Source organism: Salmo salar, chromosome ssa07, assembly GCF_905237065.1.
Source record: "Salmo salar chromosome ssa07, Ssal_v3.1, whole genome shotgun sequence".
NCBI classification, from domain to species: domain Eukaryota; kingdom Metazoa; phylum Chordata; class Actinopteri; order Salmoniformes; family Salmonidae; genus Salmo; species Salmo salar.
This window is the reverse complement of record NC_059448.1, coordinates 7,389,484-7,532,329: the sequence shown is the minus strand read 5'-3', so window position 1 is coordinate 7,532,329 and position 142,846 is coordinate 7,389,484. Positions and strand designations below refer to the sequence as shown.

The 142,846-nt window shown below is 42.5% G+C and overlaps 10 protein-coding genes across 17 annotated transcripts in view; 6 read left to right on the top strand and 4 right to left on the bottom strand.

Annotated features, from left to right (window-relative positions):
- The window catches only part of adam19a (ADAM metallopeptidase domain 19a), a 246,765-nt gene extending 232,242 nt beyond the window's left edge, over positions 1-14,523 (bottom strand). The window contains exon 1 of one of the 2 annotated variants that reach the window (XM_045721474.1): positions 14,119-14,523. In XM_045721474.1, the coding sequence (XP_045577430.1) occupies positions 14,119-14,344 (226 nt within the window). In that variant the 5' untranslated portion in view covers positions 14,345-14,523. The remainder of the gene's footprint in view (positions 1-14,118) is intronic. The other variant, XM_045721473.1, reaches the window with a different exon arrangement.
- A 15,154-nt stretch (positions 14,524-29,677) lies between these two features.
- rwdd (RWD domain containing 4) lies at positions 29,678-35,113 on the top strand. Of its 5 annotated transcripts, none has more exons than XM_045721343.1 (8): positions 29,678-29,912; positions 31,698-31,778; positions 32,848-32,957; positions 33,315-33,465; positions 33,589-33,688; positions 33,794-33,843; positions 33,931-34,164; positions 34,272-35,113. In XM_045721343.1, the coding sequence occupies exons 1-8, from the start codon at positions 29,889-29,891 to the stop codon at positions 34,302-34,304; spliced, it is 783 nt and encodes a 260-aa protein (XP_045577299.1). In that variant the 5' UTR covers positions 29,678-29,888; the 3' UTR covers positions 34,305-35,113.
- A 1,061-nt stretch (positions 35,114-36,174) lies between these two features.
- LOC123743868 (uncharacterized) lies at positions 36,175-38,334 on the top strand. Its single transcript, XM_045722576.1, has 6 exons — positions 36,175-36,276; positions 36,753-36,824; positions 36,912-37,019; positions 37,138-37,450; positions 37,532-37,731; positions 37,909-38,334. The coding sequence occupies exons 1-6, from the start codon at positions 36,226-36,228 to the stop codon at positions 38,332-38,334; spliced, it is 1,170 nt and encodes a 389-aa protein (XP_045578532.1). The 5' UTR covers positions 36,175-36,225.
- A 3,923-nt stretch (positions 38,335-42,257) lies between these two features.
- On the top strand, positions 42,258-65,318 carry LOC106608527 (uncharacterized). Its single transcript, XM_014206483.2, has 24 exons — positions 42,258-42,583; positions 42,734-42,951; positions 46,750-46,889; positions 47,062-47,172; positions 47,387-47,548; positions 47,774-47,897; positions 48,248-48,451; positions 49,718-50,065; positions 50,704-51,230; positions 51,361-51,500; positions 51,663-51,791; positions 51,893-52,227; positions 52,356-52,489; positions 59,700-59,828; positions 60,352-60,599; positions 60,950-61,115; positions 61,511-61,712; positions 62,365-62,495; positions 62,928-63,061; positions 63,138-63,292; positions 63,361-63,567; positions 63,918-64,012; positions 64,141-64,265; positions 64,755-65,318. Exons 2-24 carry the CDS (start codon positions 42,931-42,933, stop codon positions 65,030-65,032), a joined length of 4,245 nt encoding a protein of 1,414 aa, XP_014061958.2. The 5' UTR covers positions 42,258-42,583; positions 42,734-42,930; the 3' UTR covers positions 65,033-65,318.
- A 191-nt stretch (positions 65,319-65,509) lies between these two features.
- Positions 65,510-68,178, bottom strand: ing2 (inhibitor of growth family member 2). Its single transcript, NM_001140538.1, has 2 exons — positions 67,910-68,178; positions 65,510-66,701 (listed from the first exon to the last, which is right to left on the bottom strand). The coding sequence occupies exons 1-2, from the start codon at positions 68,052-68,054 to the stop codon at positions 65,983-65,985; spliced, it is 864 nt and encodes a 287-aa protein (NP_001134010.1). The 5' UTR covers positions 68,055-68,178; the 3' UTR covers positions 65,510-65,982.
- An 11,924-nt stretch (positions 68,179-80,102) lies between these two features.
- On the top strand, positions 80,103-87,693 carry cd68 (CD68 molecule). Its single transcript, NM_001165385.1, is given in 6 exon segments — positions 80,103-80,276; positions 81,740-82,242; positions 82,620-82,736; positions 83,990-84,059; positions 85,090-85,275; positions 85,647-87,693. Coding segments are annotated over 6 exon segments (1,068 nt in total). The 5' UTR covers positions 80,103-80,227; the 3' UTR covers positions 85,790-87,693.
- Positions 87,694-105,559: 17,866 nt separating this feature from the next.
- On the top strand, positions 105,560-107,126 carry LOC106608529 (bolA-like protein 2). The gene is made up of 3 exons (XM_014206486.2): positions 105,560-105,845; positions 106,464-106,561; positions 106,683-107,126. Exons 1-3 carry the CDS (start codon positions 105,783-105,785, stop codon positions 106,780-106,782), a joined length of 261 nt encoding a protein of 86 aa, XP_014061961.1. The 5' UTR covers positions 105,560-105,782; the 3' UTR covers positions 106,783-107,126.
- A 5,927-nt stretch (positions 107,127-113,053) lies between these two features.
- LOC106608532 (transforming protein p54/c-ets-1) lies at positions 113,054-116,683 on the bottom strand. Its single transcript, XM_014206489.2, has 8 exons — positions 116,466-116,683; positions 116,125-116,244; positions 115,737-115,940; positions 115,548-115,622; positions 115,245-115,445; positions 114,554-114,778; positions 114,179-114,297; positions 113,054-114,035 (listed from the first exon to the last, which is right to left on the bottom strand). The coding sequence occupies exons 1-8, from the start codon at positions 116,482-116,484 to the stop codon at positions 113,817-113,819; spliced, it is 1,182 nt and encodes a 393-aa protein (XP_014061964.1). The 5' UTR covers positions 116,485-116,683; the 3' UTR covers positions 113,054-113,816.
- LOC106608531 (zinc finger protein 37) lies at positions 116,651-120,125 on the bottom strand. Of its 2 annotated transcripts, none has more exons than XM_045721471.1 (3): positions 119,244-120,125; positions 118,752-119,084; positions 116,651-118,509 (listed from the first exon to the last, which is right to left on the bottom strand). In XM_045721471.1, the coding sequence occupies exons 1-3, from the start codon at positions 119,830-119,832 to the stop codon at positions 117,923-117,925; spliced, it is 1,509 nt and encodes a 502-aa protein (XP_045577427.1). In that variant the 5' UTR covers positions 119,833-120,125; the 3' UTR covers positions 116,651-117,922. The 2 variants fall into 2 exon arrangements, with proteins under 2 accessions (XP_045577427.1, XP_014061962.2); XM_014206487.2 differs by having other exon boundaries at positions 118,752-119,087; positions 119,244-120,118.
- Positions 120,126-120,835: 710 nt separating this feature from the next.
- Positions 120,836-129,296, top strand: caap1 (caspase activity and apoptosis inhibitor 1). Of its 2 annotated transcripts, none has more exons than XM_014206490.2 (6): positions 120,836-121,081; positions 122,041-122,232; positions 122,740-122,824; positions 123,073-123,130; positions 123,589-123,653; positions 128,655-129,296. In XM_014206490.2, the coding sequence occupies exons 1-6, from the start codon at positions 120,977-120,979 to the stop codon at positions 129,152-129,154; spliced, it is 1,005 nt and encodes a 334-aa protein (XP_014061965.2). In that variant the 5' UTR covers positions 120,836-120,976; the 3' UTR covers positions 129,155-129,296. The 2 variants fall into 2 exon arrangements, with proteins under 2 accessions (XP_014061965.2, XP_014061966.2); XM_014206491.2 differs by having other exon boundaries at positions 120,857-121,055.
- Positions 129,297-142,846: the final 13,550 nt, after the last annotated feature.

Here is a 142,846-nt window from a genome sequence, read left to right as displayed (position 1 = left end):
TCCTGGGGCTCCGTGGGGTCTGTTTGTGTTTGTGAACAGAGCCGCAGGACCAGCTTGCTTAATAAGGGACTCTTCTCCAGGTTCATCTCTCTGTAGGTGATGGCTTTGTTATGGAAGGTTTGGGAATCGCTACCTTTTAGGTGGTTGTAGAATTGAAAGTATCTTTTCTGGATTTTGATAATTAGCGGGTATCGGCCAAATTCGGCTCTGCATGCATATTTGGTGTTTTACGTTTTACTTTTAAGCTCTCTCTTTCTCTTTCTCTCTGTCTCTCTCTCTCAAATGCCTAAACCCATCTGACTACTTTCTCTCTCTCTTATTACCTTGTCAGTGTTTTATCTCTCCTATCACCCTCTACATCTCTGTGTTTTATCTCTCCTATCACCCTCTACATCTGTGTTTTATCTCTCCTATCACCCTCTACATCTCTGTGTTTTATCCCTCCTATCACCCTCTACATCTCTGTGTTTTATCTCTCCTATCACCCTCTTCATCTCTCAGTGTTTTATCTCTCCTATCACCCTCTACATCTCAGTGTTTTATCTCTCCTATCACCCTCTACATCTCTCAGTGTTTTATCTCTCCTATCACCCTCTACATCTCTCAGTGTTTTATCTCTCCTATCACCCTCTTCATCTCTCAGTGTTTTATCTCTCCTATCACCCTCTTCATCTCTCTGTGTTTTATCTCTCCTATCACCCTCTACATCTCTCTCTGTGTTTTATCTCTCCTATCACCCTCTACATCTCTCTGTGTTTTATCTCTCCTATCACCCTCTACATCTCTCTGTGTTTTATCTCTCCTATCACCCTCTACATCTCTCTCTGTGTTTTATCTCTCCTATCACCCTCTACATCTCTCAGTGTTTTATCTCTCCTATCACCCTCTACATCTCTGTGTTTTATCTCTCCTATCACCCTCTACATCTCTGTGTTTTATCTCTCCTATCACCCTCTTCATCTCTCAGTGTGTTATCTCTCCTATCACCCTCTACATCTCTCAGTGTTTTATCTCTCCTATCACCCTCTACGTCTCTCAGTGTTTTATCTCTCATATCACCCTCTACGTCTCTCCTACTGTTTGATCTCTATCCCACAGGGGACCATGAAGAAGCAGGAAGAGAGAGGAAGCAAGAGGATACTCCAATGAAGCCTCCACTCTGCCTGGGTCTCTCTGTTAACCCAGCAAGCTGTCGCTAAGGGCTTTAGAGGGAAAACAATGAGAGAGGTGACATATATCTGACAGGTCTTCCTGCGGCGTGTGAGATTGAAGAGAGAAAGAGTGAGAGAGAGAGAGAGAGAGAGAGAGAGCAGAGGGGAGAGATGAATATCACAGATATAGAGAGGCTCCATGGTCACTAACTTCTGATGATTGGTATCACTAACTTGTGATAATTGGTATCACTGACTTGTGATAATTGGTATCACTAACTTCTGAGGGGAAAATCAACTTGTTATCTCAGATCTGGATCCTTCACACTAATGTCCATGCCTTTACGCGTTGTTTGACACAACTCTTTTTCCGGCAATATCTGTATGGCACAAAGTGCAGAACAATATCTGTATGGCACAAAGCGCAGAACAATATCTGTATGGCACAAAGCGCAAAACAATATCTGTATGGCACAAAGTGCAGAACAATATCTGTATGGCACAAAGCGCAGAACAATATCTGTATGGCACAAAGCGCAGAACAATATCTGTATGGCACAAAGTGCAGAACAATATCTGTATGGCACAAAGTGCAGAACAATATCTGTATGGCACAAAGCGCAGAACAATATCTGTATGGCACAAAGCGCAGAACAATATCTGTATGGCACAAAGTGCAGAACAATATCTGTATGGCACAAAGCGCAGAACAATATCTGTATGGCACAAAGCGCAGAACAATATCTGTATGGCACAAAGCGCAGAACAATATCTGTATGGCACAAAGCGCAGAACAATATCTGTATGGCACAAAGTGCAGAACAATATCTGTATGGCACAAAGCGCAGAACAATATCTGTATGGCACAAAGTGCAGAACAATATCTGTATGGCACAAAGCGCAGAACAATATCTGTATGGCACAAAGTGCAGAACAATATCTGTATGGCACAAAGTGCAGAACAATATCTGTATGGCACAAAGTGCAGAACAATATCTGTATGGCACAAAGTGCAGAACAATATCTGTATGGCACAAAGTGCAGAACAGGCGATAAGACATAGTGGCAGCTTTCATCCTGTCTTGTTCGTTACACTGCCCTATTCCAATCACATACTGTTCCCAGTGATTTTTCTCCTCTCCCCGTCTCTCCTTTTCTCCTTCTTTCCCTCAGGTGCATAACCAGCGTACGTGGAGAAAGAACTGAGAGCACACAGCACATGTTCGCTGATACGGCGTTACTGGCAAAATGGCATCAGATAATGGTCCACAATTCCCTGCTCTTTCTGCCTGGGTCTCTCTGCCTGGGTCTCTCTGCCTGGGTCTCTCTGTCTGGGTCTCTCTGTGAAACGTTGTGTGTCGGGGGAGTAAGGGGGTGAGGCAGGAGGTGTTGCGGGAGAAGACGGGGTATGGTGGATGAATAGGGGATGGAGGTGGGAGGGGTGTGGAGGCGCTGGTGGTGGGAGGAGAGGAGGATGATCTGCTGCCTGGCGTTCCATTCCCACCACCCCGGGCCATGGATCTTCCAACAGCCCCCGTTTCTCTCTGGCTCTGTGTAGCGGACAAATGAGGCCGTTTGGAACGGAAGCAGGAGGACGGCCCTGCTTCTCTCAGCGAGTCAGGATGTCTACACGCTTAGAGAAATGGTGCTATTTAGAACCTAAAAGGGTTATTTGGCTGTCCCCATAGGAGAACCCTTTGAAGAACCCTTTTTGGTTCCATGTAGAACTATTTTGGTTCAAGGTAGAATCCTTTTGGGTTCAATCTAGGACGACCCTTTCTACATGGAACGCAAAAGAGTTCTACCTGGAACCAAAAAGGGTTCTATCTGGAACCAAAAAGGGTTCTACCTGGAACCAAAAAGGGTTCTACCTGGAACCAAAAAGGGTTCTACCTGGAACCAAAAAGGGTTCTACCTGGAACCAAAAAGAGTTCTACCTGGAACCAAAAAGAGTTCTACCTGGAACCAAAAAGGGTTCTACCTGGAACCAAAAAGGGTTCTACCTGGAACCAAAAAGGGTTCTACCTGGAACCAAAAAGGGTTCTATCTGGAACCAAAAGGGGTTCTCCTATGGGTACTCTGTAGAACCCTTTTTGGTACTCTCCCACTCAGAGTCAATGCAGAGGGCCTGTAAACAAGGTGGTGTTTCTGGCTTCTGGCCTCTTCTCGCCATCCATGATATTCAAGTGCTAAAACTCATCAGCCAAAGTAAAGTGTGCTCCAAAGGGAAAGTGGCTTCTTGTCTACCCTGACATTGCTTAACGAGAGCCCACGGCTCTTTGCTCACCTCCTTTTAGCAATGAAACTTTCCTTAAGAGACAGTAGCAATGGAGCTTCACCACTGGTGTGTGTGTGTGTGTGTGTGTGTGTGTGTGTGTGTGTGTGCACGCCAGGATAATGGCTGGATAGGTTCAACTCTACATGGCAATGTGTAGGTCTCACTGTAATAACAAACTACAAAGCCAATCTGAAAAAGACCTATGAAAGTTTTGCGCTGTAAAGCCGTGTGGCTTTATTCCAAATTTGACAGTGGGAACTGGAAAATAGTATTGATGGGAGAATACAGCCTCCTCTCAAGCACTCAGGTTATATAACTTGGTAATGGTTTAAATAACTACTGGCACATCATCCTCCTCCCATACCGTTATAGTGTGATTATCTGTTGTGTAAGAGAAGAGTTGAAATCCAGTTCATTTCTCAAGTGGTTGGAAACTTTCCTTGAACCGAGAGAACAAATAGGGGGATGGAGGCCATGCATGGGGCATCATAGAGGGCTACATATCCTGATATCAGGCTGTTAGAAAAAGATGTACACTCTAACAAAAAACGGTTTCAAATGGGTTCTGAAGCTGTCCCCATTGGAGAACCCTTTTAAGTTCCAGGTAGAACTCTTTTGGGACCCAAAATGGTTATACCTGGAACCAAAAGGGTCCTCCTATGGGGACAGCAGAAGAACCCTTTTAGGTTATAAATAGAACCTTTTTCGCTAAGCATGTACTCCACCCTACACACTGTTAAACTCCCCCACACAATGTTAAACTCCCCCACACACTGTTCAACTCCCATACACACTATTCAACTCCCCTACACACTGTTCAACTCCCCCACACACTGTTCAACTCCCCCACACACTGTTCAACTCCCCCACACACTGTTAAACTCCCCCACACACTGTTCAACTCCCCCACACACTGTTAAACTCCCCTACACACTGTTCAACTCCCCCCTACACACTGTTCAACTCCCCTACACACTGTTCAACTCCCATACACACTGTTCAACTCCCCCACACACTGTTCAACTCCCCCACACACTGTTCCAACTCCCCCACACTCTGTTCAACTCCCCCACACACTGTTCAACTTCCCTACACACTGTTCAACCCCCAAGCACACTGTTAAACTCCCCTATACACTGTTAACCTCTTGACGGTCGCCTAGGATAGGGGGCGCCACAGCGCATTTTGAAAAAAATTTGTGCCCATTTTAAACGGCCTACTACTCAAACTCAGAAGCTAGGATATGCATATAATTAATCCTTAAGTTTCTAAAACTGTTTGAATGGTGTCTGTGAGTATAACAGAACTCATATGGCAGTCAAAACCCCGAGACAGATCGAAACAGGAAGTGGAATTCTGAATTGCGGACTCAACTTCATCACGTTGCCTATTAATCACACCGTGAGCTATGGTTCATTGAGCACTTCCTATTGCTTCCACTAGATGTCCCCAGTCTTTACAAAGTGATTTGAGTCTCCTACTGTGAAAACTGACAGAATGACACGCTGTGGAACGTGGTCACACGGAGAGGGCCATCACCATTATGACGCCGGCGCCCCTGGCTACCCTCCCCTTTCGAAACGTTTATAAAGACAATGCAATCGTCCCCCTTGAATCTTATTGGAGCTCTGGTTGAAAAAGGCCCTAAAGATTTATGTTATACAACGTTTGAACGAACCTAAATAAGAAAAAAAAGCATTTTGTTGAAAGAGTAGCCCCGCGCACGTCGGAACTTTTGGTGCAGCCTTCAGAACGCGCTAACAACAACAAGCTAATGGAACATAAAGGATGAACTTTTTTCGAACGAAAATACATTTGTTGTGGACCTGGGATTCCTGGAAGTGCCTAAGGATGAAGATAATCAAAGGTAAGGGATTATTGACAATAGTATACAAGACTAGATTTGATATGCGATTGTTCCAAGATGGCGCTGACCTGTATTGCTAGCCTATTGTTCTGAGTATCGCATCCCCTTTTATCGCAAAGTGTGATTACCCAGTAAAGTTATTTTTAAATCTGGCATTACAGGTGCTTTCAAGAGATATTCATCTATAAATCTTAGAATGACAATATTACATTTTAAAAATGTTTTCGAATAGTAATTTAGTAAATTGTAGCGCTGTTTCATCGGATGCATTTGAGGGAAAATAGTTAGTCAACGTTACGCACCGATGTAAATTTTTTAATAATTATTACATTTTGTTATGCTAATGACGATAGGATTTTTCGCTGGATGGAGGCCGCACAGGGGTTAAACTCCCCTATACACTGTTCAACTCCCCTACACACTGTTCAACTCCCCCCTACACACTGTTCAACTCCCCCACACCCTGTTCAACTCCCCCACACACTGTTCAACTCCCCTACACACTGTTCAACTCCCCTACACACTGTTCAACTCCCCTACACACTGTTCAACTCCTCCACACACTGTTCAACTCCCGTACACACTGTTCAACTCCCCTACACACTGTTCAACTCCCCTACACACTGTTCAACTCCCCTACACACTGTTCACCTCCCCTACACTGTTCAACTCCCCCCTACACACTGGTCAACTCCTCTACACACTGTTCAACTCCCCTACACACTGTTCAACTCCCATATACACTGTTCAACTCCCCTACACACTGTTCAACTCCCCTACACACTGTTAAACTCCCATATACACTGTTAAACTCCCCCATACATTGTTAAACTCCCCTACACACTGTTCACCTCCCCTACACACTGTTCAACTCCCCCCTACACAATGGTCAACTCCCCTATACACTATTCAACTCCCCTAAACACACTATTCAACTCCCCTACACTGTTCAACTCCCCTACACACTGTTAAACTACCCTACACACTGTTCAACTCCCCCACACACTGTTCAACTCCCCCACACACTGTTCAACTCCCCTACACACTGTTCAACTCCCCTACACACTGTTCACCTCCCCTACACACTGTTCAACTCCCCCACACACTGTTCAACTCCCCCACACACTGTTCAACTCCCCTACACACTGTTCAACTCCCCTACACACTGTTCAACTCCCCTACACACTGTTCAACTTCCCTACATACAGTGCATTAGGACAGGATTAAGACCCCTTGACTTTTTCCACATTTTGCTACGTTACATCCTTATACTAAAATGGATTACATTTTGAAAAATCCTCATCAATCTACACACAATTGTAGAAATGTTTGCTAATTTATAAAAAATTCTAAACAGAAATAACTTATTTGCATAAGTATTCAGACCCTTTGCTATGAGACTCGAAATTGGGCTCAGGTGCATCCTGTTTCCATTGATCATCCTTGAGATGTTTCTACAACTTGATTGGAGTTCACCTGTGGTAAATTCAATTGATTGGACATGATTTGGAAAGGCACACACCTGTCAATATAAGGTCCCACAGTTGACAGTGCATGTCAGAGCAAAAACCAAGCCATGAGGTCGAAGGAATTGTCCGTAGAGCTCCGAGACAGGATTGTGTCGAGGCATAGATCTGGGGAAGGGTACCAAAACATTTCTGCAGGGTTGAAGGTCCCCAAAAACACAGTGGCCTCCATCATTCTTAAATGGAAGAAGTTTGGAACCCCCAAGACTCTTCCTAGAGCTGGCTGCCCGGCCAAACTGAGCATTCGGGGAGAGGGGTCTTGGTCAGGGAGGTGACCAAGACCCCAATGGTCACTCTGACAGAGCTCCAGAGTTCCTCTTTGGAGATGGGAGACCCTTCCAGACAGACAACCATCTCTGCAGCACTCCACCAATCAGGCCTTTACGGTAGAGTGGCCAGATGGAAGCCACTTATGAGGAAAAGGCACATGACAGCCCGCATGGAGTTTGTCAAAAGTCACCTAAAAGACTGACCATGAGAAACACGATTTTCTGGTCTGATGAAACCAAGATATAACTATTTGGCTTGAATGCCAAGCATCACGTCTGGAGGAAACCTGGCACCATCCCTACGGTGAAGCATGGTGGTGGCAGCATCAGGCTGTGGGGATGTTTTTCAGCGGCAGGTACTGGGAGACTAGTCAGGATTGAGGGAAAGATGAACGGAGAAAAGTACAGAGAGATCCTTGAAGAAACCTGCTCCAGAGAGCTCAGGACCTCAGACTGGGGCGAAGGTTCACCTTCCAACAGGACAACGACCCTTAGCACACAGCCAAGACAACGCAGGAGTGGCTTCGGGGCAAGTCTCTGAATGTCCTCTGAACGTCTCTCCGGAGAGACCTGAAAATAGCTGTGCAGTGACGCTCCCCATCCAACCTGACAGAGCTTGAGAGGATCTGCAGAGAAAAATGTTGTAATCGCTGCTTCAACAAAGTACTGAGTAAAGGGTCTAAATACTTATGTAAATGTGATGTTTCTAAAAACCTGTTTTTGCTTGGTCATTATGGGGTATTGTGATGTCATCATGGGGTATTGTGTATAGATTGACGAGGGGAAAAAACAATGTAATCCATTTAGAATAAGGCTTTAAAGTAACAAAATGTGGGAAAAGTAAAAGGGTCTGAATACTTTCCCGAATGCACTGTACTTTTAAACTATCCCCCACACACTGTTAAACTTCCCCCTACACACTGTTAAACTTCCCCCTACACACTGTTAAAGTACCCTACACACAGTGGCTATGCAATACATAAACATAACAGTTGGGATATGAATACTGACACTAAAAGGATCCCACGCAGAGGACCAAAAAGCCTTCCATCAGTGGGCGGACTAAAAAGGCTTCCATTAGTGGGCGGACTAAAAAGGGGCATGTCGCCTTGTTATAGTCCACATATCAAACCTTTGATGAGAGGGAACGTACGGTCAAACCGACTGCATGTTTTGTAGTTAGCAAAAGGACGGAGTGATAAAAAGAGGTGAAATAGATAGTGTATAGGAGCGGTCGACTAATGGAAGTTGAGCTATTCAGAGGAGGGTGAATAAAATCCTGCCTCCTACTCCTCCGTCCTCCTCCTCCTCCTCTTCCGTGGAAGTTAAACCAACACTCTGTCTGCCCTTTTCGCTCTCTCTCTCTGAGAGCTCTCATCCCATTACATCTTCCTCCAGTTCCGGAGTCGAGGCCCTGAAAGGCGGAGCATGTGGACAGCAGTCAGGACTGATATGGTACTTTTGTAAATAGGTCTTGCTGTAAATGCACGGAAACAAGGCATATGTGTTGTAAGTAACTGCTGAGCGGAAATCAATTTGAAAAGCACGATGATGGATAAGAGATTATTGACGTTTACTCCCTAAGTGTAGGCTGAAGTCGTGTGAAAGTTAGCAGTGGGCTAAGTCGAGTGAAAGTTAGCAGTTAGCATGGGGATCAAGACGGGTTGGCTAACAAGAACTAATAAGGCAATTAAGTGACAGCTAGTTTGAACAAAATAAGAGAGAAGAGTACCGTTGATGATAACTGAGAGAAAATTAGTTGTGGTTTGACATAAAAGGTGGAGTATTTTTTTAAAAATTAAAGTCCCCTGCTACATCCCGACCCAGGGTCTCTGCATGAACCTTTGTTCATTTTGACAGATTAGATCACAGTCTCATCTCCTCCCTCCAAAATTGTCCGACATGACTTGAATTAGCTTTGCACCGAGACGTATAGCATTGGAATTTGATTAGTTTTCCGCCCGAGATATAAGCAATGTGAACCAGTGTGACTATACAATCTCTCTCTATGAGTACGTTTACATGAACACTTATAATTTGATATTAAACTGATTATGGCAGTAGGCCGAATTTCGAAATAGTAATGTAACGCCTTACTCTTTTCTTAAATCTGTGTAAGGTCCAAATTTAAGTAAGCATATGCTGATTAAAACAGCTGGTTTTCTGAGCAATCTTTAGAATTATTAGGACAGTTTAATCGGCGTTCCAGAGGTGTATTTGATCTGCACATGTACCAGCACCGGTAGCGCTAGCCTCCCTCTTATGCGCATGAGTGAAGTGAGTTCGGAAAAAACTGAAAAGTATGCATCTTAAAAATAGTATTCACACACAAACTTTATTATGTCCGAACTCAGAATCAAAAAAGGTTTTGCAAAAAAATAACATTGTAGAATGTTTATTTTGATTGGCTATTTTCTGCATCTGTGACTTGTTTCAGGAAACTAGGCGTATGTCACGCGTCACCACTTCACAGGATCAGCATTTGAACGAAAACTTATTTTTTTTTATCAAAATGCATTTTTGGGCAGAAATGCCTTCTGGAAAATGTGAACTTTCATGTTCCTTATTAATAACAAACTTGTATGCCATCTGTAAATACAAATAAAATAGTTAAATTACGAGCCTAGTTGGTTTAACCACAGAAAAAGACAGGATCCTTCCCCCTGCAATAATTGGCTGAGAAAATGGATGGGCTGGACATGCCGGGAGATGAATTCGGATTGGTCTGCCATGTAGCACGCTTCTGTCTGTAACATGAGCTGGTCAGTATGTGTAGATAATCCATTCTAAGTGTTGCTCTCCACTTTCTGGAGGACCGAGTTTTAAATTCAGTGGAATGCCCGGTGTTATTAGATAGAGTATGATAGCTAAGGAGATGGAGAAAATTCTGGCGTTTGATTGCAAATTTGCAGAGGGTGTCGAAAAGAGAACACACAGAAGGCTGTTGTATAAAACACCTGTCTCCGGATTACATCTTCAAACTAAGGGGAACCATGGCATCCATGACAGAGAGGGAGAAGAGTCCATCGATTTATACTGGTAAGATAGTGTCACGACTTCCGCCGAAGTCGGTCCCTCTCCTTGTTCGAGCGGCGTTCGGAGGTCGATGTCACTGGCCTTCTAGCCATCGCCAATCCACTTTTCATTTTCCATTTGTTTCGTCTTTGTTTTACACACCTGATTTCAATTCCCCAATTACATGTTCATTATTTAACCCTCTGTTTTCCCCATGGTTTTTGTGCGTGTTTGTTTTATGTATTTTGGTCCTTTTGTGTGGGCTTGGTATTTACTACATGGAATGTATATCATTGAGTAAAGTTACTTTTATTACTCATCTCTGCTGTCCTGCGCCTAACTCCTCTGCACCAGCTACACCCAGACTGTTACAGATAGTCTAGCTAGCTACATTTTCAGATATTACAGGTTTTAATTTTGCATTCCAAGTTAAAGCATACTCTTAGCTAGCTAGTTAACGTTATGTGTATGATCTGTGTAGTAATATTATTTGCATCTCAGAGCCATTTGTATTGCTAGTTATAGCCTGGTTTGTTAGCTACCTGCAGATTCATGGAGGGTAGTAACGTTATGAGTTGGGATTATGGTTAATTGTTTAGTTAGCTAGCTACAGGTCTTAACAATAGACCGCTCTGAATCAGAAAGGTCCGGAAGCTGCCTTGATCAACATCCACGTCTTTGGCGCCCAGGGAACAGTGGGTTAACTGCCTTGCTCAGGGGCAGAACAACAGATTTTTACCTTGTCAGCTCGGGGATTCCATCCACCAACCTTTCGGTTACTGGCCCAACGCTCTAACCACTAGGCTATCTGCTTTACAAGTGACGAGAGGAAATTCTCCACCCCCCCCCCAACAGTGAGCATCAGACTGGTGTAACTGGTGACAGAGATACATGGACTGTGTTTTTTCTGTTCTGCGTCTGGGACTGGGCTGGATGACAGATAGAATGTGTGTTTGTTCGCGATGTTCTCAAATGTATATATTTTTCTTCGTTTTTATGAGCCTTTATGTCCGCTTGTTCTCATGTTTGGTCTCGTCTCATTCACTCCTCTGTGCTGTGTGCACCTTCCCATTTACACCAGAGATCTGTATATAATGGTGAGATGCACGTCTCCACCCTAACAATGGGAGTCGTTGTCCCAAAGGCGGTAAGGCAGGTGACAAATTTAGGTCCAAAATAAGCCATAGAAAAGCATTGGGCTTATTTTGGACAGATTTTTGCGAGAGTGAACCCTCTTGCTTTGCACTCTTCCTCTATGGTTTACACACCAAGCCCCTCCCCCTGCCTCTCACGCCAACCATGTTAAGAGATCACATCTTCCACTCTGACAAACTGTTTCAACTCGCTATTTGCGTTTGAGGTTTGGTCGAACAGAATCGGTCAAATGGACACCAAAACACACTGACATTATTTTACTGTAATAGTGGAGAAGTAAACTTTTCTCACAATATTATTTTTTTATGTCTCAACTACTCAAATTGCACGCAGAGCAGACACTACTAAAATGAGAGTATAAATGAACATTGATTCTGAGAAATGAATGCTCAGTTTGTCGCGAGCAGCATTGGGTTACCACTACAGCTTTTTAGTCAGTCTGTTATACTAGCTGCCTTGTCTGTGTTTTATAAATGTGGAACAATCATAAAACACAATTATATTAGAAATTGGCAACTCGTTGTCATTCTGAGAAATAAGGTAGGCCACTTGATTTCAACATCTGAACAAAGTGGACAGGCTAACATGCTTTTCAAACAGTTGGAGACAGAAGAGTGGTCTAAAGCCCACATGCAACTGTTCACCCTTGTTAGCTACTAAATAGATCCAAGTTGGCTAAACATGAGATATAAAGATAATCTGGATAACTATTTTTCCTTTATTTAACTAGGCAAGTCAGTTAAGAACAAATTATTATTTTCAATGACAGCCTAGGAACAGTGAGTTAACTGCCTTGTTCAGCGGCAGAATGATAGAATTTTACCTTGTCAGCTCGGGGATTCGATCTCAAAACCTTTCGGTTAACTAGTCCAACACTCTAACCACTAGGCTACCTGCCACCCCCGATCACTAGCATGTGGGCCTTAGAGATCGTTGATGAGCCCTGTGTAAATTGTCTATAGCCTAATGCCTGCTATAATAAGTAAGTCATTATTAGTGAATTTGCATTCTGCTTGGTTATAGTTTCATTTGTAACAAAAAAAGGTCATTTTTATAGACAGACTTAAAAGCCAGATCAGTGATTATTGAAAAAAAAGTAGGTAAAACTATTTTTATAAAATGATTTAATTATCAGTGTGTCTTATGGTTGTGGAAGGCTTATATTAAGCCTAGGTATAACTTCACAAGCCCTGAATTCATTAGATTTTAGCTGACTGTTTGAAATGCAGTGTATTTTACCTTTAATTCTAGAACAACGCTTATTTAGAGAAAACATTTTTTTTAAATGAAGATATATCTATCTGGAACCATACAATAGTCATCTAAAGAGTTATAGAAAGGGTATTCAATCAAACCCAGTTGTTCTTTCCTCCAGTCAAAAGTCCTAGTGGCCTCATGGGTGGAATGTTATTCATATTTTTCATCATTTCATAATTAATCAACATTATAAAAACAAAATAAACGGATGAAAATACAGTGTTTCTATGTCAAACTGTGTTGTTATATTTCAGTCTTCTGTGATGTATATTCATTGTAATATTGGGATGCAAACTCAAAATGTCATATATTTCAATTCTATAACCGACATGGTACAGGTGTCTTCCTTTTTTAACCCCATAACCATGTGTGTGAGGTATATACTTTTGTTTCAAAGTAGATTTGTTTAAGACTACCAAGAAACACTCTGTGTGACTCTGATTTAGCTCATTGCAGTAAAAAGTTAAAGGTAAATTCCAGCCCAAAACTATATTTTGGTATTTGTTTCATTAGTCCATTGTTGATATAATCCCAAAATGTTTTGCATGTCGGCAAACATGTTGGCAAACAAGTTGATATAATCCCCAAATGTTTTGCATGTTGGCAAACAAGTTTTCAAGATATATAACTTTCAAAATACAGAAATACTGCCAGAATTATGTATTTTGCATCATACATGCAAAACATTTTGGCATTATATCAACAATGGACTAATGAAACAAATACCAAAATATAGTTTTGGAGTGGAATTGTACTTTAACCAGGTTTGAGCTGAGTGTCAAGAAACTGCATTCCTCCTGCACTGAAATACTACACACATTAAATTAATATAGGCTACTCAGTGTGAACTAAAATGAAACTGGACTGCATTTTCCAAATTTTCCTGGAAATCATCATGCAGGATTTGATTGAATATAGCTAATTTACCTCTATTGACCTGGTGCAGTTCAATTGTATGACTCCCAGTGTGATTTTCTATTTAACTTACTGTCGGAATAATTGTGATATAACTGTACATATTCCATAAAACTTTATGGGTCATTTCAGGATATTTAATACACAGTATTGAACTCTGAGCCCAAATACTCTTTAAAGTCAGTATCAGCGAAGTTCAAAATATCTATTATCACCTAAAAAGGAACAGTCACTTTCAAACAACTATAATATTTTATGAGTTGCCACTTTTATAAAAATGAACATGGTGTTATTAATACGGTGTTGGCATGGTTATAACCACAACTGCCACATTGTACTGTAGACTACCTATTCATTATAAGCTACTAGTCTCAATGCTCTTCCTTTTATGGACATTATAGTGCAGAATTCAAACCACTCCGAGGGAAGTTGGATCGCTGACATTAGCTTTCAGTTCGTCGTCACGTTTTAAAATACAGGAGTTTGGACACAAACAGAACACATCAACAAAATAAGAAGAAATAGATCCAGTCGTTTGTTTTCTATCACGAAAGCAAACGTCTTATCAACAATGTTCGCGTGCTGCCACACGACACGCAACTGGTAGATACAAAAGAGGAAAATAACTTTGTAAGTAGGCTACGCTACAAAGGCGAGTGCCTCTCTATTTTTTTTTTTTCTTTACCTTGGTCTCGGGTATCTCCGTTTGCACTTTCCAGTATGCCATTCAGTAGTAGCAAAGACAACATAATAAGCGAACGTCCACATTGTGCCGGTGATATTTGGACATTTTTCTGCCTATGTTTGCTGTACATCCCTGTTGTCCTCGGTACCGTTATCCGTCCTCCCGTTCTTCGCTCGCACTGATTCCCCTCGCTGTCTCTGCTTTGACTCCGGAGCGGCGCACGCATCAAAACAAGAAATGGATCTGATTAAGACCGCGAGCCCAGCCCCAGCCCCCGTTTCCCGGTTGTATGAAAGATGCTCTTCAGTAAAAATTACCGGCTAAATTGTCCATCAAAAAGTATCTTCAGTTGAAAGGATGTCTGTCAGTTATAATGAATCATATGAAATGTGTGCATAAGTCCATGCATTATATTAGGAACATGTAAACGTGTCTAGATAAAATATACTTGTCCTGAGCCCCTCATACAAAGGGGCGGCAGCGTTGGACCAGGAACCGAAAGGTTGCTAGATCGAATCACCGAGCTGACAAGGTAAAAATCTGTCGTTCTGCCCCTGAACAAGGCAGTTAACCCACCGTTCCTAGGCCGTCATTGTAAATGAGAATTTGTTCATAACAGACTTGCCTAGTTAAATAAAAAATACAATAACAACAACCAAGTCATCCATTGATGATGTCTATTTAGTGAGTCAGATAGCCAGAGTTTGACCCACTAGGATTGACAAAGCAAGTAAATAGGCATAGATTCAGACCCATTAAGTTTGAACTATTGATCTGTGGGCAAAGTCATTATCTACAGCTATAGCTAAGGCCCACGCACAATTTATTCACCAACTCAAATCATGTTTATCTGCCAAAGAAACAGAGAAAGAAGAAAACAAGATATCTCAATCCTATGAGAATAAGTCTTACGATATGAGAATAAGTCTTACGATATGAGAATAAGCCTTACGATATGAGAATAAGCCTTACGATATGAGAATAAGCCTTACTGTATGAGAATAAGCCTTACTGTATGAGAATAAGCCTTACGATATGAGAATAAGCCTTACGATATGAGAATAAGTCTTACGATATGAGAATAAGCCTTACGATATGAGAATAAGTCTTACGATATGAGAATAAGCCTTACGATATGAGAATAAGCCTTACGATATGAGAATAAGCCTTACGATATGAGAATAAGCCTTACTGTATGAGAATAAGCCTTACTGTATGAGAATAAGCCTTATAATATGAGAATAAGCCTTACTATATGAGAATAAGCCTTACGATATGAGAATAAGCCTTACGGTATGAGAATAAGCCTTACTATATGAGAATAAGCCTTACGATATGAGAATAAGCCTTACTATATGAGAATGAGCCTTACTATATGAGAATAAGCCTTATGATATAAGAATGAGCCTTATGATATAAGAATAAGCCTTATAATATGAGAATAAGCCTTACTATATGAGAGTAAGCCTTACGATATGAGAATGAGCCTTATAATATAAGAATGAGCCTTATAATATGAGAATAAGCCTTACTATGTTGCGATGAAGAACATGTTGTTGGTTTTGTAGGCATCTGAGAGGCTTGAAGGAAGAACACATTGCTTCTGGGCGATTTGAAGTCACAACTAGATCCCATTACTTTATATATGTACTGTATATGAATTATTTGTGAACATTTGCATAAATTCAGTAATATAAAATGGAAAATTAATAATACATTGGAAAATGCCATTTGTGAAGTGGGGTGCCATTTCAAATCCGGTTGCCATTTCCAAACACTTTGAATAATCCACCTTGAATATTTAGTATGGTTGAAAGACAGAGGACCTTTCGAAACTGGACATATATCAAGCCTTTTAAATCAAAGATTGGACCTCCTCTTGTCATTGGGCTGTATTGAGCAGTCCCAATCAAGAAGTAATAATCTGTGATATAGTTAATGATGAATACCTGTGTCGCATATCCAACACTGTTGTTGAATTTTTGACTACAATGAAGAAGTCCAATCCTTCTCCCATGGTGTTTTCTACTGTTTTTCACCCCCAGTGACTCTAAAACATCAACGTATAGAGCCCCACGGTGGAGGTGTCATAATACCCATAAATCCTAGTGGTCAAACAGGGAAATGGTTCCAATAGTTCACCATTCATTTTTCCCATAGGGAAATTTAGGAAACCTTTAAAATAAGGGCTGTGTTTTGTGTAGGCTTACACTGGCGTGACGTTTTGATAACCATGTAAATCTCTCTCGGACAAGGTGAGTTTTATCAATGTATTTGGCTCTATTTCCTCTCAGATTCTAAAATGTTAATTAGCATCAAGGTAGACATCATGCAAGACTACAAATCCCAGCAAGCTCCTACACATCATCTCTAGCTGACACTTTTGCTAACAGGTATTGTGTCAATTTAAAACTTGCACTAGACAGTTCACAGAATTGTCCTTTTAAAGAAATGTAACAATTTATTCCATCCTACATTTAGCTGACATTAGATTGTAAATCCAGAGATTCTTACCTTTGCCTCGATTTGTCAGTCTCGTCCAGATCATCGTTGCATTTGTAGTTCTTTATGATAGCCACATTAGAAGCTAATTACCATTTCATTTTTTTGGGAGGGGGTAAATACAGGCAAATATATTGATAAAAGCCACCTTGTCCTAGCGAGATTTACATGGTCAAGCCAGGGTAAACCTATACGAAAAAAATTCCTTATTTTAAGGGTTTCTAAAATCCCCTATTGGAAAAATGAATGGTGGAAAGAACGATTGGAACTATTTCCTTGTTTTACCGCTAGGTTTTATGGGTATTATGACTCATACTGGGGTACTCTATTGTATTTTCTTACCATCCACTATCTAGCAGAAACAAAATGAAATCCCAGTGCCCGATACACTCCAAAAAGCTCTCTGTTTCCCCAGAGTATTAAATGAAATCCCAGTGCCCGATACACTCCAAAAAGCAATCTGTTTCCCCAGAGTATTAAATGAAATCCCAGTGCCTGATACACTCCAAAAAGCTATCTTGTTTCCCCAGAGTATTAAATGAAATCCCAGTGCCCGATACACTCCAAAAAGCTATCTTGTTTCCCCAGAGTATTAAATGAAATCCCAGTGCCCGATACACTCCAAAAAGCTATCTTGTTTCCCCAGAGTATTAAATGAAATCCCAGTGCCTGATACACTCCAAAAAGCTATCTTGTTTCCCCAGAGTATTAAATGAAATCCCAGTGCCTGATACACTCCAAAAAGGGATCCGTTTCCCCAGAGTATTGAGATCATGTGCTTGCCAGCTGCTAAACTTATAACCATGGGTCTGTCCCAAATTACACCCTATTCCCTGTGTAGTACACTGCTTTTGACCAGGGCCTAGGTCAAAAATAGTGCACTAAGTAGGGAATAGGGTGCCATTTAGGGTGCAGACTATGCCTGCCAGTACCAGCACTCCAAACACGCTACCAGGCCAGCGAGGTACTGTATAAGAAGGTGGCCAAAAACATTGTCTCTTTTCCCCTCCCTGACACTGTTGTCAAACGGTTCATTGTCACGCTCATTCTCTTCTACTCCAGGATTACAGCTTTAAAGTTTAGACTTCCCACCCAGACGGATTTAAATTCACCTCATCTGGAACATTTATTTCTGCTGCCACACAACCCCCTGTGATGCTTTAAAGCCCAGCTTATGGGAAGTTGGACATTGCATTTGTTCATTTGGTTATCACATGGACGAGTTGTTCTTTTGTGTTTGTTGGAGTTCATATTTCTCTGGCTATTGTTAAACACTTGTTTCATTTGAAAGGTCAAGGGCTTAAGACTTAAAAGGGGAGCAAATCCCTCGGACTATACACAAAGCATATGGAGAAAAGGTTGGTTTCAAAGAACCTCAGAAAATGGATGGTATAAATTAGTCGATATGGTCTGGTCTCAGGAAAGGAAAGCCTCTATATTATCCTGCACTAGAGATATCATATCTCTTAAAGAAAAACACAAAAACTATTGACTCTACCTTCCAAGTGTCAACTTCTCATTCTATAACATGAAAATTGAAAAGCCAGACTTCATCCAGTCTCTCTGAACAGAGCTGGGCTTTTGCTTTTCTTTGGTGCAGTCGTAGTTTTATGGCATTCAGTCACTGTCATGATTAAAATCAGAGGGCTGGGAGAAAGCTAAAGAGAGAGGGAGATGTCGGTGTGCTTCCTCAGATATGCAATTGACTTCAAGCACATTTCACAATACTCCACTCTCCACCTCTGCTGACTCCAACAAATACCCTTCATACAATATCACTACTTTTATTGATTAGCCCAGCAGTGGCTTGAAAGTAAATGTAGTGGATAGTGGAAAGACAAGGTTGTGAAATAAATCACTTCCCATACAGACACACTATACTGTATATACAAAATACCCATTTCAATTATTAGATTTGGCTATTTCTTCCACACTCGTTGCTGGCAGGTGTATAAAATCGAGCACACAGCAATGCAATCTCCATAGACAAACATTGGCAGTAGAATGGCCTTACTGAAGAGCAAAGTCACTTTCAACCAGGCACCGTCATAGGATGCCACCTTTCCAAGAAGTCAGTTCGTCAAATTTCTGCCCTGCTAGAGCTGCCCAGGTCAACTGTAAGTGCTGTTATTGTGAAGTGGAAACGTCTTGGAGCAACAATGGCTCAGCTGCAAAGTGGTAGGCCACGCAATCTCACAGAACAGGACTGCCGAGTGCTGAAGCACATAGCGTGTAAAAATTGTCTGTCCTCGGTTGCAACGCTCATTACCAAGTTCCAAACTGCCTCTGGAAGCAACGTCAGTGCAAGAACTGTTCGTTGGGAGCTTCATGAAATGGCTTTCCATGGCCGAGCAGCCACACATAAGCCTAAGATCGCTTGACATTGCTCATGGTGTCAGCTGGAGAAGTTTGCCGCCATTGGACTCTGGAGCCGTGGAAACGCGTTCTCTAGAGTGATGAATCACGCTTCACAATCTGGCAGTTAGACGGACAAATCTGGGTTTGCGGCTGCCAGGAGAACACTACCTGGCCGAATGCATAGTGCCAACTGTAAAGTTTGGTGGAGGAGGAATAATGATCTGGGACTGTTTTTCATGGTTCGTGCTAGGCCCCTTAGTTCCAGAGAAGGAAAATCTTAACACTACAGCATACAATGACATTCTAGACGATTCTGTGCTTCCAACTTTGAGGCAACAGTTTGGAGCAGGGCCTTTCCTGTTTCAGCAAGACAATTTCCCCGTGCACAAAGCGAGGTCCATACAGAAATGGTTTGTCGAGATCGATGTGGAAGAACTTGAATGCCCTGCACAGAGCCCTGACTTCAACCCCATTGAAAACCTTTGGGATGAATTAGAACACCTACTGCGAGACAAGCCTAATCGTCCAACATCAGTGCCCGACCTCACTAATGCTTTTGTGGCTGAATGGAAGCAAGTCCCCGCAGCAATGTTCCAATATCTATTGGTTATAGTTTCCAGAAGAGTGGATGCTGTTATAGCAGCAAAGGGGGGACCAACTCCATTTTAATGCCCATGATTTTGGAATGAGATGTTCGAGCAGGTGTCCACATACTTTTGGTTATATAGTGTATGTTACACATACATTGCAGAGAATTAATCTGGTATGATTACGACCTAATCTTTATTTGAACTAGTAATCTTCACTAGAGGAGTCCTCGGGAATGATGAAAAGAAAGAGTCTGGTTCTTTCCACACACACACACACACACACACACACACACACACACACACACACACTAAGACTTGAAATTAACGATGTCATTCTCCTTCCAAAGCATTGTTTCTCTTTATTGCAGAGCTCAGATTAGCTGCAGTTGAAGGTTGGCGAATAAAATAAATTATTTTTATTATCTTGGTGCTGCTGTAGTTTGTGTTCTTCAAGGACCCTGGCATTAAATACTAGTGCATCATCATCGTTCGCTGACTACCCTAGTCTTAACCAACCAACCAACCACACACACACAAACACATAAACACAGACGCAGAAACACACAATCCTGCACCCCCCCCCCAATATAGGAGCCTGGTGACTGATTGATCAGGGGGTGTCTAGAAGTCTGGTGACTGATTGATCATGGGGGGGTCTAGAGGTTTGGTGACTGATTGATCAGGGGGGGTCTAGAAGTCTGATGACTGATTGATCGGGGGGGGGGGTCTAGAAGTCTGATGACTGATTGATCGGGGGGTCTAGAAGTTTGGTGACTGATTGATCAGGGGGGTCTAGAAGTCTGGTGACTGATTGATCGGGGGGGGTCTAGAAGTCTGATGACTGATTGATCGGGGGGTCTAGAAGTCTGGTGACTGATTGATGGGGGGGGTATAGAAGTCTGATGACTGATTGATCGGGGGGGTCTAGAAGTCTGGTGACTGATTGATGGGGGGGTATAGAAGTCTGGTGACTGATTGATGGGGGGGTCCAGAAGTCTGGTGACTGATTGATCAGGGGGGTCTAGAAGTCTGGTGACTGATTGATCAGGGGGGTCTAGAAGTTTGGTGACTGATTGATCGGGGGGTCTAGAAGTCTGGTGACTGATTGATGGGGGGGTATAGAAGTCTGATGACTGATTGATCGGGGGGGGTATAGAAGTCTGATGACTGATTGATCGGGGGGGTCTAGAAGTCTGGTGACTGATTTATCGGGGGGTATAGAAGTCTGGTGACTGACTGATGGGGGGGGTCTAGAAGTCTGGTGACTGATTGATGGGGGGGTCTAGAAGTCTGGTGACTGGTTGATGGGGGGGTCTAGAAGTCTGGTGACTGGTTGATCGGGAGGGGTCTAGAAGTCTGGTGACTGTTTTCTTGCCAAAATATACAATTTATAGCATTTTTCCCTACAAACCTTTTTTCTTTTTTACTAATTCACTATTGATTTAGCTTATTAATACAGTCAAATAGTTTGAATCCAGCACGTTAGCTGGCTAGCTGGCTAGCTGGCTAATGTTAGCTGGCTAGCTAGCTAGCTAATGTTAGTTGGCTAGCTAGCTAGCTAATGTTAGCTGACTAGCATTAGCATAAATCTCAAACATCTTTTGATTTGATTATGCCTATTGTCCGGAGGTTGGGGATGGAGAGAAGCCTGTGTAGATCGATGAAAGATGACCTTGACTGTATGGAGGACTAAGTTATAAGGCTTCTCCTAAATTACTATTGAAGTGTGATGTGCTTTCTAGTACCAAGTGGGTGCTGCAATTTGGTAGTATTGAAGAGTAGCTAGCTTGCTACTAGTCCAGCAGCTTAGTACAAACACTCAAACTTCATCTCTACTACAGAAGGTGTGGATGGTGAGACAACGTGATGACGATATGCAACCAGCAGCTGCCTTCTCTCCCTTTTTGATCTCCTCAATCAAGTCATGAACTTTATCAACCTTTAGTCTCTTGACCGATGACCTCATGATGATTAATGTTGTTGTTTTAAAACAGTTGTTGTTGTTGTTACTGTTGCTTTACAGAGCTTTAAATAAATTATGATTATTAGTATATGTTTTTATTGGGGAACCTATAACAACGCAAAGCTTTTTTTTATTGTCATTGTTCTCCCACTGACATAGTGCTTTATGTAAATAATTCAACACTACGAAGATATCACTTTCCGCTGAATAGCTTTAGTAGACAATTTCCATAATGTTTTGTCTTTTATTCTCCTTAAATGCAGGTATTATTTCTATATTGTCTCTTCAATGCTTTGGGTCGAGTTTTGACAGTTTTTTTTATTATTCTTGAACACAGAACAAAGAGTCTACAAAGGACTTAAGCGCCTGACGCCACGGCGACAACAACAGCAACAACAACAACCAAAAATCCAATTCAGTAATGTGGCGTTGCTAATTTTATGACAGGAATGCCTATTCTACTAAATTGCCAAACAGCCTGCTCTGTGAGGCTGGGGATGGGATAAATGTATATGTCAAGTTTGTTATGAAGCGTAGCCTAACTAGGTAAAAGGAAATTGCCGGAGCCCAGACTCCATAGTAGGGCCTGGAGGGTAGAGTGAGAGAGAGAGTGAGAGAGTGTGAGAGAGAGGGAGGGGGAGAGAGAGAGAGAGAGAGAGAGAGAGAGAGAGAGAGAGAGCGAGGGAGGGAGAGAGGGAGAGAGACAAAGGGAGAGAGACAAAGGGCGACAGAGAGAGAGAGAGTGAGTGAGAGACAGAGTGAGAGAGAGAGAGCGAGAGAGAGACAGAGGCATATCAGTTAGAACAATGCTGCTCTAAGCTGGTTTGTCTGACACACGAGATAAGTGTGCAGAGGGTTCACGTTGGGTCCTCAAGCTGTTTTTGCTGAGATACACAAAAGCACCACTTGATAGGCTACACACTCTGTCAGCCAGCCCCGCTGGATAGTGGAGGAGAGCGAGTGGATGGATGGAGGTTGTGTCTGAACGGTATGTCTGCCTCCCCACCACCCCGAAGGACAACACAACATTTCAACTGCTGGGTCGTGACAATAGGATTTTCAGAGCAAGCTGTTTCGGTGGGGCATCGCTACTGGAAAAACAAATGTCACAACAATCGTATGTTGGATGCTGACAACAGCAGAAAGACAGAGTGTAAAGCTAATTGGCCTAATGACTACAGGGTTGCTGTCCAAGTGGATACAGCTGCTGGCAGGCATAGAGCCTTATAGGATAGGAAAATGCCTGCATATCCACTAAATTACTTATTCATACACCATATGAGGGTGTACCGTAAGGGTTTAGTCTAGTGATGTCTGCCATGTTTGCTTCTTATGGGGAGTTCAATGAGCCCTCGGGGCTCCCGAGTGGCGAAGCGGTCTAAGGCACTGCATCTCAGTGCTAAAGGTGTCACTACAGACCCTGGTTCGATTCCAGGCTGTATCACAACCGGCTGTGATTGGGAGTCCCATAGGGTGGTGCACAATAGGCCCAGCAACGTCCGGGTTATGGTTTGGCCGGGGTAGGCCGCCATTGTAAATAAGAATTTATTCTTAACTGACTTGCCTACTTAAATAAAGGTAAAATGAAAATAAAACGTGACATCCTGTCTCTGAATAAAAGTCCAACATTTCTTTCCTCAGAGTGAATGGTAATAACAGAGGAGACTTACTTTACAGAGCTATGAGCCTCTTCTCCTCCCTAACCACACACACACACACACACAGTGTATTCTGCCTAGACTGCCCACAGTTCAGTTCGCTTCTGCAACAGCTAAGACTACACAATTGTTTTCTAACTTCCAGGAATAACATTTTCTCTCAGTATAACCCCAAAATAACAATTAAGTTTTTCGAAAGTGAGAGGAGGTAAAAAAAGATGTTGATTTAGATAATTGCGTCTCGAGAGTAACACTACACTGCCACACGCCTCCTTCTCTCACTACCAATTCCTGCGTTTGTCATTGCAGGGCCAGAAAGTATTTTTTATATAAGTTAATTAAGAGGAGAAAAGGCAATGATAAGAGCCTTCTAGTCAGCCTCTCTAGTACAGTAATTGCGTTTTGCACCCTGGTATTTGAAGCAGGGGGTCATTGTGTATCAGAGGACCACACACTAAGAAGATAAGACACCTAATTATGCTACAGGGCAAAGATGGCGCCAGGCCAATTGGCTAACAAATTACAGGAAGCGTATGTGTGTGAGTCTAAAACGTCTACTCCCTTATTGATTCTTTAATAACTTAACCTATATGCTTCCTAAGGTGGTAGCTTGGGAAATTTAAAAAAATGGCTATTCAGAGCAGGGTTTAATATGTTTTCCCTACACAGAACCTGAGTAAAAATTCATAAGAGGGAGATTGGATTTGAGAGGAATAATTCTGTCAGGAGGTGAGCCTGGTCTACACAGTAGTAGCAGTGTAGTGTTATAAGTAAGTGAGCTTTTAATTCAGCACAATAGTCATGCATGAAAAACCCTTTGGAAAATTAGGCCCATAATGGAAATAAACATCGCTGTAAATCCCTAACTTTCCGGTCATGTGCGATATCTTTTTACTGGCAATATAAAACACATTTTATGGATGGAGAGGGATGGAGGGATCTTGGGAAGGAAACAAACCCATCTCCGAGGCAGCCATGTTCATGCGAAAAGTAGCTTTCTCTTCAATTACCTTTCCCTGAGTGAATCCAATCTGACTGAAATTGACAAAGGGAACAAGCTGCACATCTCCAGCCGTGTAAATGTTAATATTGGGAGTATTATAGCAGAACACTTCTGGCTGGCAGCGCCGTCACAGTCTTGCAGGTTTGAATCTACGTCTGACCATTGTGATCGATCTCAGCCGGGTTGATTACAGCCCTGATTGGACTCAGCGGGGTAATGGTGTTCTGTCCAATAAGATCGAAGGCAAATTAGTTTGCTGGTGTGAAAAAGCCAGGATGGATAATTCATATCCCATTAAAAAATATATAATCCCAATGCTGCATCATTTCCATCATATTTATCTACCACCATGATGAGAGAAGAGAAAGATGACTGAAGTTATAACCCAGCTAACAATTATATGGAGAGAGAACGTTTTTGTTATGATACCCGTAATGTGAGTGTCCAGTTTTCATTTAGGTAGGGGGAACAGTCTGTGTATGTTAGAAAAAAACCTCCTAAGAACCTATTTAGAATGTTTAAGCATTAGAGTTAGGAGAACATTCACGAAATGCCAAACAGAATTTATCCAGAACGTGGTTGCTATGTTTTCAGAATATCCAATATAAATGTTCTAGACATGTTTCATGAGAACATTGCAAGTACATTCATGTGTCCAGTTTTCTGAAGGTTAGGAGAATATTCCATCAGCGTCCCACCAAACTTATCCAGAACATGGGTGCCATGTTCTCAAAATCAGAGATAATAATGTTTCAGACACATTAACGTGTCCAGTTTTCTGAGGGTTAGGAGAATATTCCATCAACATCCCATTAGACATTTAAATATTTTTATTTTTTTTAAGGGTGAATGATCTCACAGAAACATTTACATTTTAGTCGTTTAACAGACGCTCTTGTCCAGAGCAAAATACAGTTAGTGATTGCATACATTATCTTATTTATTTACCAGTTCCCCGTGGGAATCAAACCCTCAACACTGGCATTGCTAGCACCATGCTCTACCAAATGAGCTACACAGAACATGGTTGCCATATTCTCAGAATATAATAATGTTCTAGACACATTTCGAGAACGTTCCTGTGTATCAGTCGTCACCTTCATCACAGCACCCCCGTATTACTGTGGACAAGTCAATCAATGGTCTTACCGGTGAACCAACGATCTATTCACAACTCTTTGTTTGTCGGCAAAGTTAGGGACACTCACAAACAATGCTTTTAACGTGCATACATATTTGTCACACTTTGACATAGCCTACATTGTGCATGTTCATTTATACAGTGATTATTATTCAACATGTCCTCCTCTGTGATTTTAACTCACAACCTCTTGGTTCAATGCATTCCAATCTTCTTGCCACGCCACCATGTCCGTGTCAGTTAATCTGACTATTTTCTTATCGTTGATTTTATTTACTTATTTCAGCAATTTTAGGGCTTTTTGTATAGTTGATTAATGTTGGTTGGGCATATAACCCTGTTTTAATGATACTCCTGAATCACTATCGTCAATAAAATTGTTTTTCTTGAGTGTGCATTTAACAGAGCTGAGATTTACATCACTATGATAAATAAAATATGAACTGATTAACAGACACAGACGTGGTAGCAGAAAGACTGGAATGAGTTCAAATCCCAGGTGAGGACATGCTGAATAATAAATGAGCAGACATAATGTAATCATGTATGTGAAAGCGTGTCAAATATGTAAGTTGAAAACACTGTATGTTAAAGGCATTGTTTGTGAGTGTCTGTAACCTTGCCAACAGACAAAGAGTTGTGAATGGCTCAGTTGTACACCAATCAGGGCCTTAAAATAGCCTTGGTTACAGTGACAAGGGCTAACGTCCAATTTCTTTTGGAGAGATTGGAAACCCAAATTGGTCTACACGGACAAGTTCTGGCCTGGTTTAGATCTTATCTGTCGGAAAGATATCAGTTTGTCTCTGTGAATGGTTTGTCCTCTGACAAATCAACTGTAAATTTCGGTGTTCCTCAAGGTTCCGTTTTAGGACCACTATTGTTTTCACTATATATTTGACCTCTTTGGGTTGTCATTCGAAAACATAATGTTAACTTTCACTGCTATGCAAATGACACACAGCTGTACATTCCAATGAAAATGGTGAAGCCCCAAAATTGCCCTCGCTGGAAGCCTGTGTTTCAGACATAAGGAAGTGGATGGCTGCAAACGTTCTACTTTTAAACTCGGACAAAACAGAGATGCTTGTTCTAGGTCCCAAGAAACAAAGAGATCTTCTGTTAAATCTGACAATTAATCTGGATGGTTGTACAGTCGTCTCAAATAAAACTGTGAAGGACCTCGGCGTTACTCTGGACCCTGATCTCTCTTTTGACGAACATATCAAGATTGTTTCAAGGACAGCTTTTTTCCACATGTGTAACATTGCAAAGATCAGACATTTTCTGTCCAGAATTGATGCAGAAAAGTTAATCCATGCTTTTGTTACTTCTAGGTTAGACTACTGCAATGCTCTACTTTCCGGCTACCCGGATAAAGCACTAAATAAACTTCAGTTAGTGCTAAATATGGCTGCTAGAATCCTGACTAGAACCAAAAAATGTGATCATATTACTCCAGTGCTAGCCTCCCTACACTGGCTTCCTGTTAAGGCAAGGGCTGATTTCAAGGTTTTACTGCTAACCTACAAAGCATTACATGGGCTTGCTCCTACCTATCTTTACGATTTGGTCCTGCCATACATACCTACACATACGCTACGGTCACAAGACGCAGGTCTCCTAACTGTCCCTAGAATTTCTAAGCAAACATCTGGAGGCAGGGCTTTCTCCTATAGAGCTCCATTTTTATGGAATGGTCTGCCTAACCATGTGAGAGACGCAGACTCGGTCTCAACCTTTAAGTCTTTATTGAAGACTCATCTCTTCAGCAGGTTCTATGATTGAGTGTAGTCTGGCCCAGGAGTGTGAAGGTGAACAGAAAGGCTGGAGCAACGAACCGCCTTTGCTGTCTCTGCCTGACCGGTTCCCCTCTCACCACTGGGATTCTCTGCCTCTCACCCTATTACAGGGGCTGAGTCACTGGCTTACTGGTGCTCTTCCATGCCGTCCCTAGGAGGGGTGCGTCACTTGAGTGGGTTGAGTCACTGACGTGGTCTTCCTGTCTGGGTTGGCACCACCCCCCCCTGGGTTGTGCCGTGGCGGAGATTTTTGTGGGCTATACTCGGCCCATCTCAGGATGGTAGGTTGGTGGTTGAAGATATCCCTCTAGTGGTGTGGGGGCTTTGCTTTGGCAAAGTGGGTGGGGTTATATCCTGCCTGTTTGGCCCTGTCCGGGGGTATCATCGGATGGGGCCACAGTGTCTCCTGACCCTTCCTGTCACAGCCTCCAGTATTTATGCTGCAGTAGTTTATGTGTCAGGGGGCTAGGGTCAGTCTGTTATATCTGGAGTATTTCTCCAGTGTGAATTTAAGTATGCTCTCTCTAATTCTCTCTTTCTCTTTTTCTTTCTCTCTCTTGGGGGACCTGAGCCCTAGGACCATGGACTACCTGGCATGATGACTCCTTGCTGTCCCCAGTCCACCTGGCTGTACTGCTGCTCCATTTTGAACTGTTCTGCCTGCGGCTATGGAATGCTGACCTGTTCACCGGACGTGCTACCTGTCCCAGACCTGCTGTTTTCAACTCTCTAGAGATAGCAGGAGCGGTAGAGATACTCTCAGTGATCGGCTATGAAAAGCCAACTGACATTTACTCTTGAGGTGCTTACTTGTTGCACCCTCGACAACTACTGTGATTATTATTATTTGACCATGCTGGTCATTTATGAACATTTGAACATCTTGGCCATGTTCTGTTATAATCTCCACCCGGCACAGCCAGAAGAGGACTGGCCCCCACTCATAGCCTGGTTCCTCTCTAGGTTTCTTCCTAGGTTTTGGCCTTTCTAGGGAGTTTTTCCTAGCCACTGTGCTTCTACACCTGCATTGGTTGCTGTTTGGGGTTTTAGGCTGGGTTTCTCTACAGCACTTTGAGATATCAGCTGATGTAAGAAGGGCTATATAAATACATTTGATTTGATTTGAAATGTTCCTGCAACGTTCCCATTAAACGTGTCTAGAACAGTCATATCTTATATTGTGAGAACATGGCAACCATGTTCTGGCTATGTTCTGTTTGACATTAAGGGAATGGTCTCTTGGAAACAGTCTTTGCACATCACTGGAACATTCCTATGAAAAGGTTATAGGTAACGACAAAATGAGACTCTTAAGGGAACGTTCTATAAAGTTGTGGGAACGTTTGCTGTTAGCTGGGAAGAAAGAGAGGGTTTTCTATTAATTAAATAAGAATTAGGTTAGGCCTTAGCTAGTATCGCTGAGTGACCCTACCATTGGGACCAAAGTGTGGTGTTCAACAAGAGAGATGAGTCTGATCACTTGACCTTTATGTCAACTACACATGGGCTGATGTCATTGAGCTGCTGTGCTGATTTATAAGGCCTCGTGAGCCATTTTCTGGCCTAAAAATAGATGAGACTGTCTATTCAGTGTTGTCACGATTAGCGATATGGTACTTTCGATTCAACAATTGATACAGTACCAGATTAGTGTTTGTTTGGTGAGTACCAAGTTCCATGCCAGTCTGCCTATTTCTAAAGAGAAAATGAACAAAAATATAAAATATAAACGCAACATGCAACAACAATTTTACTGAGTTATAGCTCATATAAGGACATCAGTCAATTGAAATAAATGCATTAGGCCCTAATCTATGGATTTCACATGACTGAGTAGGGGTGCAGCCCTGGGTGGGCCTGGGAGGGCAGCCAGGCCCAGCCAATTAGAATTCGTTTTTCCCCACAAAAGACAGAAATACTCCTCAGTTTCATCAGCTGTCCAGGTGGCTGGTCTCAGACGATTCCGCAAGTGAATAAGCCAGATGTGGAGGTCCTGGACTGGCGTGATTACAGGTGGTCTGTGATTGTGAGGCCAGTTGGATGTACTGCCAAATTCTTTAAAATGACATTGGAGGCGGCTTATGGTAGAGAAATGAACTTTCAATTCTCTGCATCAGCTCTGGTGGACATTCTTGCAGTCAGCATGCCAATTGCACACCCCAACAGAACTTGAGACATCTGTGACATTGTGTTGTGTGACAAAACGGAAGATTTTGTAGTGGGCTTTTATTGTCCCCTGCACAATGATCATGCTGTTTAATCAGCTTCTTGATATGCTACATCTGTCAGGTGGATGGATTGTCTTGACAAAGGAGAAATGCTTAACAGGGACGTAAACCAATGTGTGCACATAATTTGAGAGAAATAACCTTTTTGTGCGTATGGAAAAATATGTTTTTATCTTTTATTTCAGCTCATCAAACACACACTTTACATGTTCCGTTTATAGTTTTGTTCAGTATATTTAGGAAATCTTAGTTCCAGATACCCTCCTGTGGCCATATAAAAGCATTGCAGTATCTGCAAGAGTTGTCGGGTTCAAAGTTCAGAGAAATTGCGCATGCGTACAATGCGAAGAACATCATGGGTCACGTCTGACGTTGGATCAACTAGATACGTTGCTAAATTTATAAACTAGCTATATATTTTTTTATCACAGACATGACACGTTAACTCTGCACTTTTCATATTTTGTACTGTTAGCAAGACATACTTGACTACCATTGTTTAGCCTCACCTGAAAGAAAGAAATCATGACTGCCAACGAGGATCAAGAGGTAATATCTGGTGATGCTAAACAGCGCGCTAGCTAACAGAGTTAGCTAGCAGTGATGTACGAAGGCTGAACTGTTAACAGTTTTCGACAAAAACAGAGTTTCATGAACAAAGTACTAGCATTACCGTAGTCAGTGGATGCTTGGGCTAGTTTGTCAAGTTAGCTAACTGAAGAACTAGGCTAGTTTGTCTAGTTAGCTAACTGAAGAACTAGGCTAGTTTTAGCCACACCACCAGTTAGCCAACAATAGCTCTGAGTAGTGTGAGTCAGTGCACTGAATCTCCTTAGATAGCTAACGTATCTATACTGAACAAAAATATGAACCCAACATGAAAAGTGTTTCATGAGCTGAAATAAAATGTCGCAGATATTTTCCATACGCACAAAAAGCTTATTTCTCGCAAATGTGCACAAATTTGTTTACATCCCTGTTAGTAAGCATTTTTCCTTTGCCAAGATAGTCTATCCACCTGACAGTTGTTATATAGCAACAATTTGATTAAACAGCATGATCATTACACAGGTGCACCTTGTGCTGGGGACAATAAAAGGCCACTCTAAAAGGTGCAGTTTTGTCACACAACACAACACCTCAGATGTTTTGAGGGAGCGTGCAATTGGCATGCTGATTGCAGGAATGTCCACCAGTGCTGTTGCCAGATAATTGAATGTTAGTTTCTCTACCATAAACCGTCTCCCACATTGTTTTAGAGAATTTGGCAGTAAGTCCAATCGGCCTCACAACCGCAGACCACCTGTAACCACGCCAGCCCAGAACTTCCACATCCAGCTTCTTCACCTGCGGGATCATCTGAGACCAGCCACTCGGACAGTTGATGAAACTGTAGGTTTGCACCACCAAAGAATTATGGCAGAAACTCTCAGGGAAGCTCATCTGCGTGCTCGTCGTCCTCACCAGGGTCTTGACTTGACTGCAGATTGGTGTCGTAACTGACTTCTGTGGGAAAATGCTCATCTTCGATGGCCACTGGCACGCTGGAGAAGTGGGTTTTTTTTTCTTCACGGATGATTCCCGATTTCAACTGTACCGGGCAGATGGCAGACAACGTGTATGGTGTTGTGTGGGAGAGCGGTTTGCTGATGTCAACATTGTGAACGGAGTGCCCCATGGTGGGGTTATGGTATGGACAAGCATGAATGCCAATTTTAATGCACAGAGATTCTGTGAAGAGATCCTGAGGCCCATTGTCGTGCCATTTATCCGCCGCCATCACCTCAAGTTTCAGCATGATAATGCACAGCCCCATGTCGCAAGGATCTGTACACAATTGCTGGAAGATGAAAATGTCCCAGTTCTATGGCCTGCATACTCACCAGACATGTCACCCATTAAGCATGTTTGGGATGCTCTGGATTGACGTGTACGACAGCGTGTTCCAGTTCTCGCCAATATCCAGCAACTTCGCACCGCCATTGAGGACCACAGGCCACAATCAACAGCCTGATCAACTCTATGCAAAGGAGATGTCGCGCTGCATGAGGCAAATGGTCACACCAGATACTGGCTGGTTTTCTGATCCACACCCCTACCTTTTTTAAGGTATCTGTGACCAACAGATGCATATCTGTATTCCCAGTCATGTGAAATCCATAGATTAGGGCCTAATGAACTGCAACTCAGTAAAATCTTTGAAATTGTTGCGTTTTATGTTTTTGTTCTGTATATTATCTAGCTACCTACCGTCTTGTATCCAGCATCAATGAATAACCTCTCTCTCTTCGTGCTTTGTCTTCTCTCTCTCCCTCACTTTGGTTTCTGTTCCAGATGGAGTTAGAAGCACTTCGTTCTATATACGAGGGGGATGAGTGCTTCAAGGAAGTCAGCCCGGTTTCATTTCAGTTTAGGGTGAGTAGCTTGTTGAATGGGATGTGCTGCAGAATTTGTAGAGTGAGATTCTCAATGAGTTCATCTTTGTAATTTATAGTGGTAGTAAATGAAGCATAGTGGTTAGAACAAGCAAGGAGGTGGGCAAAGCCATGCAGAAGATGGTGAGATCCTGTTCGTGCGTTGTAGCATATTTGCATATTTCCGTTGGGGAACTCCTCTGAAGTAGGCGTGTCTACAAACTCGATTTGACCTTGCACTCCTTCTAAACGGACAGTTTAAATATATATTTTAATTTTGTGAAAGCCTCAAGTCTATAACACTTAGTGCACTGTGTTTGTAACAGTTTTGGGAACAGAAACATGTATTGAGATCAGATGTTTAAATCGATGAGTGTGCAGAATGTCGGCCCAGTTTTCCATAGTTCCATCCTCTCCGACTACCTCTCCGACTACCTCTCGACTGGACTTCCTCACTACCATATTTGGTGGTGAGAACAGTTCTAAATGGAGGCTTCAGCTTTACAGCCCCAGTGACATGTCTAGGTTACCCCTTCTGTCTGTGGTCCATCCTCTTCTACGTGATCCGGAAACAGATAAGGAAGGGGTGGCCATATCTAGGAGATTGTCAGTTTGTTAATAGGCGGCAGGAGGAGTTTATTTATTTATCCTATGGCAGAGGATGCTCAGGAATATCTTACTGCTGATGAATTTAAATCAGCCACATCCCCTTTGAACCAGCTGTTGTTGGGTGAAAAAAGCATTCACATATTTAAAAACGAAAAACTACTTAAAAAAATATATACTTTTATCTATAAAAAATCTCATTTGTTTCTAAATTTCCTCTTTTCGCCTCCTCTCCTCGATTTACCTTTTGACCTTTTTCAAAAAGAGTCGAGTAGAGGTCGTAGGAGACGAAGTGAGGAATAAAGGAAATTAAAGTGATTCTCCTAGTGTCTGTTTCCCAAACCTCTTAGGCTCACCTGATTTCAGTTGGTTTACTAATCAGCTGGGTAGTCAGGAAGAGATTTGGGGAACACTGTTGATGTGAATGAACATTGTCTAACATGCCGGACCACTTCCCTTTCCAGATAGGAGAACATGATGACTCCAAAGCGTTCATTCTGGATATTTCATGGCCTGAGATGTATCCTGAAACGGCACCTGAAATTTCTCTAGATGGCTTTTTCAACAAAAAAATGTAAGTAACCATTGACACTGTACAATACTTATTGTGGTTAGCCTAATTTATGTTACTACCATACCATATGCCTAAGTTTGGGTCATGATCCACCAATGCAATACAGTGAGCCTGTAAAGATACAAAATAACTTAATATATGAAGTTATCTAACTAATTCCTGAGGTAATTACATTGAGTTGGTCCTGTCCTCTGTGGCTCTTTTGGTAGAGCATGGCACTTGCAATGCCAGGATAGTGGGTTTAGATTCCTCCTGGGGCCACTCGTATGGAAAATGTACGCAAGACTTGACTGTAAGTCGCTTTTGGATAAAAACACCAACTAAATGGCGTTTTATTCTAATTGATTCTCTTATCAGATCTTCAGAGACCAAGCAGCTGATCATCTCTGGGTTGGAGGAGCAGGTGGAAGCCAACCTGGGCACTGCCATGATGTACACCCTGTTCGAGTGGGCCAAAGACAACCAGGAAGCTCTGATGGAGAACCACCAAGCCGTGGTCACTGCCGTGGTCAGTGTGCTACACACACACAACCATAGAAATAGAATGACTTGGAAGGGACTTTCCGTTCAAATCGGTTTAGTATTTCTATACACATTGTGCTCATTAACCATTGGTGACCTGTTTTCGCAGACGTTGACATCCAACAGTGATCTCAACGCCCCAGCCAAGAAGAAAGAGAAGAAGGAACAGCTGACCAAATCACAGAAGAGGAAGATAACATGTAGAACTGGTAAGGACTGAAATGACTGAGTATTTACTTTCCATCACAAATGACCTTTTTAGTCAAGGCTATTGATATTTAAACAGTGCAATTGACACTATAGCGTTTCAACAGATAACAAGGGGGAGCTCCCTAGAGGCTGGGACTGGGTCGACGTCATCAAGGTATATTCCTTCAGTCAGTTCACAGCAGTTGATTTTGTGCCGACTATTTTTGTTGTCCTGTCTGCTGTTTTTATTTTATTTCAGAAGACACCCTTGCTATTGATAGCACCCTTGCTATTGATAGCACCCTTGCTATTGATAGCACCCTTGCTGCCGATAGCACCCTTGCTGCCGATAGCACCCTTGCTGCCGATAGCACCCTTGCTGCCGATAGCACCCTTGCTGCCAATAGCACCATTGCTGCCAATAGCACCATTGTTCATCATTTTAATTTCTCTCCTTTCTTGCATCTTCAACTTGTTGAACATGACACTCCAGCATGTAAGTACAATGGAAAAACTATACATATTTCCCATCTGAATACAGTGTATTTGCATCTGAGCTTACTGTGGTTTCTAAATGCTTTTCTCGATATTGTCGTTTTTCAGTTGAGCAGAACAGGCGGTAAAGAGGAAGACTAGAATGAAGTGGAGAGGTCTCTGGTACTGCTTTTACCAGGAAGTGAAGTCTCCCAACCTCACTCAGACCACCTGACCGCTGCTCTGTAGACTCCTTCCAGTCTGCCCCAAGACACCACACTCAAGACGGACGGGTTTTTTTTCGCTCCAAGGGAAGACGGGGGGTCCTCTACACCTGAACACAATCAATAGTTGTCAAAGCTGTCAATTTGAGAGGGTGTCACACATGCAGGTGGTTTTCGTGTCATATCGGAAGGAGTTTAAAATGTGGCTGTTTTTATTTTTATTTTTTTATGAACTGTGTTTTCATTTGCTTGGAAGAGACCCCAAATGTGTGTGACTAATTTTGGTTTTAACGGTGGTGATGACAGTGAGCTGCATTGAAACAACGAAGGCTTGTTGGGGCGTGTGCTAGTATTTGTGCCGTGGAAGTGAGTGAAGGGGTGGCAGTGTCATCTGTTTTCACTAGTGCTGTATGCTTGTTAAAGTGGAATGCTCTGGACCTCTTGTTACCATGAGCCAGACTTACATGTACTGTCATCACTGCCAGGGAATTGAAAATATGTCCGCTTTGAGACCGGTTCAGTGTCTAGGCATCAGAGCTGTAAAACATGCTTTACCAGGGGTGTTAAAGTATGGCTGTATGACTTTAGGATCCTCAGTGTATCATGATGTACAGTGGTGTGGAACATAACATGTTGAGTTTATGAAGAACACACCAACTGAATGTGATATCGTGCCCCTTTAATTTAGAGAAGTGCTGGAGAGACATACGTTTTTTTTGTTTTTTTTTAAATAAAAAATGATTACGATATTGTTCTTACATTTATTTGAGGTTGTCCATGTTTCGCCACTAAAAATACATCCTGGCATGTACAGTGTATTTTATGTGCTGTTGTCTTGATTAAGGGGAAAACAGAAACGGCTTAATGTGAATATCAAATACTTGACCCCCTTGCACCAGTTTTGTGGGGGTAGGATATTTGGTTCCCATGGCGATGTATCTGAATAGTATCTAGAGGTAGAAAACATAGTAATGAATAGGAGGCCCGCCTGAAGCTTGTTGTTCTACGTCGTAAAAGCCATGTCCGAAATTGAACTTTACTTTGAATATCTCGACGCATTCTTAAACCGAGGTGTACGTAAATAACTTAACTCTATGCGTTAATACGCACCGGGTCAGTGCGTCGCTAGTTGGCCTAGTCCTACTAGTGGAACATGAAGCATCACTCGAACTCCGCCCTGGACAACACTAGTTGCCAGAGGAGTTATCACTTCAACACAGTGGGACAGGTGATCCTGTCTGCGTTGAACTGTGATGGATGGTGAGCCGCGGAAGCTTCGATCGGAATAACAAATGAATGCAGGACAGCCAATGAAGAGAGCCGATTCTATCCTAGAATCAAGAAAAATGTGGACTTATAAAAACGGAAAGAAGACAAGGAGAGTAAGTCCAACTATTTCGTTATTCCTGTGTGCGCTAATTTTCTAACTTTTTCTAACACCTTGTAGCTTTTATATTAAATGAACATGACTTACAATAACTGATCATAAATAATGTAAAGCTCTCAATTAAGAGCTTCCTGCAATGTTAGGCTACAATTTTCAATTTTGTTCATAGGAGAAAGAAGTAATATTTCCACCTATTTCCAATGGCTCTACCTCACTGCCTCGGGTGAGTTTAAGTGCCAGGTAGTCTAATATTCAGTACAATATAAAATTAGATGTTCTATAGCCTAGGTGGGTATCTGCTCTCTTATCACCCAATTGAAGGGTTCAATTGTTCTACATAAGTAATTTACATTGATTTATAACCCTCATTAGTATCAGTTCACTCTGTTTCTTTGTCATTGGTAATGCGTCGTAGCATCAGGACAGCAAAAACAAGAGAGCGACTATTCCCACATTCCAAAGACTCCAGGAGATGTTCTTTTCCCACCATGGCATCCTAGCGAAAAAGATCACGTCCAATAAGGTAAGGTATTTGATCCAGTTTGAGTAACACATGTTTAAACAATGGGTTGGTCTAATTCTGAATACTGATTGATTAAAACGGCTTTTCAACCGTTGTCTATTCCACAAATTACCACCAGATAAATCTATGACATTAAAATGCCTATTTATTCTGTTCCATCTGACTGGGCAATCCACTGTCTCATCAGCTCAGACAAGCAATTTATAAACTTCATCTCCACTATAAAAAGCATCTAGACATTATCTCACATTTCTTTTAGACTAACATTTAGTTTTCAACAGCGGTGATTTGTATAAACCTTGTTGTCTGTCTCTCTGACATTTGCAACATTGTTTCAATATTCAAATTCGATCTCCAGCTGTCCCATAGTAATGAACGTGTCGGGAGGAGACAGACAGGCAGGCACCTTTTCTCAGCCAGTCGAACTGTACAGTCCATCCATGTGTTGCTTACTGTATTCTGTATTTATATTGTAGAGAACAGACAGGAGTATTCCTTTGACCAAAGCCAGTGAGGAGTCAGAGTCCCAGATAACAGCTCACCTCAGAGTAAGTGTTCTGCACACGTCTGGACGACTTAGGTTTTCATGTGTTCTATCTAATTATTAATGTTGTAAATCCACACTTTCTTCTCAGTATCAATTTCTGCAGCGCCATGTAAAGTTGTATGGACAAAGCACACCGTCAGAGGAGAAAGGGGTGAATGTGCTGCATCTGCAGAAAACGCAGGGGTATTTATTCAAGGTGAGGAGGACCAAGCAACTCTTTGCTGATTCATCCTTCCTGATCTGCTAATGGAAAAAAAACTGATCCCATTCTTCATTTCTTTTGGGCTTTTATTAAAAAACATATTTTTTTTTAGGACAAAGCAGCTTTCAAAGCCTTACCAGATGGAGGACTCGATGACACTGAGGATGCTGCTCCTCAAAACCTGCTGCAGAGTTTGGTGGCACTGGAAGAGGAAGAAGAGGACCGTGTTTGTGTAAACCAGGATGTCACCTCATGGACTGAAAGTGTTCCCGAAATTCTCAAATGTCTATTGGCTGGATCTTCTAATGGTGTTGTCAAGACAACAGGAGGAGACCCTCATTCATTAGGTCTCACAGTTATAACAGATGACCTGGAACGTGCCAAGAAGAGGAGATTCATGATCTACATATGTGGTGGATATAAAGGTAAGCGTGCGAGTGTGAGCGTGCGCGCATGCGGGCTTGTCTCTGTATATGTATCAACCACAATCCCATCCCCCCACACAGACACGGTGGTAGAGAGGAGTGCGTTGATGGAAACTGTGTTCCCTCGCCTGTACCTCTACTGCAAACAGAGAGGCTATGACTTCAGGATGGTGGACCTGCGCTGGGGCGTGGGAGACCCTGTGTCAGATAGACACGACACGGCAGCGCTGCATGTGGAGGCCCTCACACAGTGTCAGGAAACACCGGGGCCAAACTTCATAGTGAGATATCTCTCTAGTTTAATTTGTTTTTATTCAAATCATTTCTCTCTTCCTTTTTATCTTTCTTTTCACTGATCTCTTATCCAACATATCCTCCCACACGTTTACAACCCTTCTGCCAGTCACTAGCTAAACTGCTGGATTCATGAAGTTTTTAATTTGTGTTTTATTTAATAGTTATTCCTTGGTCAGAAGTACGAGGTCCAGACCCTGCCCAGCACTATCTCCAGAGAGGTGTTTGAGGCCATCGTGAACGTGGTGGAGAGAGACAGACAGAAGATGTCCAAGAGAAAACACCCCAAGATGGACGACCTCATCAGTGATTCCAAGTCTAATATTGCCACAGGAAGTGACACGGGCAGCTTTGTTCCAGAACACAACAACGATCATGATTCAGGAGATCCAGCTCAGAATTCTGTGTTAATGAGCGATGAGATTTCCGTATCCCGTAATTCCCTGTCTGATGCAGATGAGACGCGGATAAGTCCTTCGGCGACGAGGTGTTGGGCAGACTTCGACCGGGATCTGATCCTACTCCAGACGTGGTACAGACTAGATGAGAACTGTGATCCTCCTGTGTACCGCCTACTCCCTGTGAGGTAAGATATTTACATTTACATTTAAGTCATTTAGCAGACGCTCTTATCCAGAGCGACTTACAAATTGGTGCATTCACCTTATAATATCCAGTGGAACAACCACTTTACAATAGTGCATCTAAATCTTTTAAGGGGGGGGTTAGAAGGATTACTTTATCCTATCCCAGGTATTCCTTGAAGAGGTGGGGTTTCAGGTGTCTCCGGAAGGTGGTGATTGACTCCGCTGTCCTGGCGTCGTGAGGGAGCTTGTTCCACCATTGGGGTGCCAGAGCAGCGAACAGTTTTGACCGGGCTGAGCGGGAACTGTGCTTCCTCAGAGGTAGGGAGGCGAGCAGGCCAGAGGTGGATGAACGGAGTGCCCTTGTTTGGGTGTAGGGCCTGATCAGAGCCTGAAGGTACGGAGGTGCCGTTCCCCTCACAGCTCCGTAGGCAAGCACCATGGTCTTGTAGCGGATGCGAGCTTCGACTGGAAGCCAGTGGAGAGAGCGGAGGAGCGGGGTGACGTGAGAGAACTTGGGAAGGTTGAACACCAGACGGGCTGCGGCGTTCTGGATGAGTTGTAGGGGTTTAATGGCACAGGCAGGGAGCCCAGCCAACAGCGAGTTGCAATAATCCAGACGGGAGATGACAAGTGCCTGGATTAGGACCTGCGCCGCTTCCTGTGTGAGGCAGGGTCGTACTCTGCGAATGTTGTAGAGCATGAACCTACAGGATCGGGTCACCGCCTTGATGTTGGTGGAGAACGACAGGGTGTTGTCCAGGGTCACGCCAAGGCTCTTAGCACTCTGGGAGGAGGACACAAGGGAGTTGTCAACCGTGATGGCGAGATCATGGAACGGGCAGTCCTTCCCCGGGAGGAAGAGCAGCTCCGTCTTGCCGAGGTTCAGCTTGAGGTGGTGATCCGTCATCCACACTGATATGTCTGCCAGACATGCAGAGATGCGATTCGCCACCTGGTTGTCAGAAGGGGGAAAGGAGAAGATTAATTGTGTGTCATCTGCATAGCAATGATATGAGAGACCATGTGAGGATATGACAGAGCCAAGTGACTTGGTGTGTAGCGAGAATAGGAGTGGGCCAAGAACAGAGCCCTGGGGGACACCAGTGGTGAGAGCACGTGGTGCGGAGACAGATTCTCGCCACGCCACCTGGTAGGAGCGACCTGTCAGGTAGGGACGCAATCCAAGCGTGGGCGGCGCCGGAGATGCCCAGCTCGGAGAGGGTGGAGAGGAGGATCTGATGGTTCACGGTATCAAAGGCAGCAGATAGGTCTAGAAGGATGAGAGCAGAGGAGAGAGAGTTAGCTTTAGCAGTGCGGAGAGCCTCCGTGACACAGAGAAGAGCAGTCTCAGTTGAATGCCCAGTCTTGAAACCTGACTGATTAGGATCAAGAAGGTCATTCTGAGAGAGATAGCAAGAGAGCTGGCCAAGGACGGCGCGTTCAAGAGTTTTGGAGAGAAAGGAAAGAAGGGATACTGGTCTGTAGTTGTTGACATCGGAGGGATCGAGTGTAGGTTTTTTCAGAAGGGGTGCAACTCTCGCTCTCTTGAAGACGGAAGGGACGTAGCCAGCGGTCAAGGATGAGTTGATGAGCGAGGTGAGGTAGGGGAGAAGGTCTCCGGAAATGGTCTGGAGAAGAGAGGAGGGGATAGGGTCAAGTGGGCAGGTTGTTGGGCGGCCGGCCGTCACAAGACGCGAGATTTCATCTGGAGAGAGAGGGGAGAAAGAGGTCAAAGCACAGGGTAGGGCAGTGTGAGCAGGACCAGCAGTGTCGTTTGACTTAGCAAACGAGGATCGGATGTCGTCAACCTTCTTTTCAAAATGGTTGACGAAGTCATCCGCAGAGAGGGAGGAGGGGGGGGAGGGGGAGGAGGATTCAGGAGGGAGGAGAATGTAGCAAAGAGCTTCCTAGGGTTAGAGGCAGATGCTTGGAGTTTAGTGGTAGAAAGTGGCTTTAGTAGCAGAGACAGAAGAGGAAAATGTAGAGAGGAGGGAGTGAAAGGATGCCAGGTCCGCAGGGAGGCAAGTTTTCCTCCATTTCCGCTCGGCTGCCCGGAGCCCTGTTCTGTGAGCTCGCAGTGAGTCGTCGAGCCACGGAGCAGGAGGGGAGGACCGAGCCGGCCTGGAGGATAGGGGACAGAGGAAATCAAAGGATGCAGAGAGGGAGGAGAGGAGGGTTGAGGAGGCAGAATCAGGAGATAGGTTGGAGAAGGTTCGAGCAGAGGGAAGAGATGATAGGATGGAAGAGGAGAGAGTAGCGGGAGAGAGAGAGCGAAGGTTGGGACGGCGCAATACCATCCGAGTAGGGGCAGAGTGAGAAGTGTTGGATGAGAGCGAGAGGGAAAAGGATACAAGGTAATGGTCGGAGACTTGGAGGGGAGTTGCAATGAGATTAGTGGAAGAACAGCATCTAGTAAAGATGAGGTCAAGCGTATTGCCTGCCTTGTGAGTAGGGGGGAAGGTGAGAGGGTGAGGTCGAAAGAGGAGAGGAGTGGAAAGAAGGAGGCAGAGAGGAATGAGTCGAAGGTAGACGTGGGGAGGTTAAAGTCACCCAGAACTGTGAGAGGTGCCATCCTCAGGAAAGGAACTTATCAAGGCGTCAAGCTCATTGATGAACTCTCCAAGGGAACCTGGAGGGCGATAAATGATAAGGATGTTAAGCTTGAAAGGGCTGGTAACTGTGACAGCATGGAATTCAAATGAGGAGATAGACAGATGGGTCAGGGGAGAAAGAGAGAATGTACACTTGGGAGAGATGAGGATTCCAGTGCCACCACCCCGCTGGCTCGATGCTCTAGGGGTATGCGAGAACACGTAGTCAGACGAGGAGAGAGCAGTAGGAGTAGCAGTGTTATCTGTGGTAATCCATGTTTCCGTCAGCGCCAGGAAGTCTAGGGACTGGAGGGTAGCATAGGCTGAGATGAACTCAGCCTTGTTGGCCGCAGACCGGCAGTTCCAGAGGCTGCCGGAGACCTGGAACTCCACGTGGGTCGTGCGCGCTGGGACCACCAGGTTAGAGTGGCAGCGGCCACGCTGTGTGGAGCGTTTGTATGGCCTGTGCAGAGGAGAGAGAACAGGGATAGACAGACACATAGTAGACAAGCTACAGAAGAGGCTACGCTAATGCAAAGGAGATTGGAATGACAAGTGGACTACACGTCTCGAATGTTCAGGAAGTTAAGCTTACGTTGCAAAAATCTTATTGACTAAAATGATACAGTACTGCTGGCTGGTGGAGTAGGCTAGCTAGCAGTGGCTGCGTTGTTGACTTTGAACGTGTAGCTGGCTAGGTAACCTCGGTAGTTTCAGTACTACACCTTGTCATGATACAAAGCAACTTTGTAGCTAGCTAGCTAACATAACACTAATCAAGACGTTCCTTGTAGTGTATTTAGTTTCAACAATGCTGCTCGTCGGTAATAGTTGGCTGGGTTAGGAAAAATGGCGTCGCGGGGGACGGAAATAGCTGGCTAGCTAACCTCGATGGCTGGCTAGCTAACAATTATCAAGCTATGACAAAGACAACTAAGTAGCTAGCTAGGTAACACTGATATACAATTACACTGTTGCTCTTATTGCTATGCCTGAGTTCAAAGTCTGAGAGAATGTCACGTTTGGCCATGATACATTGATGTCAACTTTTATTTGTATTTTGTAAAGCACTTTTTTGCTTTTTTGTGAGTTTGTTGCATAGTTGCATAGTATGCTACTGTTTGCTACTGTTTGTTTTAGGGATTGTTGAAATGACCAACACAGGGACCACTAGTATAGTTTCTTATTTGAAGCTTGTGTAACTTGCTAAACTAGTTACCAACAACCATTGGCAATCTAAACCCAACTGTCATATGAAATACTTTGTTTGGTTTCCATGGCTCTTGCCCCTAGGCCATGTATTGTTATGAAAAGGATTGTTTGAGGGTAGTTAAAATTAGCCAGACAAACCGTAAGGAAATTGAGCTCTCACAGTACAACAACCCTCCCTCTCAGCTTTTTCCATTCCATTCACAAGTGTCTTAAATCCCTTCACCATATTGGATTGACGTTAGGTCTCCTTAGTCAATCATCTTGAAATGACCTAGTTCCTGTATGTGTTGGTAGCACCCAACAGCCTGACTTCCTGAGTAGAGATGGGCAGCGCAGGAGGCAGGCGAGGAAGGCGTGGCAAGCTACATGCTTGCACCTGTGGGGGGTGATACAGAGGAGTGGGACAGAGGCTCTGGGAGAGGAGGGGACATCTCACCTCCTCAGGACAGGTTTGTAAGGGGGTGTATGGGGGGGTCGTTATTATTGTCATCATTATTGTCCTTTCACCTTAGTGGTGGATCAGGTTATTTCCCTCTTACAGTAGTGTACAGGAAGTAGTCTACATTGCGTTTAGCCATGTTGGTTTGCTCCCCACCCAGTTCTAGACTGGGAGGTAGAGCAGGGCCTCCAGGCACTAGGAGCCAAGTCCCCTCCAGAGGAACACTGCCACTGCTATAAGAGGGTCATCCCTGACCTCCACTACAGCCTGAGGAACGAACACGCTGCCCACTACATCGACCTGCTGAGAGGTCGACCGCAGGTCAACCACACCCTGAATGCAGCACACCAGGGCTTCATGGATCGCGTTCACAAAAAGGTAAGGGTGTGTGTGTGTGTGGGAGCATAAAGGAGACAGAATGAAAGCATTCATTTTGTTCCATACTTTCACAGAGTAACACTGCTCATCGATATCTACATTGCAGTGGCGGTCGGTGCCGTTTAAGATGAAGGAAGACGATAATTGTTTTTATGAGCATGGCCTTATTTCAATGTTTTATTTATTTCACCTGTATTTAACCAGGTAGGCCAGTTGAGAACAAGTTCTCATTTAGAACTGCGACCTGGCCAAGATAAAGCAAAGCAGTGCGACACAAACAACACAGATTTACACATGGGAGAAACAAACGTACAGTCAATAACACAATAGAAAAATCTATATACAGCATGTGCAAATGTAGTAAGATTAAGGAGGTAAGGCAATAAATAGGCCATAGTGGCGAAATAATTACAATATAGCAATTAATCACTGGAATGATAGATGTACAGAATGTGAATGTGCAAGTAGAGATACTGGGGTTCAAAGGTGAAAAAAAGAAAGAACAATATGGGGATGAGGTAGTTGGCTGGGCTATTTACAGATGGGCTGTGTACAGGTGCAGTGATCGGTAAGCTGCTCTGACAGCTGATGCTTAAAGCTAGTGAGGGAGATATGAGTCTCCAGCTTCAGTGATTTTTGCAATTCGTTCCAGTCATTGGCAGCAGAGAACTGGAAGGAAAGGCAGCCAAAGAAGGCGTTGGCTTTGGGGATAGCCAGTGAAATATACCTGCTGGTGCGCGTGCTACGGCTGGGTGTTGCTATGGTGACCAGTGAGCTGAGATAAGGTGGGGCTTTACCTAGCAAAGACTTATAGATGACCTGGAGCCAGTGAGTTTGGCGATGAATATGAAGCGAGGGCCAGCCAACGAGAGCGTACAGGTCGCAGTGGTGGGTAGTATATGGGGCTTTGGTGACAAAACGGATGGCACTGTGATAGACTGCATCCAATTTGCAGAGCAGAGTGTTGGAGGCTATTTTGTAAATGACATCGCCGAAGTCAAGGATCGGTAGGATAGTCAGTTTTACGAGGGTATGTTTGGCAGCATGAGTGAAAGATGCTTTGTTTCGAAATAGGAAGCTGATTCTAGATTTAATTTTGGATTGGAGATGCTTAATGTGAGTCTGGAAGGAGAGTTTACAGCCTAACCAGACAGCTAGGTATTTGTAGTTGTCCACATATTCTAAGTCAGAACCGTCCAGAGTAGTGATGCTAGACAGGCGGTTGGGTACGGGCAGCGATCGTTTGAAGAACATGCATTTAGTTTTACTTGCATTTAAGAGCAGTTGGAGGCCACGGAAGGAGTGTTGTATGGCATTGAAGCTCGTCTGGAGGTTAGTTAACACAGTGTCCACAGAAGGGCCAGAAGTATACGGAATGGTGTCGTTTGCATAGAGGTGGATCAGAGAATCACCAACAGCAAGAGCGACATCATTGATGTATACAGAGAAAAGAGTCGGCACGAGAATTTAACCTTGTGGCACCCCATAGAGACTGCCAGAGGTCCGGACAACAGGCCCTCGGATTTGACAGACTGAACTCTGTCAGAGAAGTAGTTGGTGAACCAGGCGAGGCAGTCATTTGAGAAACCAAGGCTGTTGAGTCTGCCAATAAGAATGTGGTGATTGACAGAGTCGAAAGCCTTGTCCAGGTCGATGAATACAGCTGCACAGTATTGTCTTTTATCGATGGCGGTTATGATATCGTTTAGGACCTTGAGCGAGGCTGAGGTTGCACCCATGACCAGCTCGGAAACCAGATTGCATAGCGGAGAAGGTACGGTTGGATTCGAAATGATCGGTGATCTGTTTGTTAACTTGGCTTTCGAAGACTTTAGAAAGGCAGGGTAGGATAGATATAGGTATGTAACAGTTTGGGTCTAGAGTGTCTCCCCATTTTGACGAGGGGGATGACCGCGGCAGCTTTCCAATCTTTAGGGATCTCAGATGATACGAAAGAGAGGTTGAACAGGCAAGTAACAATTGCGGCGGATCATTTTAGAAGGAGATGGTCCTGATTTTCTAGCCCAGCTGATTTGTAGGGGTCCAGATTTTGCAGCTCTTTCAGAACATCAGCTATCTGGATTTGGGTGAAGGAGAAATGGGGGAGGCTTGGGCAAGTTGTGGGGGGTGCAGAGCTGTTGACTGGGGTTGGGGTAGCCAGGTGGAAAGCATGGCCAGCCGTAGAAAAATGCTTATTGAAATTCTCGATTGTCGTTGATTTATCGGTGGTGACAGTGTTTCCTAGCCTCAGTGCAGTGGGCAGCTGGGAGGAGGTACTCTTATTCTCCATAGACTTTACAGTGTCCCAGAACTTTTTGGAGTTTGTGCTACAGGATGCACATTTCTATTACAGCATATTGGGTGATTGTCATTCATCTTCCATTCAACCAGTTCAATGTAACAGGTTTAGGCTACTACATGATACTCTAATTGTCCCTGTACCCATCAGGAGGTTGCTATAACCTAGCCTACGAATTAAAGTTTACAACATAGGTGCACAGCTCAGGTCGAGAGAAACATTTGAGTAATCAAGGAGGCCGACAGTGACACATTTAATACCGCCTTGCACACAGTTGCCTGCTTCTAGCTGATCTAGTGTGTAATCATTAGTCCAACAGTTGCAAACAAGAGTTTCTATTGGACAAATTCAGGTACATTTATCCCCGCTTCGTTACGTTTGCTTCTGTTTAAGAAACTCTTTTCAACATAATCGGGGCAATGAGTACACCCCTGATTACACGCAAACACACTTCACTTTCATAGCAGCCACATACAAACCGCATGATCACTTTGCTCGTTGTATTCCTTCTCGCATCTACACGCTCTCCTCCTCTCAACTTTTCCCTTTGCTTGTGGACTTCAGTGCACAACACATCAGCTGTCTGTGACCAGGCGAGAAAAAAACTTTCCAAGCCAAACCGCTACACAAAGCCTACATCGTTGTCACCATATTAACATCATTGTCAACAAAACTACTAGAACTAACGCGTTAGTAAACCCGCTACAATCACGCAGTACATTGTACAGTCAGCAAACAGTTTAGCAGTTACACCGGCAGGCCCCAGTGGCAATAAATTAATAGAAACCAAAAGCTTACCTTGACTTGGAAGAGTTACAGTATTGGATAACCATAGCCAGTTAGCTAACATAGCATCCTTCTCTGTTTGAGCTTGGTGTTTGCATAGGCTAAACTAGCTAGCTACATTCACTCGCTATAGCTAGCTCTCTCTTGCTCTCTCTCTCTCCCTCTCTTGCTTCTTATTCATTTTTGAATAAATAATTTGTTCAAAACTGTTCAACTATTGTCTTTCTCTCTTTGAGTCAACTACTCACCAAATGTTATGCACTGCAGTGCTAGCTATCTGTAGCTTATGCTTTCAGTACTAGATTCATTCTCTGATCCTTTGATTGGGTGGACAGCATGCCAGTTCATGCTGTAAGATCTCTGATAGGTTAGAGGACGTCCTCCTGAAGTTGTCATAATTACTGTGTAAGTCTATGGAAAGAGGCGAGAACCATCAACCTCCTAGGTTTTGTATTGAAGTCAATGTACCCAGAGGAGGACGGAAGCTAGCTGTCCTCCAGCTACACCATGGTGCTACTGTAGACTTTTATATGCAAAACAGTGTGTTTTATTCAATTATTTGGTGACGTGAATTTACTTAGTATAGTTTTATCTAAAAAGCATAACTTTGAAAATGTTTCACAATTTTTATTTTATTCACTAAGGAAGATGGTACTCCCCTTCCTCCTTCGAGGAGCCTCCACTGACACATTGCCCTTTCTTCCCTCATTAAGTTGCGCCACACCAACATCTATGAGCGTAACGTGGACTGGGGAAGGAAGGGCCTGAACCCCAAACACAACCGATCCCAACAGTTCTACACAGAACACATCTCCTCTCACTTCCAGAGGACTGTCATCAACTCTCTGAACAAGTGAGAGAGAAATAAATAAATGCATAACACATGTAATAAAGTATATTGGAACTATATGACATGTTTATCACACGCTAACATGTATATCTGTCATTATGTTGGCCCTCAAATATTATTGCGTAACAGTTAACTGATGGCATAAATGTTGAGTTGAGCTGTCCCCCTACTCCAGAGTCATGAAGGGGAACAAAGCCAAAGGCTCCTTTGACATCAGAAGGAGAGAAGCATCTAGAATGAGGATACAGGAGGAGATCCATCGCCATGTTAACCATGGACACACTCTGTAAGTCTCTGCTTTGGTTTTCTTCAATATAAAATGGCCACCTGCATGCTTCTCTAAGTAGCCTGGTTTCAGATACTGTATGTATGTGCCAACTCCTATGGTCAATTGTCATGCCAAATATTGCACCGTACGAGCTGGCAAGAGAGCACAAACAGATCTCAAACCAGGCTAGCTTCAAAGTGGTTTGATGTCATCATGACTAGTCTCTCTCCAGGGAAAAGCACCATGTGTTGAGAGATGGCTTCCTGGTTGAGATGAGGAGGGCTGTGGAGGAGGGGTCTTCTCTCAGGCCTATCCTCCTCCTGGGTCCCCCTGGCTGGGGCAAAAGCACCACCATGGCCAGACTGGCACACCTCGCCCCCTCCTGGATTACTGGGTGAGGGGTGGCTCCATGACATCAATGGGAAATGTTTGTAAAAATGTTAAGGTATTATGCACTTATTTCAGTTTAAGAATACGATATGATCCTAAGTCAAGAATTGAAGTGCTCTCTGGAATCCATACTGCTTGGTGATAAGCAAACCATACTATTCCTGTGACCGAGTGTATATGAAGGACTCTGTAGTGCTCACAAACTGGACTTGCATGTTCTCCCTCTCAGAGCTCTGAAGGTGCTGGTGTGTTTCGTGGGCCTGACGGGCGAGAGCAGGAATGTGCGTCTGGTTCTCCAGAACCTGTGTGTTCAGCTGGCTGAGACCTACAGCCATCACACTGAACTCTCTGAGGTAGCTACCTGACACATACATACAGTATCTATCATCTTATTCAGCTGGCTGAGAACTACAGCCATCACACTGAACTCTCTGAGGTAGCTACCTCTGACATATACGTATCTGTCATCTTATTCCAACCAATGCAATTCCCATATAGAAGAGTATGAATGCTGTCTTGATAGAATAGATAAGGTAAAATGCTCATATTGGTCAGCTGTAAAGGGATACTTCACCCCAAAACCACATTTTGTCATCATATACCACAAAAGTTATGTCCATAGACCAAAAATAGGTACAAACATGAAAATACATTGAATACAAACATTAAATGACCAATATCATTCTGTGTCCATTCAACCCAGGGTCTCCCTCAGTTGATGAATGAGTTCCACTCACTGCTGGGTCAGGTGAGACCGGACAGACCCGTAATCCTTGTGCTGGACGGGATAGATGCTCTTTCTGAGGAGCACGGAGCAGACGTTTCCTGGCTGTCTACACTTCTCCCCCCACACGTCCACCTCATCCTGTCTGCCACCACAGACTCTGCCTGCGCCCACACCCTGCAGGTCAGGACCGGTTGACAAAGATACTGTACAACAGTGTTTATCCTACCATTGCTGAGGCTGCCCACCTTATCTCTTGTCACTTTGTAATCTGGAGGAACGCTGTTACTGTGGCAACGGTCGTTAAAATGTTTCAAATAGAATTCTGATAAATGCAACAGTTGGACAAAGGATGAAAATACTCAAAATATTTAGAATTGTTTAAATTCATCATTTATTTCACATAAACATTGTATTGGCATGGACAAATAATGGCAAAATTCTGGCATTTTGGTGGGAATTCAGATATTCAATTTATTGTAAAATGTCACATTTATTTTCTTATAAAGCACCCGTGTATATATACTATTTTTGTATATCAAGTATTTTTTTTAAATACTAGGAAAAATAATCTGTGCCTCATCTTCACTGGGTGTATTTGCATAAATGAATACATTAACATAAAGGGGTGGAACAGGGCTTCAACCGCCAAAAACTTCCTTTGTCTAGGGTCTATCTGTAATCATAAACTGCGCAGTCTAGACTGCCTCATTAATGATTCATGACTGTAGTTGTCACGTTCTCTTGCATAATTCAACAAGTGTGTCAAGAGAAGAATACCCACGCAATTTAAAATAGATTACACCTACAGTATATGTACATACTTTACATTGTTTGTGAGAGCAAACATAATATCACTATAATCTGTGTGTTCCTTTGCGAAAAAATGCTTTCATTTCAGTGCATCTAATTTGTAAACATTTCAACTGTATTAAAAAACTTTTTTTAATTGTAAAAAAAAAATCAACACCCACCTAAATAAAGATATCTATCTTCTATTTCTTGTGATGTAAGTATCGAGACGTTAAATCCCAGACCGAGCGTTGGCGTTCTCATAGATGCAACGGAAAACCATCGTATTCCATTGAGTCCATTTCGGGCCACAACCGGGGTGTGTTTGATTGGTCAATACAAACGTTTCCGTGGTCGTTACATTAACGGGAAAAAACAAATGGCACAAGCAAGAGTGGGAAGAGTCGCCAGAGTAAAATGAAAACAATCAATCCAGCGAGATTTAAGTGACAAGTGAATTTGCACCCCTCAAACACAGGAAATAGATGGTTGAAAAGGCGAGATCCTCAGGTGTGTGTGGCCTGCGTGTTGCTAAGTTACTGTATGTGAGACATCCTGACAGGTACCATTCAGGTACATGTTCTATCTAAAACCCTCTGTCATTATGCTAGTATCAAACTGATTATGAAATTCTCCGGTTTTTCCCTCCCTATCCAGAAGTCAGCCCAGCCCACTGTCCTGTCCCTACCACCCCTCAGTCCTGATGACATCACTAAGGCTCTAGAACATCAACTCCAGACTGACCACCGCAGGCTCCAGGACTGGCAGTGGCAGCTTCTCCTCCAGGCCTGCCTTTCCTGTCCCTCCCCTCTCTACCTGGAAGCTGTCTATGCTGAGTCCGTCCTCTGGAGCTCCTTCTCCCCCCAGGGCAGCCTAAGCCTCCCACCCGACCTGGGAGGGCTCTACGTAGGCCTGCTGGCTTGCTTGGAGAGGGCCCACGGGGAGCAGCTGGTGAGACGGGCCGCCGCGGTTATATCACTCTCCAGAGGGGGCGCCACGGAAGAGGTGGGTGAAACATTGGTAGTGAAGGAGAATGTAAAGAGCTGTGAGCACATGGAATAACAACAGAAATAGAGAGCCAGACCAATCACACAGCTGGACATTGTCTTGAATTGTACCTCATGTACTGGCATTTGAATTTCAAATCGGAAAATTCTCTTGAGAAAAATAAAGCTATTCTATTCTTCATATACTATTATTGTTGTTATTATTATAGTTATTATTATTGTTGTTATTATTGCTATTATTATAGTTATTATTATTGTTGTTATTATTGCTATTATTAGAGTTATTATTATAGTTATTATTATTATAGTTATTATTACAGTTATTGTTATTGTTAGTATTATTATTTTTGATATTATAATTGTTATTATTATATATTTTTTTATTATAGTTATTATTATATTTGTTATTATTATAGTTTTATAGTTATTATTATTATTATAGTTATTATTATTAGTTATTATTGTAATTATGATTATTGTTATTATTGTTATTATTATTGTAGGTTTTATTATTGTTATTGTTGTTATTGTTATTATTATTGTTGTTATTATTATTTTTATAATTGTAGTTATTGTTTTTGTTGTTATTGTTATTATTGTTGTTATTATTATCGTTATTATTATTATGATCATTAGGAACTACTGGATCTGCTGGGGAGAGATGAGAAGGTTCTACAGGAAGTATCGCTCTCCCATTCATCCTCCACTTCCTCCTCCAGCCTTCCCAGGGTGCCGTGCGTGCTGTGGGCGCGGCTGAGACGAGACCTTGGGAGTCACCTGACGGAGGCGGAGACAGACGGGACGTGGGTCTACCGCTGGACCCACTCCGAGCTGGGTAGGGTGTGTGTGAAACGATACCTCAAAACGGACGATTCCCGCATGCTTCTACACGCACACTATGCAGACTACTTCCGGGGTACGGATAGCCAACACAGAAACATATTTCAGCCGCTGGCGTGGACACTGGAGGAGGGCTCGACGAAAAGTTATGTGTTTAACCTCAGAAAGCTCCATGGCCTGCCCTACCACCTGGTTCGGTCAGGCCAGATACAGGCCTTCCTGTCTGAGTGTGTGTTTAACTATGAGTTCCTGCTGCACAAGGCCTGGGGTCTGTCTGTGCTCCATATACAAGAGGACCTGAAGGGCGTCGTGCTGCCAGAGAAGTAGGTTCTCTGTTAGATACTTCTTTTGAGTTGCTGTTTGATTCTGTATGTTTGAGATAAGTGATGTGTGTCCTCTCTCTCTTTGTTCCGCTCTAATCTCACCTTCCATTCCCCTCGCTCCCCCCCCCAGGGAGTCGGTAGATATGGAGGTGTTGGCTGCTACTCTGGAGCTCTCCAGGACCGTGCTGCTCCAGGACCCCTGCCAGCTGGCCTCCCAGGTTATGGGCCGTCTGGGACAGATAGTTGCTGAAGACCTCCCCGTGGCTCCAGGTACACTTCACCTCCCTTACAATTGTCACTGATGGATAAAGTGGCATCTCAACGTCTGAAATGGATGAGTTTGAAGTACCTCCAACACAATTTAAAAAAAGCTTCGATACGAGGTTCCAGCTGTATGGCCTGCTCTCTGTCAGTGTATTGTGTTCATACCAGGTGACCCACAGAAGTTTAGCTACCTGCATGCCCTGCTGGCCCAGTGTGCCCGTTCCTCTCTGCCAGTCCTGGTGCCCTCCTACAGCTTTCTGGTGCCCCCAGGAGAGATCCCACACACCCTGCTGGCAGGTAAAGAACTATCACAAACATTAAGACATGGTTGTTATGTTATCCTATGCCATTCTAGGTAAATGGCATGATAAATGCCTTTTCCCCTGGCTCTGCTCCAGGCCACACGTCCATAGTAACGGCCCTGACCAGGGGACAGAGGGGTCTGGTGGCAGCCACCTGCGATGGGGACGGCACCCTGAAGGTGTGGGACCTGGAGCTGGGGCACGCCGTGAGGACTCTGGAGGGGTTGGGGGGCGTGGTGGGCGACTCCCTCACTCTCTGTCTGGAGGACAGGGTCCTGGTGGTTCGCATGGGACAGAATCTGCAGGTCAGAGAGGTGGATTCTGGGAAAGTGATCTACTCCGAGAGTGACTCTTTGGACGTTCCTGTGGTAACCACCGCCTGTGACGGACAGCTGCTGGTAGCCTTCTATGATGGAAGTCACCTGGTGAAGGTATTGCAATAGTCCAATATATTATCACATCAGCATAAGCAACATAAACGCTAATTGTTTATGTTCAGTGCCTTGACATTGGATATTTGTTACCGTGGTGATTGATTGACCTCTCTGTGACCTCTCAGGTGTTCGACCTGGTCTCGTCCTGCTCTCTACTGTGCTGTGTCAACATTACCCTGGACTGTGACCCCATCCATAAAGACCATTCCGTACTGGTCTCCCACAACTCCATCAAAGACTATGTCCTTTTCGCCTACAGGTCAGAGTTTAGTCCTTGATTCAGATCCCTGATAGTCTGTAACAACAGCTAGTCTGTAACAACAGCTAGTCCGTAACAACAGCTAGTCTGTAACAACAGCTAGTCCGTAACAACAGCTAGTCCGTAACAACAGCTAGTCCGTAACAACAGCTAGTCCGTAACAACAGCTAGTCCGTAACAACAGCTAGTCCGTAACAACAGCTAGTCCGTAACAACAGCTAGTCCGTAACAACAGCTAGTCCGTAACAACAGCTAGTCCCTAGTCCGTAACAACAGCTAGTCTGTAACAACAGCTAGTCCGTAACAACAGCTAGTCCCTAGTCCGTAACAACAGCTAGTCCCTAGTCCGTAACAACAGCTGGTCCGTAACAACAGCTAGTCCCTAGTCCGTAACAACAGCTGGTCCGTAACAACAGCTAGTCTGTAACAACAGCTAGTCTGTAACAACAGCTGGTCCGTAACAACAGCTGGTCCGTAACAACAGCTGGTCCGTAACAACAGCTGGTCCGTAACAACAGCTAGTCCGTAACAACAGCTAGTCCGTAACAACAGTAACAACAGCTAGTCCGTAACAACAGCTGGTCCGTAACAACAGCTGGTCCGTAACAACAGCTGGTCCGTAACAACAGCTGGTCCGTAACAACAGCTGGTCCGTAACAACAGCTAGTCCGTAACAACAGCTAGTCTGTAACAACAGCTAGTCTGTAACAACAGCTAGTCCGTAACAACAGCTAGTCTGTAACAACAGCTAGTCCCTAGTCCGTAACAACAGCTAGTCTGTAACTGGTCCACACAAAAAACTAAACACTAAACAAACCAATTATACACATAGGGAGATTCAAGGACATTGACACTCAGTGTTTTACACGCAACCTTGAATATTGAAAAAAAATCCATGGTCGATAGAGTAAACAATATTTAGTTTTTTTTGTCACATTATTCATGATATTTTGTTTGCTTTCGGTCTTTCTTATTTGTTTTTTGGTTCTTTTGCGTTGGGGCTAATGGTGATTGTCTCTTAGTGCCATAGACTAATAATCAATTAGTGACAGGTGTCACTTCTCCTGCTCTGGCTCTTAAATAATATCACATGCCCTCATTGTTAACACGCTGTGAAATCAGGCGAGCGTAGTACCTTGACAGATTTCACCGGTGCGGTTTGAAAACACCGTTGAATTATTCAAACAGACTACTTCTCAGGTGCCTATTAAAATGTAATCCGGTATGTTAGAGAACCTTTTCACACATAAGCCCCTGTCGAATAGACGGATAACGTTGGACATCAGGATATGTGTACATGACACATGAAACGATACATTTTCCAGCAAGTGTTAAATCTTAATCTTATTTCATGACTTGATTAAATGGGAGGATGGAGGAGGATGTCGTGGATAATGTGATTGGCTGGTGGAATCCATCCTCTCACACCTGAGTGGTGTAGATGTTAAAGGAATGACAAATATGGTCGTTGAGGTAGTTAGTAATACAAGCTGTCTGTGGATGGTTACAGTATAATAAATTGGGCTTCGGTTTCTGGTGATTACCATCTATATAGCCTGCTGCACTGCTGCTTGGATTCCACCTGGCGATCTGTTCACCATCTGTTGGGGCGAGTGACTCTGAACTTACAATTTGCTAGCCCCATGTCGTTATATACAGTTCAAGTCGGAAGTTTACATACACCTTAGCCAAATACATTTATATTCAGTTTTTCACAATTCCTGACATTTAATCCAAGTAAAAATTCCCTGTTTTGGGTCAGTTAGGATCACCACTTTATTTTAAGAATATGAAATGTCAGAATAATAGTAGAGAGAATTATTTCTTTCAGCTTTTATTTTTGTATTCCCAGTGGGTCAGAAGTTGCCTTTAAATTGTTTAACTTGGGTCAAATGTTTCGGGTAGCCTTCCACAAGCTTCCCACAATAAGTTGGGTGAATTTTGGCCCATTCCTCCTGAAAGAGCTGGTGTAACAGTCAGGTATGTAGGCCTCCTTGCTCGCACACGCTTTTTCTATTTTCTATAGGATTGAGGTCAGGGCTTTGTGATGGCCACTCCAATACCTTGACTTTGTTGTCCTTAAGCCATTTTGCCACAACTTTGGAAGTATGCTTGGGGTCCTTGGCCATTTGGAAGACCCATTTGCGACCAAGCTTTAACTTCCTGACTGATGTCTTGAGATGTTGCTTCAATATATCCACATAATTTTCCTGCCTCATGATGCCATCTATTTTGTGAAGTGCACCAGTCCCTCCTGCAGCAGAGCACCCCCACAACATGATGCTGCCACCCCTGTGCTTCACGGTTGGGATGGTGTGCTTCGGCATGCAAGCATCCCCCTTTTTCCTCCAAACATAACGATGGTCATTATGGCCAAACAGTGCTATTTTTGTTTCATCAGACCAGAGGACATTTCTACAAAAAGTATGATCTTTGTTTGCAGTTGCAAACCCTAGTCTGGCTTTTTATGGTGGTTTAGGAGCAGGGGTTTCTTCCTTGCTGAGTGGCCTTTCAGGTAATGTCGATATAGGACTCGTTTTACTGTGAGTATAGACACTTTTGTACCCGTTTCCTCCAGCATCTTCACAAGGTCCTTTCCTGTTGTTCTGGGATTGATTTGCACTTTTCGCACCAAAGTACGTTCATCTCTAGGAGACAGAACGCGTCTCCTTCCTGAGCGGTATGATGGCTGCGTGGTCCCATGGTGTTTATACTTGCGTACTATTGTTTGTACATATGAACGTGGTACCTTCAGGCGTTTGGAAACTTGTGGAGGTCTACAATTTTTTTTAATGATGTCTTGGCTGATTTCTTTAGATTTTCCCGTGATGCAAAGAGGCACTGAGTTTGAAGGTAGGCCTTGAAATACATCCACAGGTACACCTCCAATTGACTCAAATTATGTCAATTAGCTTATCAGAAGCTTCTAAAGCCATGACATCATTTTCTGGAATTTTCCAAGCTGTTTAAAGGCACAGTCAACTTAGTATATGTAAACCTCTGACATACTGGAATTGTGATACAGTGAATTATAAGTGAAATAATCTGTCTGTAAACAATTGTTGGAAAAATTTGTTGTCATGCACAAAGTAGATGTCCTAACTGACTTGCCAAAGCTATAGTTTGTTAACAAGACATTTGTGGAGTGGTTGAAAAACGAGTTTTAATGACTCCAACCAAAGTGTATGTAAACTTCCGACTTCAACTGTATGTTTTTTTTCTTGTGCATTTTGCTATTTGCCTCATGACTCCTGCATGCTTTGTTGACTACGAACTTTCTTTACCCAACCGTGGGACAGACAGGGGGGTCCTGTCACAGGTTAGAGGTCATCATGGAGTGTTATACCTGAGGGTGCCACTGGAGGGCACCCTTATGTTTGTAGTGTCCAGGTGAGCCTGATTGGGATTATTGGTTTCACCTGGTTTAGGGCTTTTTAGGTTCCTCTATGGAACTGGGCTGGTTGCTCAGGTCTCTTGTTTTGTGTTGTACTCATGTGCACTTGCTTTGCTGTTTTTCCTGTGAATACTTCAGTAAACATTCTGGATTTGCCCTCACCTCTGCCTGCTGTGTTTCTCTGCGCCTGGGTCCGACTTCGTACTAGAGTTATTGTCACAGTTCACAGCTCCAATCCAGATGTGTTGGTCATTACTGAGACGTGGTTAAGGAAGAGTGTTTTGAACACTGATGTTAACCTTTCTGGTTATAACCTTTTTCGGCAAGACAGATCTTCCAAAAGTGGGGGAGTGGCAATCTTTACCAAGGAACACCTTCAGTGCTCGGTTGTCTCCACCAAGTCTGTCCCCAAACAATTTGATTTGCTGGTTTTAAGTATTAAACTTTCAAATAAGTCTTTGTTGACTGTTGCTGGGTGCTATCGTCCTCCATCAGCACCGGCCTGTACCCTACCTGCCTTAAGCTCTCTCCTGGCCCCTTACACTAAGTCTGAATTTATCCTGCTCGGTGACCACCTGACCAAGTCCTAAAGAAATGGGACTCCCTAAATCTTTATCAGATTGTTACCAATCAAACAAGGTATGACTCCAAACACCCAGAAAAGGCTACTCTCCTCGATGTTATCCTCATAAATAATCCTGATAGGTATCAGTCTGGTGTTCTCTGTAATGATCTTAGTGATCACTGTTTTACAGCCTGTGTTCGTAATGGCTGCTCAGTGAAATGACCTGTCCTGATTTGTCATATTCACTTGCTAAAAAACAAAGAAATAAACAAGCCTTCTTTCATGAACTGGCCTCTATAAAATGGTATAGAATCAGCTTGGACCTTCTTTTTTTGATATTTTCAGTGGTATTGTTAACAAACATGCCCCCATAAAGAAAATGAGAATTAAAAACCGGTTCAGCCCCTGGTTTGACCGTGATCTTGCAAAGTTACTCCACCTCAAGAATTTCATTTGGCGAAAGGCTCGGCATGCGCATACTCAGGCTGACTGGCTCTCATTCAGGCAAATGAGAAATAAGTGCACTTAGGCTATCCGGAAGGCCAAAGTTAGTTACTTTAAGGAGCAGTTCTCTCTCTGTGGGTCTAACCTCAAGAAGTTCTGGAAAATGGTTAAAGACCTGGAGAATAAACCCTCCTCCTCACAGCTGCCCATGTCCCTTAAAGTTGATGTGGTTATTAACTGACAAGGAGCACATGGCTGAGCTCTTTAATCACCACTTCATTAAGTCAGGATTCCTATTTGACTCAGCCATGCCTCCTTGCCCGTCCAACATTTCCTCATCTCCCACCCCTTCTATCCCCGATGCTTCTCCCTCTTTTTCCCCTGCCCCGCAACAAAGTTTCTCCCTGCAGGCAGTCACTGAGTCCGAGGTGCTAGAGGAGCTCCTGAAACTTGACCCCAAAAAAACATCTGGGTCAGATGGTTTAGACCCTTTCTTCTTTAAGTTTGCTGCCCCTATCATCGCCAAGCCTATCTCTGACCTTTTTATCCTGTCTCCTCTCTGGGGAGGTTCCCATTGCTTGGAAGGCAGCCACAGTTCGTCCTTTATTTAAAGGGGGAGATCAAGCTGATCCTAAATGTTATAGGCCTATTTCTATTTTGCCCTGTTTATCAAAAGTGTTGGAAAAACTTGTCAATAATCAACTGACTGGCTTTCTTGATGTCTATAGTATTCTCTCTGGTATGCAGTCTGGTTTCCGCTCAGGTTATGGATGTGTCACTGCAACCTTAAAGGTACTCAATGATGTCACCATTACCCTTGATTCTAAGCAATGTTGTGCTGTTATTTTAATTGACTTGGCCAAAGCTTTTGATACGGTAGACCATTCCATTCTTGTGGGCCGGCTAAGGAGTATTGGTGTCTCTGAGGGGTCTTTGGCCTGGTTTGCTAACTACCTCTCTCAAAGAGTGCAGTGTATAAAGTCAGAAAATCTGCTGTCTCAGCCACTGCCTGTCACCAAGGGAGTCCCCTAAGGCTCAATCCTCGGCCCAACGCTCTTCTCAATTTACATCAAACAACATAGCTCAGGCAGTAGGAAGCTCTCTCATCCATTTATATGCAAATGATACAGTCTTACACTCAGCTGGCCCCTCCCCGGATTTTGTGTTAAATACTCTACAACAAAGCTTTCTTTGTGTCCAACAAGCTTTCTCTGCCCTTAACCTTGTTCTGAACACTTCCAAAACAAAGGTCATGTGGTTTGGTAAGAAGAATGCCCCTCTCCCCACAGGTGTGATTATTACCTCTGAGGGTTTAGAGTTTGAGGTAGTCACCTCCATACAAGTACTTGGCAGTATGGGTAGACAGTACACTGTCCTTCTCTCAGCACATATCAAAGCTGCAGGCTAAAGTTAAATCTAGACTTGATTTCCTCTATCGTAATCGCTCCTCTTTCACCCCAGCTGCCAAACTAACCCTGATTCAGATGACCATCCTACCCATGCTAGATTACGGAGACATAATTTATAGATCGGCAGGTAAGGGTGCTCTCGAGCGGCTAGAGGTTCTTTACCATTCGGCCATCAGATTTGCCACTAATGCTCCTTATAGGACACATCACTGCACTCTATACTCCTCTGTAAACTGGTCATCTCTGTTTACCCGTCGCAAGACCCACTGGTTGATGCTTATTTATAAAACCCTCTTAGGCCTCACTCCCCCCTATCTGAGATACCTACTGCAGCCCTCATCCTCCACATACAACACCCGTTCTGCCAGTCACATTCTGTTAAAGGTCCCCAAAGCACACACATCCCTGGGTCGCTCGGTCTTTTCAGTTCGCTGCAGCTAGCGACTGGAACGAGCTGCAACAAACACTCAAACTGGACAGTTTTATCTCAATCTCTTCATTCAAAGACTCAATCATGGACACTCTTACTGACAGTTGTGGCTGCTTCGCATGATGTATTATTGTCTCTACCTTCTTTCCCTTTGTGCTGTTGTCTGTGCCCAATAATGTTTGTACCATGTTTTGTGCTGCTACCATGTTGTTTGCTACCATGTTTTTGTCATGTTGTGTTGATACCATGCTGTGTTGTCATGTGTTGCAGCCTTGCTATGTTGTTGTCTTATGTCTGTCTCTCTTTATGTTGTGTTGTCTCTCTTGTCGTGATATGTGTTTTGTCCTATATTTATATATGTTATATTTATATGTTATATATATATATTTTTTAATCCCTGTCCCTGTATGAGGTCTTTTGCCTTTTGGTAGGCCGTCATTGTAAATAATAATTTGTTCTTAACTGACTTGCCTAGTTAAATGAAGGTTAAATAAAATAAATATATGGCAGGTTGCTGTAACAGGGAAAGACCACATTTAAATTACAGTGCTTACAAATATTATTTTAGAAATACTGTCAGTGGATTGTATTTTAAATAAATACAAAATTCTTACAAATGTATGTATTTCAATATAGGAATTTGAGGACTTGAGAATACATTAAGACCATTCAGAGGTCCATATGTAGTCATGACTAACTCTACAAAGCTACCGCTGTGTTCTCACAGGACTGGTATTGTTAGGAAAAATAGCTAACAATGGCGCATTTAAAAAAATAGCACATTTGGCTGAGTCTGGGTCTGGCTGAGTGGGTCTGGCTGAGTAGCCAAGGCAGTGTGTTGATGGGCCTTTAATAGTCTGTGGGTTCCTCTCTGTGTTTTCTCACTCGCTTTTTCTGGCTTCTCTCCCTCTCTCTTTCTGTGTGTGTGCATGTGTGTGCGTCTCGTGTTGTCTCTCTCTGTCTCCAAGGTCTGGAGGTCAGGCAGCGGTGCTTAGTGCCAGAGGGGGGGCTGTGTTGTCTGTCCTCAGAGCCCAGCATGGTGCTGCCTCCATACAAGCAGTAGAGATGACCAATCAGTACCTACTGCTATTCTGCAGGTATCTGTTTTATATATTTAGAATGGTGTGGGCGTACCCCAAAAACAGAATGGTGTGGGGTGTATACCGGTCATTCAAAATATTCATAGGAGTAGACAGCTGATTGGCCAGCTCAGGCAATGAGCCAACATGTCATGTTATGTCATGAGGAAATCTCTGCTTGAGATACAAGATTGATGTTTTTTTTCTATAATTTATGCTTTGGCCACATACGAGTAGGCCTATAGGTATGAGTTAACAGAATATAAACTTTTAAAAGTGAGATTTTCACTGGACAGTTACTTTAAGTGCAAGTATGCGTCCCCTCCATTAACCATAACCCTATGTTATGCATTACAACACAGAATGCATAGCTCATGAGGCATTATAGATGTGCGTGTATAATGCCTTATGAACAGAGTAGTCATAAGTGCTTCTGAAAAGTCTATCATGGCATTATAATCACATTATCATATTAGATGTTTTATTAAAGAAACAGACCATTGCTATTCATAGTGCACCTGCCTATGTTTATCCCTCCCAGGTACCCTTACAAGCGGGACAGTGAGATCATTCATATTGAGCTGTACAGCACAGCCAGTTTCCAGTACCAGCGCTCCATCCTGGGCTGCAGCCAGGACTACATCTCCCAGGTCACTGTCAACCGGATGGGGACGCACGCCGTGGCCTTCTGCCCCTCCCCCCGCACCGGCATCACGCAGGTCGTGACATGGAACCTGGAGACAGAGGACCACAAACACATCGCCCGCTTCCCCGGGATACTGACTGCAGGTTAGTAAGAGCGGTTAGGTGGAGACTTACAGGCATTGGTTGCTCTCTTGGTTGACTGATTGGAAATCGGTTAGAATGTGGTGGTCGGAGACTGTTTAGAAAAGGCTTCAAGTTCATCCTGCATTATCTTGCAGTGTTTGTGTCTAACGGTGGAGAGACTGCTATGGATTCATAAAGAAAAGCCCAGTGAATAAACACACAACCATTTAATTCACATGACATGACCTATCAAATGAATTCCGAGACTAACATTGACAGATACAAACCGTTTACTTTTGATGCTAAATTGACATTGAGTTACGTTCAGGAAAACGATTTCCTATTGGTCCTCTCTCCTCCCCTGTCTGTAGGTGTGTGCTTGGAACTACGGTTCTGTGTGGGGGTGTGCAGTGGGGAGAGGTACCCAAGGCTGTGGGACCTGTCCTCCAGGGTCAACGACCAGACCCTCACCTACAATGTCCACAAGGTGAAGAGCGACGGCACAGAAGAGGTCATCCTCATGGGGAAACACCCACGGTAGGTCTTTATCAACAATCTACTATTTACCGTACTATTATCTCAATAATATTAGGATTAGTATTCTTTGTACTATTTGCTGTATTGTTTAAATAGTACTGATAATGGTATTTTCAATATTCAAACGTTATTGGTTTCTTTAAACATGTCATCTCAATAGGCTAAATTGCTATCCCTCTCTCCTCTCATCTCCTGCGTATTCACTGTTCTATTCACACAGCATAGATGAGAAGTGTACATACCCACTGGGGATTTGCTCCTCCTGCCCAGCTCTTTCACGTCATTGCCAGTTGAAGGAGATGAGACAAGGAGGAAGGAAGCCACTTTAGATTATTGAGATGCATCTGCTTTGATGTCTTGCTTTTTCATGGGTCTAATCTCCCTTCTGGTGACAGCTACGCGGTGTGCAAGTCCCTACGGCCTGGCACGGTACGGGTCTGGAACCTGGCCAGATCAAGGTTCACAGGTCGGCCAGTCAGAGTGGAGCACGGTCTCTATGGCAACACCGACGTGGCCTTGGCCCACGACCTGAAGCTGTACATCCTGACAGACAGAGGGACGGCCACCTTCACAGACACCCCCTCACCCATATTCCAGGTCACCAGCTCCCCCTACTTCATGTATCAGTTAGCCTGGTATCCATACTGAATCCACTCTGATCTACGCTGTTCTTTCACTTCATGGTTACACTTGAAGTCACTTCATTAGTTGACCGTAGCATACTTGTAGTGACATATGTGCTCTGCATGTGACTGCCTATAGCAGGGTTCCCAAATGGTGTGTGGTTTTATTTGGCCCCCCAAGTTTTCTGAGCAAAAAATAAATAAAAAAATAAAAATAAATAAATAAATATATATATATATATTGTTTTTTATTGTTGGACATAATAGACTGAAAACACTAGGAAATCAGCTCCAAATGATTTTAATTTAAGAAATCTGTTCCCAAGTATTCCCACTCATAATAGAGAGACACGTGGTCGCATACAAATGTAAGCAAGATTTGAAATGATTAGGTTTTAGTCAAACATTAAATCTGTTTGGGCTTCAATTTTCCGTTTACAAATGATTTGTAATTATGTTACAGCCCCCCGTCCATCCGCTCTAGAAACAAATCGGCCTGTGGCTGAATCTAGCTGATGATCCCTGGCCTATAGGTTCTAGCCCGTGTCTCCTACATGCAACAAGACTGTGTTAGCCCACTGAGCTAAAGCCTAGTCATTCATCTTCTGTTTCACTTGACACCATAGACTCTACTGATCTATGACCTGATCAAGAGAAGCTACGTGAGGAGACAGTCTGGTCTCTACATTGTCCCCTGTCCCCAACACGAATACAGGCTCCTGGAGGGACAGCTACTCCTGGGTTTGTCTGAGACGAGGTGAGAGCGATTCGGTTACTTGAAACAAGCACCAGCTAACTTAGTCCACTACCTGAAACACCACACCCCAAATAAAGTCCCTCTGAGCCAGTTAATACAGATTAATAATACCTTCTTAGCATCCTAATTGTCTCACAGCTTAACGTTGTCGTGTTCATTGTTGCCCCTAATACGTTTTGCCTCATTGATGTGAACTGCTTTTGGGATGTGGAAGGCTAGATAGATTTTTCATTGTCCATAACCTGTTGTATTTGGACTGTTGGGAGGTACAGGGATCATGACCTGTTGTATTTGGACTGTTGGGAGGTACAGGGATCATGACCTGTTGTATTTGGACTGTTGGGAGTTACAGGGATCATGACCTGTTGTATTTGGACTGTTGGGAGTTACAGGGATCATGACCTGTTGTATTTGGACTGTTGGGAGTTACAGGAACCATCTGATTTTGTGGGACCTGGAGTCTGGGTATATCAAAGGGAGGATGAAAGCATCACACACAGAGTCTCTCCTGTCCAGCAGCACCGTCAGAGACAGACAGTCCCAGATACCACCAAATGAGACCACAGGTAACAATACCAGAAAAGTTGTGCACGGGGATCTAGCTAAGCTATTTGACTACTATTTGGTGACTATTTCCTCTAGCTCTAGTGATGCCCTGGGACAGACGGACAGAGAGCCACTCTGCTAAGTGTAGGAGGCTGGAGAAGGAGGATCAGAGGGAGAAGGAGGAGCAGCGCAGTCTGGACAGGGAGAAATACAACTCCATAGACCAGTACCTTCTCAGTGGGGACCAACAGGTAAAATGTGTGTGTTTGTTAGTGTGTGATGTGATGTATCTTCATTCCCCTGATCCCCTCACTACCAGGTGGTGGTGTGTTCCTATTTCTCCCACCACCTCAACGTTTTCAGCGTGGGGTCCCAGGACCACCTCCACACCCTGGAGGACAGGACATCCCTGCTGATCCTCCACACCGCCGCCCTCACCCACCTCGGGGGACACCTGGTGCTGGCCAACTACTGCCAAGCTCAGCATATACCCTACCTCACCCTCTGGGACCTTCAGAAAGGCACGGTATGTACACTCTTAGAGAAAAGGGTCCCCATAGGAGAACCCTTTTTATTCTAGGTAGAACCCTTTTTATTCTAGGTAGAACCCTTTTTATTCTAGGTAGAACCCTTTTTATTCTAGGTAGAACCCTTTTGAGTTCCATGTTTAACCATCTGTGGAAAGGGTTGTACGTGAAACCAAAAAGGGTTCTTCAACGGGTTCTAGATATAACCTTTTCTTCTGAGTGTACAGTATAAAGCCAGATTCAAATAGCTTTGTTGTCCATCTGGGATCACTGACAACACTATTTTACAGTACACTGGCTAAATTATTTGACCCCCCCCAAAATGATTGTATTTTTTACACTTGTGAAGGTGAGGAAAAGATTGAAGAACGAGCCAGGAGTCTGTTGTGTGGCTATCACAGATGATGCCAGCAGAGTCGCCTTTGGGGTCAGCGGATGTAACAAGTAATATGTTTCCAAATGACACGTAACTCATAACATCTCAGTCATTAAGTTCCGTATCTAAACATATGGCTCATCCCGTATGTTCTGTCACAATGAGAAAGCTCATGCTTACCTCTTCTCCTGATTAGGCTTAAAGTGTGGGATCCCTTCAGGAGGAATCACAAGACTATCTCTGGCTATGCCAGCCTGAGGCTAGGAGGGTCCAACCAGCTTTATATCACTGAGGGAGGAGCCAAAGCCATTCTACTAGCAGGTAGGACAGAGATCACTTACATTTTCAGCTATCTTTCCCTATGTAGAAAAGTGAGATAATTAGGTTTCTCTGTGCACAAAGATATTGGCAACCTTGCACAAGTCAGTATTTCTTCTCAAAATAGATGTGGGGGGGGGGGACATGGTTTTCAAACATGCACAGGACTCAAGACAAAAATCTAAACTCACTTCAAAGTCAAATGATCTGGACTAAATTATTCCAAATTCAGATACATTTGGCTGGAGGAAAGTCGTTCTCGACAAGTGTAATTTATCCTACTTGTGGTAAGTTGCAGGTGCCATTCAACCAGTTTTGAAAAGAGAAAACAACTTTCTTCTCCATTGACAAGTGCGCCACTATATGAGCACATCTGTAAGGGATAGTGGAACAGGGTGTTCACACTCAGGTGAAAGAGAGAGTTATATAGTGTTTATGTATTGCTACACAGGTTATAGTAAAGTGACAATTCATGCTGTTTTATTCACACAGGTGAGCTGAGCCTATGGGACCTGGAGGCCTGCAACGTCCTGTCTGTCCTTTCCCCTGATGCCCATGTCCAGTGTCTGACCCCCCTTGGAGGAGACAACAGTAGCACCCTACTGTTGGGCCTTAGCCACAGCCCTGCCCTCATCGCCGTCAGGCTGACGTCACAATCACAGGGGGTCGCCGTGGGAACCAGCTCCAGGGACGAAGACGTGTTCGCAGAATCCAGTAGCAGCGAGGATGAAGACGAAAAGGACAGTCAGACACATGTAGGACTGGAGTAGAGTTTGTTCAGGAACTTCATATGAGTATTTGGAAATATCCTGACTTACTGAGACACCAGTCTTCGAACAGGATGACCTGATAAGTAGAAGAATGAATTTGAAAATGTATATAAGAAAAGACAAGGATTGGTCTCTGATCTGCAATAACTGTTTTAATGGATATAAAATAAATGTTACATGCTATTACACTAGTTTGTCAAAGAATATGTAGAATGTCTTCACAAACATGAAATACCATTATGATATTATGATCATTATATAGCAAATCAAAGTGCTGCACCTGAGGATGGTCAGTTGAAAATGAAATCATAAAATAACCTCAAATGTGAAGTAGTGTGTCAAATCCCAACTCAGGTAAGCACCTCACAAGGCAGAAACAGAGCAATCTACCCCTCCGTCTGCCATACAACATAAAACCTAGCACAATGATCTATTTAGCCCCATCTGGTAGTGACCAAATCAATGAATCGAGACTTGTTGATTTGGAACATATTTATTTTTTAAACTGCATAAGAAATTAAACTTACTGAATTGAAAGGGGCGAACAGAATGCACTCATTTTCACAAAAAGAGGACATCATTCAGGTACATTACATCAAGTCAAAATGGCTAGTAAGCCAAAATATGCTTTTTGAGTTAATTTAATTCCATTCCGCCAAGTGTTGAGTAACACGATAGAACCAGTAGATGGCAGCTTTAGGCTTCTTAAAGTCAAAATCTGGCTTCCCAGAATAACCTTTAGGCTTCAGTGTGGGTCACCAGTATATGGTAACAGCACCAGTTCAGTATTGGTCAAATCCTTTACTCAAGAGTAGGCGCTGCAGGAAATAGTGTTCCGATTGTGCTCTCAAAACTTCACAACATTTTGTCATACCTTGAATGACTTACTTTGACAAACTCAACCCTCAGTTCGGCAATGTTCCCGAGAGGAAAGGGAGGACAGGTCACTACTACCTGGACCTCCTGTCCTTTTTGTTCTTATCCAGGCTTTTGTCCATAGTCTTTTCGTTGTCCCCTCTGCACTTGGGACAGAACCACTTCCCCTTGGGCTTGTAGGTGAGCCCCACGCAGGAGAAGTGGAACCACTCGATGGGGCACGCGTCGTTGTCGCAGCCAATCATCTCGCCGTAGGACACCTGCTCGCACAGGCAGTAGGTGGGCTCGTTGGGGTCGATGGTGAACTCCACAGGCGAGGCGCCGCGCTCCTGCTTGGCCTTGCGCTTCTTCTTCTTGGCAGACTTTGACCTCTTCTCCCGCGGCTGCATAGGCAGCTCGTCCACCGGGTCATCCATCACTGTTCCGTTCCCCGAGGCGTGGTTGGCGTCACGGCTCTCGCTGTTGCGCTGGCGTCTCGGCCGGCGGGCGGAGGAGCGCTCCGCAGGTGTGGACACCGCCGCCTCCTGAACGGAACCGGAGCGCCGCTCGGTGACGACCCGTTCCCGCTCGCTGGCCTCGCTGGGCTCCTGGAGACAGAGGGAGTGGGAGTCCATCTGGCGGGAACGGTTCTCTACCAGCTCAGTCATCTGGGTGACCACATGGATCTTCTCGTCACCCAGCTCCTGGCTGCTGATGAGAGCCCGCTGCAGCTGGATCTGAAGCCTCTTACGCTGTGCCGCATCCCGCTCGCCCTGATAGCGCTCGTAGACATCGTCAACCTCCTTCAGGACCTCTGCAAAGCACACAGAATGACAAGAGTTCAATGTTAGGATGGGTGTCTATTGAGTTGAGAAATTTGCATTGGGAATAGAATCATATCTGACGCTGTGTCAGTCAGAGGAAAGTTTTACATACTCAATGAAGCTCCTGGTAGGAACAGGGGGAAATTCATTTCGAATTTCCCTGGTGTGCACAACTGTATGCATATCTTATTGCTGCTGCAAACTGTAGGAGCACTGAAATCAGCTAATGGCAATCAGACAAACTAGTAGGAAGATATTTGAATTTATAGATTCCTTACTACTTCCGCATTGGTTTATATTCAGGAAGTGATGACACCTTCTGCATGATCAGGGGTCGTCACTAGCTGTCATAAACCCCGCCTGTTTCTACCTTGGTCTTGAAACCTAACCACGCTGCTAACATTATGCCTAACCTTAAATACTAAAAAGCGAAATTTAGTTTATGAATTTGTACGATATCGACAATTGGCTGTGGTAACTAGTGACAGCCCTGGTCAGGGCGGGTTGTCCCTGTTTTCTTACTAAGTGGATCACACACACAAACGACTACAACAACACTTGGGCGTACAACTGTCAGACGAAGTAACGTTACTGGCAAAAATCACCTCGTAAATGACACATTTTCATCACCGGCGGATTGGAACAACGACCATTTCGCTACTTCTCTAGCAAGCAATGATCCGTTTACTGAGCTAAGCTTGCTAGTTAACGTTACGGAGCTTTGTAACGTTACTACGAATGTAACATTTGCTAGCAAGCAACACCGTCGACAATAAGTCAACATCCCTTGCATAATAAACATAAAAACGCATGCAAATGAAAAGGTTTACCAACTCTTAGCCGCTAAACGCCACAATAACACCCCTCTTGTCAAAATGGCTGATCTGTGGCTATCAATCTCATTGCTATCGAGCCAACTCGGACCTCACTTCGGAGACGTTATGGATAACAAATTGAAGGCATACATAGCTACTCGATAGAAGAACCAAGCGTTATATTTCAGCAAGAAAAAAAATCGCGTTCATTACTAGCTAGCTAACGTTAGCTAGCGGCTAACGTATGGAGCATTAACGTCAGCTAGTTACTGTAGCTGCCTAAAGTGACTCGGGCACAGGTCAATACAGCGCACTCATTTTTTATACGATTTTATCGTTACTGTTAAGTAAAACCACCAAAAGAACGAAAGGGTAAACAATACCTTGATACTTTGAGTCAATTTCTCGTAGCAGGGAGACGTTTCTTTGTATATCCAAAGGCAGGGACTCAACACATTCCAAATAATCCTCAACATAGCTGACCAGTTGTGACTTTTCTACGTTTGGGTAATGATTATGACCTAACATTGTTCAAACCGATGCATCGAGACAAAAAAACAACAACATGTACATAGATTTGAGATGATAAATTTAGCTAGCTAGTATGGTTTCTAATGGGCAGTTCCCATCCGCAAGCGAACTGCAGCAGTTCACTTCAAACCAAAAAAACGGCACATACTGCGCATGCGCGGGTGTATTCCTTTTATGGCAATGCATCGCATTTCCGCATTTCCTCTTGACGGGGTGGGCCGTCCAGATTTCTAGCTTTTGGATTGGCTGTGAACAAGATACTGATTTGTCGCCAACAGTGTTAAATGTGCAATGTTACGTTTGTCAACAACTGTTGTCATCGATTTAACCACTAGATAGAGCTATAGGTTTACCTCCATCCAGCTACAATGGTAGCTTGAAACGTTAACATATCATCTGTGGCGACAAATGAAGGATATAATCCTAACTCTAATGTTAACCTCATGCTCCAAACCTGCTATGTTAGTTCGCATAATCCGCCACGTTAATTCACCCAACCTGCCACGTTAATTATACTAATCTGTCCGTTAATTATCCTAACCTGCTATGTAAACAAAATATCTGTGGCAACAAATCAACAATATCACCACATTTGTATTATGAACTTTTCCCGAGAAAGTAAGCAATTAATTGATATTTTATTGGATCCCCATTAGCTGCTGTGAAAGCAGCAGCTACTTTTACTGGGGTCTAGAAGAAACATGACATAACACAGAACATTAATAGACAAGAACAGCTCAAGGACAGAACTACATACATTTTAAAATGGCACACATAGTCTACAGTCGTGGCCAAAAGTTTTGAGAATGACACAAATATTCATTTTCACAAAGTCTGCTGCCTCAGTTTGTATGATGGCAATTTGCATATACTCCAGAATGTTATGAAGAATGATCAGATGAATTGCAATTAATTGTAAAGTCCATCTTTGCCATGCAAATGCACTGAATCCCCCCCAAAAAACATGTCCACTGCATTTCAGCCCTGCCACAAAAGGACCAGCTGACAATATGTCAGTATTTCTCTCGTTAACACAGGTGTGAGTGTTGACGAGGACAAGGCTGGAGATCACTGTCATGCTGATTGAGTTGGAATAACAGACTGGAAGCTTCAAAAGGAGGGTGGTGCTTGGAATCATTGTTCTTCCTCTGTCAATCATGGTTACCTGCAAGGAAACACGTGCCATCGTCATTGCTTTGCACAAAAAGGGCTTCACAGGCAAGGATATTGCTGCCAGTAAGATTGCACCTAAATCAAACATTTATCGGATCATCAAGAACTTCAAGGAGAGCGGTTCAATTGTTGTGAAGAAGGCTTCAGGGCGCCCAAGAAAGTCCAGCAAGCGCCAGGACCGTCTCCTAAAGTTGATTCAGCTGCGGGATCGGGGCACCACCAGTACAGAACTTGCTCAGGAATGGCAGCAGGCAGGTGTGAGTGCATCTGCACGCACAGTGATGCGAAGACTTGGAGGATGGCCTGGTGTCAAGAAGGGCAGCAAAGAAGCCACTTCTCTCCAGGAAAAACATCAGGGACAGACTGATATTCTGTAAAAGGTACAGGGATTGGACTGCTGAGGACTGGGGTAAAGTCATTTTCTCTGATGAATCCCCTTTCCGATTGTTTGGGGCATCTGGAAAAAATCTTGTCCGGAGAAGACAAGGTGAGCAATACCATCAGTCCTGTGTCATGCCAACAGTAAAACATCCTGAGACCATTCATGTGTGGGGTTGCCTCTCAGCCAAGGGAGTGGGCTCACTCACAATTTTGCCTAAGAACACAGCCATGAATAAAGAATGGTATCAACACATCCTCCGAGAGAAACTTCTCCCAACCATCCAGGAACAGTTTGATGACGAACAATGCCTTTTCCAGCATGATAAAGCACCTTGCCATAAGGAGAAAGTAAGTGGCTCAGGGAACAAAACATCGATATTTTGGGTCCATGGCCAGGAAAATCCCCAGACCTTAATCCCATTGAGAACTTGTGGTCAATCCTCAAGAGGCGGGTGGACAAACAAAAACCCACAAATTCTGACAAACTCCAAGCATTGATTATGCAAGAATGGGCTGCCATCAGTCAGGATGTGGCCCAGAAGTTAATTGACAGCATGCCATGGCGGACTGTAGAGGTCTTGAAAAAGAAGTGTCAACACTGCAAATATTGACTCTTTGCATCAACTTCATGTAATTGTCAATAAAAGCCTTTGACACTTATGAAATGCTTGTAATTATACTTCAGTATTCCATAGTAATATCTGACAAAAATATCTAAAGACACTGAAGCAGCAAACTTTGTGAAAATTACTTTTTTTCTCATTCTCAAAACTTTTGGCCATGACTGTACATATCAATGCATACACACAAACTATCTAGGTCAAATAGGGGAGAGGCTTTGTGCAGTGAGGTGTTGCTTTATCTGTTTTTTAAAACCAGGTTTGCTGTTCACTTAAGAAATATGAGATGGAACGGAGTTCCATGCAATAGTGGCTCTATATAATACTGTACGCTTTCTTGAATTTGTTCTGGATTTGGGGACTGTGAAAAGACCCCTGGTGGCATGTCCGGTGGGATAAGTGTGTGTCAGAGCTGAGCGTAAATTGTCTATGCAAACAATTTGGACTTTTCAACACATGAATGTTTCTTATAAAAATAATAAGTGATGCAGTCAGTCTCTCCTCAACTCTTAGCCAAGAGAGACTGGCATGCATAGTATTTATATTAGCCCTCTGATTACAATGAAGAGAAAGACTTTCTGTTCTGGGCCAGCTGCAGCTTAACTAGGTCTTTCCTTGCAGCACTTGACTAGATAATAATCAATAATAATCAAGCTAAGACTAAACTAGAGTCTGCAGGACTTGCTTTTTGGAGTGTGGTGTCAAAAAAGCAGAGCACCTCTTTGTTATAGTCTTCCCTGTGGTTCAGTTGGTAGAGCATGGTGTTTGCAACACCAGGGTTGTGGGTTTGATTCCCACGGGGGGGGGCAGTACAAAAAAAATGCATGAAATGAAATGTATGCATTCACTACTTTAAGTTGCTCTGGATAAGAGTGTCTGCTAAATGACTAAAATGTAAATGTGTTATGGACAGACCTCTCCCCATCTTTAAAACCTTTGAATCTATATGTTTTGACCAAGGCAGTTTACAATCTAAGGTAACACCAAGTAATTTAGTCTCCTGAACTTGTTCAACAGCCACATCATTCATTACCAGATTCAGCTGAGATCTAGAGCTTTGGGAATGATTTGTACCAAATACATTGCTCTTGGTTTAAGAGATGTTCAGGACCAGTTTATTTTACTGGCAACCCATTCCAAAACAAACTGCAACTACTTGTTAATGGTTTCGGTGACTTCATTAGCTGTTGTTACTGACACGTATGTGGTTGAATCATCTGCATACATGGACACACAGGTTTTGTTTAATGCCAGTGGCAGGTCCTTGGTAAAAATAGAAAAGAGTAGAGGGCCTTGAGAGCTGCCCTACTGGGATGCCACACCCTACATGTGTGACATTAGAGAAACTTCCATTAAAGAATCCACAATTCAGAGCTATCTATCTATCTAAAAAAAAAAATAATAACTTAAAACCATTTTTTTGGTCAAGAATATCAAAGGCTACACTGAAATATTTTTTATTTCTTTAACCCTCATTTTACCAGGTAAGTTGATAGAGAACACATTCTCATTTACAGCAACAACCTGGGGAGTATTTAGCCAGGACACCAGGGTTACCACTACAATAAGTGCCATGGGATCTTTAGTGACCACACAGAGTCAGGACAGCCATGTAATGTTCATCCCAAATGACAGCACCCTACAAAGGGCAATTTCACCAATCACTGCCCTGGGGAATATATATATTTTTTTTTAGACCAGAGGAAAGAGTGCCTCCTACTGGCCCTCCAACACCACTTCCAGCAGCATCTGGTCTCCCATCCAGGGACTGACCCTTTTTATTATAAACTTATTTCAACCAATCATCAGTCATTTGTGTCAGTGCCGTACATGTTGAGTTCCCTTCTCTATTATCATGCTGAAAGTCTGTTGTCAATTTGTTTACAGAGAAGTGACATTGTATTTGGTGAAACAGGTTCCAGTGGCGGTTCTAGACCATTTCAACTGGGGGGGGGCAAGCTGGGGCCAGTTGTACTGTTAGAGGGGCCAGTTACATTAGACGTTATTGTTGTCATATCGTTTTCTTCACTGCATTGCAGGCATTAGCAGGCAAAAGACCATGTTCATAATCATCATCGTTGCCACTGTCTAATAACGGATGTAAAAAAAGAACGATAGCAAAAATTAGTTATGTAAAAATTATTTCATACTCCACATTTAGGGGGGCCACAAGGGGGTCCAAAATTGTTGTCACAGGGTCACTTAGAAATGTCCTTGTTTTTTAAAGGAATACCAATTTTTGTCCATTAAAATAACGTCAAATTGATCAGAAATACAGTGTAGACATTGTTAATGTTGGAAATGACTATTTTAGCTGGAAACAGCAGATTTTTAATGGAATATCTACATAGGTCGCACGGAGGCACATTATCAGCAACCATCACTCTTGTGTTCCAATGGCACGTTGTGTTAGCTAATCCAAGTTGATCATTTTAAAAGGCTAATTGATCATTAGAAAAACCTTTGCAATTATGTTAGCACAGCTGAAAACTGTTGTTCTGATTAAATAAGCAATAGACTATTTGAATATCTGGAGCATCAGCATTTGTGGGTTTGATTACAGGCCCAACATGTCCAGAAACAAAGTTATTTCTTCTGAAACTCGTCAGTCTATTCTTGTTCTGAGAAATGAAGGCTATTCCATGTGACAAATTGCCAAGAAACTTAAGATCTCGTACAACGCTGTGTACCACTCCCTTCACAGAACAGCGCAAACTGGCTCTAACCAGAATGAAAAGAGGAGTGGGAGGCCCCGGTGCACAACTGAGCAAGAGGACAAGTTCATTAGAGTGTCTAGTTTGAGAAACAGACGCCTCACAAGTCCTCAACTGGCAGCTTCATTAAATAGTACCCGCAAAACCCCAGTCTCAACATCAACAGTGAAGAGGCGACTCGGGGATGCTGGCATTCTAGGCAGAGTTCCTCTGTCCAGTGTCTGTGTTCTTTTGCCCATCTTAATCTTTTCATTTTATTGGCCAGTCTGAGATATTGCTTTTTCTTTGCAACTCTGCCTAGAAGGCCAGCATCCCGGAGTCGCCTCTTCACTGTTGACGTTGAGACTGGTGTTTTGCGGTGTGCAACCAGTTGTTCAACTACAAATCTTTGTCTATTTATTGAGGCTACAAGACAGTTCTTTTCATTAGCCTATGTAATAGTAAAATAGGGACCTTGTAGATGTCCTGTGCATAAATGTCACCGTTGTCGTATGAAAGAGACCAAGGCGCAGCGCGCGTATCGTTCCACATCTTTATTTCTATGTGAAACTATGCAAGACAGACAAACTATAAACAAAAACAACAACCCGTGACGAAGAGGTGTTACATGCATAAACTCAAAATAATCTCCCACAAACACTAGTGGGAAAAACAACAACTTAAATATGATCCCCAATTAGAGACAACGATGAACAGCTGCCTCTAATTGGGAATCATACGAAAACCCCAACCTAGGAAAAAGAACCTAGAACACAACATAGAAAATGTAAACTAGACAAAAAAAACAACATAGAAATAAATAAACTAGACAAAACCCCCCAGTCACGCCCTGACCTACTCTACCATAGAAAAATACGAGCTCTCTATGGTCAGGACGTGACAAATATCTTTTTTCCCCCTGTTGGATAAACACTCCAAATAGGCTACATGACCACTCGGAGGCGTCCACAGGGTCCTAAAGCACAACCTTATCTCATTTTGTATCACATTCCAATGCTAAAACTGGGGGGACAAACATTATATTTCAGAATGTGGGGGGACATGTCCCCCCTGTATGTTGCGCCCCTGATGGAAATCCTCTCTCCCTACAATTTGAAGTATGCGTTGCACCGGATACCATCTGTACAGCAAATCATCAATCTGTTCGCTAGCTCACCCGGCCTGTGTTGATTGACAGTTTGCTGGTCAAATCCGAGTGCAGAGAGTGCGTTTCACTAGCCAATCTTGTGCAATTATATTTTTGCAAGGGCGATGCTGCGGATACTGTCTCTGGCTGTGTGTAGAGTAATCCGGTAGACTCTTGTGCCACAAAATGAGTGACAAAACATTACAAATACTGATAATTTAGAGTCATCAGTCCCTAATCAAAGTCGAGTTTTCAGACTCCATGTCGAAGTCAAGTCTCAAGTTATTTTATTTTCTATCAAGTCAAGTCTCAAATCATCAAATTCGTAACTTGAGTCAGTCCAGTCCGAGTCATATGACTCGAGTACACAACTGCTATTTTCAGCCCTTTCCTGGGTAGCTTCTCAGAGTACTTTTAACTCGTTATTATAAGATGTTACTCCTTTGTTCCACCTGCAAAATAGTTAATCACTGGACTTTTCTGGTATAATGCTTTTTAATGAAAGAGTTGTATAGAAAAGGATTGCCATTCACAGTGTAGCAGCACCCAAAGTGCTCATTTCCCTAACTTCCCTTTCCATTATAATACAAAACATTTGGGTTTATCCAGTCAAAATGTAGCACATCGTGTGTGTGTGTGTGTGTGTGTGTGCGTGCGTGTGTGTAATAGTGAGTTCTGCCGAGGCACATTAAAACACTTGATATCATCTTGTGACCATTTTCAGCACACCCTGTGTGTTTTTATCACCTCTCTTCCTCATAACCTAGAGAACAAGATATACAAGTTTTGACAGGAAACAGCAAAAAGCTAAATCCCTCCCTCTCAATTCAATTCGTAGGGCTTTATTGGCATGGGAAACTTATGTTTACATTGGAAAAGCAAGTGAAATGTCATATTATGGCTATATACAGTGTTATAATGATGTGAAACAGTTAAAGTACAAAAGGGAAAATAAAGAAACAAAAATATGGGTCGTATTTACAATGGTGTTTGTTCTTCACTGATTGCCCTTTTCTTGTGTCACACATCTTGCTGCTGTGATGGCACACTGTGGTATTTCACCCAGTAGATATGGGAGTTTATCACAATCAGGTTTGTTTTCTAATTCTTTGTGGATCTGTGTAATCTGAGGGAAATATGTGTCTCTAATATGGTCAGGAGGTTAGGAGGAGGTTAGGAAGTGCAGCTTAGATTCCACCTCATTTTGTGGGCAGTGTGCACATAGCCGGTCTAATCTTGAGAGCCAAGTCTGCCTACGACTGCCTCTCTGAGTAGCAGGTCACAGTGATCAGGTATTCTGCCACGGTGTACTCTCTGTTTAGGGCCAAATAGCATTCCAGTTTGCTCTGTTGTTTAGTAAATTCTTTCCAATGTGTCAAGTAATTCACTTTTTGTTTTCTCATGATTTGGTTGTGTCTAATTGTGTTGCTGTCCTGGAGCTCTGTGGGGTCTGTTTGTGTTTGTGAACAGCTTGCTTAGGTTAATCTCTATGTAGGTGATGGCTTTGTTATGGAAGGTTTTCGAATCGATTCCTTTTAGGTGGTTGTACAATTGAATGGCTCTTTTCGGGATTTTGATAATTAGCGGGTATCGGCCTAATTCTCCTCTGCATGCATTATTTGGTGTTCTACGTTGTACACAGAGGATTTTTTTTGCAGAATTCTGCATGCAGCATCTCAACTTGGAGTTTGTCCCATTTTGAGAGTTCTTGGTTGGTGAGCAGACCCCAGACCTCACAACCATAAAGGGCAATAGGTTCTATAACCGATTCAAGTATTTTTAGCCAGATCCTAATTGGGATGTTGAATTTTATATTCCTTTTGATGGTGTAGAAGACCCTTCTTACCTTGTCCCTCAGATCGTTCACCGCTTTGTGGAAGTTTCCTTTGGTGCTGATGTTTAGGCCAAGGTATGTATAGTTTTTTGTGTGCTCTAGGCAACGATCATCCATTCACCTACTCTGCATCTCACAAAGACACGGCGGTTGGGACCCAAAAAATCTCAAATTTGGACTCATCAAATCAAAGGACATCTATAGTTACGGTGTCTAGATGGAATTTGTATTTGTGGCAACTGGACCTTTTGCAAACACCATCATTTTTTGTCTTACTGAGAATTACTGACAGAGCGCTGGTCTGACACATTCTGTGCAGAGGATCTAGGTGCTGCTGTAGGCCCTCCTTGGATGGGGACAGGCGCACCAGATCATCAGCAAACAGTAGACATTTGACTTCAGATTCTAGTTGGGTGAGGCCAGGTCCTGCTGACTGTTCTATTGCCAAATTCGTTGATGTACAGGGCATTCTGTAAGTATTCAGATCCCTTGACTTTTTCCACATTTTGTTACGTTACAGCCTTATTCTGAAATGGATTAAATTGTTTTTCCCCCTCATCAATCTACACACAATACCCAATAATGATAAAGCAAAAACAGGTTTTCAAAATATCACATTTACGTCAGTATTCAGACCCTTTACTCAGTACTTTGTTGAAGCACCTTTGGCAGTGATTACAGCTTCAAGTCTTCTTGGGTAAGACGTTAAAAGCTTGGCACACCTGTATTTGGGGAGTTTCTCCCATTCTTATCTGCAGATCCTCTCAAGCTCTGTCAGGTTGGATGGGGAGCGTCGCTGCACAGCTATTTTCAGGTCTCTCCAGAGATGTTCGATCGGGTTAAAATCTGGGCTCTGGCTGGGCCACTCAAGAACATTCAGAGACTTGTCCCGAAGCCATTTCTCCTTTGTCTTGGCTGTGTGCTTACGGTTGTTGTCCTGTTAGAAGGTGAACCTTCGTCCCAGTCTGAGGTCCTGAGCATTCTGGAGCAGGTTTTCATTAAGGATCTCTCTGTACTTTGCTCCGTTTATCTTTCCCTCGATCCTGACTAGTCTCCCAGTCCCTGCAGTTGAAAAACATCCCCAAAGCATGATGCTGCCACCACCATGCTTCACTGTAGGGATGGTTCCAGGTTTTCTCCAGACTTGACGCTTGGCATTCAGGCCAAAGAGTTTAATCTTGGTTTTATCAGACCAGAGAATCTTGTTTCTCATGGTATGAGAGTCCTTTAGATGCTTTTTGGCAAACTCCAATCAGGCTGTCATGTGCCTTTTACTCAGGAGTAGCTTCCGTCTGGCCATTGATTGGTGCTGCAGAGATGGTTGTCCTTCTGGAAGGTTCTCCCATCTCCACAGAGGAACTCTGGAGCTCAGTCAGAGTGACCATTTGGGTTCTTGGTCACCTCCCTGACCAAGGCCCTTCTCCCCCAATTGCTCAGTTTGGACAGGCAGCCAGCTCTAGGAAGAGTCTTGGTAGTTCCAAACTTCTTCCATTTAAGAATGATGGAGGCCACTGTGTTCTTAAGACCTTCAATGCTGCAGAATTTTTTTGGTACCTTTCCCTAGATCTGTGTGTCAACACAATCCTGTCTCTGAGCTCTACGGACAATTCCTTCGACCTCATTGCTTGGTTTTTGCTCTGACATGTACTGTCAACTGTGGGACCTTATATAGACAGGTGTGTGCCTTTCCAAATCATGTCCAATCAATTGACTTTACAACAGGTGGACTCCAATCAAGTTGTAGAAACATCTAAAGGATGATCAATGGAAACAGGATGCACCTGATCCCAATTTCAAATCTCATAGCAAAGGGTCTGAATACTTCTGTAAATAAGGTATTTCTGTGTTTTTATTTTGAGTAAATTTTCCCTTTGTCATTATGGGGTATGGTGTATAGATTAATGAGGGGGAAAAATATGTAATACATTTTAGAATAAGGCTGTATCATAACAAAATGTGGAAAAGGGGAAGTGGTCTGAATACTTGCCGAATGCCCTGTATATGTTGAAGAGGATCGGGCTCAAGCTGCGTCCCTGTCTCACCCCACAGCCCTATGGAAAGAAATGTTTGTGTTTTTTTTTACAATTTTAACTGCACAATTGTCGTACATGGATTTTATGTCGTATATTTCCACCCCAACACCGCTTTCCATCAATTTGTATAGAAGACCCTTATGCCAAATTGAGTCAAAAGCTTTTTTGAAATCAACAAAGCATGAGAAGACATTGACTTTGATTTGTTTTGTTTGTTTGTCAATTAGGGTGTGCAGAGTGACTACGTGGTCTGTCATATGGTAATTTGGTAAAAAGCCAATTTGACATTTGCTCAGGATTTTCCAAAGGTTGCTGTTGACGCATATCCAACCGTAGTCATTGGGGTAAAATTTGTCTCCACTTTTGTGGATTGGGGTGATCCTTCGTTCCAAATATTGGGGAAGATGCCAGAGCTGAGGATGATGTTAAAGAGTTTAAGTATAGCGAATTGGATATTGTGGTCTGCATATTTTATAATTTCATTTGGGATACCATCAACACCACAGGCCTTTTTGGGTTGGAGGGTTTGTATTTGCAGTGTATTTGTAATGTATGTCAATGTCATTGGAGAATCCAGTGGGTTCTGGTAGTCTTTAATAGCTGATTCTAAGATTTGTAATTGATCATGTATATGTTTTAGCTGTTAGTCCTTTGTTATAGAGCCAAAAAGATTGGAGAATTTGTTTATCCATACATCTCTGTTTTGGATAGATAACTCTTTGTGTCTTTGTTTGTTTAGTGTGTTTCTATGGATTCTTCAATTACATTGAGCTGACTTCTGAGGTGGTATTCATTTTTTTCTAATAGTGTATTTATGTATTGTTGAAGTGATTCACTTTAGTGAAGGCTCAGGTTTTCTGGGTTTCTATGTTTTTGGTTGGATTGGTTTCTCAATTTCTTTCTTAGGTTTTTGGATTCTTCATCAAACCGTTTTTCAATGTTTTTAATTTTCTTAGGTTGTCTGCTCTACATTTTTAGATTTGGTAGAGAAGTTGAAAGGTCAAATATACTGTTTAGACTTTCTACTGCCAAGTTTACACCTTCACTATTACAGTGAAATGTTTTCTCCAGGAAGTTGTCCAAAAGGGATTTCATTTGTAGTTGTTTTATTTTTATTTTTTAATTAACAGTAACATGCAACACATAAACATAACAGCCAGAGGGATTCCAAAGAATTGGGAGAAAAAAAGAAAAAAAACTATTCCACATTATATCAAATCAAATACAGATATATAGCGAATACATTTTTTTGACATTTTATTTTGTATACGTTTTAAAGACTCTAAATAGTTTTCCACATCAGATTTAAAAAAATTAAGAAAAGGGGCTTTTTCTTCATAAATTTTGATTTGTGTATGAAACATTTTCCTAATAAAATAAAGAGATTTATGACATACTCACGTTCAATTGTGGAATCAGTGTAGTAAAAAAATATGTCAAACTTAGAAATTTCAATGGTTGTATGCAGTTTGATTCATTTGTAGTTGCCTCATAGTTTTTTGGTAGTTTTCTACACTACTTTCTCCCTCCCCCCTCTCTCTCTCTGTGCGTGTGTGTGCGCGCCATTTAGAGGTGTGACTTATTTCCTGTTTTTTTTTTGTCACATGATTTTGACCCCAGCAGCTGTAAAACTCAAGACCATTGCATGATTTGTGGTTGAGACTTTCCAAACCTAATGCCTATTGAAGTCCCCGAAAGTATAGATTTGTTTCTGTCTAACATAACGCAATCCAAATGCAGAACTCAATGTCACATCGTTTTCATCAAAACACGAGTCAAGGACAGTTTGTTCTTATCATAATTAAAATAAATAGGTATAAAGTTAGCCCAACTTTCGTTTTCTTACTTTCTGCTTCATATCCTATTCCTACTATCAGTTTGATCAGTGCTATCTGGGATCCTTGGGACGTCCCTCCCCCTAACCCTAACCCTAAATGTAACCCCTACCCGAACCCGCACCTTAACCATTTTACATTTCAACTTCAATGGGAGTAGGGACGTCCCATGGTTTCCGGTTAGCACGGACCCTATCAGTTTATTGAGCAATATCTACCTCAACCTCAACGCTCGTGGTCTGTCTGTGCAGTGACTGTGGAATAGTTCCAACTTCCTCGAACTTGTTGGTTTAGTTTCGTTTCCTTCGCATTACGCAGCTGCTGATCAACACATTTCTCCATTTTGCTGGAGTCGTTTGTCTGGCTAGTCTACATCTCCGGGATAAAGAGTTTGAGTCAGACACATTGTAGGCTATTATATTAGTTTGAAAGGCGAATAATAGAATCAGTCAAAATGAAGAAGGTCATTCTGTTCGTGTTTATACTCTGCGCTATTGTCTCAGGTAAGTTCCCCCGATTTTCCTCAATAGAATAGATTTGTTGGTCAATCTGCTGCTCATCTCAAACTGAATGTTTTCAGGTTAAAAACTCTAAAATATTCCCCAAAATGTCATGATATGGTTTTAGATCATTTTGATTATGTAAAAAGGGATCCACCTATTTTTCTGTTTCAGAGGTTGAAAAAGCTTTCTTTTCTCTGATGTTAAATTCCCTGCAAATCAATAACCATGTGTTATTTCTGATCATTATATTACATGAATATAATAGCCTATTTCTTTCCATGTATTTTCCATACCCCTAATCACGTTACGGAGTAGTAGCCTATGTGTTTTGTTTTCCACGAGTTAGTTGAAGTATGGTCATGTGAGTTTCGATTTGTTGTCTAATAAATCATCACGAAATGTTCATTCTGATTAGCTTTTTTTTATTCATTCTGATGATCGTTCTGTTACGGCCGCGTTAGGACAGAGATTTCACAGAAGGTTAAAAAAAAAAATATATATATATATATATATATATATATATGCTATATATAATAATACATATGGGGGAGGGACAGAATTACTATTCATGCATTCTGGTATGATGTTATCTATATATGTATTAGTTTTAATCAACTTTATCGTTCACCTTTTATTATTTGATTGGCTAAATATATACCACGTTCAAGTTGTAGTCGGGAACGAGGAAACTCGGAAATTTCCGACATGCTAGCTGGTTGAACGCGGCACGTGTATAACTACAACCAGTTAGCAAGTCTGACATTTCCGGGTTTCTTACAGTTCCGACTACAAATCGAACGCGGTATATATTTAGCCAATCAAATAATAAAAGGTGAACGATAAAGTTGATTAAAAGTAATACATATATGGCTAACATCATACCAGAATGCATGAATACTAATTCTGTCCCTCCCCCAAATGTATTATAGCACGTGAATGCGGCATTAAGACAAGGTTGTTGTTGCAGCCTAAACTGAAAGCATTGAAATATTTTATTCTGCACTTCCTGATAAACCCATACCAAGTTGCAGGTTTCATGTTTCAGACTACATGCTTAGAAAAAACGGTTCCAAAACGGTTCATCAGCTGTCCTCTTTGTAGAACCCTTTTGGGTTCCAGGTAGAACCCCGCAAGGTTCTACCTGCAACCGAAAGGGTGATACCTGGAACCAAAAAGGTTCTTCAAAGGGTTATCCTATGGGGACAGCTGAAGAACCTGTTTAGGTTCTACATAGCAAAATTTTTCTAAGATTGTAGTCACATGTATTTTAGAGCAGGGTGTTTTGGACTTAAGCCAACACCTAATTCTCCAAATCAAGATTTAAAAAAGTTACTTCACCATTCGTCCTGGTTTATGGAATCCTCAATTCAAATGATTTGATTTATATCTAATGATAATGCTGGAGAATATCTAATTGGCAAACAAGAATAAAGTTTAACTATTGGTTCTTTCTCCCCATGAAGCGCTGGCATCTTCTCAAGAGGACACCAAAAGATCCAAACCGTCTGCAACTGTCTTCCCCCCCTCTGAGTTTGACGCCACGTCCAACACTGCCTCTACTACAACTGAGACTGCATTAACCACCACAGAAGCCCAGACTAATGCCACCACAGCAGCTCCTACTACAACACCTACTCCCACTACGACTGCATCCCACAGCACCACAGCTGCCCCCACAACAGCAAATGCCACCACAGCTGCCCCTACAACAGCAAATGCCACCACAGCTGCCCCCACAACAGCAAATGCCACCACAGCTGCCCCCACAACAGCCAATGCCACAACAGCCAATGCTACCACAGCTGCCCTCCCCACCACACATGCTCCCATCACTACTCCCGCTCCAAAACCGGAGCCCACCCCTGCTGCTAACCTGACCGTGGGAAACTACACTCTCAAGTCGGGGAAGGGTCTGTGTCTGATGGCTCAGCTGGCCCTACAGATCAGAGTGGAAGACACTGGAAAGGTACAGCACCGTGTGAGCCTCATGACAAACACCAAGAGCACCTTGGCTGATTATTTGACGGTCAAATTGGGGCCAAATAAGACTTACTGAAAGTGCGTTGCCCATGAGAGTGCATCATACGAGGCTGTCAAAACAGGGGAAAATTCCCTGTGTCACCATAGTTATTACACGTTTATTACATGTATTGAGCCACTGATTTACCAACTCTTTCAGTTGATGTTTTGTAGATCCAGAATATTTTTACCATCCTCCATCTTATTGACACGTGGTAGGCCATAAGCTATCTCTGTGTTTTAATGTTCTGTTTCCTCAACATTACGTCATTGTGTTTGTATGACATGTGTACGTACAACTAATGTCATCTGTTCATTTTCCAGACAGGAGTATTCATCGTTCAACCAGTGATGACAAAGGTTGAAGGGGGTTGTGAGAAATCCACGGCCAACTTAACCCTCAAGTTCAAGGAGGGCTTCATCACCTTCATTTTTAATAAGGTAAGAAAGGCTTCGATACTCCTATCATCACTATCCACTGAGAAAAAGAACAACCACCACAGGGTATTATTCATTAGGCACCAAACAGAAGAAAATGTACTGAAACAGAGAGAGAATACCTGAACTTGTCCAATAAGAATCGTTCATTTTTTGCTTTCTGTTGGAAAACTTGTTCTTTTTTTTTTGCTACTGTGATCCTTGATGAATATGACCCGGGTTTACAACATGTGTAGAGATTAGCCTGCTGTTTGTTGACCCTTTATTACATTTATGGAGATCTATAATGATTAATCGAACACTGTTTGTAAAATGTTGAATAATGGTTATTTGTGTGTGGGGAGACAAGACATGCATGAAAATGAGGTTATACCACATGTGCCAGTGTTTTTAAAAAAAAGTATTGGATCAAAGGGCCAGGATGTTTTCCTTGCATTGGGACCCGGACCTGGACAAACTCCGGGCCCTATATCTCTATATGCCACATATGGTCCCAAGTTTTTCCTAGTCAGGTCACATGGTCCTGACCTTAGATAAAGGTCACCTTTTCACATCACTTTGACATCCTGTGTATCAAGCTCCACAGTAACTATCCTGGGCTGTATCAAAACCGGCCGTGATCGGGTGTCCCATAGGTCGGCACACAATAAGCATTTCACTGAAAAGTCTACCTGTTGTATTCGGCTCATGTGACAAATACAATTTGATTTGATTTGAATTGGCCCAGCGTCATCCGGGTTAGGGAGAGGGTTTGGCCGGGGTTAGGGTTAGGGAGAGGGTTTGGCCGGGGTAGGCCATCATTGTAAATAAGAATTTGTTCTTAACTGACTTGCCTAGTTAAATAAAGGTTAAATAAAAAATATATTTTAATCTACACAGTTATGATCAATTGCAAAATTGTTTGACTGTGTTCAAAAGAGAACATTGGCTTGTAAAGGGGAACTAGGGTGGCAGGGAAACTTTAGCAACCTTGTGTGGAAAAAGTGAGGAATTAGTGGACTGGGTTAGATTGCAACGTGGTAATTTCTCTAGCTACTGTCTAGTGGTACTGTGAAATCATGATATTGTCATATTGTTTTAGCGTTGATGTTACTAGGAGAGTCATAAAATATATTATGGTAGAGTAAACATTGCTTTAATGCCATTGTGACACAATACAAACTTTTGATGAGGTGATTCCTTTGTGTGTGTGTGTGTGTGTGTGTGTGTGTGTGTGTGTGTGTGTGAAAAATAAATCTTTCTCTTGTCTCTTTCAGAACACCACCCAAAACGCTGTCTATGTCGACACTGTTTCTTTCCATCTTTCCTACCCGTTAACATCTGGAGGTAAAGTTATATGCCATCTGGTCACAGAGATTCTTATTCCAACCTGTCTGTCAGTGCAGTGGACGACATATTATAGAACGATGACCGTATTAGCCCTAGTCAGTGCAATTCATGCAGTAAATGTGTTCGCCACCAAAGTTCCTGTCGTGGTTGACACTTTGGACTTTTTCATAGGCCCACATCAGTTGCTCGTTTTGCATTGATATGTCAGTCTCTGGAAGAGATTGTGTAATATAAGGGTAAATATTAACACGGCTTTGCTTAACAACCAAGCACCAACACATCTACAGATGTAGGATCTTCATTTGATCACTCTTTTGTTACTGATCATTTTCCTGCACAGCAGGAAATGCAAACTTGTAGTGGAGTTTTAAAAATGCTTCTACCGTTTGTAATTTCCACTTTGAAATTTCATACTTGATTTGCCCTAAAGAAAAATGTATCAACCCCTACAAAAATGTCCATTAATTATAATCCACATAAGAATTCACATTTCCTGTTGCTGCAGCATCTCAACTTATTGTTTCGAGTTTGAATAGTAGAATACACAAGACGCAATTTTGAAATTCGGTTTCGCGTCAGCAGTTTTTCTCTTGTTATGTCAGTCACAGATAGTCAGTCAATTAGTCCATGTCAGCTAACATTTTTTAGATTTGCAAAGTTAGTTTAGCGGCCAGCTATCTAAACTTGTTATCAACTGCAGCCCCTCATGATGAGTTTAGATTTGTTGTTGCCCATCCCACCATGTAGCAACATTGCTGCAGGATTATTTTCCTGCTGAAGCAAACACTGGCTCAAATTAATATCCAACATCTGTATGTGTGTCTGCATCATATGATTGAAACAAGGCCTTATCTTTGAATATGGAATTTACAGTAGTGCACCTGTTCCCAGAATAAACAAACACCTTTTAATGCCATGTAGACGAACAAGTCTTAATGTTTTTTCACCAACACTTCCCTGTGGTCGGAGACAAAAATGATACATTTGTGGTGGTGATGTTTAATTGGTGTTTGTTTTTATGCTGCAGAGAACGGCAAAATATCTCCACCCTACGTCGCCAAAAATGGGTCACTGGATCTCTTCCTCGCTAAGGTTGGCCACTCCTACTCCTGCAAGAGCGAATCAGTTTTCATGGGAAACGGGCTCTATCTGGATGTCACCCAGGACAGGATGCAGGCCTTCAACCTCACCAAGGAATGGGACTTCGGCACATGTATGTATCCCATTACATTGCAACGTTGAACATACTAAACTTCAGGGCAAACCTGTTAAATGTACTCTGACATTTTGCATTGACAGTATGTGTTTACAGGTTTTAGGTTACTACAAAAACAAAACAAACATGTTTCATCTGGTCATGTCATTGTTCCTCCCTGGTCCTCAGTGGTTGATTCACCAAACCGATCCAAACCAATCCAGACAAATCAAACCAATCCAAACCAAATACAATTTATTAATAGCTTCAGTTGTCTAGATTAGATATGTAGACTAACATGCGCATAGATAGTGAATGCGAAAATGTCCCCCTGCAGATTCCATCCAGCCTTAGCTCTGACCCTAAACCCATTTTTGTCTGTGTTCCAGCTGACCCCTGCCCCGCCGACAGACCTGCTGACTACCGCGTGGCCATTGCTGTGGGGATTGTCCTCCTTATCCTCATCATCATCGTGGTGGTGGCCTATCTCCTGAGCAGGCGAAAAAGATCAGATGGCTACCAGTCCCTCTAAAGAGCCAATCTGGGGTCAAAGGGCACACTGTATCAGCTCACAGTCTCAATCCACCCATCGTGTTTTTGTCACTTTCTGTTAACTGTTAACACTGCTGTAACCCCAACTGCTCACACACAAACTAACTATATGGATAAGATGAGGGAATATTTCAGCGTTGTAGACCGGCAGTTCCATTTTAGTTGATTTGTACATTCATTAATTGAGGTGGATAAAATGTATTGGATCAGATACTAGGATTAAAATATACTGACTTTGACTATACTCACTCTGAACTCTTTGGCTTCTGAACACTTTAGATTGTGTCATTTGTGCTACTGTGATATCCAGTGCTACTGTGACATCCAGTGCTACTGTGACATCCAGTGCTACTGTGATATCCAGTGCTACTGTGACATCCAGTGCTACTGTGACATCCAGTGCTACTGTGACATCCAGTGCGACTGTGACATCCAGTGCTACTGTGACATCCAGTGCTACTGTGATATCCAGTGTGACTGTGACATCCAGTGCTACTGTGACATCCAGTGCGACTGTGACATCCAGTGCTACTGTGATATCCAGTGCTACTGTGATATCCAGTGCGACTGTGATATCCAGTGCTACTGTGATATCTAGTGCTACTGTGACATCCAGTGCTACTGTGACATCCAGTGCTACTGTGACATCCAGTGTGACTGTGACATCCAGTGCTACTGTGATATCCAGTGCTACTGTGACATCCAGTGCTACTGTGACATCCAGTGCTACTGTGATATCCAGTGCTACTGTGACATCCAGTGCTACTGTGACATCCAGTGCTACTGTGACATCCAGTGCTACTGTGACATCCAGTGGTACTGTGACATCCAGTGCTACTGTGACATCCAGTGCTACTGTGACATCCAGTGCTACTGTGACATCCAGTGCTACTGTGACATCCAGTGCTACTGTGACATCCAGTGCTACTGTGACATCCAGTGCTACTGTGACATCCAGTGCTACTGTGACATCCAGTGCTCGACAAACCATCAACTATTGTGTCTGTATTTGTGTTACCTTTTATTTCAGAAACATTCAGTGCGGTATTTCACAATGTGCTTTCCACTATAGCTGGATTTTGAGCCTTTGCTGTCTTGATATTTTTTTTCTTATTATTAATTTCTTTGTGTTTGTACCACTGCCCTCAACCCTTTAGAACGGCCTATCAGGCTATTTGATTTCTGAATCGTAATCTAGATGAGGTTATCATGGGCCTTTTTTTTTATGTATTCCACTCAGTTAATCAAAGGGAATGTTTCAGGTTTTAAATGTAAAGTTTTGTAAAAGGGAGGCATACTTTTGAATGTAAATGTCAATTTGTGTTTTCAATTTCTTGTCTATTTGTCTCAAGTCTTTTGTTAACCATTATTTGCTATTACACACTCTTTCCCTTATGATGTGGTAATAATTTGGTATGTAAACATGTTTGAGAACATTTTATTAGTCAAATGTGACAACCATAAAAAATTGCAGGGCCACTGATTGTTTATCTTGTCAACTTTGACAGTGGTCAGATAGCTTGAGGTAGAAGTTGCCTTTAACCACAGATGTAGAATCAGATAACCTAAACCTGCCTATCATAAGGAGGAAAAAAGGAATACAAACTTATGACTCTGGGGCAAATTGTATTATAAGGGATTGCATTTGGGATCAGAAAGCACATTGAACAAGTTCTGACTCATCTAAACATCAGGGAACATTACTGTTCTATGTTCCCACAGTTACAGGTTCCTAATGTTGATTATGGCCTATATTACTATTCTTTGAGTTTAATTTAGGAAAAAATTATTTAGATTTGTTTATATGCTATTATGTGCCATGTATCATCTTGAAAAAAGGTTGAAAATGAAAACATCCCAAATAAAGTTGTATTAATTTGTAAATGTGGTTTTGGAGTTTATTTTGAGTATTGAATCTGGCAAAACACTAAAGATATAAGGGCTTTTAATTCAGGCATTCAAGTTATTTGGAATACATTAATAGTGGCAATGTCTTATTGTATAAACACTGATATAGTTATTGATGTTCATCGTATTCTCCCATCATGTAGATCAGGGATGGACCACTCACTGGCTGCCTGCGACCCCCCCTCTTTTGAAGGCCCGCGGATCAATTTCCACCCTTTTTGTAACGAAACTCTGCAAGGGTCTCAACTTATTGTTTCGAGTTTGAATAGTAGAATACACAAGACGCAATTTTGAAATTCGGTTGTGAATCAGCAGTTTTTCTCTTGTTATGTCAGTCACAGATAGTCAGTCAATTAGTCCATGTCAGCTAACATTTTTTAGATTTGCAAAGTTAGTTTAGCGGCCAGCTATCTAAACTTGTTATCAACTGCGGCCCCTCATGATGAGTTTAGATTTGTTGTTGCCCATCCCACCATGTAACCTATGACACAACACACAGATCAATATCATAGGGCAACCTGGTCTCAGCGAAAAACGTATTATATTTTACCAAAACACTCCATAACACTCCATTTGGTATGATATGTTACTTCATGTTATGGTTACATGTTATGGTTACAAATGTCAGTGTCAACATAGAAATATAACATAAAGAATAGAATAGAATAGCCTTGCTGGAAAAGCTAAGTTTGGTTGGAGTTTAAAAAACAGGCTTGACCAGGTCCTGGTTTCAGCTTTGTCTGAAGACCCACAAATATTGGTCCTCTATGGTGTGTCTAGATACAGTAAGTTGACTGGCCTGTTTTCACTGTATATGGTGTGTCTAGATGAGATGGTTAATTGGTGTGTGAGGGGTACAGTTAGTTAGTTGATGACTAACTATACCCCTCACACATCAACTAACTAACTATACCCCTCACACATGTTCTGACGCTGTTGCTGTCTTGTTCTTTGTGTGTTCCCTATTAAATGTTTGACTCCCCATCACTTCTTACACTGTACAAATTTAGATATGTGGGAGGGGAATGGTAAGGGTATTTACTGTAATATGGGGAGGGGAATTGTCAGGGTATATACTGAACAAATTGAGATATGGGGGAGAGGAATGGTAAGGGTATTTACTGTACAAATTGAGATATGGGGGAGAGGAATGGTAAGGGTATATACTGTACAAATTGAGATATGGGGGAGAGGAATGGTAAGGGTATTTACTGTACATATTGAGATATGGGGGAGGGGAATGGTAAGGGTATTTACTGTACATATTGAGATATGGGGGAGGGGAATGGTAAGGGTATATACTGTACATATTGAGATATGGGGGAGGGGAATGGTAAGGGTATATACTGTAATATGGGGGAGGGAAATGGTAAGGGTATATACTGTACATATTGAGATATGGGGGAGGGGAATGGTAAGGGTATTTACTGAACAAATTGAGATATGGGGGAGGGGAATGGTCAGGGTATATACTGTACATATTGAGATATGGGGAGGGGAATGGTAAGGGTATATACTGTACATATTGAGATATGGGGGAGGGGAATGGTCAGGGTATATACTGTACATATTGAGATATGGGGGAGAGGAATGGTAAGGGTATATACTGTACATATTGAGATATGGGGGAGAGGAATGGTAAGGGTATATACTGAACAAATTGAGATATGGGGGAGGGGAATGGTAAGGGTATTTACTGTACATATTGAGATATGGGGGAGAGGAATGGTAAGGGTATATACTGTACATATTGAGATATGGGGGAGGGGAATGGTAAGGGTATTTACTGAACAAATTGAGATATGGGGGAGGGGAATGGTCAGGGTATATACTGTAATATGGGGGAGGGAAATGTCAGGGTATATACTGTACATATTGAGATATGGGGGAGGGGAATGGTAAGGGTATTTACTGAACAAATTGAGATATGGGGGAGGGGAATGGTCAGGGTATATACTGTAATATGGGGGAGGGGAATTGTCAGGGTATATACTCCCGAGTGGCGCAGCGGTCTAAGGCACCACATCTCAGTGTAAGAGGCGTCACTACAGTCCCTGGTTTGAATCCAGGCTGTGATTGCGAGTCCCGTAGGGCCGCACACAATTGGTCCAGGGTCGTCCGGGGTAGGCCATCATTGTAAATAAGAATTTGTTCTTAACTGACTTGCCTAGTTAAATAAATGCAAAAAAGTATACAAATTGAATTCTCTGGTATTTACTATACTTAAAAAACCGTAGTGATTTTGCAGACTTTACTACAGTGTTGTTTTTTCCCCCAGATAATACTGTAAAAAAAAGGTAGGCTACTGTGTGTATGTGTGATTGCAACATATGTGAGATAACATGTATTCCATTCCTATCATCACTATGTCGTCGCCCAGCATTGATCTGAGGAGGACTATGTTACCTTACGAGAAACCCTTGACCAACAAAATACTTTCTATGAAGAAATGCTAAACATATAATAGGCGAACTTCCGATCTTTCTGCTAACAACTGGATTGATTAGCTAGTCATGGAAATACCTAAAGACCAGTTTGCACAGCATGGTCTCAGAGCAAAACGTATTATATTTGACTGAAATCCACACCAATCCATTTAGTATGATGTGTTACTTTACATAAGATTACATTACTAGACATAACATAGTAAATGTATATCTGGGACACTCGAATGATGATATGATATGTTACGTTTAGGATGGTTACATAAGACAATAGGTTACTTAACGCCAAAATGAAAGGAGGGTGGTTGGTTGGGTTGGATGGCAGGGCGAATGACACGAATCTCATCACTGACAACTTTAGCATTTTACCTAATTAGCAACTTCACAAACTACTTATTAACTCGAACATCTAACAACCCCAAAGTTGCGTGCAGAGGGGGAAAGTAGAATTGATTTATTCCCGGTACGGGACCTATGTGTGCAAGTACTTGTCAAACAATCGCTTCAAAGGGCTCCTTTACTAGGCTACCCGCACACGTTCATCCACTCACAACCCATTTCCAGCCTCCAAACAGTGGTGAATGGAACGAGACATCCGTTAAAACAAAAGTCTAATGACATTTGTCGATTGTCATTAGGCCAGAATATGTGCATCCACTGGTGTCCCCGCTCGTCTCGGCTACACATCTTGGCAAAATGGCTATGTTCTCGTTGAACCACAGCTCATTTTGGAGCGTAGGCTGTACCAGCCGATTTGTTCATGCCCCTGACATGCAGTAATGAGTAATAGTGGTGTAATAACCTACAGTTCTCTGGACATATTGTTTTGAATTATTGCGAAAGCTTCATGTTTTACCTGTACAGCGTACCCCTGCTATTTATTTTGCCGTACTGCCTTACTTTCACCCCTGGTTGCAGTGTTTCAATCTCATCATGGACAACTTAAGCTACTTTGCAACTATTTAACATGTTAGGTAAATCCTTCCCCCTAATTTTAAAACTCTTAATTAAGGATCGCCTAAAATGACATTCCCAAATCTAACTGTCTGTAGCTCAGGACCTGAAGCAAGGATATGCAAATTCTTGATACCATTTGAAAGGAAACACTTTGAAGTTTGTGGAAATGTGAAATTAATGTAGGAGAATACAACACATTAGATATGGTAAAAGATAATACAATGAAAAAAAACATGTTTTACATTTTTTTTTATTATTCATCATCTTTGAAATGCAAGAGAAAGGCCATAATGTATTATTCTAGCCCAGGTGCAATTTAGCAGTTTATGTATGAAGTTTTAGACTGATCCAATGAACAATTGCATATCTGTTCAAGATATTGTATCAAGACTGCCCAAATGTAACTAATTGGTTTATTAATACATTTTCAAGTGCATAATTGTGCACTCTCCTCATACTTTAGCATTGTATTATTTCACTGTAATAGCAAACTGGTGCGATTAAGACATATTGAAAACAAATGTTTAACCTTTATTTAACAAGGCAAGTCAGTTAAGAACAAATTCTTATTTACAATGACAGCTTAGGAACAGTGGGTTAACTGCCTTGTTCAGGGGCAGAAAGACAGATTTTTACCTTGTCAGCTCAGGGATTCAATCTAGCAACCTTTCGGTTACTGGCCCAACACTCTAACCACTAGGCTTCCTGTCGTCCCAGAGGATATTAGGATAATATATGTCCTACAATTAGTTTTATATTGTACGACTGCTGTTATATTGTTAGGCCAATGTAATGTAACCTAACAAAGTAACATATCATGGCCAATGGTTTCGCTGAGACCAGGTTGCCCTATGATATTGATCTGTGTGTTGTGTCATAGGTTACATGGTGGGATGGGCAACAACAAATCTGAACTCATCATGAGGGGCCGCAGTTGATAACAAGTTTAGATAGCTGGCCGCTAAACTAACTTTGCAAATCTAAAAAATGTTAGCTGACATGGACTAATTGACTGACTATCTGTGACTGACATAACAAGAGAAAAACTGCTGATTCACAACCGAATTTCAAAATTGCGTCTTGTGTATTATACTATTCAAACTCGAAACAATAAGTTGAGACCCTTGCAGAGTTTCGTTACAAAAAGGGTGGAAATTGATCCGCGGGCCTTCAAAAGAGGGGGGGTCGCAGGCAGCCAGTGAGTGGTCCATCCCTGATCTACATGATGGGAGAATACGATGAACATCAATAACTATATCAGTGTTTATACAATAAGACATTGCCACTATTAATGTATTCCAAATAACTTGAATGCCTGAATTAAAAGCCCTTATATCTTTAGTGTTTTGCCAGATTCAATACTCAAAATAAACTCCTAAACCACATTTACAAAGTAAATTAACTTTATTTGGGATGTTTTCATTTGTCAACCTTTTTTCAAGATGATACATGGCACATGTAAACAAATCAAAATACCTTTCTCCTAAATTAAACTTAGTAATATAGGCCATAATCAACATTAGGAACCTGTAACTGTGGCAACATAGAACAGTAATGTTCCCTAATGTTTAGATGAGTCAGAACTTGTTCAATGTGCTTTCTGATCCCAAATGCAATCCCTTATAATACAATTTGCCACAGAGTCATATATTTGTATTACATTTTTCCTCCTTATGATTGGCAGGTGTAGGTCATCTGATTCTACACTACCGTTCAAAAATTTGGGGTCACTTAGAAATGTCCTTGTTTTGAAAGAAAAGCACATTTGTTGTCCATTTAAATAACAATATAATCGAATTGATTAGAAATACAGTGTAGACACTGACAGACACTGGCTGATTTTTAATGGAATATCTACATAGGAGTACAGAGGCCCATTATCAGCAAACATCACTCATGTGTTCCAATGGCACATTGTGTTAGCTAATCCAAGTTTATCATTTTAAAAGGTTAATTGATCATTAGAAAACCCTTTTGCAATTATGTTAGCACAGCTGAAAACTGTTTTGCTGATTAAAGAAGCAATAAAACGGGCCTTCTTTAGACTAGTTGAGTATCTGGAGCATCAGCATTTGTGTGTTTGATTACAGGCTCAAAACGTCCAGAAACGGACTTTCTTCTGAAACTTGTCAGTCTATTCTTGTTTTGAGAAGTGACGTCTAATCCCTGTGAGAAATTGCCAAGAAACTGAAGATCTCGTACAACGCGAGGAGTGGGAGGCCCCGGTGCACAACTGAGCAAGAGGACAAGTACATTAGAGTGTCTAGTTTGAGAAACAGATGCCTCACAAGTCCTCAACTGGCAGCTTCATTAAATAGGACTCGCAAAACACCAGTCTCAACGTCAATAGTGAAGAGGCGACTCCGGGATGCTGGCCTTCTAGGCAGAGTTGCAAAGAAAAAGCCATATCTCAGACTGGCCAATAAAAAAAAAAGATTAAGATGGGCAAAAGAACACAGACACTGGACAGAGGAACTCTGCCTAGAAGGCCAGCATCCCGGAGTCGCATCAACAGTGTGTAACATCAAATAATGGTTAACAAAAGACTTGAGACAAATAGACAAGAAATTGAAAACACAAATTGACATTTACATTCAAAAGTATGCCTCCCTTTTACAAAACTTTACATTTAAAACCTGAAACATTCCCTTTGATTAACTGAGTGGCATACATAAAAAAGGTCCATGATAGACCCCATCTAGATTATGATTTTAGATATTAGATAATTAATTAGATAAATATTCATAAGTCCTAATTTGTTTGAACAGTGGTGCTGAATGGGCTCTAAAACCGGTAGATTTTAGAGACCCTTACAGAGCGTTTCTGCAGGTGATAGATTGATAGTAGTTTGGCATGTTGTGTGCTGGTCCGTATAATGTTACAGTAACTGATGAATGAGAAGGTCACTGTGTAGTAGAGACTGAGAACAGTGCCTCTGCCAAGTATCTCTATATTTTTGGCCATCTTCGAGGTTATTGTCTTTATGTGTGGTTTCCATGACAATTCATCATCAATCAAAACACCAAGAACGTGAGTTGTACAGGTATATCATCAATATGGACCCCTAGCTATATAGTCTGTACTTTGTACCAAGTAATAAAAAAACATTTTTTTTTTGATTCAGTGACAATTTGTTAATCTTAAACCACTTTGAGAAATGACACAGTTCAGCATTAACAACATTAATAAGGTAATTGAGATCTCTGTGAGAGTGCAACACACTTGTATCATCAGCAAACAATATCTAGTAGAATTTGTTTCTGTATGTTTTGAGTCTCTCATGGTTATATGGAATGGGTTTTGAGAGATACTTTTTGAATAATTTGTTATTGAAAGAAAGGGATTTAATAATACCATTGATCAGCCTTTCTCTTCTTTAGGCTGTACTTTACTAGTTGACATTTTTTTCAGGGAAGCCAAGGTTGTAGGATCTGGATATTCCACTAAAACACTGGGCGTACAGAGTACTGAGTAAATAGCTGTGCAGCGACGCTCCACATCCAACCTGATCCTTGAGAGGATCTGCAGAGAACAATGGGAGAAACTCCCTAAATACAGGTGTGCCAAGCTTGTAGCGTCATACCCAAGAAGACTCGAGGCTGTAATCGCTGCCAAAGGTTCTTCAACAAAGTACTGAGTAAAGGGTCTGAATACTTATGTAAATGTGATATTTATGTTCTTTTAAAAAATATATAAATAAGCAAACATTTATAAAAACCTGTTGTGTGTAGATTGATGAGGGGGGAAAACAATTCAATTAATTTTAGAATAAGGAATAAACCCAAAAGGTGGAACAAAACAAAAACAAGGAAGATCATATAAAGGACAGCTTTTTTTTCTTCTTCTTTTTTACAAATAGGGAGGGCCAATTTAAGGTGTTAACCCTCCACATCTCTCAAGCTAACTGGAGCACTGGGCCAGCCACACTTAAATATCACCTGGGCCAACACAGGTGAAACGCCTTCTGACTAACGAGATGACAAACCAGCCCAGGTGTTACACATTCTGACTAACGAGGTGACACCAATCGGTGCAGGCCAACGTGCTAACGTCCAACCTCAAAATATAAAGCAAAAAATCAAAACCTGTAACAGTCATTAAACTGTCTCCTCTCTGACATCAATGTCATTAGCAATATGGGAAGAAGATCAGAAATATTGATGCAAAGGATACCAGAAAGTGTTTCCTTATGAAAAATGTGTAAATATGTTTATAAATCAAAGTTGCTGAGTTTTCTGTCATTCTAGCTGGTTTGAAAATTACAGGATAAAAACAATGTGAATACATGGTATCCAAAAACACATGAGTAATATTATGATTGGCAGAGTTTATGATATTAATATTAAAGTCTCCCATGATATAATAGTTCTTTACCTCCCTATTTCCTATAGCAAGTGTGTCTGCCAAGCGGAGGTTGAATTGTTTTCTGTTATAGTTAGGTCTGTAAATTCACCCAATGATTTTGGTTATCACTGGTTTTCACAAACATAGAATACTCTCAAAGGATTGATATTGAAGATTGTTTTTTTTGTTGTCTGGAGAATCTATGTCGTCATCAAAGAGACATCCACCGGTTTGGCCTTCTCTACACCTGCAAACATGATTATAGTTTTCAATATGGTAGAGCTCTACATTATCTTTATGCAGCCATGTCTCTGTAACTCCAAGAATGTATATATTTTTTTAATTAATTCCAGATAATCCAAGGATAAGATGATCAAACATGTATATGCAAGACAGATAAGGCAGCATGTCTAAATTTATTTTTCTGGTTGACGTCAGAAATTAAATCTTTCTCAGGATAATACTTAAAATTAGACAAAATACTTTATCCAAGAAAAGCAATTTATGTCAGGATCACATTTTCCTCTCATCAAATCACTCTCAAATTGGTAAATGGAATGTGTAGCATTGGGCATTATAGTCCAGCTAGATGTTTCAGACAGTGCTGTACCAAGCTCTTCGTCACTGAGATGATTAAATGGAAAATGGCTCAATACACATAGATTGTTTAAAATGAATGATCAACCATATCATTACTGGGAAGAGATAGGCAGCGATTTGTCAGACGAGATAAATAGTTGATGCTGTGGACATCAGTCATGATGAAATGAAGTGACTGATACATTCACTGAGAATGAGATAGTCCGTCAGAATACAGAGTCATGTTATTATGATCATTGTTGAGATGGACTCATGATCTCTCCAATCTCTGTGATTCCTCATCATTCCTGGGCCTCACAACAAGTCGATCATAGCTGATGACAGCGTATTCACCCCATGCCCTAACCTCCGTCATAAGCAGGGACCAGCTCCGCTCTCTTCTATTGCAGTCTGTCAGAGAAGTCCTTGATGTATAGAGTCCACAGTGGAGGTGTCATAATACTCATAAAACCTAGCTGTTAAACAAGGAAATGGTTCCAATCGTTTTTTACACAATTCATTTTTCCCAAAGGGGATTTTCGAAACACTTCAAATGGGGGTTTTGTTTCGTGTAGGCTTACTGTGGTGTGACGTTTTGATAACCATGTAAATCTCTCGGACAAGGTGGCTTTTATCAATATATTTGGCTGTATTTACTCTCATATTCAATTGGTTTGATTTAAACAATAACATGTCCCACAATACAGCACTTTGGCAGTTTAAAATGAAAGAAAATGTATATTTATAAATTATATTTTTCAAGAATATATGGGTATATATACTGCTCCAAAAAATAAAGGGAACACTAAAATAACACATCCTAGATCTGAATAAATGAAATAATCTTATTAAATATTTTTTTCTTTACATAGTTCAATGTGCTGACAACAAAATCACACAAAAATAATCAATGGAAATCCAATTTATCAACCCATGGAGGTCTGGATTTGGAGTCACACTCAAAATTAAAGTGGAAAAACACACTACAGGCTGATCCAACTTTGATGTAATGTCCTTAAAACAAGTCAAAATGAGGCTCAGTAGTGTGTGTGGCCTCCACGTTCCTGTATGACCTCCCTACAACGCCTGGGCATGCTCCTGATGAGGTGGCGGATGGTCTCCTGAGGGATCTCCTCTCAGACCTGGACTAAAGCATCCGCCAACTCCTGAACAGTCTGTGGTGCAACGTGGCGTTGGTGGATGGAGCGAGACATGATGTCCCAGATGTGCTCAATTGGATTCAGGTCTGGGGAACGGGCGGGCCAGTCCATAGCATCAATGCCTTCCTCTTGCAGGAACTGCTGACACACTCCAGCCACATGAGGTCTAGCATTGTCTTGCATTAGGAGGAACCCAGGGCCAACCGCACCAGCAAATGGTCTCACAAGGGGTCTGAGGATCTCATCTCGGTACCTAATGGCAGTCAGGCTACCTCTGGCGAGCACATGGAGGGCTGTGCGGCCCCCCAAAGAAATGCCACCCCACACCATGACTGACCCACCGCCAAACCGGTCATGCTGGAGGATGTTGTAGGCAGCAGAACGTTCTCCACGGCGTCTCCAGACTCTGTCACGTCTGTCACATGTGCTCAGTGTGAACCTGCTTTCATCTGTGAAGAGCACAGGGCGCCAGTGGCGAATTTGCCAATCTTGGTGTTCTCTGGCAAATGCCAAATGTCCTGCACGGTGTTGGGCTGTAAGCACAACCCCCACCTGTGGACGTCGGGCCCTCATACCACCCTCATGGAGTCTGATTCTGACCGTTTGAGCAGACACATGCACATTTGTGGCCTGCTGGAGGTCATTTTGCAGGGCTCTGGCAGTGCTCCTCCTGCTCTTCCTTGCACAAAGGCGGAGGTAGCGGTCCTGCTGCTGGGTTGTTGCCCTCCTACGGCCTCCTCCATGTCTCCTGATGTACTGGCCTGTCTCCTGGTACGCCTCCATGCTCTGGACACTATGCTGACAGACACAGCAAACCTTCTTGCCACAGCTCGCATTGATGTGCCATCCTGGATGAGCTGCACTACCTGAGCCACTTGTGTGGGTTGTAGACTCCGCCTCATGCTACCACTAGAGTGAAAGCACCGCCAGCATTCAAAAGTGACCAAAACATCAGCCAGGAAGCATAAGAACTGAGAAGTGGTCTGTGGTCACCACCTGCCGAACCACTCCTTTATTGGGGGTGTCTTGCTAATTGCCTATAATTTCCACCTGTTGTCTATTCCATTTGCACAACAGCATGTGAAATGTATTGTCAATCAGTGTTGCTTCCTAAGTGGACAGTTTGATTTCACAGAAGTGTGATTGACTTGGAGTTACATTGTGTTGTTTAAGTGTTCCCTTTATTTTTTTGAGCAGTGTATAATTTATTTGAAAGTCAAAAAATGTATGTAGCAACTGCAGATTGTCCCTTTAACTTCAAATGCTATTTCAGAGGAAGAGGGTAACCCTGGAGACAGGGGCAGATCCATCTAGCCGCACACAGGCCAGAAGGTTCCCTTGTCGCAGTGACGTTTCAGAGGAAGAGGATAGCCCTGGAGACAGGGGCAGATCCATCTAGCCGCACACAGGCCACAAGGTTCCCTTGTCGCAGTGACGTTTCAGAGGAAGAGGATAGCCCTGGAGACAGGGACAGATCCATCTAGCCGCACACAGGCCAGAAGGTTCCCTTGTCGCAGTGACGTTTCAGAGGAACCCTCACCATAAAAATATGTTTCTGGAGTCTGAACCCTTGGCGTTGGGTGTACACATGCCTAATCAATAGTTAATTAATCAATACACAGCATAACTTAAATCAAGAAATTGTACATTATGTGGCCTAGGACTAATACCAGTTGTGCATATGGAAGAAATCCTGAGAAAAGTGTAGGTCTATTCGATAAAATCATTAAATGTTATCCTACATAATGTATTATAATATCTATATGTTCCTCTCCTCACCTGATAACTCAGATTGCTCTCAATGTGTCACGTCCTGACCATAGAAAGCTCTTATTTTCTATGATAGAGTAGGTCAGGGCGTGACTGGGTTTTTTTCTAGTTATTATTTTCTATGTGGGGTTTCTAGTTTAGTTTTTCTATGTTTGGGTGATTTGTATGATTCCCAATTAGAGGCAGCTGGTAATTGTTGTCTCTAATTGGGGATCATACTTAAGTAGCTTGTTTTTTTAACTTGTGGGTTATGGGATATTGTTTATGTGTAGTTGCATTGTTAGTCACGGTTCATTTATTCTTTATTTGTTTTATATTTTTCTAAAGTTTCACTTTCTAATAAATTATGTGGAACGCTACTCACGCTGCGCCTCGGTCCGATCATTATTATGACGAACGTGACACAAAGTTTTCCACATCAGCTCTCTGTGTCTTTCTCATCAACGGAATCAGGATAGAGTGGGAGTTCCCACACATCTCTTCCTCTCGTCTCGTCTCGTCTCCTGTCCTCTCCTCTCCTTTCCTCGTCTCCTCTCCTCTCACATCATTGCAGCTGAAGGCCTGTCTGGGGATGCAGGTAGGGGACTGTGTAGCGTTAGTGTTCAACTTGGTCCTTTCAGTGTCAAACGTTTTAAAAACCCTACTACTTCCCTGATTTCAGCTGGGAAGTCACACATCACAATGGCACTGGTCTTTTCAAAAGGTGACATTCACTCATGGTGAGTATGTACAGACAGTATGTCAATGTGATTGGATATGTAAATGATATGTAAATACAGATGGAAGAAGAACATGTCTATAGAAGGCTGAGAATGTTGTATTACATGTTACATTACGTTTTTTAGGGATTTTTAAATCCCCCCCCAAAAAACGAAATACACAAGTCACAATGTAAACGGTTGGATATCCTAACTCTGGCTGGATTCCAAAAGGAATTATAAATAAAATAAAATCACATTTTATTGGTCACATATTTGTAATTGCGGGTGTAGTGAAATGCTTGTGTTCCTAGCTCTAACAGTGCAGTAGTATCTAACAAATATACACATCACTTTTCAGGTAAATTGCCCAGGTTTTTCCAGGAAGGGGATGTCCACACTGGTGATGTTGACAGAGGGCTGAGAACGTTCTATTACATGTTACATTATATTTTACACACAATGTCATGATCTTTGTCAATAAGATTTGACTGTGCACTTCTTTGCTGAGTTCCTCTCGTCTCTATCTCTGTCACGCTGGCTGCCTCCTGCTGCAAGGTGGTCAACTGTTGCTCCCCGGCTGCCACAAATGTCAGTGTCAACATAGAAATATAACATAAAGAATAGACATTAGCCTTGCTGGAAAAGCTAAGTTTGGTTGGATTTTAAAAAACAGGCTTGACCAGGTCCCGGTTTCAGCTTTGTCTGGTGTGGTGTGTCTAGATACAGTAAGTTGACTGGCCTGTTTTCACTGTATATGGTGTGTCTAGATGAGATGCCTGGCCTGTCCTTACCTTATATGGTGTGTCTAGATGAAATGCCTGGCCTGTCCTCATCCTGTATGGTGTGTCTAGATGAGATGCCTGGCCTGTCCTCATCCTGTATGGTGTGTCTAGATGAGATGCCTGGCCTGTCCTCATCCTGTATGGTGTGTCTAGATGAGATGCCTGGCCTGTCCTCATCCTGTATGGTGTGTCTAGATGAGATGCCTGGCCTGTCCTCATCCTGTATGGTGTGTCTAGATGAGATGCCTGGCCTGTCCTCATCCTGTATGGTGTGTCTAGATGAGATGCCTGGCCTGTCCTCATCCTGTATGGTGTGTCTAGATGAGATGCCTGGCCTGTCCTCATCCTGTATGGTGTGTCTAGATGAGATGCCTGGCCTGTCCTCACACTATATGGTGTATCTAGATGAGATGCCTGGCCTGTTTGATCAGGTATTTGACCAGATACCAAATAGATCTGCATTATCAGTTACTATAGGCATATGTTATAAGTCAGTTAAGAACAAATTATTATTTAAAATGACGGCCTACCAAAAGGAAAAAGGCCTCCCGCGGGGGGGAAAAAAAAAAAGTATATATATACACTACCGTTCAAAAGTTTGGGGTCACTTAGAAATGTTCTTGTTTTTGAAAGAAAAGCAAATTTTTCTCCATTAAAATAACATCGAATTGATCAGAAATACAGTGTAGACATTGTTAATGTTGTAAATGACTATTGTAGCTGGAAACAGCAGATTTTTTTTTAATCGAATATCTATATAGGCGTACAGAGGCCCATTATCAGCAACCATCACTCCTGTGTTCCAATGGCACGTTGTGTTAGCTAATCCAAGTTTATCATTTTTAAAAGGCTAATTGATCACCCCAACCCACAAGAAACCAAACTAAATCTACATAAACTCCCTACAGAATAAGCCTAGGCTATTTTAATAAACTACTGATTCAATTAAGAATTGGTTCTAAATTAATTAACTGACATGATTTAATAAAGTTTAAAATGAACCATTAAAATGTTCTGCATGTATCCTATAGGAATTCTGACCTTGTGGATATTTCCTCTCAACATATCACTCAGATCACTCTGGGAGAGTTTGTACTCATCTCTGTTTAAGTCAGTGTTGCCGACCGATTGGATAAGAGAAATGAAGAAATAACCAGGGCCATAGGCTCCCTGTCTGAGTTGGCTACCCTAATATGCATATCCTCAACCTGGGGGGAAAAAACAACTAGTTTTATTAGTATGGTAAATAAATTCATGAGGTTATTGAAAAAGCGAAGATAGCTAAGATTTGTTCTAGTTTTTCCTTGCTGTGTCTTCTGTAACAACATGGAACGAGTGATTTTCAGCTAACACAGAGTTAACATTCCCAGCATGCCCACTCCTTCCCGGTGGCCAGCCTCCAGTTCACTGGCATGTGGTGTGCAACATGCTCTGGGTGGCCAGCCTCCACTTCACTGGCATGTGGTGTGCAACATGCTCTGGGTGGCCAGCCTCCACTTCACTGGCATGTGGTGTGCAACATGGTCTGGGTGGCCAGCCTCCACTTCACTGGCATGTGGTGTGCAACATGCTGCGGGGTGGCGCCGTTTAGCCACCTCCCCCACACCGCCCGCTGGCTGAAGCAGGAGTACAATATGGATTGTTGAGCAAGGCCTTCAGCCGCTGCTGTACATCCCTGTGGACTTTGGCAGCATCAAGGCCAAGAAACAGAATCAGAAGGAAGTGGAGGAGGAGGGGACAGATAGATGCCTCCTAAATCTAGTGTTGGTATATAGTAAAGCTGTACAGCAGTGGCCACCAACCCTGGTCCTGAATAGCTACAGGGCAAAAAATAGGAATTAAGATGCGGGGTTTCGTTCCAACCCTGCATCAAAACATCTAATTGACTGCTCATCAGTTAATTAGGTTAATTGAATCCTTGAGTAGATTAGGAGTGCAAGGGTGAATAGAGTTATCACACACATCACATAGTAGGCGTTCCCTAACGGGAAATATGCAAATACATGCTAGAACACGCCAATAGGATCTCGCTAGCTCTTACTTGGCTGTGCCACCCTCCTTGCTAGTTCTGCCCACCAGGGTACAACTTTCACAGGTATGCGAGGGACATGTCCCTCCCACTTTCTGAAATTGCATTTTTTTTGTCCCACCCAGTTTTATCATTGGAATTTGATACAAAACGAGGCACTGGTGTGCTTTAGGACCCTGCAGATGTCTCTGAGCGGTTGGGTAGGCTGTTTGTAGTGTTTACCCAACTGGATAAAACAAATATGTATATATATTATGTCTCACCCACTTCTAAAACCAAAGTTGCTTCCCTGCTGCCCACCATGAATAATTTATTCCCAATGGAAAGAACAGGTTGTGGTCTATCTTTGGTTAGTTAGAAAAATCTTTGCTACTAGCCTCATTAGTAAGAGAGACCCAACTCGGCACTGCATCTCAGTCTAAGACACTGCATCTCAGTGCAAGAGGTGTCACTGCAGTCCCTGGTTCGAATCCTGGCTGCATCACATCCGGATGTGATTGTGAGTCCCATAGGGCAGCACACAATTGGCCCAGCGTCATCCGGTTTTGGCCCAGGGTAGGCCATCATTGTAAATAAGAATTTGTTCTTAACTGACTTGTCTAGTTAAATAAAGGTTAAATTATTTATATATATATATATATATATATATATAAATTAACTAGTAACACAAACATACAGAGGTGGAAAAGTATTAAATTGTCATACTTGAGTAAAAGTAAAGATAACTCAAGTGAAAGTAACCCAGTAAAATACTGCTTGAGTAGTAAAAATGTACTTAAGTACAGTGGTGTAAAAAGTACTCAATTGTCATACTTGAGTAAAAGTAAATACTACATGTCAAATTCCTTATACTACACATCAAAAACCAGACGGCACAATTTCCTTTTTTAGTACTTTTTTTGACAGCCTGGGGCAACTCCAACACAATTTAGAAAAGGAAGCATTTATGTTTAGTGAGTCCACCAGATCAGAGGCAGTAGGGATGACCAGGGATGTTCTCTTGATAAGTGTGTGAATTGGACATTTTTCCTGTCCTGCTAAGCATTCAAAATATAACTAGTACTTTTGGGTGTTGGGGAAAATGTATGGAGTAAAAAGTACATCCATTTTATTTAGGAATGTTGTGAAGTAAAAGTAGTCAAAAATATAAATATTAAAGAACAGTCCAAAAAACTACTTAAAAAAACAACTACTACTTAAGTACTTTACACACCACTGCAAACATAGGCACAGACACATGCATACACACACATGATAACATAGGTACTATACACATGGATTTTGTGTTGTAGATATGTGGTAGTGGAGTATGGGCCTGAGGGCACACAATTAGTGTGTTGTGGATTCTGTAATGAATGTATTGTAATGTTTTTAAAATTGTATAACTGCCTTAATTCTGCCGGACCCTAGGAAGAGTAAATACAAATACAAGTGACATGAATATGCATAGCCATTTCGAGACAACGCGATACAAAGTATTTTTTTCACAGTTGCCGGGATGTCACGTGTCCTACGTACACTCGTAACAACTTAAGCATTAAGAAACTTCCATTCGATCAAATAAACCTCAAGTAGCAAACAGGCCATTCATTTTTTTTGTCGACCAAATTCGACACTCTCATTGACCCACATAGAAAAACTCCATGCTTGGTGGGTGAAACAACGCCACCTGCTGGAGGGATACAGATTTTCCGCCAAGTTGGGTCTCTCGCGTTCTCTCCCTCTCTGTTAATCATAAACCAGATTTTCTACATTATTTTTCTGACATGAAATTGTTTGGTTCAAATCCAACCCTTGTACTCTACATGAAAATAAGGATGTGGCAATGTGTAGGCTAATTAAAAATGTAAATAATGTGCCATCGCGTATTTGCCGAGAATGATTTTAGAATACAGAGAAAATCAGAAGGTCAATGGCATTGAGGATCGCAGAGATATTGGTGTTGATGGTGGGTAAAGACAGATTCATTCATCACAGATTTGCACGACAATGTTTGCAAGTCAAAACCACAATTTCCTTTGCCCAAAGTACCCATCCATGTGTATGTAGACCTATGTATTTCACAGGAAGTGAGCTAATCATCAATGCCATGACACCATTTATAATGAAAGAGACATATACTATAATATGAGAATCATAACGTTAAAATACCATTATCCAATTGATAGCATATTACATGAGAAATGCATACTTACTGTATCATTTACAATATTATAATGCATGTTACTGGTGATTTATATCCTCTGGTGGGCAAATTTCACAATTTAGTTAACTCAACACATTCATAAATGGTGGCTTTGAACAGTTTTGAGGTTTAGGTTGCTTGATGTTCATAGCTAGCTAGCAGCAAATCAAATTGTATTGGGTCACATACACATGGTTAGTAGGTGTTATTGCCAGGGTAGCGAAATGCAAACATTGTGGTGCAAATTTATCTTCACCCACCATCAACACCAACAATCTCTGCAAACCTCGTCCATGCCTTTGACCTTATGATTTTGTCTCTGTATTCTAGCAATGCAAAATCATATAGAATTAAAAACCAGAAAGTGGCGATTTACTTTCCTCCATTTTGGGGGGGCTGTGCAGCCCGGAACTAATGACAGGCGGAACTATGTTTCATGAACTGAAGATTTTCAAGCAAACATCTGCTCCTCACCGATGACCGCGTGTAATTTGCATAATGTACAGCTCCCCGAGCCGCTCACCTTCCCACAATCCCTTGCGCATTGTTCCGCGTGCTTCCGTTGTAAATGAATGGGGGCGGGCCTTCGTCTGAAGAATTAGGAAGTGATGGAAACTCTACATGAGAAAAATATGTTGTAAACTTAACGTTTTATTAGTTCCTAATACATATTTAAAAGCACAAATAACATTTTAACATTTCAAAATGTGCATTTACGAAAAATATCAATCGCCCAATTGTGTATCTAGGTCATGTGGGTCATGTGAGGGGAAACACATTTTTTAATATCATATTTTGTTCAGGCAAAAAATGCAACAGAAGAACCATCCCCACATATCGCATTTGATGTTAACTCTGAAATTGGCAAATTCTAGTGGTCATTGGTGTAAAAATTTTAATCCAGTATAATATAATATAAAGCAAGCTTCTGGTTGGTTATAAATTATGATTCAATAGTTGTGATTGGATACATTTATATTTCCTGAGTATCTAATCCCGCCTCTCAATACATTCACCAGTAGTAGACCCGCTTTCGTTATCCGTGGAACAAAATAACCCACCGTAACGTTTTGGATCATAAAGGGACAACAGTGAGTGCCTTGTTTCCAAAAGTATGGATGTAACAACAGATCACATTCGTGACAAACTAATCAAGGAGATCGGAGCGATACATGTGGTATGTATCATGTTTCTCCAATGAATGCGCACACGTATGCTACACCTCATAACGTTAGTGGGCTACGTTAGCCACATCTATTTTGGCCATTTTGTATTTAACATTTACACTGCTACTGGGTGTTCATGCTTTTGCACACTCTCAGGGGTGGGCAACACCAATCATTGAGGGCCTGATTGGTGTCACACTTTTTATCCATCCCTAGCAGTAGCATGAGTCTACTAATCAATTGCTCATGATCAGTGTAGTGTATTAGCGACACCTAGTGGTGAAACACCAGCGGGGCACTAGGAGTCCAGTCGATACATTTACAATCAGAATCTTAATTCAAGTTTTATTGTCACATACACAGGATACAGCAGGTGTAAAACAGTACAGTGAAATGCTTAACTGGCGAGCTCTTTCCCAACAATGCACAATACAGGTAATAATATAGAGAGGAAGAAAAACTGGAAATATGAGGGAAGAAGAAAAAAATAAGACAAGCACTAGAATGCAGTTGAATCGTGTGTCACTGCAGGACTGGAGCAAAAACATGCACCCCCCAGTGGTTTTGGCCACTCCTGGGCTGATGTATGACCTCACCAATGACCTGTTCTACCGGCTTTCTTTTGACAGGAGGTTGAAGACACATCCTCTAACCGATGCGCTGCCAGCTTCAAAGTTCTAGTAGTGTCGCCCCAGTTTGAGGGGAAACCACTGCTGGCGAGACACAGGTAGGCTAAAGTGAAGATCACAGTGGGCAGGTAGAGCTGATATGGGTTATGACCCAACTTTGAATGGGTAAGAAGTAGACCGTTGTTGACATACTCTCGTTTCTGATTTTTGGTTCGTCAGGATGGTGAACACCTGCTTGGCTGATGAGCTGAAAGAGATCCACGCATTTGAACAGAAGACACTGACTCCAGAACAGTGGGAGAAACAGAAAGCACAGTGATGAACACATTTTTACATTTTAGTCATTTAGCCGATGCTCTTATCCAGAGCAACTTACAGTAGTGAATGCATACATTTCATATATTGTTTTTTTATTTTGTAACTTTTTCCCCCCATACTGGTCCCTTGTGGGAATTGACCCCACAACCCTGGCATTGCAAACACCATGCTCTACCAACTAAGCCACACTTTGACATTCTGTTACTTCACCCCCCTATTATTTGTAAATAAGAAACATATGCTCACAACAGTTTGACCTACACACCTGACATATTTAATTGAAGTCAATGATACAAACTGAAAAGAAATAGTAAACATGATGACAATAAAACAATCCTGGTCAGACTTCCTTATTGGTTGAATGAGTGCACAAAAGAATGAACTTTTCAGTTTTGGTTGTGGAGGTACGTGACTACCAACATTACAGGCTACACCAAGTCGTCATTATGAATGGGACAATGCATAGCATGGAGCAGACAGAAACTGTCACATGAAATGTCAAGGGTTGTAATCAGACTAGGTGGTAAATAATGACTAACACTAAGCCTACTTCTCTGGATACCAGGGTTGACCAAATCATTCTGCCTGGGGTGGCAGGTAGCCTAGTGGTTAGAGAGTTGGACTAGTAACCGTAAAGGTTGCAAGATCAAATCCCCGAGCTGACAAGGTAAAAATCTGTTGTTCTGCCCCTGAACAAGGCAGTTAACCCACTGTTCCTAGGCCGTCATTGAAAATAAGAATTTGTTCTTAACTGACTTGCCTAGTTAAATAAAGGTGAAATAAATTCAAGATCTTCCTGGAAAAATACAAGAAGGTGAGCATGTCAAAAATCAAATTGTAACAATGACTAGACTCAAGGAAATAGCTTTTCAGACTGGAAAGCCCAAATGAAAATGCTTTCCAAGAAGTGTGAGATCAACTGTAACTGAATAAAATGGAATGGCACAGCTCTGAATATTAATAATATGACTCCTCTATTGCACAAAGCACTAGAACAGAGAGTGTAAGTGCACTGGCTCTTCATGTGTAGCGAGTGAGCAGCAATTGATTTTTCACACCGAATTAACTACCAATAGTTCTGCTCTGATCTGGAACATTAGTCAGACTCGCCAAAAGGGAATATAATACATTTTACCAGGTCGTGTCCCCCCCCAATTGAAATAGTGTCAGCCAACTGTTCCTCCAGTATCCCCAATAGCACATATTGTTGTTATGGTCCCAGACAAGCAAACCTGATTCTACTTGTCAGCTAATCATCAAGCCCATGGCAAGTGGAATCAGGTGTTCGCTACAACGACAACGTGTGCTGTTGGGAGAACTGGAGGACCGGATTTGGGGTAACACTGGTCTAGGCAGTGCTATGACTTTTTAAGGTCTGTATTCAAAATGTGTATCTGACCATAAACGTAACCAACTGGAAAGGATTGCAGTTTGCATTTCAAAATGCTCACACGGCAGACCCGTTATTAATGATCATTTAAAAAAATTGAACTAGGAAAGACAGTTAAGAACAAATTCTTATTTACAATGACGGCCTACCGGGGAACAGTGGGTTAACTGCCTTGTTCAGGGGCAGATTTGTACCTTGTCAGCTCGGGGATTCAATCCAGCAACCTTTTGGTTACTGGCCCAACGCTGTAACCACCTCATATTAAGCATGAGGCATTGCATTATCAGTGGGTGTTTGCTCATCAAGTGGATGTACTGAATAGTGTATATTGTAGACAATTACATTTTAGTCATTTAGCAGACGCTCTTATCCAGAGCGACTTACAGTAGTGAATGCATACATTTCATTTCATGCATTTTTTTTTGTACTGGCCCCCTGTGGGAATCGAACCCTCAACCCTGGCGTTGCACACACCATGCTGGCGTTGCAAACACCATGCTCTACCAACTGAGCCACAGGGAAGGCAAAAAACACAATAGCTTCAGCGCATCAACATCTTTGTTACATGAACTCTCTTCTTCTTTCCCAAACTGCCTTCATTCACCCCAGATGGGACTCGAACCCTCAATCCCTGGCTTAGAAGGCCAGTGCCTTATCCATTAGGCCACTGGTGTACTTGTAGCAACCTTAACACAACACCTAGTGACCTATTCAACGGGTTCAGACCTCTTGGCGTAACGGTTAAGGCATTGGCTTGACAGTCATTTGACCTGGGTTTGAGTCCCAGTTGGGGCTACCCCATGAATTTGCCACAATATATTAATAAATTACTATGTAATTATTTGTAAACATCTCGCCCCTGTTCTAGCGCCCAGCCTGCTCCCACATTGTTAGGCGTCTGCTGGCCAGCCCAGCCACTTCGCCCCCAGTGCCCAGATCTCACTACTTGTGCTTTTCCCCTGGTTAATCTCAGAGGCCAGTACCAGGTCCTGTGGGCTGGTAGCCACCCTGCTGACCTGTGGGACAATGACCGACCCTGTTCTGGGCTGCCTGTTCTGGGCTGCCTGTTCTGGTCTGTTTGAGGAAGGGTGAGGAATGCCCATTGGGTAAACATCTGAAGTATATACTCTATCTGGGGTCTGTAAAGGAGAAAGGATGTCTAACTGGCTGAGGTTTGTAACATAACTCAGTTGAGGTTTGCCCTGACTGTGTGAGATTAGTCACGCCCTGGGTATCTTGGTTCAATCATAGTAATTATAGGCCCCTTGGCTACGTTTACACATGCAGACAAATTATGATATTTTGCCTAATTATTACTCTTTTGACCAATCAGATCAGATCTTTTGCCAATAAGTGGAAAACAGATCAGAATTTGTCTCAGTGCGTAAATGCAGCCACGGTGTTTCCCAAATGTGCAATGTGACATTTTTTACTTGTGATTAAATGAACAGCTTTATTCTGCCGTCCTGCTTTGCATTGTGACTCAACTGCACAGTCATTGACTGAGAGCAGAGTGGGAGAAAGCAAAACCAGTCGGAGACAAAGATATGACCCCGTCTCTGAGGATGTGAGGATTACTTCCACCACTTTTCTCATCACGCCCTGGCTCCCATGCGGTAAACGGAAGGAACAGCATGGGAGAAGGAGAGATGGAGGAGACAGGAGGGAAATGGTGCTCACATTGTATCCATTTCAATGACTACCACTCTCTTCTTCTGAGGGGGTTGAGATGTTTTAAGCCCCTACACTTAGTGGCCCAAAATGGAATACGATGTTCATGATCAGGGTTGGGTAGGTTACTTCCTAAATGTAATCCGTTACAGTTACCTGTCTCGAAATTGTAATCAGTAATGTAACTTTTGGATGACCTAAACTCAGTAATGTAATCTGATTACATACAGTTACTTTTTAGATTTCTTTCCCCTTATTAAGAGGCATTAGAAGAAGACAAAAATGTATGTTACCAATTGAACGACATCTATTGCTGGATAAATCTATGTTAAAGTTTACATAGCTGGTCATATATGGATGTTACATGTTACTTTATGGGTTGGTTATGTAGGTTTCCTCTAAACCATTGCTTTCTACTGCATATAAGAATATGATTAAATTATATCTTTACATTAATATACAGTATATCATTTAGAAGTCCAAAAATGTATGTAGCAACTACAGAATTACCCTTTAAGTCTATCAAATGTGTGTTAGTTTGAGCATGTGTCCATTAGGCCTATGGATTTTCTCTATTTATCAGCATGAATTAGATTGAGCAATAAAAGCCCCACTTGTACTCCATAGGCTGGGATCCGCACTGTGCAGCTGTTGCAAGAGCGCATTTTCACTGGCTGTCCACTGGCTTCAAAAACAATGATTTGATAGGCAACTTAAACTTCTTGAATTCAATCATTATTGGGTTCAAATACATTTAGATTTGAGAACAGCCATCCACAACAACCACAATCCGTAAGGCGCAAATAGCTAAATGAGAGGGAAGCAGTATGATTCACATCAATGCGCTTTGTAGATATCAATAATAAGTGATATCCATATCGCCGTAGACTACACCACTGCTGTCCTCCTTACCTCCAAGCGTTTATTCAAGTTGGATAATCTTTGGATGCCGACAGCAGTCGCACCATTGGAAGAAATATCTTGGACTGTAGCCTACAAAAGCCTATTCCTGCTCTTTTCCCGCGATCCATCAAACACATTTGGTGTGTCATCATAGTGGTCTCTGATTTGTGGTCAAACTCCCTCAGGTGGAACAAATTTACATTTGCGCCTTTTTTCAATGCTTCTTTGAATATTGAGAAAACAGAGAAGGGTCAAAGATTAAAAAAAATCCCAAACATCCTTTCTGAATTTAAAAATAATCCTCGAAGTAATCATCTCGTTTTTCAAAAGTATCTGTAGTCTGATTACAATATTTTAGCTGGTAATTTAACGGATTAGAGTTAACCATTAATCTTTTACAAAAGCCAACCCTGCTCATGATACTCATTGTGGAAGGTGGACAAGATGACTTGAAAAGCCTTGTTTCCCATTTGGTTATACGGTATGTAACACAAGTGGTTAGCTGCACTGGGCTTGGTTTGTTTTGAGTAAGTCAGGCTTTAGGGGCGCATCATCATAACAATAAGTAGAACTAAACTTCAGTAACTCTGTTTGCTTTGACGTGTTGGATTTACACCAATAGGAGAAGAGTCCACTCACACTGTCACCCAGGTCTAATATCTGCAATTCAGTTCCTGACAGAAAATTAAGTAGGCTAAAATAAGCAGAAACTATTTGGCCAAAAGAACTGGAAATAAGTACTCCAGCTGTTAGTGGGCTCAGGCAGCCAATCAATAAGGAGGTGGAGCATTAGAGATGAAAATAAAACAGAGAGAGGGCCAGTGTTATTAGCACTGCTTGAGTCATTTCTCCACAGGGTCCAGCTATTACACACACACACACACACACACACACACACACACACACACACACACACACACACACACACACACACACACACACACACACCTGCTACCCTTGACTTGATTTGGTTGGCAAGAGTGCGCCTCTAATTTAGGTTCCATTAGTGCGACTTGTGTCTGTGTCAACCCCCCCCTCAATCATGTCTCAAAACACAGCATAGATTATTTTATAAACAGACAGGTCATATGATTTTTAACCACTTTTTATTTGCTAAAACCTGTAAAACTGACAACTGTTAACCAATAAGATCCATGTTGATAAAGATGGTTGATAAAAGACATCTCTGAGATATACAGCGCCTTCAGAAAGTTTCACTCCCCTTGACTTTCTACACATTTTATGTTAGAGCCTGAACTTAAAATGGATTCAATTAGGATTTTTTTTGTAACTGGTCTACACACAATAACACGTAATGTCAAAGTGGAACGATGTTTTTTATACATTTTTACAAATTAATACAAAAAAATGAAAAGCTGAAATGTCAACCCCTTTGTTATGACAAGCGTTAATTAGTTCAGGAGTAAAAATCTACTTAAGTCACATAATAAATTGCATGAACTTACTGTGTGCAATAAGTGTTTTACATGACCCCACACATACAATTATCTGTAAGGTCCCTCAGTCGAGCAGTGAATTTCAAACACAGATTGAGCCCCAAAGACTAGCAAAGGGCACCTATTGGTAGATGGGTACAAGTAAAAAAGCAGTCATTGAATATCCCTTTGAGCATAGTGAAGCTATTAATTACACTGTGGATGGTGTTTCAATTACACCCAGTCACTACAAAGATACAGGCGTCCTTCCTAACTCAGTTGCTGGAGAGTAAGGAAACCACTCAGGGATTTCACCATGAAGCCAATGGTGACTTTAAAACTGTTACAGAGTTTAATGGCTGTGACAGGAGAAAAGTGAGGGTGGATCAACAACATTGTAGTTACTCCACAATACTAACCTAAATGACAGAGTGAAAAAACAGAAGCCTGTACAGAATAAAAGTATTCCAAAACATGCATCCTGTTTGCAACAAGGCACTTAAGTAAAATTGCAAAAAAATGTGGCAAATAAGTTAACTTTATGTCCTGAATACAAAGCGTTATGTTTGGAACAAATCCAACACATCACTGAGTACCACTCTTCATATTTTCAAGCATGATGGTGGCTGCATCATCTTATCGGTATGCTTGTCATCAGCAAGGTTTTTTTTAGGATAAAAATAAATGGAATAGAGTTAAGCACAGGCAAAATCCTAGAGGTAAACCTGGTTCAGTCTGCTTTCCAACAGACACTGGGAGACCAATTCAACTTTCAGCAGGACAATAACCTAAAACAAGGCTAAATATACACTGGAGTTGCTTACCAAGATGACATTGAATGTTGTTGAGTGGCCTAGTTACAGTTTTGACTTAAATTGTCTTGAAAATCTATGGCAAGACTTGAAATCGGCTGTCTAGCAATGATCAACAACCAACTTGACAGAGCTTGAAGAATTTTTAAAAGAATAATGTGCAAATATTGTACATCCAGATGCGCAAAGCTGTTAGAGACTTACCCAGACTCACAGCTGTAATCACTGCCAAAGGTGATTCTAACATGTATTGACTTAAGGGGTTGTATACTTAAGTAATCAAGATATGGGTTTTATTTTTCATATTTGTTTTGTACAAATGTTAGAATATTTCTTCTACTTTGACAATACAGAGTAACTTAGTGTAGATCATTGACCAAAATGTGTTTAACCCACCTTGTAACCCAACAAAACGTGGAAAAAGTCAAGGGGACGAATACTTCCTGAAGGCACTATATAAACAAAAATGTTTCTCTTCTCACATCTTCAATAATTATATTGAATATATACATACCACATACAAACATACAAGCCCCACAGCTTACCCCCAATCATGATTCAGTTGACCATGATCAAAGAAATGATTGCCATATGGCCAAATGATAAGGAGGTTGAGTTTTTGTAAACACAGTCTCTGTCTCTTGACCCGTCGCCGTCTGCACCATAGGGTGAATCTCAAAAGTCTTTACTTGATTCTTCAACCGCCTTCTCAAAACTCACTGAAGGAGAATATCTGAGGTTCCTTCCATTCCCCTCGGACCTTCTCCTCCAATGCGTTTTTAGAAGTGGTCGAGGAATAAAGGAAACGCCCAATTCCTCGCTTTCACTCATGTCCGTCTTTGGCCGTGATATCCAACATGGCGTGCAGTTCCCAGGGTTCGTATCCCAGCAGGCCTTGCAGGTCACAGACGAAGCGGTAGACATAGCGCTTGCCAGCGTTCTTGTGGATGATGTTCTTGTCGTAGTAGTAGCGCAGGCCTCGACTCAGCTTCTCGTAGTTCATCTTAGGTTTGTTCTTCCTCCGGCCCCATAGCTGGGCCACCTGGGATAACAAACCATTAAACTAGTATTATCAATCAACATATTATACAGTACATAGGCCTATCTAAAGTTGGCTAATTGACCTTACTTCAGAATAAGAACACTGTAATAACATGTTTTCATATAACAGGCTACCCCTCTTGCCTCATCAGGATCTGTCAGTTTAAAATCCCATCCATCCCCTGTCCAAATGATGAATGATTGACAGCTGCGGTCAATGAGGAGCTCCAATAGAAACTGCCACAGCTGAATGGGACCGCTACCTGTCGAGACATATAGGGAGGGATTAAACTGTTAGGCAAGTCAGTTAAGAACAAATTCTTATTTACAATGACGGCCTACCCCGACCAAACCCTAACGACGCTGGGCCAATTGTGCGCCGCCCAGACTAAGGAGATCAAGATTCAGACTAAGGAGATCAAGATTCAGACTAAGGAGTTGGCTAAAGCAGAACCTAGATTGTAGATCAACAGGTAATCAAAGAGAGTGGTCACTTTCTTCATAAAGAACATCACTCACCAGTATAAGCAGAGAGAATGCCTGCCGGAACCACAGCTCTCCCCAGATCAGTCTTGTCCCCTATAAACTCTTTGAAGCTCCTGTGTGGGGTTGGCAAATTGAAGGGGTCCTCAGAGATGGACTCTTCCACACCCTTGTCTAAATCCTGCATTGGCCTAGTCAAGGACAGCGAAGCGGTGATGTCCGTGTCCTCATAATGCAGGGTCCCAAACTCAGAATCACAATCTGAAGTTAAGAGATTGAGAAAATTGGTTGATGATAGAGAGATTCATGGAATAGTTTCCTAACAGAAGGAGAGACACCTCCAAAGCCCTGCTCTAAAGCAATAATACATTTCCAAAGGCTTATCAATTACAAATACATTCTGAATGTTAACCTTTTACCCTTCAAGCAAATATTAATCCAATACTAAGGAGAAGTTTTTCTTCACATAATTAAATAGAACACATAAGGTGGTATAAAGAACACAAAGCATATCTATATGGTTTCCTACCAAGGTCTCCATGGTTTCCTACCAAGATCTCCATGGTTTCCTACCAAGATCTCCATGGTTTCCTACCAAGATCTCCATGGTTTCCTACCAAGATCTCCATGGTTTCCTACCAAGATCTCCATGGTTTCCTACCAAGATCTCCATGGTTTCCTACCAAGATCTCCATGGTTTCCTACCAAGATCTCCATGGTTTCCTACCTGTCCTGTCAAGGTCTCGGAGCAGAGGGACAGAGGACAGGTGGTTTCTGTACGGTCCTTCCTGTTTGACCCGGTGGTAGTCCTGATATCTCACAGTCACAGGGTCAAGGGTCAGAAGCTGTGGGGGTTCTGTTGGGAGATGGGAGAACTGACCATGGTGATTCTGCTTGTCCATGAGCTGCACATGGTCCACGTAACTGTCTGAGGAAGACAAGAGCATAGCTGATATAGATTATATGTGACTGACATAAGAGACATACAAACAATATACCGCTGACAGGTGAAGGGATGCGTTTTTAATACCTCGGTTCGTTTGCGACTGGCAGAGAGAATTCGACGTGCAAAGGACTAGAGAGGAACCATGATCATATTCACAATCTGAAACACACATAGATATACACACACATGTAATGGGAATCACTACTACTAAATGTCATTGTTCAATGAATAAATACATACTTTGGTATGATACAACATCACACCCCCCTTTACCTCTGCGCATAGTTTCCAGATGTTCCCAGAGGATTTCTCCTGCTGTGTAATCAGAGCTCAGGTCCAGGAAGGCCTCTCTGTCCAGGGTGCAGAGCTCACTTCCAGGCAGCCCTCTCCAATCCGAGCCCAGGCTTTGGAGGCCGAACTCAGCCTGGCACCAGTCTAACCAGTGGTTCACCTCCCACTCTGACCACAGTTTAGGGTCTAGACACAAAAGACGAAATAGAATATTAGTCAAAACACAATTTGTATCGCTCTTTACATCTTGATTTCCATACATACTGCAGGTTAGGCTGAAACAGAGAGAGAGCAATTACAGGTAGGCTATACAACAAAACTACAAGTTATATAATACCAGATGTCATTGTATGTATACCCCACATGGTACCTTGTGGGAAGTGCATACGGCTGCTCTCCTGGGCGAAGCCAGCGAAGGTGGTCTTTATCGCCTGGCTCAGGACCTCCTTACTGGTGGGGGTGAGAGGAGGGACATCCAGAGGGTCTATCTCTACACCAGAGATACAGGAGCCAGATCACGGAGTCATCCCACAGACATAACGGATCAAGAGGAAAAACAGACAGAGCTGAGAGCTCATCAGCGAAGGTGAGCACACACAAATGAACAGACTACTAAAGATGACACCATAAATTACAGTATAAAGTTGTAGATAAAGTAGTGAAAAGAATAAAACATAGGATTATGATGAATGACAAAATGGAGGTAAATACCGTAAGAGCTCCAGTCCATCCTTAGGTCTTTGGAACGAGGGATCAGGTGGAAGAAAGTGATCCAGAGGAGGGAGGAGACGGGTTTTAATAAGACCAATGGGACGAGGAGGGAGGAGAAGGGTTTTAATAAGACCAATGGGACGAGGAGGGAGGAGAAGGGTTTTAATAAGACCAATGGGACGAGGAGGGAGGAGAAGGGTTTTAATAAGACCAATGGGACGAGGAGGGAGGAGACAGGCGGTGACGGATATGTGTCAATCGGCTGTGATGGAGGGGCGGGTATTGGGGACACTACCAAATAGGAGAAGAGAACTCCCAATTAGGCAACATGGAAAAGATACTGCAAAAAGACATACAGGGAGGTTATCTAGAGACGATGCCACAAAAGAAGCCATTACAACTGAGAAGGGTAGTTGTGATGGAGATAAGGAACTACTCTTGTGTTTTTAAGTTGATAGCGTTTAACTAAGGCAATACACCAGTATATCATCAGGAACCACTGAGATCATGGCAATTCAATTGGAAATATTTACACCAGCAGCAGCGAATCAGGTCTTTCTATTTCAGTAGGGCATGTGGTGAAGTGACCACCCAGTGAGGGGCTGTAAGTGCATATCTGTGCAGGGGGTCTCTTCAACCCCATTCATATAACAGAAACACTGGGATTATATCAGGTAGTGTATCGTAAGTAAGTTAACATCATTGTGTGTGTGTGTGTGTGTGTGTGTGTGTGTGTGTGTGTTTCCCCAGCCCAGCAGGGAGAGCCATACACTCATTACCGGACCACTGTGGCTGCCTTACTGCGATGAGGTTCTTCCATGAAGTGGGGTTAGGGAGCCGTGACAGAGAGCAATTTAGTCACAAAATGAGTCACACGTTGTATAGGACATTTGTAGAAAACAACAAGGAAAAAAATGACAGACCTGGTTGGTGTTAGAGCAGCAATCAGCAGTTAACACAATAACAAAGCCAACTCCCCGCCACTGTTTCGTTAAGAGCTGAGGGATGGGGCTGGAGAAATGTAACCACTCTCAGATTCACAGAGCTATGGATGCAAGGACTGATGGTCCATTATGTCAAAGCTAAAAGTTTAACCATGTTTCAATGGTATTCACTGTTTGTTTACATGAACTTGGTTTACAAACATCGGAGTAAAACAAGATTCTATTTTTGAATTTTGAGGTGTACGAAAATGTAACTATGATCAAAAAGTTATATTCTTCAAGAATCAATGGGTAAATATCCTTAATTGATAAATCAAGAAACATTTGTAGTGACTGCAGATTTCCCCTTTAAGGCCTGGCCAAGTTTAATATGTTTTAATCTTGAAATCTGGGAGGGTTTGGAAAAAGACTTTCAGCCTGTGCCAAGGGTTGTGGACCATTATGGCAAAGGAGGTAGTGACTGAGCTTGCCCTGCTGTATCCACAAAGCTGTCCCCCCCTTTAAATCGCTACACTAGCACTGTCCCTGTCTACTATGGGAGCGCTGGTGGAACCGGAGTCCTCCACAGTTCCGGAATGTCTTTCCACACTGACCGCAGACGTATGGCTTCTCCCCAGTGTGTATGCGGAAATGCCTGGTGAGCGCGCCCGAGTGGCGAAAGCGCATGGAGCACACCGAGCAGGTATAGGGTCTCTCTCCAGTGTGGATTCTCAGGTGAGTCTTCAGGTTCTCCAGACGGTTGAAATCCCGGTCACACTCGCTGCAGTGGTAAGGGCTCTGGCCCGGGGGGAAGACCTGACGCTTGGGGTGGGCCTGGGTGTGGTGTCTACGGAGCTCACTGGGCTGGTGGAAGCCCTGGCCACAGAGTTTGCAGATGTGGCTGGAGTGGGGGATAGTGGGATTAGGGTTAGGGATAGTGGGATTAGGGTTGGTCCTGATCTGGACTCCATAGATCTGAGGTGGGGCAGCAGGGATGATGGGAGTTGCTGCCTCCCCTGGTTGGAAGAGGTTGTTGGGGAACTGGGAGGAGAAGGCTGGAAGGACACTGGCTGTTGGGGCAGTCAGCTGTGGAACCTCTGTGTTGACCATATGAGGGTGAGCTGTGGAGAGAGAGAGAATTCATCAAATAATGATTTCATGTTTTATTACGCAGGTTCCATATGCATACATTCTACATATAGGCAAAGGTGTTACTCATTCTAATAAAATCATTTTGAGAGATACTGACACATAATGGTTAGTATTACTCAGTCGGTGATCAGTCTTATGGAGTCTAGTGGCATCTTGTGGATGATATAGTCAGTGGCCATTTGGAAGCTCTCTGCTATTATCTGGTACTTACATAAACTATGGCTGGTTCCAGGAAGCAGTGAGTCAGAGATCTGTAAGTCCAAAGGGTCTGGTTTCCACTCCTCTAACATCTTGGACTGAACCAGAGACAGACTATCAGGACCAAAGTCTTCTTTTACCACCGAGTCAAAACTGGAACCAGAGCTGGGACCAGACACAGAACCGTTCTCTTCCTTCACTCTGACCTGCTCCATCTCAAGGCTCTGGGCCTCTATGTGAAGTGGTGATGGGTCATTATCTCCAAATGTTGTTTCTAGACCACTATGACTGATGCTTTCTACACATGCCTTGTGGTCCATACACAAACTGGAGGTCTCTTCCCTGACTTCTGAAAATGAAAAAGACATTCAGAACATTATATATTTTTTAAAATCTTGTCAGGCTTAGACTGTATTTCTTGTTGTTATCTAGCTAGTCAAGCGAACACTGTATTTCTGTAATATTGTATGTCTGACATATCATTTGGCTTGATAAAAAGGCCTACCTTTAAGCAGGTCATGATGAGGGATAGACTGTCCTCTTGAAGCTGGATGTAGGTCTTGGGAACAGACTCGACCATCCTCGCTGATTTCACTGAAAGATCCATGGTCTTTCTGTCGTTCACTACTGATCTCTGCCTCCACAATTTCGTATCCATATTCGTCCAATGAATATGAGGACTTTATATTTAATTCGTTGTCCTTTGACTGCTTTTGAGTCTTTGCTAAGTTGTTGTGGAGAGGACTCGTCGACAACTGTCTCTGCGGACTTACACCTCTCGTCGTTTCCACACATTGACGCGCATCATTCAACTCTTGCTCGGTTGTTTGCAAGCGTTGTTTAAGAGACTTGTTTTCCCGTAGGGTTTCGTGCATCTGATCGCGGACATCCCCAAGCGCTTGACCTACCAGTTTAGTGACTTCTAATACGGCAATTTCCACAGCCACTTCGAACGCACCGTGGATCGTCGCCGCCAGTTCGTCCTGGAAAGAGAGCGATACCTCACCCTCTCCTGCGGGTTTCGAGGGGCGAGCTTGGGCTGACATTGAAGTCTCCCTTTTGATCCCTGTGTTAGTTTTTGACTGTGGTTTCATGTTGTTACAATAACCTTACTGCTAGTCTTGATTACAATATTACTGGCTACTATGTTGCAATGTGGTTGGCTACAATATAGCAGGAAGAGAGTAACTCCGTCTGAATCTTTCTCTGCTTACCCAGCATCTGGATATATCAGCTGGACATTATATATTATAGAAAACCTTCTAAAATGTCTATTGGCGAATGTTTTACATTTGCGCTATGAAATTTGTATCGCGCTCTTCTTCCCCAACGTCTTAACAGACAATGACTGTAAGGCAAAGAGGATCAATTATATTGACAAGATGGTTGACTGACCGCTCTAACGACGGAAATACATGTCCGCAAAAGGCTAAAAGCAGGCGGGAGGATGCGCGTTCAGGTGGGAACATTCTAGCCAATGAGAGGGCAGATACGCCTGTGAACAACAACTCCCATATAATTTTTTTTTCTTTCTCTCACAAAGTTGCCGGAATGTTACGTGCATTACACTTAGGCTATATCAGTACAACTCGTAGCAACCTAATCATTATGAACATTATATTTGATTAAATGATAAGCTCCTCATATCAAAATAGTATTGACCAAATTCGCCCACTCTCTCATTGCCGCCCATACAAAAACTCCGCCCTCTGCTTAACGCTTTTTCGCCAAGACAGATTTCTTTGGTGGAGTCGACCATCTCACTTCACCGCTTCCTCTCGGCTGTATACGCAAACGACATTAACGAGTCACGTCCGGGTCACGGATTTTTAGAAGATTTCTAAAGTAAAAGTCCACCATGTGTAATAGAAGAAACGTTTTAATAACCTGTATTTATTCATGATATCTGACGCTAATTTGTGTTATTTATTTGACCTTGGAAGTTGAAAATGCCACTTAAATACAAACAAATATTAATCACTGAATGTTTTGATAATTATTGTATAACATCACAAATACATTTAGGTTATTGACACTTTTCTACTGTTACAGGGATGGGCTTTTATTTAGAAAAATATATAAAACTCCGTGACCCGGAAAAGCTTTCATATTGTTTGCCGTCGAGACAGTGAGCAGCACTAAGCTCGAACAGTCAACTCGTTTGCCAGAGTAGCAGTAGCAGGTTGTGGAAGAACACTCATTTATATTGTTTGCTCGTAATTGTAACCAGTAAAAAAAATGCTAAGGAAAAAATCCACTAGCAGAGAAAAGAAAAGGAAAAGTTCACATACGGAAGCGCAGCATGTCGACAGAAGACGTAAGTGTACCGAATCTAGCGTTGAGGTGAGAAAACATTTAACACTCATCCACGGCAAAGCTAGCTTTGCTCATTTATACAAAAATGTTTTATTAATGTTGTCTTTTTGGTCTCCTCACCTTCGCTCCTTCTGTTCTGTGTGCACTTTCCCATTACACACACACACACCCAAGCCCCCCCCCCTGCCACTCACAACAAGGCTGAGATCACGTCTTCCTCTCTGTCCAGCAGAATCGGACCAAGGTAAAGTTGGTTTTATATTCACACGTTGACGTTCAACAGACATTCTCCAAAGGCCATTTTAAAATGGTAAAAACCAATAACTAATTCACTGTTTTGTCACAGAATCATCAAACTAGATATGATATATTCTATAAATGTCTAGCATACTTTTACAATCTTTGGTTTGAGTAGAAATCCCAGTTCGGAAATTCCCCCAAAACAAAGGTTGTAAAAGTATGCTAGACATTTTATAGAATAAATAATTTCTAGTTTGATGTTTCTGTGACAAACGGTGAATTAGTTGTAGATTTTTTTTGACCATTTTAAATGGCTTTTGGCGAATGTCTGAATGTGTGAATATAAAACCAACTTTACCTTGGTCTGAATGTATTTTATTTTACCTTTATTTTACTAGGCAAGTCAGTTAAAAGAACAAATTCTTATTTTCAATGACGGCCTAGGAACAGTGGGTTAACTGCTTGTTCAGGGGCAGAACGACACATTTTTACTTTGTCAGCTCAGGGGATTCAATCTTGCAACCTTTCGGTTACTAGTTCAACGCTCTAACCACTAGGCTACCTGCCGCCCCAGAATCCACCAAAACATTAAGACATTTATTTTACTGTAATAGACAAGTTCACTTTTCTAACGATACCCTTTTTATGTCTCTCCTCAAATTGCACGCAGAACAGACTACTTAAACAGGAGTATCAGTAAACATTGATTGTGGTAAAACATACTGCTGTATGACTCCTTGAAACAGGACTCCAAGGACGAGCAGGCAGATCTGGAGTTGATTGAGCCTGGCAGCGACGTCGAGGAGGGAGGACTGGACCTGAGTGTGCCATTTAAACCCATCAGTGCCTATGTCACAGACAGACATGAGATGCTAGATCAGTGCTTTCACGTGCTGGGAGAGAGTAAGCTGCAGAAGATGCTGCCTGATGAACTCAAGGTGATTGTGTAGTGAAATTCAGGGGTAACTTGAAAAGGACTGGAACCAGGGTCCCTGCATCAGGGCTGTTGGCTGTGCAAAGGGGCTAGGCCGAACCTAATTACTAATTCCTAACCCATTTGTATGTTTGGTCAGCACATCTGTTCCATGCTACTTAATGTAAAGATTGGATGTGTGTTTGATGTATTGTGGACAATCAGTTAATAGTATAGTCAGATCGTGCCACTAGTCACATTTGAGTAATTTCTCTGTTTTAATTTGATTTGGTGCTGTGGGCATTTGCCAGTTTTATTAATTTGTACTACATTGATAGCTTGAAAGTGGAGACGGTTATGGTATCTTCTCTCCCTCCTCCCCCTCTCTCTTGTTTCCAGATTTGTTCTCTCTTGTTTGTTTTTACAGAGCTGTAGTCTGGATTACATCTTTTGTTTTTACAGAGCTGTAGTCTGGATTACGTCTTTTGTTTTTACAGAGCTGTAGTCTGGATTACATCTTTTGTTTTTACAGAGCTGTAGTCTGGATGAAATCAAGACATTGTGCAGGGAGCAGCTGGAGCAGCTGTCTCAAAGCCACCTCCTTCAGATACTGGAGGGTAAGCCCATGGGTCCATTCAGCATCACAAGGTGGTGGTCTACTGTTAACCCTGCTGTCTTGTCGGTTCTCTTGGTCTGTTATAGGCTGGGTGGTGTTCAGAAGACACAAAACGAGGAAGTAGGCTATTACCTGAAATTTTCCCAACAAGAACCCTTTTTTTGTTGTTGTTGCTACGTTGTGTCGTTCTGAACACGATCCATTTTCACCTCATTAATCTGATGGTGTGTTTGGTTGATGTTCTCAAAGGTGAAGAGCTGACTGGTTCATCTGAAGGGGATAGGGAAAATGGCGCCACCGATAGCCAGTGAGTAGAACCGCATTTAATTGGAGCGTAGTACTGCCTCTTACCTTATCGTAATCCGTTGCAAGGACGTGAAAAGGTCTTGTTATCGCTGATGTTTTTTGCTGTTGTCAACCAGTGTAGCGAGAACCAATTGTAAGACATGGCGTTGTGTACACACAATAGGTCAAACTGCTTATTTGCTGTGAAAAGCACATTTTGCGTTCTACAAAGAATGTTTTAGTCTTATAGATTTATATTGCTTTGCTATTACTGGTGTGTAGGCTAGTTGACATTGTGGTGCTAGTTGCAGGTAGAAATGCAAACATTTGTCATAAAAGTGTTCTACAGTAATACATCATATCCTGATTTAAAATTTAAAAAAAATGATATTTTTTATTATTCATTGTATTTGATTGGTCAATGTTAGTCCGGAAGTGATTCAACTGAAAGTGTTTTTTTCCCCCTTTCTTTCTGTAAAGGCAGGATAATAATGTGGATTCTACGTCGTCCCTCAAAGAGCGTGCTGAAGTGGAGATCAAACAAGGTACTGGTAGCTGATATTGGTCTAGACCAGTGGTTCCCAAACTTTCTATAGTCCTGTACCCCTTCAAACATTCAACCTCCAGCTGCGTACCCCCTCTAGCACCGGCGTCGGCGCACTCTCAAATGTTGTTTTTTGCCATCATTGTAAGCCTGCCACACACACACACACTATATGATACATTTATTAAACATAATGAGTGAGTTTTTGTTACAACCCGGCTCGTGGGAGGTGACCGAGCTCTTATAGGACCAGGGCACAAATAATAATAATAATCATTTTGCTCTTTATTTAACCATCTTACATATCAAACCTTATTTGTTCATTAAATTGTGAATAACTTACCACAGGTTAATGAGAAGGGTGTGCTTGAAAGGATGCACATAACTCTGCAATGTTGGCTTTTGTTGGAGTCTCAGTATTAAATCATTGCTAGTGAGAGCTGAGAATCCACTCTCACATAGGTACGTGGTTGCAAAGGGCATCAGTGTCTTAACAGCACAAATTTCCAAGGCAGGATACTCTTGAGTGCAGCCCAATCCAGGAATCTGGCGGTGGGTTCTGGTTAAATTCAATTTTCACAGAACCGCTTGTTGCAATTTCGATGAGGCTCTCGTGTTCAGATATCGGTAAGTGGACTGGAGGCAGGGCATGAAAGGGATAACGAATCCAGTTGTTTGTGTTATCCGTTTCGGGAAAGTACCTGCGTAATTGCTCACCCAACTCGCTCAGGTGCTTTGCTATATCACATTTGACATTGTCCGTGAGCTTGTGTTAATTTGCACATGAAAAAATCATACAATGATGGCGAGACCGGTTGTCCTTGTTAATGCAGACAGAGAAGAGCTCCAACTTCTTAATCATAGCCTCAATTTTGTCCCGCACATTGAATATAGTTATGGAGAGTTCCTGTAATCCTAGATTCAGATCATTCAGGCGAGAAAAAACATCACCCAGATAGGCCAGTATTGTGAAACTCGTCGTCAGACAAGTGAAAATTATGGTCAATAAAGAAAACTTTAAGCTCGTCTCTCAATTAAAAAAAACGTGTCAATACTTTTCCCCTTGATAACCAGCGCTCTTCTGTATGTTAAAGCGTTACATGGTCGCTGCCCATATCATTGCATAATGCAGAAAATAAATTAGTTCAGGGGCCTTGCTTTAACAAAGCCTCTCGGTGGATGCTGCATAGAATTCAATAATTGTTTCCAAACATTTCCTGCCATGTCACTGATGCGTCGTGACACAGTGTTGTTTGATGAAGACCTTGTCTGTATAGTTTTTTGGGGCCTTTTCCCCCAGCATTGTCCCAGCCATATCCGCGGCAGCAGGAATAATTAAGTCCTCCACAATAGTATGGGGCTTGCCTGTCCTAGTATGGGGCTTGCCTGTCCTAGCCACTAGCTCACCATATAAGACACTTCTAGCCCCTTCTTATTAATGGTACCTGTTATACATGTCTTACTACTCAAAAGTCATCTTAATTCTCTCACACAACTCTCGTGGCTTATTTTTCAAATTGGTATGTTTCTACATGTCTGCACAAGAGTGAAGGTTTTAATGGACTGTTTGAAAATGTGAATCACATTTTGGGAAATAGCCGGCCTAGATTTTAAGGCATATTGGCCACACTCTGCTCTCGTGTCAGATGAAAGGAAAGTGCATGCACTTACGATGCATCAAGGAACATTTTTTTGCTCAACTTATAAAGTGCATTTTCTTGACCGCTGATATGCTTCATTTTGGGGGATAACATGAACCATTTACACACGTGGGAATTGGTCTGTATGGAAATGTTTCTTACAGAAGAAATTCTGGAAAGCAAACACATAACCATGGTAGCAATTAAAAGGAAACACTTTGGAGATTATGTCATAATTATTCAACTAAAGGTGAGGACACCACAGTTCACCTGACAAGACTGAATCCTGACGTTACGCTGTTGATTGTATGTGCATTTTACAATTACTGTATTTCTCGTTGCATTTGTTGTTAAGGAAATCTAAAAATACTCTGGATACATTCAGTAACATAATAAGACTGTTCCTGGTACGTGGTGTAGGTGCAACATAAGACACACAAAAAAAGACAAGTGTTTGTGTGAGAGGTCTGACTGGTGTTTCCAAGTGGCCACACATCTCTCCGAAGTGTGCACAGTTGTAAGTATTTCCAATGCACTTTTTTTCATGACTCAGTCTTCAACTATAAGGTAGTTTTTTTGTTGAGTTCTCCTATCTGTGTCTTTGAGGAACTAGCTCAAACACACTTGTAGTTTAATTTAAAACACAGCCCTGGATCCCCGACGTCACACAATTACTGTTAGTGCAATCCAAAAGTGGTCCATTTTTTTAAAGCACAATCTAGATTAGGTGGGCATGATTTAAAATCTTGCTCTATTGCCAACATGACTACCAAAGTTATAAAATACAATGTTAATAGTGTTAAGCTTTCACAAGACAATTCAGGGAAACGGATTGTAATTTTGGTGAGCAAAGAGGTCATAGGCGCATGTGCCACAGCGAATTTTCTTCACAATAAACCAAACAGTCTCATTCTGTTCAGAACAACCCAGGGTATAACGCCGTGTCATCTTGTAAACTGTACATCAAACATCGTTTTTATAATTGTTGACACTGACATGAGTTTTATAATTCGTAAATGTGAAGTGCATGTTTGGACTCACGGGTGTTTGGCTTGCTTGTATGCCATCAAAGCAGTATTTTATTATAATCAAGGTCTCATCTTTCAAAATACATTGAGTCCTCTTTAATTTACAGCATTTCTCTCTCTGACAAAACATCTGCAAAAGTTGCCCAAATAGCAGGACGGAGGGGGGGCCGCCATTTTGTCACGTGGTGCTCAAGTTCAGAACAGCTGTCAATCAAAACCCCATACAGAGCTGTGAAGCAGAGACCCTGATGTCTGACGTCTTGTATAGCATGGTTTCTGTTCAGCCACTGTGTTCCAATTTAGGTGTTTATCAGTGTCCAAATCTGCCATTTCCAACCTGTATACGGGTACGAGTGTAAACAGTGGATGTAAAGCACAAAATACTTAAAGGTTACTTTTGTGGCGTAGTATTACTTTAAGTGTTATGACGATTGACTTGAGTTGAGTTTTCTGGGCCCTGATGTCTGCAGTAGTGCTGCATGGGTCAGCTGTTTGTTCACCCGCCCAACTATTGTATGAAAATTTGAGGACCGACCCCTAACCACGCAAATATAGAAAATGTGCTGTAGGCTACAGTCAGATGGTGGAACGATTTCTTTTTACGGGGGTGAAGTGTGTGTGTGTGTTATATATATATTAGCCTAATTTAGGTATGTTTCTGCTTAAAATGTCCAGGATTTTGGTTTGCTATTTGTTAGTCAACTTGTCTATAATTTGATGCATGCAGCTTCTCTTCTGTCGTATGTTGCCCTACAAGACTAAATAATCCTTTGCCTACCTGAATGATATAATGAATGCTTCAATCTACACTGCTCAAAAAAATAAAGGGAACACTTAAACAACACAATGTAACTCCAAGTCAATCACACTTCTGTGAAGTCAAATTGTCCACTTAGGAAGCAACACACCCACACAAGTGGCTCAGGTAGTGCAGCTCATCCAGGATGGCACATCAATGCGAGCTGTGGCAAGAAGGTTTGCTGTGTCTGTCAGCGTAGTGTCCAGAGCATGGAGGCGCTACCAGGAGACAGGCCAGTACATCAGGAGACGTGGAGGAGGCCATAGGAGGGCAACAACCCAGCAGCAGGACCGCTACCTCCACCTTTGTGCAAGGAGGAGCAGGAGGAGCACTGCCAGAGCCCTGCAAAATGACCTCCAGCAGGCCACAAATGTGCATGTGTCTTCTCAAACGTTCAGAAACAGACTCCATGAGGGTAGTATGAGGGCCCGATGTCCACAGGTGGGGGTTGTGCTTACAGCCCAACACCGTGCAGGAGGTTTGGCATTTGCCAGAGAACACCAAGATTGGCAAATGCCCAACACCGTGCAGGAGGTTTGGCATTTGCCAGAGAACACCAAGATTGGCAAATTCGCCACTGGCACCCAGTGCTCTTACCAGATGAAAGCAGGTTCACACTGAGCACATGTGACAGACGTGACAGAGTCTGGAGACGCCGTGGAGAATGTTCTGCTGCCTGCAACTTCCTCCAGCATGACCGGTTTGGCGGTGGGTCAGTCATGGTGTGGGGTGGCATTTCTTTGGGGGGCCGCATAGCCCTCCATGTGCTCGCCAGAGGTAGCCTGACTGCCATTAGGTACCGAGATGAGATCCTCAGACCCCTTGTGAGACCATATGCTGGTGCGATTGGCCCTGGGTTCCTCCTAATGCAAGACAATGCTAGACCTCATGTGGCTGGAGTGTGTCAGCAGTTCCTGCAAGAGGAAGGCATTGATGCTATGGACTGGCCTGCCCGTTCCCCAGACCTGAATCCAATTGAGCACATCTGGGACATCATGTCTCGCTCCATCCACCAACGCCACGTTGCACCACAGACTGTCCAGGAGTTGGTGGATGCTTTAGTCCAGGTCTGGGAGGAGATCCCTCAGGAGACCATCCGCCACCTCATCAGGAGCATGCCCAGGCGTTGTAGGGAGGTCATACAGGCACGTGGAGGCCACACACACTACTGAGCCTCATTTTGACTTGTTTTAAGGACATTACATCAAAGTTGGATCAGCCTGTAGTGTGGTTTTCCACTTTAATTTTGAGTGTGACTCCAAATCCAGACCTCCATGGGTTGATAAATTGGATTTCCATTGATGATAATTTTTGTGTGATTTTGTTGTCAGCACATTCAACTATGTAAAGAAAAAAGTATTTAATAAGATTATTTCATTCATTCAGATCTAGGATGTGTTATTTTAGTGTTCCCTTTATTTTTTTGAGCAGTGTAGTTGACATCGGTAAAGTTTTCTGTCATGTCTGCTGGGATGGTTGAGTATAACGAACAGATTCCTTTCGACCCAAACTGATTCCTGTCACTTTATCTGCAGAAGGTGGTGGCTCGGAGGAGAGTGACGTCCTTAGCATCAACGCCGACACCTACGACAGTGACATCGAGGGACACAAAGACGAGCCGTCCGAAAAAACTGAGGAAGCCGCCAGGACACTGGAAGTAGTTGCTGGAGAAACATCTAACCCCGGCCCCTCCGCGATCCCAGCCCCTGCCGATGGGAATCCCTTTGCTGACAAACCCCCCGAACCGAAGAAAGAACTCCAGAAGGACATAGATAAAAGCGTTAGCGAGATCCTAGCTTTAGCATCGACACCTGACCAGGAAGACGCAAAAAAACTGATGGCGCCACCACTAGCTGCTGCTCCAGAGGCCTCCTTGTTGGTTACGAGGCTACCCACTCAGAGTGCACCCATCCCTGGCCCAGCTCCAGCGCCAAGCCAGCCCTCAGCCCAGCAGCTGGAGCTCCTGGAGTTAGAGATGAGAGCTAGGGCCATTAAGGCCCTAATGAAAGCCAACGATGTGAAGAAACAGACGTAAACAAGGCTAAGGCTCTCAAAGACTTGTCGTTTTTAGATGTTTCTAAAATAATTTCATTTTCAGAAAAGGAGTCCTATGATTCAGTTGTTCTTTTGAATTTTAAGGACTGTAATCGAGTAAAGTTTATTTTCCTTCTACTTAACATGCTTTGTACATATTTATTTGAGAAAATGTGTTCAGTGGATTCTCTATCACGGGAACCTACGGCCCGAGCCGTGAGCATATGGAGCAGCTGCACCCCCACTTTCAAAATAGGAGTGCAAATGTACACCGACTGTACAAAATCTTAGGAACACCTTCCTAAAATTGAGTTGCACCCACTTTTCCCCTCAGAACAGCCTCAATTCGTTGGGGCATGGATTCTACAAGGTGTCGAAAGCGTTCCACAGGGATGCTGGCTCATGTTGACTCCAATGCTTCCCACAGTTGTCAAGTTGGCTGGATGTCCTTTGGGTGGTGGACCATTCTTGATACACAGGGGAAATTGTTGATTGTGGAAAAGCCCAGCAGCGTTGCAGTTCTTGACACAAACCGGTGCACCTGGCACCTACTACTTTACCCCGTTCAAAGACACTTAAATATTTTGTCTGACCCGTTCACCCTCTGAATGGCACACATACTCAATCCATGTCTCAATTGTCTCAAGGTTTACAAATCCTAATTTAACCTGTCTCCTCCCCTTCATCTAAACTGATTTTAACAACTGACATCAGTAAGGGATCATAGCTTTCACCTGTGGCCTCATTTCTTACCATTGCTTACATGTCACACTAAATATCTGCTTGGGCCATTTCTGGAAAGACTGCACACATCATCTTGGCTCACACCATACATACCCATGTTTCTGTTATAAATCAGACCCCTCCTGAAACTCTGCACGCGCGAGCGAGATTTAAAACTCCGCCTGAATAAAGATGAATGAAGTTCATTTATGGTGAGAATATCGCCCGTATGTGCTATATACTTTGGAAGTATTCGAATTAGGCTGAGGCAGTTCTTCTAAAGTGAAGAGCAGTAAGCAAACTTGATCAAATGTCTTTGTTGGAGATGGCAGAATGCAGTGACGTTTGCTGTAGGCCTAGGCTGCCAGACAACATTTTATAAAAGACAACTGCAAATGACTGTGTACCTGTAAACAGACTGTTAGATTTTAATAGGGGATTATGTTTTGCATGAACTTTTTCTTTAACCTATGCTGCTGCACTGCTTACATTCTGAAACATTGTCTACTTACAGTGGTAGGCAAACAGACTTCAATGCAAAATATCAACTGTCAACAGTAAATTCTACTGTAAGCTACAGAACATGTTTTCCTTTCTGATGCATAGAGCAAAATACTTGCAATAATAGCGTATCTAATACGCCCCAATTAAATGAGAAATGCGCATGGGGATTTATAGGCTATGGCTACTTCGGGAATATGAACCCATCATGGCCAGAAAAGGTGAAGTGTGTTCTTCAATGTTTATGAGAAGATGGATTGTGTATAAATGCAATATTATTTACTCAAAATTACAGTATTCAGACGTAACCTACAACAGTCTGTTCCACCGTTTAAAAAATAAAATAAATAAATAAAACTGCGCTCCAGATTGGATGGCATAGAGCAAAATACTAAATGTTTTATCTGTCCAGAGTTGAGTATGTGGGGTCTATGTCATCAACCTGGTTTTGGAGCATTCTGTATTATTCTGTACGTAAATCTGTAATTGCATTTAGTATATGTTACGTTTCTTATGTATTCATTTATGTATTCATTTGTGGATGTCCATCACCCATTTTGTATGATATGTTACGAATTAGCAAAATGTATAAAATTGCTATGAATTCTAGCTACAGGGCTAATGTTAGCTAGCTGTCTTAGGGTTAGGGTTAAATGTAGGGGTTAGGGGAAGGGTTAGCTAAAATGCTAAGTAGTTGCAAAGTAGTTGAAAAATAGCTAATTAGCTAAAATACTAAAGTTGTCAGTGATGAGTTCTGAACTAACATCCTTTTGAGTCGTTGGATGTTCACGTTATTCACACACCAAAACCAACCACCCTTTTGTTTTTGAATTAAAGCAACCATCTGTTTTTATGTAACCATGCCAACCGTGACATATCAAACTCATTTCAGTGTCCTGGATTCATATTTATTATGTTACGTCTGGAGTAGAAGACCTTGCTTTAGTGTCAAGGGGGGACAGTCAATTGTGCTGATACAGTGGAGATGGGCTAAAAGCACTCAAATTAACTTTTTTTGTGATGTTTTTAATTCCTTTAATTTCAGCTCATGAAACATGGGACCAATGCTACATGTTGCGTTGTATAGTTCAAGTTCAAAGGCCGAGACTATTCTCTCACATTTTGTGCACAAATTTGTTAACTTTCCTGTTCGTGAGCATTTCTCCTTTTGCCAAGATAATCCATCCACTTGGCAGGTGTGGCATATCAAGAAGCAGATTAAACAGCATGATCATTACAGAGGTGCACCTTGTGCCGGGGACAATAAAAGGCTTCTCTAAAATGTGCATTTTTGTCACAACGCCACAGATGTCTGAAGTTTTGAGGGAATGTGCCATTAGCATGCTGAATGCAGGAATGTCCACCAGAGCTGTTGCCAGAGAATTGAATGTTCATGTCTCTACCATAAGCCACCTCCAACGTAGTTTTAGAGAATTTGGCAGTACATCCAACTGGCCTCACAACCGAAGACCACGTGTAACCACGCCAGCCCAGGACTTCCACATCCAGCTGTTTTACCTGTGCAATCGTCTGAGACCAGCCACCCGGACATCTGATGAAGCTGGAATATTTCTGTCTGTAATAAAGCCCTTTTGTGGGGAAAAATGAATTCTGATTGGCTTGGCCTGGTTCCCCAATGGGTGAGCATATGCCCATACATGGCTGTGCCCCTGCCCAGTCATGTGAAATACATAGATTAGGGTCTAATGAATTCATTTCAATTGAGTGATTTCCTTATATGAATGGTAACTCTGTAAAATTGTTGAAATGTCACATGTTGCGTTTTTTCTATTTTTCAGTATAATTCCAATGCAAGAATCCCCTCCTCCCAAATTGTGACCCCTTACCAGTTTCAACTGCCCCCTTAGTCACTTTATCCTGGAGTGTAGGCCGTCATTGTAAATAAGAATTTGTTCATAACTGACATGCCTAGTTTAGTAAAATAATAAATTCTGGCTCCCGGTCTGTCTGCTTGGCAAGTCATTTTAAACATTTTCATGGTGACCGCTTCAAACAATGGCGCCAATAAAAGTCAAGACCCCTGCTCCCAAGCTTTTGCAACCCCATTTTCAGACAGTCAGGTGATCATGCCCGTGCGCCCATTAGATCCGGCCCGAAGGAGGCCCACCTCCAGCAAATGATTTATTTAACCTTTATTTAACTAGGCAATTCAGTTAAGAACAAATTCTTATTTTACAATGATGGCCAAATCCTCCCCTAACCCAGACGACGCTGGGCCAATTGTGCGCCGCCCTATGGGAACTCCCATTCACACTGAGATGCAGTGCCTTAGACCTCTGCGCCACTCGGGAGCCTGAAATACAGTGCCTAGTGAAACTCTTCACACTCCTTGCACAGTTGTCACATTTTGCTTCCTTAATGTAAAAAATCTCCCTCGCGATCTACATAAATACCGAACTGCGGAAGTCGGAAGTTTACATACACCTTAACCAAATACATTTAAAGTTAGTTTTTCACAATTCCTTACATTTAATCCTAGTAAAAATTCCCTGTTTTAGGTTAGTTAGGATCACCACTTTATTTTAAGAATGTGAAATGTCAGAATAATAGTAGAGAATGATTTATTTCTTTCATCACATTCCCAGTGGGTCAGAAGTTTACATTCACTCAGTTAGTATTTGGTAGCATTGCCTTTAAATTGTTTAACTTGGGTGAAATATTTCGGGTAGCCTTCCACAAGCTTCCCACAATAAGTTGGGTGAATGTTGGCCCATTCCTCCTGACAGAGCTGGTGTAACTGAGTCAGGTTTGTAGGCCTCCTTGCTCGCACACGCTTTTTCAGTTCTGCCCACACATTTTCTATAGGATTGAGGTCAGCGCTTTGTGATGGCCACTCCAATACCTTGACTTTGTTGTCCTTAAGCCATTTTGCCACAACTTTGGAAGTATGCTTGGGGTCATTGTCCATTTGGAAGGCCCATTTGCGACCAAGCTTTAACTTCCTGACAGATGTCTTGAGATGTTGCTTCAATATAGCCACATAATTTCCGTCCTCATGATGCCATCTATTTTGTGAAGTGCAACAGTCCCTCCTACCAAATAGGAGGATGCCACCCCCGTGCTTCACGGTTGGGATGGTGTTCTTCGGCTTGCAAGCTTCCCCCTTTTTCCTCCAAACATAACGATGGTCATTATGACCAAACAGTTCTATTTTTGTTTCATCAGACCAGAGGACATTTCTCCAAAAAGTATGATCTTTGTCCCCATGTGCAGTTGCAAACCGTGGCGTCTTCCTTGCTGAGCAGCCTTTCAGGTTATGTCGATATAGGACTTGTTTTACTGTGGATATAGATACTTTTGTACCTGTTACCTCCAGCATCTTCACAAGGTCTTTTGATGTCTCCTCCCTGAGCGGTATGATGGCTGCGTGGCCTCATGGTGTTTATACTTGCATACTATTGTTTGTACAGATGAACGTGGTACCTTCAGGCGTTTGGAAATTGCTCTCAAGGATGAACAGACTTGGAGGTCTCCAATTTATTTTCTGAGGTCTTTGCTGATTTATTTTGATTTTCCCATGATGTCAAGCAAAGAGGCACTGAGTTTGAAGGTAGGCCTTGAAATACATCCACAGGTACACCTCTAATTGACTCAAATTATGTAAATTAGCCTAACAGAAGCTTCTAAAGCCATTATATCATTTTCTGGAATTTTCAAGCTGTTTAAAGGCACAGTCAACTTAGTGTATGTAAACTTCTGACACACTGGAATTGTGATAGAGTGAAATAATCTCTGTAAACAATTGTTGGAAAAATTACTTGTCATACACAAAGTACAGTTGTGGCCAAAAGTTTTGAGAATGACACAAATATTAATTTTCACAAAGTTTGCTGCTTCAGTGTCTAGATATTTTTTGTCAGATGTTACTATGGAATACTGAAGTATAATTACAAGCATTTCATAAGTGTCAAAGGCTTTTATTGACAATTACATGAAGTTGATGCAAAGAGTCAATATTTGCAGTGTTGACCCTTCTTTTTCAAGACCTCTGCAATCCGCCCTGGCATGCTGTCAATTAACTTCTGGGCTACATCCTGACTGATGGCAGCCCATTCTTGCATAATGAATGCTTGAAGTTTGTCAAAGTTTGTGGGTTTTTGTTTGTCCACCCGCCTCTTGAGGATTGACCACAAGTTCTCAATGGGATTAAGGTCTGGGGAGTTTCCTGGCCATGGACCCAAAATATCGATGTTTTGTTCCCCGAGCCACTTAGTTATCACTTTTGCCTTATGGCAAGGTGCTCCATCATGCTGGAAAAGGCATTGTTCGTCATCAAACTGTTCCTGGATGGTTGGGAGAAGTTGCTCTCAGAGGATGTGTTTGTACCATTCTTTATTCATGGCTGTGTTCTTAGTCAAAATTGTGAGTGAGCCCACTCCCTTGGCTGAGAAGCCACCCCACACATGAATGGTCTCAGGATGCTTTACTGTTGGCATGACACAGGACTGATGCTAGCGCTCACCTTGTCTTCTCCGGACAAGCTTTTTTCCGGATGCCCCAAACAATCTGAAAGGGGATTCATCAGAGAAAATGACTTTACCCCAGTTCTCAGCAGTCCAATCCCTGTACCTTTTGCAGAATATCAGTCTGTCCCTGATGTTTTACCTGGAGAGAAGTGGCTTCTTTCTGCCCTTCTTGACACCAGGCCATCCTCTAAAAGTCTTTGCCTCACTGTGCGTGCAGATGCACTCACACCTGCCTGCTGCCATTCCTGAGCAAGCTCTGTACTGGTGGTGCCCCGATCCCGCAGCTGAATCAACTTTAGGAGACGGTCCTGGAGCTTGCTGGACTTTCTTGGGCACCCTGAAGCCTTCTTCACAACAATTGAACCGCTCTCCTTGAAGTTCTTGATGATCTGATAAATGGTTGATTTAGGTGCAATCTTACTGGTAGCAATATCCTTGCCTGTGAAGCCCTTTTTGTGCAAAGCAATGACGACGACATGTGTTTCCTTGCAGGTAACCATGATTGACAGAGGAAGAACAATGATTCCAAGCACCACCCTCCTTTTGAAGCTTCCAGTCTGTTATTCGAACTCAATCAGCATAACAGAGTGATCTCGAGCCTTGTCCTTGTCAACACTCACACCTGTGTTAACGAGAGAATCACTGACATGATGTCAGCTGGTCCTTTTGTGGCAGGGCTGAAATGCAGTGGACATGTTTTTGGGGGATTCAGTTCATTTGCATGGCAAAGAGGGACTTTTCAAATAATTGCAATTCATCTGATCACTCTTCATAACATTCTGGAGTATATGCAAATTGCCATCATACAAACTGAGGCAGCAGACTTTGTGAAAATGAATATTTGTGTAATTCTCAAAACCTTTGGCCATGACTGTAGATGTCCTAACCGACTTGCCAAAACTATAGTTTAACAAGAAATTTGCAGAGTGGTTGAAAAACGAGTTTTAACCTAAGTGTATGTGAACTTCCGACTTCAACTGTAAATACAGAACTATATAAATACAGAACTATATAAACTATAGAAGTGTAAGGGGAAAAAAACTAAATAGAAATTTGCTTTAAGAAATAATATCTTGATAGTGTAAGTCTTCACGCCCCTTGCTGTGGCACACCCAAACAGATTCAGTAGCAACATTGTCATAAAAAAAATATATTTATTGAATGGGTGTTCCATGCAACTTATGTGACTTTAAGCACGTTTTTACTTATTTTGCTTTTTAATTTTGTATTCATTTGTGTAAATTCCATTGACATTATGGGGTATTGTGTGTAGGCCAGTGACACCAAACAATCTCAATTTAATCCATTTTAAATTCAGACTAACACAAAATGTGAAGAAAAAAAAAAAGTCCAGGGGAGTGAATATTTTCTGAAGGCACTGTAATTCCAAGCTGCTTAATATCCTTTTTGAGTATGATCATTTATCTGTGGCTGTTGTCATATCACCCAGACACTGAAGAGCTGTACGTCCTTCCTAACCGAGCTGCAGGATAGAATGGTAAACTGATCAGGGATATCACTGTGAGGACAAAGATGAGAGAACTGTATGCATCAACAACATTGCATTCACTCCACATTACTGGCCTCTATGACATAGTGAAAAGAATGAAATCTGTTCTAAGAAATCCATTTCTACTCATCCCTCCTGTTTGTAACTAGGCCTGTAATACTTCAAGGCAACATGGTAAAGAATTTACCTTTTTTTATGGCCTAAATGAACAACTTTAGTTTTGGGGGCAAACACGACACATCCACATCTACCAGCGATATAGCATCATGTTATAATTCTTCTTTGTTATTGCATAAAACACCAGTATACATACAGGAAGTATATAAACAAGAACAGCATGCACACAATCAAGACATCTTTTGTATTTTATTTTGAATTCATTTTTTGAAAATTGGATTAATTGTTATTTCACTTTGAAAATGTGGAAATGGTTGTTTTGATCTGTAGGAAAACAATCCAATTGAATCCCCTTTTTCAGATGTAAAAATACAAGGCATCTAAATGTACCAACTGTGCAAGGGGTGTGAAGACTCATTAGGTACTGTAATGGACAAATGCCAAATGCAATGTTTCAAACTTGAAGATAAATCAAACTTATTTTATTATATATTCTGTGCTCAGATATGACACTGCAGTAGAGACTGGAGTAGATGTTAATTTTGAGAGGGTACAGAAGGTTTCCAAAGAGAGAATTAAGACATTTACATTTGTGATGGGTACAGCTGCACAAAGGAGAGGTTTACTTTGAAAGTTAAGTATTTTAGTTGTGTTTTTGGGACCCTTTAAAACCAGAAAGGCAGTGTTGTTGACAATTCTCCATGTGTTTCCCTTTTATAACACTAGATGGTACACTTACTCTATCATACATGGTCATTTCCTTAGAGCCACCATGTAGCCTATCTCAGTTGCTGTTATCTGTCCTCCTATCCTTTATCTGCACTGATTGGACAATACTTGATATATTAAAAGGCTCATTGTCAGGCTGGCTTTCCCCTGGTCAGTTCTCATTGTCAGGCTGGCTTTCCCCTGGTCAGTTCTCATTATCAGGCTGGCTTTCCCCTGGTCAGTTCTCATTGTCAGGCTGGCTTTCCCCTGGTCAGTTCCTCATTATCAGGCTGGCTTTCCCTTGGTCAGTTCTCATTATCAGGCTGGCTTTCCCCTGGTCATTTCTCATTATCAGGCTGGCTTTCCCCTGGTCAGTTCTCATTATCAGGCTGGCTTTCCCCTGGTCAGTTCTCATTATCAGGCTGGCTTTCCCCTGGTCAGTTCTCATTATCAGGCTGGCTTTCCCCTGGTCAGTTCTCATTATCAGGCTGGCTTTCCCCTGGTCAGTTCTCATTGACAGGCTGGCTTTCCCCTGGTCAGTTCTCATTATCAGGCTGGCTTTCCCCTGGTCAGTTCTCATTATCAGGCTGGCTTTCCCCTGGTCAGTTCTCATTGTCAGGCTGGCTTTCCCCTGGTCAGTTCTCATTGACAGGCTGGCTTTCCCCTGGTCAGTTCTCATTATCAGGCTGGCTTTCCCCTGGTCAGTTCTCATTGTCAGGCTGGCTTTCCCCTGGTCAGTTCTCATTATCAGGCTGGCTTTCCCCTGGTCAGTTCTCATTATCAGGCTGGCTTTCCCCTGGTCAGTTCTCATTATCAGGCTGGCTTTCCCCTGGTCAGTTCTCATTGACAGGCTGGCTTTCCCCTGGTCAGTTCTCATTATCAGGCTGGCTTTCCCCTGGTCAGTTCTCATTATCAGGCTGGCTTTCCCCTGGTCAGTTCTCATTGTCAGGCTGGCTTTCCCCTGGTCAGTTCTCATTGACAGGCTGGCTTTCCCCTGGTCAGTTCTCATTGTCAGGCTGGCTTTCCCCTGCTCAGTTCTCATTATCAGGCTGGCTTTCCCCTGCTCAGTTCTCATTATCAGGCTGGCTTTCCCCTGCTCAGTTCTCATTATCAGGCTGGCTTTCCCCTGGTCAGTTCTCATTGACAGGCTGGCTTTCCCCTGGTCAGTTCTCATTATCAGGCTGGCTTTCCCCTGCTCAGTGCTCATGATCATGTTTGCTTTCCCCTGGTCAGTTCTATCAGTTCAGTGCAATGCGATGGGTGTGTGTGTGTGTGTGTGTGTGTGTGTGTATTTTTGGACTTAAATGAGAAACAGCCACTCCTGTTCAAATGTGTAAAACTTCCTTACTTCCTCCTCTTCTTCAGCCTTGAGAATGTTATTGGGTAGGTGAAAGCCAGGTTTCAAACCTATTTCTGTCACGTACCTAACCTTGTCAACAAAATTATTATTCAGACGGAGGTCAAGGTGTCATCACAAGTTTCAGTATTAGAAGGTCTCAACACTGGCACATTGTCCAGGCAGATTATAGAGTCAAGCCAGCAGCATTTACTTTAAAATACCATTTATTTATCATGAATACAAACTTGTATATATTCAGCGATCACGTTTTAAGTTGCCAACTATGTCAATATAAGTGAATTGAGCACATCAAAGGTAAATAATAAAGAGGGTAATTAGGCTGTTTTAATACAATAGGGGATTGTATTAGGGCTCACGAGTGGCACAGCGGTCTAAGGCACTGCATCTCAGTGCTTGAGGCGTCACTACAGACACCTTGGTTCGGTTCCAGGCTGTATCACAACCGGCCGTGATTGGGAGTCCCATTGGGCGGCGCAATCGGCCAAGCATCTTACGGGTTTGGCCGGTGTCAGCCGTCACTGTAGATAATAATTTGTTCTTAACTGACTTGCCTGGTTAAATGAAGTCGTTGAAAACATAATGTTCCCAGGTGAATAAACAATTCATGACCAGAGCTGTAGGTGGCACAATTACACTAGTTCACAGAGAACTATTAGTATGCAATGTGTGAACAGAAATTAGGATTTTTATTTGCAGTCTCTCCTTAATTCCTTGTGTCCTCTCTACTTGATTCCTTCAAACTTTTTGGAGGAGAAGGCGAGGTACCACCAGATCTTCTCCTCCAATGAATTATGAGAAGGAAGCGATAAGAAATGAATCGAGGAAAGACTAGTTGAGAAAGAAAGTTAATGCTATGTCAGTCTGCTAAATTACCCTATTCCCTGACCACTGATTTCTGTGTACTATCCATTAAAGTAGCATGACCGAGACTGATACACTACCTGATCTACGTAGGGTCCACCACACTACTTTCACCTATCCAGTCTGATTCAGGTACGGTAAGAAAGGGAAAAGAGGCGATTTCTAATATTGTGCCACCGAAACAACTGCCTGTGGAGAAACATAGGCCAAGTGACTCATGATGACATTGACACCATCAGTCCCTTTAAGCTGCTTTTCATGCCTTAACCCTCCGTTGTTTTCAGATCTGCAAGGTGAAAGCTCAACCCCTACGCTGCTTATACCTATCCGGACCCTTCAAATTGGCAAACATGGAAGGGTTAGGACTAAGGGGAAGGGGTAGGGGGGCGAATTGGAACCGGCAGATACTACAGGGTACAGGGAAAACAGGGCTTATAGGACAACATATTAACGATTTGGCCATTCATCTTATGACGTCAACTCTCAACATTAGTGTAGTGGACTAGAAGATAGATACTTTTGTATATATAGTGTATGTGGACACCCCTTCAAATTAGTGGATTCAGCTATTTCAGCCACATCAGTTGCTGACAGGTGTATAAAAATTGAGCACACAGCTATGCAATCTCCATAGATGAACATTGGCAGTAGAATAGCCTTACTGAAGAGCTCAGTGACTTTCAACTTGGCAACGTCATAGAATGCCACCTTTCCTACAAGTCGGTTCTACAAGTCAAAATTCTTGCTGAAGCACATAGCATGTAAAAATGGTCTTTCCTCGGTTGCAACACTCACTACTGAGTTCCAAACTGCCTTTGGAAGCAACCTCAGCACAAGAACTGTTTGTCGGCAGCTTCATGAAGTGGGATTCCGTGGCCGAGCAGCGGCACACAAGCTTAAGATCACCATGCGCAATGCCAAGTGTCAGCTGGAGTGGTGTAAAAATCGGACTCTGGAGCAGTGGAAATGCGTTCTCTGGAGTGATGAATCACGCTTCACCATCTGGCTGTCCATGGTTTTAGTGGATCCCAGGAGAAGGCTACCTACTCCAATGCATAGTGGCAACTGTAAAGTTAGGTGGAGGAAGAATAATGTTTCATGGTTCGGGCTACGCCCCTTAGTTCCAGTGAAGGGAAATCTTAATTCTACAGCATACAATGACATTCAAGACGATTCTGTGCTTCCAAATTTGCGGCAAAAGTTTGGGGAAGGACCTTTCCTGTTTCAGCATGACAATACCCGCAGCAATGTTCCAACATCTAGTGGAAACCCTTCTCAGAAGAGCAGAGGCTGTTATAGCAGCAAAAAGAGGGACCAACTCCATGTTAACGCCCGTAATTTTGACGTGTGGCTCAGTTGGTAGAGCATGGTGTTTGCAACGCCAGGGTTGTGGGTTTGATTCCCACGGGGGACCAGTATGGAGAAAAAAAAATGTATGAAACGTATGCATTCACTACTGTAAGTTGCTCTGGATAAGAGTGTCTGCTAACTGACTAAAATGTAAAATGTAAGTGAGATGTTGGATGATACTTTTGGTCATGTAGTGTATTGGACTTGTAGGTAGATGCTGCTGTCCAGTGTCCAGCTCTATAAAGCACGATACACTGGGCTATCTATCTTCAGGTCCTATCTCCATGTACAGGAGGAGTAAGTCAAAACCTTTTAATAACTGCAATCCGTGTGAAGACAGGGGTTTATCTGTTGATTTATATTCACAGTAACCCTAGGAGCCACTATAAGTCACCCTGCATATACGTTAACCATAGGTAAAGGTCTGCACTGTTGTTGAACTTGGCCTGCACACCCATAAGCAAAGATGGAAAAAAACCCACCCACAATGGACTTTAAATCAGATAATTGGCCATGGTTTTATTAATGACATAAATCAAGTAAAGTAGGCACCCATTTGATCAATTAAAACTGCTTTTGAATTAATTTCCACTGCTTTTTCCTCTTCGACGGGGAAATAGAGTACATAGCATGCTCTCACCTTACATGTTTTTGCGCTTTGCTGTAATTTAGTCTGAAGCCACTTTGTTCTGGTAAACTGTAAGGTTAGGGGGCGCAATTACATGCAGATTTAGAACCAAACAGCCACCCCCCCCCTCACAGGAACAAATGAAATGCAGAATAAGCGTTGAAGTGCCTCTTGGGTATTTGCATTTAAAATATTTTTTTTATTTTCTAAATGCAGATCGCTATTCTCCACACCAACGTTTATCAACGGGTATCTCTCGCAATTCATTTCTGATTTCAAGGGGGAAATGTCCGCTTTAAAAAATATAAAGACTGAAGTGTTCATAGTGTCTCTGATTGATTACTGTTTTATTTTAAAAGCGGTGTCATTTTAACTGCGTTAGGATGTGAATTATTATCTGGGATGAGCTGATAAACTGCTCTGACTATCACTGTGTAGACCTAGATAGAGTGGATAGGTGTGAGCGTTATGCTAATGACGCCAACCAAGGTGGAGTGTACATCATAGCGACGTCTGAAATGGCACCCTAGTATTGTCTAATATAGTGCACTACTTTTGAGAATACGGTGCCATTTGGGATGCACACTTACGCTAAACCCCATCCAGTTATATGGTCTACAGTCATACATGTCATGATGGTAGGTGGGGGCTTTATTACTACAGTCATACATGTCATGATGGTAGGGGGCCTTTCTTACTACAGTCATACATGTCATGATGGTAGGGGGCCTTTCTTACTACAGTCATACATGTCATGATGGTGGGGGGGCTTTCTTACTACAGTCATACATGCCATGAGGGTAGCGGGGCTTTCTTACTACAGTCATACATGTCATGATGGTAGCGGGGCTTTCTTACTACAGTCATACATGTCATGATGGTATGGGGGGCTTTCTTACTACAGTCATACATGTCATGATGGTAGGGGGGCTTTCTTACTACAGTCATACATGTCATGATGGTATGGGGGGGCTTTCTTACTACAGTCATACATGTCATGATGGTAGGGGGGGCTTTCTTACTACAGTCATACATGTCATGATGGTGGGGGGGCTTTCTTACTACAGTCATACATGTCATGATGGTGCGGGGGCTTTCTTACTACAGTCATACATGTCATGATGGTAGGGGGGCTTTCTTACTACAGTCATACATGTCATGATGGTGGGGGGGCTTTCTTACTACAGTCATACATGTCATGATGGTAGGGGGGGCTTTCTTACTACAGTCATACATGTCATGAGGGTAGGGGGGCTTTCTTACTACAGTCATACATGTCATGAGGGTAGCGGGGCTTTCTTACTACAGTCATACATGTCATGATGGTATTGGGGGGCTTTCTTACTACAGTCATACATGTCATGAGGGTAGGGGGGGCTTTCTTACTACAGTCATACATATCATGATGGTAGGGGGGGCTTTCTTACTACAGTCATACATGTCATGAT

What these genes read in the sequence shown, in the direction of transcription:
- caap1 (XM_014206490.2), top strand. Translation starts at nt 120,977, where the DNA reads ATGCTAAGGAAAAAATCCACTAGCAGAGAAAAGAAAAGGAAAAGTTCA. An exon ending in CCTCCTTCAGATACTGGAGG is followed by an intron (nt 122,825 to 123,072) that starts GTAAGCCCATGG and finishes ATGTTCTCAAAG; the next exon opens with GTGAAGAGCTGACTGGTTCA. An exon ending in AATGGCGCCACCGATAGCCA is followed by an intron (nt 123,131 to 123,588) that starts GTGAGTAGAACC and finishes CTTTCTGTAAAG; the next exon opens with GCAGGATAATAATGTGGATT.
- rwdd (XM_045721342.1), top strand. Translation starts at nt 29,889, where the DNA reads ATGACTGCCAACGAGGATCAAGAG. An exon ending in CGGTTTCATTTCAGTTTAGG is followed by an intron (nt 31,779 to 32,847) that starts GTGAGTAGCTTG and finishes TTCCCTTTCCAG; the next exon opens with ATAGGAGAACATGATGACTC. An exon ending in GAAGATAACATGTAGAACTG is followed by an intron (nt 33,689 to 33,793) that starts GTAAGGACTGAA and finishes GCGTTTCAACAG; the next exon opens with ATAACAAGGGGGAGCTCCCT.
- LOC106608529 (XM_014206486.2), top strand. Translation starts at nt 105,783, where the DNA reads ATGGATGTAACAACAGATCACATTCGTGACAAACTAATCAAGGAGATC. An exon ending in AGATCGGAGCGATACATGTG is followed by an intron (nt 105,846 to 106,463) that starts GTATGTATCATG and finishes TTCTTTTGACAG; the next exon opens with GAGGTTGAAGACACATCCTC. An exon ending in CCACTGCTGGCGAGACACAG is followed by an intron (nt 106,562 to 106,682) that starts GTAGGCTAAAGT and finishes TTGGTTCGTCAG; the next exon opens with GATGGTGAACACCTGCTTGG.
- ing2 (NM_001140538.1), bottom strand. Translation starts at nt 68,054, where the DNA reads ATGTTAGGTCATAATCATTACCCAAACGTAGAAAAGTCACAACTGGTC. An exon ending in AATTGACTCAAAGTATCAAG is followed by an intron (nt 66,702 to 67,909) that starts GTATTGTTTACC and finishes TGTGCTTTGCAG; the next exon opens with AGGTCCTGAAGGAGGTTGAC.
- LOC106608532 (XM_014206489.2), bottom strand. An exon ending in TCTGGAAACTATGCGCAGAG is followed by an intron (nt 115,623 to 115,736) that starts GTAAAGGGGGGT and finishes TGTGTGTTTCAG; the next exon opens with ATTGTGAATATGATCATGGT. An exon ending in CCGAGACCTTGACAGGACAG is followed by an intron (nt 114,779 to 115,244) that starts GTAGGAAACCAT and finishes TCTTAACTTCAG; the next exon opens with ATTGTGATTCTGAGTTTGGG.
- LOC106608531 (XM_014206487.2), bottom strand. Translation starts at nt 119,832, where the DNA reads ATGAAACCACAGTCAAAAACTAACACAGGGATCAAAAGGGAGACTTCA. An exon ending in TCATCATGACCTGCTTAAAG is followed by an intron (nt 119,088 to 119,243) that starts GTAGGCCTTTTT and finishes TTTCATTTTCAG; the next exon opens with AAGTCAGGGAAGAGACCTCC. An exon ending in TGGAACCAGCCATAGTTTAT is followed by an intron (nt 118,510 to 118,751) that starts GTAAGTACCAGA and finishes CTCTCTCCACAG; the next exon opens with CTCACCCTCATATGGTCAAC.
- LOC106608527 (XM_014206483.2), top strand. Translation starts at nt 42,931, where the DNA reads ATGGATCGCGTTCACAAAAAG. An exon ending in GTCATCAACTCTCTGAACAA is followed by an intron (nt 46,890 to 47,061) that starts GTGAGAGAGAAA and finishes CCCCTACTCCAG; the next exon opens with AGTCATGAAGGGGAACAAAG. An exon ending in GCCCCCTCCTGGATTACTGG is followed by an intron (nt 47,549 to 47,773) that starts GTGAGGGGTGGC and finishes TCTCCCTCTCAG; the next exon opens with AGCTCTGAAGGTGCTGGTGT.
- LOC123743868 (XM_045722576.1), top strand. Translation starts at nt 36,226, where the DNA reads ATGTTCTTTTCCCACCATGGCATCCTAGCGAAAAAGATCACGTCCAAT. An exon ending in AAAAGATCACGTCCAATAAG is followed by an intron (nt 36,277 to 36,752) that starts GTAAGGTATTTG and finishes TTTATATTGTAG; the next exon opens with AGAACAGACAGGAGTATTCC. An exon ending in AGATAACAGCTCACCTCAGA is followed by an intron (nt 36,825 to 36,911) that starts GTAAGTGTTCTG and finishes CTTTCTTCTCAG; the next exon opens with TATCAATTTCTGCAGCGCCA.